This window comes from Trichosurus vulpecula, chromosome 8, assembly GCF_011100635.1.
Source record: "Trichosurus vulpecula isolate mTriVul1 chromosome 8, mTriVul1.pri, whole genome shotgun sequence".
NCBI classification, from domain to species: domain Eukaryota; kingdom Metazoa; phylum Chordata; class Mammalia; order Diprotodontia; family Phalangeridae; genus Trichosurus; species Trichosurus vulpecula.
The window spans coordinates 35,237,522-35,381,700 of NC_050580.1; the positions used below are offsets into that span (position 1 = coordinate 35,237,522).

A 144,179-nucleotide genomic window follows, 5' to 3' on the forward strand; every position below is an offset into this window, starting at 1 on the left:
ACAGCCACCAAAGGATGGATTTTTTTCAGCAACATCAACTTAGAAATTCATCTCCAGGAGGGGGCGGAGCCAAGATGGCGGCTGGAAAGCAGGGACTAGCGTGAGCTCCCTGCCGAGTCCCTCCAAAAATCTATAAAAAATGGCTCTGAACCAACTCTAGAACTGCAGAACCCACAAAAGAGCAGAGGGAAGCAGGGCTCCAGCCCCAGACAGCCTGGATGATCTCTAGGTGAGGTCTATCCCACACGGAGCTGGGAGCTGGGAGCGGAGCAGAGCAGAGCCCAGCCTGAGCAGCGTGGACCAACCAGACCAGGAGCCAGGTGGAGCGGGCTCTAGCGCCCTGAATCAGTGAGCTGCAGCAGTTACCAGACTTCTCAACCCACAAACACCAAAGACAGCGGAGAAGGTTAGTGGGAAAAGCTGCGGGAGTGGAAGGAGTTAGAGGTTCGGCACCACCCCCGGGGCAGCTACAGCTGCAGTTGCTTGCAGCCCCAGGCCCACCTGGTGGGAGGAATTAAGTGGCGGATCAGAGCAGGAGTGCACAGCCTGCTGAAGATCTAAGACCAGTCTAGGTTGGGGGTTCTTGGGGAAGGAGGAGTGCTGGTGTGGCAGAGCTGGCGCATCCCCCCCAAACGTGGAACATAGAACTCTTTAGTCTACAAGCAGTCATACCCCGCTGAAAAACTCAAGGGTCAAGTTAGTTGGTTGGGAATATGGCCGGGCAGCGAAAATTCACCCAGATTCAGTCTCAGACTTTGGATTCTTTCTTTGGTGACAAGACTAAAACATATAGCCTAAAGAAGTCAACAAAGTGCAAGAGCCTACACCAAAAGCCTCCAAGAAAAACATGAACTGGTCCCAGGCCATGGAAGAGCTCAAAAAGGATTTGGAAAAGCAAGTTAGAGAAGTAGAGGAAAAATTGGGTAGAGAAGTGAGAAGGATGCAAGAAAACCATGAAAAACATGTCAATGACTTGCTAAAGGAGACCCAAAAAAATACTGAAAAATACACTGAAGAAAACAACACCTTAAAAAAATAGACTAACTCAAATGGCAAAAGAGCCCCAAAAAGCCAATGAGGAGAAGAATGCCTTGAAAGGCAGAATTAGCCGAATGGAAAAGGAGGTCCAAAAAACCACTGAAGAAAATACTACCTTAAAAATTAGATTGGAGCAAGTGGAAGCTAGTGACTTGATGAGAAATCAAGATATTCTAAAACAGAACCAAAGGAATGAAAAAATGGAAGACAACGTGAAATATCTCATTGGAAAAACCACTGACCTGGAAAATAGATCCAGGAGAGATAATTTAAAAATTATTGGATTACCTGAAAGCCGTGATCAAAAAAAGAGCCTAGATATCATCTTTCAAGAAATTATCAAGGAGAAGTGCCCTGATATTCTAGAGCCACGGGGCAAAATAGAAATTGAAAGAATCCATTGATCGCCTCCTCAAATAGATCCCAAAAAGAAATCTCCTAGGAATATTGTCGCCAAATTCTAGAGCTCCCAGGTCAAGGAGAAAATACTGTAAGCAGCCAGAAAGAAACAATTTGAGTATTGTGGAAACATAATCAGAATAACCCCAGATCTGGCAGCTTCTACATTAAGAGATCGAAGGGCTTGGAATACGATATTCCAGAGGTCAATGGAGCTAGGATTAAAACCTAGAATCACCTACCCAGCAAAACGATCATGCTCCAAGGCAAACTATGGATTTTCAATACAATAGAGGAATTTCAAGCTTTCTCAGTGAAAAGACCAGAGCTGAATAGAAAATTTGTCTTTCAAACACAAGAATCAAGAGAAGCATGAAAAGGTAATCAAGAAAAAGAACAAGAAAAAAGAAATTGCAAGGGACTTACTAAAGTTGAACTGTTTTGTTTACGTTCCTACATGGAAAGAAAACATGTATGATTCATGAGACCTCAGTATTAGGGTAGCTGAAGGGAATATGCATATATATGTATGTTCATATATATATATATATATATATATATATATATAAAGTGAATGTGTATGCATGTATATATGTATGTGTATATATATATGTATAGGGAGAGAGAGAGCAGACACAGGGTGAGCTGAAGATGAAGGGAAGACATCTAAAAGAAAATCAAATTAAGGGATGAGAGAGGATTATATTGAGATAGGGAGAGATAGAATGGGGTGGATTATCTCGCATAAAGGTGGCAAGAGGAAGCAGTTCTGTGGGAGGAGGGGAGAGGGCAGGTGAGGGGGGAATGAGTGAATCTTGTTCTCATCAGATTTGGCCTGAGGAGGGAATGCCATATATACTCAATTGGGTATCTTACCCCACAGGAAAGAAGAAGGAAAAAGATTAAAAAAAGGGGGGGGGGGGATGATGGAGGGGAGGGCAGATAGAGGTGGAGGTAATCAAAAACACTTTCAAAAGGGGACAGGGTCAAGGGAGAAAATTCAATAAAGGGGGATGGGTTGGGAAGGAGCAAAATATAGTTAGTCTTTCACAACATGAGTATTGTGGAAGGGTTATACATAATGATATGCATGTGGCCCATGTTGAATTGCTTGACTTCTTATGGAGGTTGGGTGGGAAGGGAAGAGGGGAGAGAATTTGGAACTCAAAGTTTTAAAAACAGATGTTCAAAAACAAAAAAAAAAGTTTTTGCATGCAACTAGAAAATAAGATACACAGGCAATGGGGCGTAGAAATTTGTCTTGCCCTACAAGAAAGGAAAGGAAAAGGGGATGGGAGAGGAGTGGGGTGACAGAAGGGAGGGCTGAATGGGGAACAGGGCAACCAGAATATATGCCATCTTGGAGTGGGTGGGAGGGTAGAAATGGGGAGAAAATTTGTAATTCAAACTCTTGTGAAAATCAATGCTGAAAACTAAATATGTTAAATAAATAAATTTTTAAAAAAATTAAAAAAAAAAAGAAATTCATGTCCAGGTACTGGCTATTCAACACCCATTGTGACCTGTAAGCCTTATCGTGGCCCAGAAGTGAGGCCAGGGGTGCACAGTGTCGGGCTGAGAAGGCTCCTGGTATGGCCTGGCCATGCGCATCAACCACCAACACCAGCTCACAAAGGTCATTGAGGAAGGGGAGGGAACGGTTGCAGCACATGGCCGAGGAGCTAAGAAACCATGCCTTTTTAGAAGTTACGAGCTCTCACAGATACTGCATGCTTCCATAAGCTCGGTATTCCTCCCTCTCCAGGATTTCCTAGTTTAACTTTGAAAGGAATCCACCAGCAGGTACATACTGAATGCCACTCTAGCAGGCTAGACTCAAGTCCACTTCCTGAGGCCCCTTCTCCTCCCTGCCTCGGGCCTGACTTCTGGACATCAGCACTGGGTCCCCTCCATTGCTGACTCTGCCTGGAGCTTCCCTCAGTGTTCAGGCCCTCCTTACTACCCTCCAGGGCCACCATGGAATGTTCCTCTGTGGGGACTGCCCTCCCATGGTGACTTGATCCTGGAGCCTGGAGCCTCCCTTTTGTGGAAGGGCTGAGGCTGTCCTGCCTCCATTCATTTTCCTCCTGGCCCTGTTTCTCACAAAACTCTCCCTTGCTGTGTACCTTCCTCCTATTCCTACCCCCCCCCACCCTTTTCTGCTCCCCTGTTCTGTGTTGTCTTCCCCCATTAGAAGGTAAGCTCCTCAAGGGCAGGATTGTCTTTTTGTTTATATCCTCAGGGCTCAGCATATAGTGAGTCCTTAATGATGACTCATTTCCTTCTGTGAGCAGCTGGCTGGGTGTTTGGGGAGCCTGGAAGGGAGGTTGATTGTTCCCCTGTCTGGAACTCTTGGAGGTTTACAAAACTTTCTGCTTCCTGACATTTCAGCTAGAAAGAGGAACAGAACAAGGCAGGACTGGAAATCAGCCTCTGGCCATGCCTTTTGGAAATGATATCCAATGACTTCCTGATTACGTCCTAGGCAAGGTTTCAGTTCCCCATGACCCTGTTCTCTCCCTGTTGGGTGTGTGCAGCCTCAAGAAGAGATGAATGGGGGGTGGGGGGAGGGTAGGAGAAGGTAGGGACTGTGTTCACTGTCTTCAAGGGATGGTCAGGGGAGTCAGGCCTGTTGTGTGTGGTCCCAGGGAATAGTGCTGAGGGCAAGGGCTAAAGCTTACAAGGGAACTCCAATCTATTTAATATAAGGAGGTAGGGGCAGGGGGAGGTAGAACTTCCCAAAATGGGATGTGTTGCCTTGGAGGTGGTGAACTCCCCATTCTCAGAGCACTTCCACAGGAGGCTTCGTGACCACTTTCAGGGACATTTCAGATGATCTGTGTAGGAGGATGACCTCTGAAGACCTTCCAGATCTTCCCCGGAGCTGACTGGTTCCTGCAGCATCCTCATGACTGGGTTCTCACAGGCTGGCAGATACAATGGTGAGTGATGTCCTGTAGGGAGTCAAGGCTGGGAATCTGAGTTCACACCAGATGTGCACATGGGAGTCATTTGCATGAGGGTCAGTAGTTAAAAGGTCAAGCGTATTACTTTTGCATGGCAGAAGTGACTGAAAAGGATGATTTGACTGTATTCATGGTTCATTAAACCCTATACTGAGTCATGCTTCATCATGGCGTAGAGTTGGCCTATAGTTCCAAAAACATTTCTCAAGTGAACCACTGGTGTGCCTGGGGTCTGAGTTGGACTAGATGGTCTCTGAAGTCCTCTTGGCTCTAAGCATCCTGGAATGTAATGAGCCCTTGGCGAAATCCTAGTGGAAACCCTGCTGTAGATCCAGGCCACCATGTTATGGTTTGTGATAGTGTAATACAAGGAAAATTAGGAACCCCTGAGTAACCCCTAGCTACTGACAAGCCCCCCCCAGAAAGAATGGATTCAGATATCTTTGGTATTTAGCAAACCCCCTGGGACTCCATGGCTCCTTCCTGAAATGTCAATAGATAGGACCATCCCACTGAGAGATAACCTGGCAGATCCTGTCTAGCAGATATCCCTGAGACTCCTTGGTTCCTTCCTGGAATGTCAATAGATAGGACCATCCCACTGAGAGATAACTTGATAGACCCTTCCTGGGAGATATCCCTGGGACTCTGTGACTCCACCAAGGAATGTAAATGAGATTATCCCACTAGTACGATAACCTGACTGAATCTTTTGATCAGCTAGGACCTTTGTTCCTCTTCCCCCCTACTCTGTACCCCCATATCCTATATAAGCCAAGCCATCACCCCAACACATTTGCCATTGATTTGTGGTGCCGTACCCCGATGGCCGCCGGCTAATAAATTCTCCACTTAAAACTTATACTCTGTGGTGTGTCTCGCTCGCTTCTGGTACAACATTTTGGAGGCCCCAGCGAGATGAGGCAGTATTTCGTGTTACCGCCCTGGAGACACACACAGAATTCCGGACCTCAACAGGGAGTCTCTGCCCCCGATCCACCTTCTCTCACTTCAGAGGGCCGGCTCCTGGGGATTTCTTTTCCTAGGACTCTGATGTGGAGTGATGGTCTCGGAGAATGGGCTCTTTGCTGACCTGTCCCTTTTCGGCCTATGGAGAATTCTGGTTTGTAGACCTCTAGAGGTAAGGTTTTTTCTGGTTTGGGGCTAGCCATTTGGATCTCTGATACCATGCTAAACCCTGACGAGGCTGTGGTACAGAGCTAGGAAGCTGGGACGCCACCCTTCCTACTGGGGTGTGGGAAGATTGGGGGTCGTATCCTTGAGGAGGAAATCTTTCCCCTGAGAGGACTTGTTTAGCCTTCAATCAGCTCATGCCATTTGGTTTTCTGTTTTGTGTTTTGGGTGTGGGGAGATTGGGGGTCGTATCCTTGAGGAGGAAATCTTTCCTCTGAGAGGACTTGTTTAGCCTTCGATTTCACCCACACTGTGTGGTTCTCTGTTTTGTGTTGCAGTGTGAGAGAGATTGGGGGTCGTATCCTTGAGGAGGAAATCTTTCCTCTGAGAGGACTTGTTTAGCCTTCGATTTCACCCACACTGTGTGGTTCTCTGTTTTGTGTTGCAGTGTGAGAGAGATTGGGGGTCGTATCCTTGAGGAGGAAATCTTTCCTCTGAGAGGACTTGTTTAGCCTTCGATTTCACCCACACTGTGTGGTTCTCTGTTTTGTGTTGCAGTGTGAGAGAGATTGGGGGTCGTATCCTTGAGGAGGAGATCTTTCCTCTGAGAGGACTTGTTTAGCCTTCGATTTCACCCACACTGTGTGGTTCTCTGTTTTGTGTTGAGGTGTGAGAAAGATTGGGGGTTGTATCTTTGAGGAGGAAATCTTTCCTCTGAGGGGACCTGCTTAGCCTTCAATTCGATCCACACCGTGAACTTTGTTGTGTTTTGAGTTCGTCTCTGTTCGCGTGTCTGTGTTAATTGTGAAATGTCTATGTTTTGTTGAAAAAAAAAAAAAAAGAAAAAAAATCTGAAACATAGGCAGCCAGAGATATCAGGCTGTCAATAGGGAAACAGACTCCCTTCCTTGTGGCTCCCGTTTGGCCAGCGTGGAACTACGGGGAATAGGTTAAAATCTGGCAAATTCTGGTTTTTAAATTGTTAAAAAGTTTGGAAATTGGTTAGTTGAATTTGGGAAGAAAGAACTCCTGAAATTATAAAGTCATTCCAGGAGCTCACTCTTGCTAAAAAAACATCTCCTCCCAATGAATGCCTTCTGGCTAAAACCTCCATTAAAGTCTTCAGCGGGACTCTCGCATTTGTCTTAGTCCCTGATTCCCTTAGATTCGAGTACAAAAGAGGTTTTTGGGAGTGAGCAAGGGGGTGAAGTTTTACTTGAATTACAATCATTGAGATCTTTTCACCAGGGCTGCCATAAAAGTTAGAGCAGTTAAATCAAACTCCTCTCCTCCCAGATCAGATTAGAAGAGAATGCAGGAGAACTGTAGGGAAAAACTTAAATCGCCCCCCTCACCGGGCAATGAGGAGAGGGATAGAAATTCACAGACTGACAGTCAGTCCTGTGCCCCTGAGTACTTTTGTAGCCCGTCCTTGTGGTAAAGTTTAAAAGGTGAATTTGTGAAAGAGAGAGATAGAAAACCTGTATAAGGAATTTAGGGGGTTGTAGAATAGCAGCTTGAGATTACCTGTCTAGTCAGGAGTCCATGTTCTACTCTTGGCTGCCATGTGCTGCTCCTGGCCTCACCCTTCCCCCACCCTCCACATTGAAAGGTTATCAGAGCTGAAGCTAAAAGGAAACTTGTAAAGAAATAGGGTTGGTCAGTTAGTGCTTGGAAGGGTAGGCTCCTTGCCCTCAAGGGGCTGCCAGGCCCCACCTAGGGAGGAGCCCTTTAGAAAACTAAAAGGGATTTTTTCCTGCTCTTATCTCCCTTGGGAGTCCAAAAAAAATCCTTTTAGGCATTTTTGTATAAGATGAAGCTTGGAAAAAGTGGGTGCAAAATTAAGTTTCTCTTTCTTTCATAAGTTCATTCATGGCCAGGCAAAAGTTCCTATACCTGGGCCAGAGGTAGTGGTGCTGAAGAATATATAGCTAAATAAAGTGTATTTGGGATGTTAATGTATTAATATATGTGATACATGTGTTTATATATTAATGCATTAATATATAATATCAGAAGTAATAAGACCAACAGTTCCTATATTGTATCTGGAAATGCAATAGATGTCATCTGAAAATTATTGTTTCTGTATTTCTAAACTTGCATTGTGTTCCCAAAAAATTCTCTTAGATTGTGAAATTTGAGAAGACCATTGTGTGGTAAGAAATGATATTATAGCAATTTTAATCTGATTTTGATATATGTGAATTGGGTTTTTAAAGGGATGGGATAAAATTTGGAACTGTTATAGGTGGTTATAACAAGTAAATAATTAATAATACTAATATTTAACCGTGAGAACAGACTTTTTGTGTGAAAAAGTTTTCTATTATGAGAATATATCTGGTGATTTAAAGTTATAGTTTCAAATAATGATATGAAAGATTCTCCGTGCAAGGAGATTTAGAAATGTGATCACCTAAATTGATAAAAGGGTTGTTTCAAGTTTTAAAATGCATAATTATGTTTAGGGCACTGGTACATTTCTAAATTGTGTAATTTGACAAACAGATGTATCAGCAATATTGAAAAATGTGGTAATCTTTTACAATGCAGAGAGTATTGGGCCTTAGAAATTAAAATGTTACCACTACTGGTTAAGAATCAGATTTGATTTGCTTATCCAACTCAGTTATGATCACTAGATTGGTAATTAATTGGAATCTGTTTCAAGTTTTTGATAAGTGCTTGTAGTGTACTTATTTCTAAGTTAGTTATTATATACAAATTGGTTAACATCGCATTACCTGTGCTGCTAGAGAATAATTTCTCTTATAATCTGGATGTTGTTAGATTAAGAATCGTAGTTAATTAAGAAATTGAGGTTATTAACTGAAACAAGAACTTTTGAAACCATCTAGTCATGAATTCTTATCAATCTTGTGTGAGTTTTCTGTGTAGAGGAATTCTTATGGAAAAAGCTTTTTTAAGTCCTGGTAAACCTTATTATTGTGATAAGGCTAATTAATTGAGTATATAATTTATAGAAATTAAGTATCCTCCCATTATAACACTTTTTGATTAAGGAACTTTGTAATGTCTAGGAATTCTGTACAATATTTGAGAGTGAGGACATTTGGCACCAACTTAGTTAATGAATTCCAGCATTTAAGGGTTAATTTGCTTTAAGGAAAAAGGAGATGTCTATCATTTTAAAACCTTCTAAATAATTGTGTTCAGGAAAGTTTAGCGAGCATGCCTTTTAACATCTGGATAAAAAAAAAATCCTTATTAGAATTATTAGAATTGATGCTTGTCTATAGAAGGGCCCATTCAATGTCTTATTCAAGTTTTTTTTTTGAGTAAGGAGGTTCCAAACGACAGTCTGAATTCCTTACTCCTCCCCGCCCTTAGTTTAGATAAGAAGAAAAGAATTTCACCTTAGCCCACCTGTCTGAAGGGAAGGAAAGGAGAGGGGCAGCAATAAGAGGACAGTAGGGGTCAAGAAGCCTCCAACCTGGCTTCTTAAAAAAAAACTGATAAGATTAGACTAAGACTTGAGATGGGTTTGGCCTAGTAGTTAATTAGTGAAGTCTGCCATCTGATGGAGAAGAACCCACCCTCAGGGGGGAGGTGAGATGGCAGATCTTTTTAATAAGTGTTCCTTCTTTTAGAATGAGTTATCACGAAAAACAAATCCCCTTTTTTTTGTGTCTTTGTGGTTTAAGAAGCTGGAATGGGATTCCAGTACACACAGTTATGACAATGAAAGTACTAACTTATGAGTTGTTTTGTTTTATGGTTGAAATGTAAAGAAGACTTAGTACTAGGTTTGAAAGATTTGGAAAGGTGAATTAAGGTTGAGGGAAAATAGGAAAGGCAAATAAGAAAGTTTGGGGACAAATGGGAGTTAGCTAAGCCTCTCCTGTCCCGAGAATGATAGTTTCAGATGGTCAAAGTAAGTTGGAGATGAGTGTGAGGAAGTATTTAGAAGATGGAAAAGTTATGTAGCTTGATTTGATAATTGTTAGCTCAATAAAATTTGGGCAGTCTTATCTGAAGGATATTTATTTGCTATTTAAGATTTTATGGGACTACAATTTAATATTGTCTTAAGCTCTGATTACAGGACTAGGTCACATGAAGCCGGTAATGGCACACCAGGCGTTACAAGCTGAGAATTTTTTAGGTGGGTCTGCCTGGGAGCAGTCGTGAAGACGACCTTGGACACAGCCTAGGTAGGATCTTCCTGACTTTATTTCCCAACTCTGCTATTTCCTTTCTGAAAAGGAAAGTCCCCACCTGGTTACACCTAAGCCCTGCTTTCAGCACCTGGTGACTGTAAGATTGGCTATCAGATATGACTCGTGCCTGCAATCAAACAGAGCTAAGGAAGTTCTTTCCTTCTGTTACATAGTCCCTCGTTTCTTTCATAGCAAATTTAAATTATTAAGAAGTTTTGTAAGCACTATGCTAAATCTGTTAGGTAATAGATAGATGAATATTGAAATATCTCTGAGTTATTATAATAGGATACAGGTATGAATAGCTTACAATTTTAACTTAGGTTCATGACCAAATAAAACATTGAAATAATATAGGGATAACATCCTCCAAAAAGGGAAAATGATTAGGCAAAGCAAATAAGGCAAAGATGTAATGTGATAAATGTCTAATAAAAGGAAGGGATAGCGAATTTTGAAAAAAGGCAATTGATTGATTCCCCTAAGAATTATGTATAGATGTGTATGATTGGCTCTAAAAATTTATCAATTCTGGAAATTCGAGCTGTTAAGTGTGTTTTGGTAATAAGATCTTAAATTTGGATGCTAATACAAGAAAATTGTATAAGATAATGGTACAAGTGAAAATATATCCCCTTTGTAAAGTATCTGTAAGTTATAGTAAGTTAAAATTGTCTGAGAATTTCTAGATCTGAACCAGAGAAGCAGAACTCTCTTTTACTATCAAGGGACCAGATAACTACAATCAGGCATCTGGGATTTTAAAATACTGCTTTAAATGAACATTGTGAGGAGTGGACATCTGGGCCTATAGAAGACCTTGCCCTGCGGTTCCAAGAGCCTGAGAGGGACAGCACCGGACGCGGACGGCTTTCTCACGGGATCCGGAACCAGAACCTGAGCAAAGACCTGCTTTTTTCCCTTCTGCGTCCTTGTGTTCCCAAGACTGTTTTTCCTGAATTTTTATTATGTTCCCTCTGCTTACTAGCAATTAGTTTACAATTTCTGCCTATCCCTGGGGATGTCCAAATACAGAAAAGGGAAAACCTGACTCCACCTAGATAGGGATTTTAAAACTTCACCCTGTGGAAAATAGAGTTGTTTTTTTTTTCCATACCTTTAATTGGTCTTTAGGCGAAACTTTCAGTTTGCCTTTGACCAAAAAGGGGGAAATGTGGGATGTTTTGGGAAATGTGGGATGTTTTATACCATTTTTTAAAAAATTTCTGGAGTGCAGTACCTGGGGAGGCTCCTTGGACTCTCCTTGAGTCTTCCAACTAGGTCTGGCCTTCCCCTGGGGCCAACGACCTAGCGTTCCTTTTATTGTCACCCCTGCTTAGCGTTTTGGTTGGCCTCCTAATTTTATTGCTATGCCCCATCAGGTCGTTCCTTTTTCAAGGATTTGAAATTCCCATGAAGAAAAAAGTGGGGAATGTAATACAAGGAAAATTAGGAACCCCTGAGTAACCCCTAGCTACTGACAAGCCCCCCCAGAAAGAATGGATTCAGATATCTTTGGTATTTAGCAAACCCCCTGGGACTCCATGGCTCCTTCCTGAAATGTCAATAGATAGGACCATCCCACTGAGAGATAACCTGGCAGATCCTGTCTAGCAGATATCCCTGAGACTCCTTGGTTCCTTCCTGGAATGTCAATAGATAGGACCATCCCACTGAGAGATAACTTGATAGACCCTTCCTGGGAGATATCCCTGGGACTCTGTGACTCCACCAAGGAATGTAAATGAGATTATCCCACTAGTACGATAACCTGACTGAATCTTTTGATCAGCTAGGACCTTTGTTCCTCTTCCCCCCTACTCTGTACCCCCATATCCTATATAAGCCAAGCTATCACCCCAACACATTTGCCATTGATTTGTGGTGCCGTACCCCGATGGCCGCCGGCTAATAAATTCTCCACTTAAAACTTATACTCTGTGGTGTGTCTCGCTCGCTTCTGGTACAACAATAGTGGCATTCATTTCTGTGTTACTTTCGGATTAGGAAGCGCTACCTCGTGCCTGTGAGGTAGGTAATCAAGGTACCATGACGTCCTTCTTACAGATAATGAAATGAAGGCTCCATGACAGTCATTGCTGGTTGCTCCCGGCTGCCTGGCTCATGTCAGAGTCAGATCACACATCTGTACAGTGTTGGAGTGTTCAGTGGAACCGTGGTTTTCATTGGGTTTTCTCCACCAGTTAATCGGTGGGTAATCACTAAGCATGTACTCCATGACAGGCACTGGGGTTGAAAGACAAAAGTCAGGTGATCTCTCCCTCTGAGACGCTCACATTCTAGCCAGAGGAGACAACAGTGTTAGAACAGCCGCTCAACGGCGGTTTATGTGTGTTTCATGAGGAAAAATTGGGTCTTGGATCTTGAGGCAGAAGTATGTATCAGGAGACCTGAATTCAAGTCTTCGGCAAATCACTTCTCCTCGATGAGCCTCAGTTTTCCCATCTGTAAACTGGGGATGATAATACTTACATTACCCACCTCTAATGGTTGTAAGGAAGGTCCTCTGCAAAGTTGTAACAGGCTGTGCAGAAGTGGGTGCCAGATCCTGGTGATAACGCCCCAGCTCTCCCAAGAGAGGATGACCACGTGGCATTTGTGGCTGCTGGCAGTTCTTGCTGGAGGGGATCCCTGCCAGGCACCAGCAGTAGGGGAGCAGGCCATGGTTCTCTATGCTCCCAATGACTTAACATGCACTTTGCTTTTTTCTGAACTTCCCGATCACCGTCTCCAAACTAGAAAGACCATCAGGCATTTGCAAAAAGGATTTCCTGCAGTACATGGATCCCTTGCCTCGCACACAACTGAGAGTCCTAAAGGAGGCAGGAACAGCCATTGAATTGTTATTCTCAGTGCAAAGCATCACCAGGTGGGAGAGAGCCTGTTTGGGGCCAGACAGCTGGGGGGTTGGAATTTCAGCTCTTCCAATCCATATTTGTATGATCTTTCATGAAAAGGTAGAGAGGGGAATGCATAAGAAAGAGAAGGATGGATCCCATCAGCGGAGCTGACACGGGAAATTACTATGGCCTGGCAAGAAGGGGGTGACAGGGAAGGAAGGGGTTCACCCTGCACGACACCTGTCCAGGGTGTGGTGTCCCAGGACCACAGTGCCCTTGCTGGGTAGGGCTGGACAGTGTGGAGCTCGCCCAGGGTGCAACCATAAAGGATGATATGTCCCAAACCAGTGTTGTGGGCACCTTCTAAATTTTGACGGTGTTGGGCAATCCCCTAGTAATGATTGATGATGGAGTCATAGAGCTGTTAACTCCTAACCGCTAGTTAACTCCCAAGGCAGCTCTGGGCAAGGCCTTTCATTGCTCTGGCTTCAGTTTCCCTCCTGTAAGATAAGAGGGCTGGATTCAATAATCTTTAACATCTGTTCCATGGATGAAACTTAGGGCTTAGTGTGCTGTTGTCTACTCAGCTGAATGATCTCATCCTAGATTCTCTTATCACATACCTTTGCCCATTACCAGGTGGGGCTTATTTGAACAGCAGAATCTCCCAGAGAGTAGAATAAGTATATTGACCAAGGGAAGGGAAGGGGAGGAGAGGAAGAAGAAGGAAGGAAAGGAAAGGAGAGAGAGAGAAAGAAGGAGGGACAGAGAAAGAGGGAGAGGGGGGGGGAGAGAGAGAGAGAGAGAGAGAGGAGGGAGAGAGAAGGAGGAAGAGAAGGCAGAGAGAGAAGGAAGAAGAGAAAGAGAGAAGGAGGGAGAGAGAGAGAGAAGGAGGGACAGAGAAAGAGAGAAGGGAGAGAGAGAAAGAAGGAGGGACAGAGAAAGAGAGAGAAGGGAGAGGGAGAGAGAGAGAGGAGGGAGAGAGAAGAAGGAAGAGAGAGAGAGAAGGCAGAGAGAGAGAAGGAGGGAGAGCGAGAGAGAGAAAGGAGGGACAGAGAAAGAGAGAGAGAAGGGAGAGGGAGAGAGAGAGAGAGGAGGGAGAGAGAAGGAGGAAGAGAGAGGAGAGAGAGAAGGAGGGAGAGCGAGAGAGAGAAAGAAGGAGGGACAGAGAAAGAGAGAAAGGGTGGGGGGAGAGAGAGAAAAAAAAGGAGGGAGAGAGAGAAATATCCCAGAAGTTGCCTGGGATACTCGAGCACAATGACAATAACAAGGTATTTACCAGAAATGAAAAAGAACACCAATTTCTCACTAGCCTTTTCCTTCCCTACAGCTTGGAGGATCGCCAGCCCGGGCTGTCTGGTCCCTGTAGTTCTAACTGTGCAGGACATTTGAACTAGGAGAGACCTTGGGGGCCCCTTCCTGATTCTGGGGTTCTGACCATCAGCACTTTGTTAAGGGAGAGGTCTCTATCCACGCCTGGCTGAACAGCTTCTGAGAACTAGAACGTAAGCAAATGACAGCATTGGCAGAACAGTGGGAAGAACACTGGAGACGGGTTCAAATCCTCCTTCTGGCACTCAGTACTTGTGTGACCTTAGGTGAGTCATTTCACTTCGGGCCTCAGTTCCCTCATCCATAAAATGAAGGGGTTGGACCTACAAGGCCCCTTCTAGCTCTGGATCCACGGCTCCTCCGATTCTCCTAAGAGGATTCCAAAGACAGCTTCGCAACATGTTTCTAGAACCTGGAACGTAAGAGCTGAAAGGGACCTCGGAACGTAGCCGATGCTCGCCAGCGTTTTTACAGCGCCTCACGGTTTTCAGAACAACTTCTGTCTGGCGTCCCGTTTGGTCTTCACAGGACCCTGACGGGACGAGTACCTTTATTAGCCTCATTTTCCAGATGAAAAAACTGATCTTTTTTTTTCCTTGCAAGGCAGTTGGGGTTAGCTGACATGCCCAGGGTCACACAACTATATGTAGCAAGTGTCTGAGGTGGGATTTGAACTCAGGTCCTCCTGACTCTGGGCTGGTGCTCTGTGCAGGCACCACCTAGCTGCCCTGGAAAAATTGACCTTGATTGAGGCTCCTTGCTCAGGGTCCCACAGCTCAAGGAAGGTCCTCCTGGGAGGGCCCAGCTGATTCACCACTCCGCTACTATATATTGTCAAAAGTAGTTATAAATTCCTCATGTGTACAGGTGAAGAGAGTGAGGCAGAGAGGAAAGGCTCCGCTTAGGACCACACAGCAGATAACAATTCAGCCAGGCCTGGCTCCCCAGTCCGGGGCTCTCTCCCTTAACAAAGTGCTGATGGTCAGAACCCCAGAATCAGGAAGGGGCCCCCAGGGCCGTCCAGCCTCACTCAAGATCCCTTCTGTCATTCGACATCCCCAACAAGGGGTCCTCCAGCCTCTGGGTCTCATCACTGTGAACATGAAATGTGACACCGGACCAGGAGGGAAACAGCTGTTTGGGTTCTTTGTGTCCCTTTCCGCCCCTCCCAGACTAGCTAGAAGTTTGCTATAGTGGAACAACAGCTGGCAGCTGGGAAGGGTGCCCAGGGCACTGGTATTGTGTCGGGGCTGACCATCTTCTATCCCACTCTAGGATGCTTCAGGCAATGGCCTCTGCCATCCCCATCTCAGTTAATCTCCCCATTATTCCCTGTAACCAGCTGTTGCCTTGGAAGCTGCAGGGGTGGGGGAGGGGCAATAAGAATGATAACAAAGCCCCTTCCTGCGGATAGCTCTGTGCAGCAGTAAATAGTGAAAACCTCGCCGCCGCGCCGCCCTCCCTCCCCCCCATTTTACAGAGGAGGACACAGAGGCAAAGGTGACTTGCCCAGGGTCAGCCAGCGAGGGAGCGCTTTGTAAACTGTCGAGTGCTAAGTACACGCATCTCCCATGTTTGTATCATTGCTAAGTGCCCAGGGCAGTACAGGAACCTGGATTTTCTGGCCCTGCAGAGTCTGGTGCCGCATCTCAGTCTGGCGCATTGAAGAATATTTCCATAAGACACCTCCCTCTCGAAACCTTTTTAGATCTCAGGTAGGAGTGGGGGTGGGGGCTTATGGTGGGCTTGGGATGATTCCAGGTAGAAAATGAGGCTGTGGTAATGACAGGCTGAGGGGTGCCGGGCAAGGAGCCCTGATCTAGGGGAAGGACACTTGGATTTGTGTGAACCCCACGTGCCTTGTGGGTAAAAGAGGACCACAATCACTGTAGTTCTTCCTTCCAGGCGGCTGTGAGGGTCAAGTGGAATAGTGTGTGTGAAATGCTTAGCAAGCTGTGAAGCACCTTAACAATTAATAAATATTATTATTAATATGCATACTAATTAATAATGATGATGATTGTAAATAGAACTAGGAGCCAGATTTCATCAGTATGAGGGATTCTCTGCACACAGAAACTCTCTCTCCAAATGGAAGTCAGCACCTTCTCCAAAGCGTACAGTCCCAGAGAGGTTGTGACATGCCCAGGGTCACGTGTGTCAGAGGCAGGATTGGAACCAGGCCCTTCCTGGCTCTGAGGCCCATTCCAGAGGTGTCCAACAATGCTGCATGCCCCAGAACCTCCCAGTGCAGCCCGAACCAGGTGAAAATGGAATATCAAAATAAAAATACAACACAACATAGATAATGTGAATCTGTGGTTTTCTAAGTTGCTGCATGGCAGACAGGGTTTCTCTTTAAGTGTGACATCACTGTACTGTTGTGTCTCTGATAATAATAGCAGTGTTTATAACCATGCATTCAAAGTTACAAAATAAATTATTGTTATTTTTATTCTAAGGTCCCTTCTGCTTCCAACCACCTATAAATCTAGGGGAGGAAGCACCTCCCCCCACACACACTCCCTAGCCTAGCCAAGATCCTTTTGTTTCATGGGATCACATGTAGATTTAGAGACAGAAGATCTCTGGAGGTCGTTGAGTCTGACTCCCCTCATTTTACAGGTAGGAAGCAGAGGCCCCAGTCTGCATTACTTACCAAAGACCACACAGCTGGTAGACAGAGCCAAGACTTGAACCTTTGGACTCCAGATCCTGCGCTCTTTCTGCTGCTCTGTGGATGGTGACCCTTTCAGCTGTGGCAGGCAGGGCTAAGCAGATGGGGACAGCAGGCCCGGAAGGATTAAGGCTTCCAGGAGAAGGAGGTGATGTAGGAGGGAGTCAGAGAGAGAGGAGGGCAGGGCTGGACCAAGACCACCAGCAGCCACCTCAGGGACCACCTGGTGACCTCTGACTTCTTGAATATTCTCCAGAATGGGCAGGGAATCAGAACGATTCTGTGTCTGTGAGCACCTGGTGACGGACTGACCCACTGACTTGGATGGTCTCCAAGCTCCTCCTCACAATCCCCCTGGCAGAGAAGGGATGGGAGTGTCCTTATGCTGACCCACAGACCATCCCATCTCCCTGTCCCTTCAAGAAGATGGCATTTGGGGTGGACTCTGATGCGGTCCACCTTGGTCTCCTAGAAACGGCGTTGCGTGTGATGCCATCAGACAGATACAAACTGAATACCTTCTGTGCATAAGCCCTCCTGCCCATGCAAGGATGTGGTTCACATATGTTCCCAATATGAGTGCTTGTATATGTGTGTTCTATGTACACACGTATGTGCGTATACATGTATTGTGCATATACATGTGTGTATACATTATATATATTGTTTATGTGTCTATATAGACATATTGTTATATGTATCTGTATGTGTGTATACACACACACACAGAGCTTGTGGTTGGCACAGATAGATGAGGTCTGGCCCACATTTGCAGAAAGGGGCAAGAAGTAGGAACTACACTCGCTGTTGTGCCAGGCAGGCAGAGGGGCAGGACACCCAGAGGCTGGGCAGCTTTTTCCATCTCCAAGAAGACCATCTGGCTCTAATTGTGCCTGTTTGCTGTTCACTGGCTATCTTTGCTCTAGGGTCTGATGTTGAGGGGTTCGGAAGGGAGATGCTTCCCTCCTCCCTCTTACGGGGAAGCTCACACTCAGCACTTTGGCTCCTTCCCATCACATGCTTGTACCCCTGACCTGGGGTAACGCTGACTTGGGCCTGTGAGGTCTATTTTTACTCGCAGGCCTTCATTCCTTGTGTTTCTGCTCCTAGAAAGTTCGTTAGGATATGACTCAGGCTTCTGCGTCCTCCTTGCCCTGGGCTAGGAAAGGTCTCCCTCACCTGTGAGGCTCTCACTGGGCCCTCATGTCACAAACAAAGAACACCCGGCGGCATGAGGTCAGCGTGGATGCCAGGTGTTGATGAGAAATCATATTTAATCTGGCAAAGATAGTCTTTAACAGAATAAATTTAAGAAAGCAAAAATAGAAATAAAGCTGTGGCAGGGTCGGGCTTGTCCACTGTTCCTCTCAGCAGGCTTGTTTCTTTCCAAGACCCGCGTAAAGCCCGCCCAGTCACACTGACCTCCCAGACTGTCCAGGTGGAGGTCACCTTTCTGGGTCGCACACATGGGAGCCCCAGAAGGAGCAGGGCACCAGCTGCTGCTCCGCTCTCCTGCGGCTGCCATGGGATGACCTCATCTATCTTCTCCTCTGGTTCTCTGCAGAGAGTCACCCAAATTCCCACCGTCACCCCGCATGCAAATAAAATAAACACCAAAATCCTCTGGTGCTCCCCCCTCCTCCCCCACAGTTGTTCAAGAGTTGAGCTCGCCTTAGTTTTTTTTCTTCTTCCCAAACTAGGAAGAACTACAAATCCCAGGAGGCTTTGTAGCCCGTCAGTACATTTACACAGAATACCATCATAAATGGTGAATAGGAAGTAAGTCCATTTATCCCAACAAAACAACCAACAGAAATCACAATTCTACAGATTCGAGTACACCAGATAATACATAAGAGGAAATGAGCCTTAAGATAAGATCTCAGCTCCAAGTGGGAGCTGGAGAGACAAAGATCTCGCCCAGAGAGGCCAAGGAACGTGATCAGGTGAGCTCTGAAGGATCCGGTGCACCATTCGCAAGCCTTTCTGTCTCAGCCATCTCCCTGGGGCTCCCTCCTCTCTGTATCCCAGGAGTTTTTTACAAAAAGCTAAAGCAGGATGTTGCTGTGTTCAGCATTCTCCCAGCCAGTCACAAGTCGTCTCTCCCTCCATACGTGTAGCACACAATACACAATAGCTCCAGGCTTGGGCAGAAGAAGGCGGCTCCCCAAAGAGGAAAAACCACCCAAGTCCTCCTCTGGATGAGTTCAGTCTAGGTGTGCCCCTTAGTCTGGAGGGAGGGCACAGCATAGGTGTGGGTACGTGGAATAAAGGTGAGTAGGAGGGGACGAGGGGAGGCGGGGAGGAAGAGGCAGACCAAGTGCTTTAGGAAAATTCGAGGAAGGGGAGCTCCCACTTGGAGCTGGGGGCAGGGGGGTCCGGGCAGGGCTTAGAGGGGGCTTCACTGGGGAAAGTGGTGCCTGAGCTGAGCCTTGAAGGAAGACACCACATGGTATAGTGGACAGGGTGCCAGATTTGGAGTCAGGGAAGGCCTGAGTTCGAATTTGAGGGAGAAGTCGTCTTAGGACTCGGAAGAGGCTCCAAAAGAGGGGCCCCTGTGTGACAACAGCAAAGCAGACCAAGACCAGAGCTACTAAGAGCCTTGGACATAGACCCCCAAGGCTGATCCCCTGCTTTTACAGAGGAGAAAACTGGACAGGCAGCCAGGCGGTTCAGTGAATAGAACAATTGGACTTGAAGTCGGAAAGTCCTGAGTTCGAATATAGCCTCAAAATGTGGCCCAAGGCGAGTCACTTAAGCTGCCGTGCCTCGGTTTCCTCATCTGTAAAATGGAGATGATAACAGCACCCACCCCACCCCCCCCAGAGATGTCATAGGGGGCAAATGAGATATCTGTAAAGTGCTTCAGAAACCTTGCCACGTTCTGTAAATGCCGGTGCCCGGTTATCTCTCACTCTGTGTACCTGAAGCGGGGCACACCCTTTCAGACGTCACCTTTGTGCCCTGACATTTCTGTGGCTCTCCAGCCTCCCCGACTCGGGGCCCTTAACACACCAGATAGCAGCCCCCGCACCCCCACCCCTGCTTCTCGCAGCTCTCATCCATTTCCTCCAGGCCTCGGTCCATACCTGCAGGGGCCAGGGTGGCGCTCGCGCCCCTCGGGGATCCCCTGTTCCCCCCCCCCTACGTCATCCGCCCACCCCTTTGTTCCCGTCGCTCCCGACCAGCCACTGCGGGGGCCACTGTCAGGCCCCACAAGTCTCCCCTTTCTTCGGGTGGTCTCCAGTTTGGATTCTTTAGCAGCCCATTGTCCGCGTGCGGCTTCCCCGGAGGGACTGAAGGCAGCCCCCGCCCCCCGCCCCCCACTCCGGGCCCCAGCCCCACGTTTGAGAAGGGTCCAAAGGCCGGGGAAGAGTCGGCGCTGGCAGGGAGAAGGGTGGGGAAGCGCGGCTGCTCCTGGACCCGATCCGGGCTCACCCTTTGGGCCTCGGTTTTCTTCTCTGTGAAATGGACATGATCATCCCAGCCCTGCCTACTTCACAGACGGTGGAAAAAGCCATAGGAATGCGTGCCATGAGCAGAGGCTTAGAATGCCAGCTGTGCATGCTAGTGGAGGGAGCCCGGGATGAGGATGGGGGAGCTGAAGTCGTCTTCTCAGACACCAGTTCCTTCCTCTGTCTCTGCTGCCAGAAGGAAGAAACCGAGGCCTGTCGCCACGAAGCGACTGTGCCCGGGGTCGTACAGCAGGCATAGCAGCAAAGCCAGGATGCGAACCCAGACTATGAATCCGTGAACCACTTTGTCTTTTAACTCCACTAAATGAAAGAAATTATGTAAAGGATTAAATTATCCAGCCCTGGGTTGTGGTTTGTCTGTCCGTTGTTGTAGGGGGTGATGGTGGAATAAGGAGAGGGAAGAAGGGAGCGGATGTTGAGAAATGCAAGTCACATGTTTATACGCCTACATTCAGCATATGACATATGCAGACACACTGGCAAGATGAACAGGAATTGGACTGAGTTAATAGAGAGAGATAAAGACTTATCAGTAAGTGTGGCCCATCCTCAGAACTCTGGGGCTTTCTGCTGTGCTGGGGTCTCCTGGGCAAAGACCATGAGTCCATAGGGAGGAGAAGGGAGCTGGGGGCGGTGCTCAGAGATGGGTCTGTAGGGACCCCCCCCCCAACACACACACACACACACACACACACACACACACACACACTCACTCTCCCCACAAACCTTTGCATTACTGTCTGGCCGGTGCTCCGTTTCTAACTTCAGCTGGGTCTGGGGGGTAGGATGGGGGTCCTCAAAAACCCTCTCCCAAATCTCTCTGCGCAGCTGCTCCCGAGGAGAGGGGCAGGAGCCAGCCTGGGCTGCTCAGAGGAGGCCGAACTAGTTCGACAACTTTTCAGCCTCGTCCCCCTCGTTTGGATGTGCTTTTTGGTATCATTCAGATACTGATGTCCAGAAGGGAGCACACTCTAGCCAATGAAGTCTGACCAGGGCAGAGGACCATAGGACTCGTTTACAGAATCATGGATTTCAAGCTGGAAGAGACCTTAGAGATCATCTAGCCTGACCCCTCATTTTGGAGATAAGAGCATGGAGGGGGGAAGTGGCTCACCCAGGATTACAGAAGTAGGAGCAGAGCCAGGATTTGAACCCAGTTGCTCGGACTCCAAGTCCAGTGGGAAGCCCACGCTGATGAATTCACGTCATCTTAAGGTGTTTAATTTTGGGGAAAAGTTAGAGGAAAGAGGAAACCCAATGTCTCTCATAGCAGCTGAGTCAGTCAAGTCAATTTTCTACACTAGTGGACCCTGGGTGTTGTGTGATTTCTCCAGTTATGCAGAGAACCCACTGAGGACCATACTCTTTATTAAGACTGCAAGCAGTGAGATGGGAACTGGGCCATGGTTCACCTTTCCACTGGCGGGGTTGTTAAGAAATGTGGACCTGTGTAGGGCTTGTACAGAATGAGCGGGACCGGGGGCATCTCAGAGGCTTCTGCACCGGCTCCTGGGTGCGGCTGGAGTGGGGCGATGACGGATTGAATGCTGAGCCCCTCACCAGCCAGCCTGGGGCTGTCCCTTTGTCCCCTGGGAGACTAGCAAGAACAGCTGACATCTGTGTGAGCCTTTAAAGTATGCAAAGCACGTTACAAAGATTAACTCGTCCTGAGCCTCACAACAAACCCCAGATGTAGGTCCTGTAAAGCTCCCCGTTTTACAGATGAAGGAACTGAAGACAGACAAGTCAAGTGACTTGTTTGGGGTCACACAACTAGTAAGTGTCAGAGGAGGAATTGTAAGCCAGGCCTTCCTGAGTCCATATCCTGTGTTCTAACCACCCTGGCAGGCTGGGGCTGGGGCTGATGATGGCACAGCCCTACTCCAAAAGGCATCTACTCCAAGAAGCACCCAAGCAGGAGTCCCTTCTATAGCATCATGGACAAGCAGTTGTCCAGTCTCTGCTCGACCTCTGGAGCAGTCTGTTGCACTCCTTTCCCACCCCCACTCCCGAATGCCCCCTGAGATTACTTTCCATTTACCCTGTGTGTGTGTATATGTGTGTGTATGTATGTCTATCTGTCTGCCCATCATCCATCTATCTATCCACCCATCCATCCATCCATCCATCCATCATCTATCTGTCTGTCTATCTGTGCATCCATCCATCCATCCATCATGTCTGTCCATCCATCCATCCATCCATCCATCCATCATCTGTCTATCTATCCATCCATCCACACATCCATCCATCCATCCATCTGTCCATCATCTATCTGTCTGTCTGTCTATCTATCTATCTATCCATTTATCTATATCTTGGATGTCCCTAGATATTTACATGTTCTCTGTGTCCCACCCCCTTCCATTAGAATGTGAGCTCCTTGAGGGCAGGAACTATATTTTTTTTTTTGCCTGCCTCTGTGTCCTCTGTGCTTCGCATAGTAGGTACTTCAATAAATGCTTGTTGACTTGACTCCAATTGTTGGAAAGTTTTTCTCTGGTGTTGAGCTAAAATCTGTCTTTACACTCTAGGCGCCTCTGGACTTTCTCCACTTTGCCCCCACCCAGAGGGCTTCATTCTCCCTGCCCCCCATCCCCACCCCTTTTCATCTACTTTTTACAAACATCAAGCTCCTGGAAAGCAGGGACTGTCTTTGTTTGTTTGTATTTATATTCTTGTAACAGGAGACAGGAAGGTCAGATTGGGAGGACATTTGCAGATGGTGAGGCTCTGAGACCCTAGGTTGGGGGTAGGGGAGAGGAAGGCCTGGGTTTAAGCCACATCTCTGACCCGAGCTGGGTCTGTGAAGTGAGGAGGCTCCCATGAGGGTGATAATTATTAGTAACATCCATGATAGCAATTTTGAGAGTGTTGTAAAGAGTGCAGAGGGTGTTAGCAGGTGCCGTCCTATGAGGTAGGTAACAGGCATTAGTACAGGAGGAGAAACTGAGCCCCTTAGAGGAGATATGACAGAAGTGACACAGGTGGGACTTAGCCCTGCTGAGACGCTAACACTTTTGAGACTAATGAGCCTCTTCAAAGGGCCAGGGGAGGGGGTTGCCCAGCCAGGGCCATGCTGTAGGACTGACCATGTCTGTCTGCCTTTCTCTCTCTTTCTGTCTCTGTCTCTGTGTCTCTGTGTCTCTGTCTCTCTCTTTCTGTTTCTCCCTCCCTCCCTCCCTCTGTCTTTCCAACCCAGCCTCCTCATACATCTACCTGCTCCCCATAGTCTACAGTTAGGTCGGGCTGCTTCTCTGCCTGTCGCCTGCTCCCACCCCAGACCCCCTATTCCCACCTTTCGTACCAGGGCTGTCCAAAATGCGGCCCACAACACAATGTATACCTCACCTGCAAGCATAGAAATTTACATCAATGCTTTAGTGAAGGAAGCTGAGCTCCCACAGAGCTCTCACTAAAATGGCAAATCCGAATATATTGTCTATTGTTTCAATAAAAACCTAAGGCTGGACAGCCCTGGTTTATATCATTCCTGGTTCATTTCCTTCCTTTATGCTTTTGCTCTCTCTGTCCTGCTAGCCCATCAGATCCTTCCCATTCTTGCAGGACCAGCCAATATCCCACCTCCTTCAGGAGGTCTCTGTCCCCTCTGAGCTCCTGCAGTAAGGACCACATTGTGTGTGTGTGTGTGTGTGTGTGTAGTAAATGTCAGAGTTCAGAGAGACCTTAGAACAGAGAATGTTAGATCTGGGAGAGACCTTGGTACAGAGAATGGCAGAGTTGGAAAGGACTTTGAAACACAGAATGTCAGAGCTGGGAGGGAACTCAGAAATCATCTAATCTAACTCTTTAATTTCATGATGGGGAAACTGAGTCTGAGAAGCTTGCACACATTGAATTAAGGCAGAATTGGGACTAGCACCCAAGTGTCTCCTGATTCTGGATCGCTGCTCTCCCCATCACACAGGGCTGACTTCCCACCTCCCCAGGCAGGGCCTCTTGCAAGCAGCCAAGGCCACATGAACTGCCCCAGAAGCGGAGTCAGGCAGGGTAGGGGGACATATCTCCCAGGGCAGTGGGGAGGGGGGCCAAGGCAGGCTGCTCCTTCAGAGCTTCTCCAGGTAGGAGCCTGGCACAAAGCCCCTCTGCCCATTCCTCTCCACCGTCCACCAGCCATCCTCTCCCTCCAGGATGACCGCCAGGATGTCTCCAGCAGTGATGTCCAGCTCATCAGCATTCTGAAATAGAATCAGGGGAGTCTTAAGTCAGTAGAGATCTCCTGGTCCACGGAGGAACACATAGCCTCTTCTTAAGTATTTCATGCGACGAGGAGCTCACTACCCAACTCATTCCACTTGTGGACAGCTCCGGGTGTTAGCGCTTACATGGAGCTGAAATTAGATCCCCTGTGACTCCTGCTCCCTCCCCGGCCTCTTCCACCCTCCATATGCTACGTCCAGTTCTGCCCCAGGGGAGGAGTGTCCAAGGACTTGAAGACAATCTCACACCCTTTCCGCTCCCCCAGTCTTCTCCTCTCCATCCTACACAGCCTCCTCCTCAAGAAGCTCTGGGGATCAAATTCATATTAGGGCATTAAGAGGGAAGGAAGGAAAGGAGCATTTATTAAGCACCTACAGTGTACTAAGTGCTTTTCAAGTATTGTCTCATTTGACCCTCACCACAAACCCGGGAGGTTCATTTTACAGATGAGGAAACTGAGGCCCTCACCTCGTACTCACCTGAGCTGTATAGTCATAGAGCACCCTGTAGTCCTGGGCCAAGGTTTCTGGGGCTAATCTAGTTTGCACAATGTCCGCGTAGACAATGTCATTCTTCTGCAGAGGGGCAGAGATGAGGCCTGCCCAAGAAAAGTGGGGTGAATTTCCCTGGCACTCCTGGCTGACCCTGAGAGTGCACAGCCAGTGGACCCCAGGAGCCTCCTGAGGGCCCCAGAAATCCTCCTCCCCCAAATCTGGATTGTAAACTCTTTGAGGGCAGGGATTTGTTAAAATGAGAACCAGTAGGGACCTCAGGCCTTGTTTATACCCCACCCTCCCAGAAGCATCAGGCCCTCCCTTTTCTCTGGCACTTTGGAAATCACATCCACCCTGGGATGCCACCAATGCAGGTCGCTCATCCCAGGGAGGAAATGTCCTTTATTGCAATTTATTCCTTTTTTTGAGTTGCTGGGTGCCCAGACTAGTTAAGTATCTTGTCCAGGATCACACAGCCCCAAGTGTTAGAAGCCCAACTTCTTTGCCTGAGGCTGCTCTCTAGCCCTATGCTTGCCTAGTGTGGTCAGACATAATGGATTAGGCCCCCACCACCCCGCCCCCAGCCCCCAGCCATTTGGCTATTCCTTCTGTCCTCTCTCTCCATCTCTCTCCTCTCTGTCTCTCTCTGTCTCTCTGTCTCTCTCTGTCTCTCTGTCTCTCTCTCTTTCCTTTCCCTCTTCCTCTAGCCCCACTCTTCCTCTCCTTCACTTCCCTTCACACCTCATGCCATCATTCTGTACTGACCATCGAGCCCCCTTGGTATCCCTTGGCCCTGCCTGTCTCTTGGCCTGCTCCTGATGATGCTCATGCCCTTCTCACTAGGGCCACACCTCAGGTCAACAATGACTGCCTGGTCTGGGCCGTCAGACTCTTAGGTGAAGAGCCTCAGCTGCTCTGGGTGCCTGCTCTGGTTTCCTCCCACTCACTTTCCTAAATTAAACACAGAAAAATATCCCCAGCTGTTCTCTGGGGCACCACTCTAGCCCAGAATCTCAGGGTCTTCAGATGCCAATGGGGCCGGTCAGCCAGCCTCAAATAGCATTTGGGAAAGGCCCAGAGTGAGAAGAACCTGGCTCCAGGCCTGGCCCTACAAGTAAGAGGCTGTGTGACCTTGGGAGGGTCATTTCCCTTCTCTCTGTGCTCAGTTGTCTTCATTGTAAAGGAAGGGTGGTGCTCTGGGTGACATCTCGGTTCCCTCCAGCTCCACCGTTCTGTGACTGGCTCGGTGTTAGCTCCTTGTCCCTCCTTCCATAGCTTCACTCTGTGGCTACTTGTACCAAAGCCCCCTTAGGAACTCCACCACAAGGAGCAAGGGCCCACACATTCCCTTCCTGCCCCCCCCCTCAAGCTCTGAGCTTTTATCCAAAAAGGAAGGTAAAGTTACCTGCAGGAGGTGCGGAGGGAACGACGTTCTCGGTGGTGTTTTTGGGACTCCCCTGTAACAACCCTGAGAACCTGTGAAGTCAGAGGGAAAGAAAGCTAGGAAAATTCTCTCTCAAGACCCCAGGGACAAGCAGCCCACATTCATGTAGGGCTTAGAGCTTAACGCTGGCTTTCTTTCCAACAACATGCCCCTTTTACAGATGGAGAACGCTGAGGATCAGAGAGGAGAGCACAGCTAATAAGCGTCAGAGCTGGGATTCCAATCATAATCTTCTGTCTCTGAGTCTTTGAATATGCCATGGCTGGGCAAGGGTAAAAAATGGGGCTACAGATGGTAACTGGGGTGTTGTGTGGCCAGAAGAGCTGGGTTCGAGTCTCAGCTCTACCACTCTGTGATATTGGACAAATGACTATGTCTGTTTGGGCTTCAGTTTTCCTTCTCAGTAAAATGTAAGGATTGGACCAGGGCATTGGCAGTGGGCACTGTCAGTCCATCAATTGATAAGCATTTATTAAGCACCTACTATGTGCCAAGCAATACAAAGAGGAAAAGACAGTCTCTGCCCTCCAGGATCTTACAATCTGATGGAAGAGACAACATGCAAACAAATATATACAAAGCAAGATATATACAGGATAAATAGGAGATAATTAACAGCCGGAAGCAGTCCAATTATGAGGGGTTGGGGAAGGCTTCCTGGAGACGGTGGGATTTACAGGAAGCCAGGGAGGTCATTAGGCAGATACCAGCAGGCCCCACCTGGTTTTGTCTGGCTAGAGAGCTAGGAACAGGTTGTGCATTTTTTTTTAATTTAAAAATAAAGCTTTGTTTAGTTACAATAAAGCTTTACTGAACATGGAAAAACCTTGTTAGCCAGGTTTGGCCCGAGGGCTATCATTTGCTGACCCCTAGACTAGAATGATCTTGATGGTTCTTTGAGCTTGGACCGCTACTTCTACGAGAGCCTTCAGTCTGAAGGATGGGGGCACATTTTCAGCTTCTCATCTCTTGCCTCCCCACCCTCCCCAGCCCCTGTAGGCAGATCACTCCTGCGCCCCTCCTCCCACCACGCATCCAGATGTGACCTGTGACAATTCGGCCAGATGGCAGAGCCAGGAGTCCCTACAGTCTGTCCCTGGACCCTCTACGTCCCCCTCAGTGCTTTCCCTCGGCCTCCTGGAGCCTTGGTCTTCCCTTGAGCATCCACCCATTGTTCCATTTCCCAAGTTCAGAACGTCAGCAAGCCCTCACTGTATCATGGGCTCCTCGACCTGGGAGTGACCACATAGGTCATCTGGTCCAGCCTGAGCAATGGGTCCTTTCTACTACATCCCAGACAGGAGCTCGTCCGGCCTACATTTGAATACTTCCGTTGATGAGGAGCTCACTATCTACCAGGGCAGTCCATGCGTCGTAGACAACCGATGCTCAGAAAGCATTTCCTTTTCCAAAGGAAAACTCGCTCCCCTCTAACTCCCTGTCCTTGTCCCTGGGTCTTTCCTCTGGTGTCAAGAAGAAGAGGCTTCATTTCTTTTCCAGGCTGGCCCTTCAAGCTCTTGAAGGCGGTCATCACCATAGTGAATATCCCCAGCTCTTTCAAATAGACAATTGGAGGGTCTGGACTCTCGCTCTCTCCCCACGTGGTTTTTCTTCTCTGGATGTGTTTGAGCATCTCGATGCCCTTCCTGAAACATCATGCCCAGAGCTGAAGGCAGCACTCCAGGTGTGGCCTGACCAGGGGGACCATCGCCTCTACCAGCTCTCTTAAGGCAGAGTCCTGGGGTCAGATTAGGAGCTTTGGGCTGCCTTCTTTTGTCTATTCTCATTGAGCTTGTAGTCCACTACGACCCCTGGATCTTTACCATGCAAAATGTCACCTGGCCACCCTCCTCCTCTCCTCGATACAGTTGTTTTTGACTCCTGCCACAATCTTAACTGATGAATTGGAGGTGAACCCCATCACCCAGGGGGTATTTGTATTTCATTTGGAGGAAAAGACTGAAATTGTAGTAGTGAGATTTCTGGCCCCATGAGAGGCTGGCCTGGTAAGTCTTCTGTCCCATCCTAAGGCAGCCATCCTTCATCACTAGGTTGGGTCCTCATGCTCTCCCCTTCCCCATCCCTCATCACGCCTGTCCTCAGGAGGGGACACTAGATTCTGGCAGTTTCCTTCAGGTGACTCAGGCTCTGAGTTCCCTCTGCCAGGACGTCTACATTCATGTTAAAAAGTGGAATCGATTGCCAGAGAGAGCATTGGACAAAGCACGGAACCTGGAGTGGGAAAGACCCAAGTTCAAATCCAGCCTCAGATGCTTAGGAGCTGTGTGATCCTGAGTAAGTCGCTTCACCTCTGTCTGCCTCAGTTTCCTGACCTGTAAAATGGGGATAGCAACAGCGCCTACCTCACAGGGTGGTTGGGAGGCTCAAATGAGATGATTTTTGTGGAGTGCTTCGTACAGTGCCTGGCACATAGTAGGCGCTAGCCATCACCATTATTATTAGGAGGTACTGAGCTTCCCATCACAGGGAGTCTTCAAGCAAAGGCTGGATGTCCGTTTGTAGGCTCGTGGCTGGGAAAGATTGGAGCGATGGTTTCTAAGCCTCATTCCTCCTGTAGAAGCCTATGAATCCAGGAGGGGCCCGACAGTGGGAAGCCATGCAGGTACACGGGGAGCCTCTAGGGAGGCCTGAGCATGTGTGGGGCTGAGGGGGGCGTGAGAGGAGACAGGTGGCCCAGGCTGAGCCCCCACTAACCCTTGGGGGGATGGGCAGAGGGGGCAGGGCAGGATAAAGAGAGGTGATGTACTACCCAATCCCCCAGACCAGCAGCACTTTTCCTGGGGCATGAACAGCCCCATCCCCTAGGAAGCAGTCAGAGCAGCTTCCACTGGTTTAACAGCACAGTCCTAGGGGAAGTGGGGGGAGGGATTTGTAAATAGGAATATCACGGCAGAGGTGGTGCTGTGGAAGGGTACTGCTCCTAGAGTCTCAGGAGCTGAGTTCAAATCCAGACTCTGCTGGATGGCTGGCTGAGGGACCTTGGGCAAATCACTCCTCACCCCCGCCTAGACTAGATGACCTTGAAGCTCCCTTCCCTTTCTAGCTCTAGGCCTGTGATCCCATTTCACAGATGAGGAGCTGGAGGCCCAAAGCCACAGCCTTGCCTGGCCAGGGTTTCCAACTCCAAATCCATTGTGGCCTTCTTCTTGGCCTTCAATGCCTCTTTGCTTGGGTTGTGGGCAAGACAGACTAGCAAGAAAGGTTTGTCTCTTCTGGGAGGGTCCTGGGACACATCCTTATCTTGAGCTGACTCCAGAGAGGGGGGCCCATGGGGAAGGTGGGGAAGCAGAGCCCCTCCCTGACCCAAGAGCCCTGGGTTCAGGTGACCCAGACCCACCACACGGAAAGGCCCCTTCCTTTCGCTTGGGCTGCTTTTGTCTACCTGAAATCTCCCCCAACTTAGCCTCAAAAGGTCAGTAGGTCAGTGTGGAGAAATGGAAAATGTGTCAGAGGCCCTGGGTTCAAGTCTCAGCTTTGTCCCCTCCTGTGATATTAGACAAACCGCTTTTACTGCTCCACCCTCAGTCGTCCCATGGGGCATGCTGGGACCCTTGGGCTGTGATTTCCTCAGGGGGGTCATTGCTTGTAGTGACTCAGCTTCCAGCCCCTTCGTGCCTCAGTTGGCCTTTTAGTGAGTTGGGGGACCCCAAGCCCCTCACCTAGAGGCCCACCCTCTAGTGGGGAGCTTTGGCCAGCTGGGTACCCCCCCACACACTCCCAGGCCAGTCCTCAGACACAGCTCAGACTGGCCCCGCCCGGACGGGGAGATGTTCCACACCTAAGGCCCAGAGGTCCCTGTAACTTTGGATCTGGACACGTTTAACCATGAGAGTACAAGCTCCTGGAGGGCAGGGACAGGTTCATTTCTGAATGCTCAGGGTCTGGCCCATCATAGCAGGCACTTAACCAATGCTGGTTCCAGCCGGCTGCCTCTGCTATGAGTGGGGAAGGAGTGACGTCATCCCTCTCCCAGAGCCTGGCCTGGCCCAAGACTGTGGTCTAGTTTGTAGAGAAGCCTCAGCTTGTCCAGCATTGGCTTTACTGGCCGTCCTTTCCATCCCCCGCTGGGTCAGTGCCAATGCTGTTAACAATCTCCCCTGAGAGGAGGAGGCTCAGAGAGGGGGAGGAATCTGTCTGAGGCTGCCCAGCTCGGCCGTGCTGCCACGGGGACCCCAGGCCTTTGGACTAGAATCGAGGCTCTTTCCACCAGAAAACCCTGTGGGAAACCCCTAGGAACTAGGCAAGGGGCCTTGAAGGCCCTCCTGACATCAGCCCAGGGACGCTGAGTCATTTCAGTCGTGTCAACTCTCTGTGACCCCACTGGGGGTTTTCTTGGCCCGGACACTGGAGGGGTTTGCCATTTCCTTCTCCAGCTCATTTTACAGAGGAGGAAAGTGAGGCAAACAGGGTGAAGTGACTTGTCCAGAGTCACACTACACACACACCCCCCCCCCCCCACACACACACACGCACACACACACTCACACACGTCCCCACCAGGCAGGTAGGGAAACTCCTGTTTTCCTATCACAGTGACGCAGAAGTTGTGCTGGGAATCCCTCAGAAAACCCACTTTGCTCCAGTGGGGGTATGGGGGTGGGCTGCTGGTTTTCCTTCCTAATCTTTCTTCTGGTCACCAGAGTCTATATTACTTTCCTCCTTCCTTTCAGCTTTTCACCCAGGATCAATGAAGCTTTTTCTAGGGATTTTAGTGGGGGAAACCTGAGCCCTGAGCCACAGATTGGAAGAAACTGTGTGCTCATAACTCTGTGTGTGTGTGTGTGTGTGTGTGTGTGTGTGTGTGTGTGTGTGTATGTGTGTACAGATATTTAGAATCTTCACTCCACAGTTTGGTGGGTGGGTTGGTGATGGGAGGGGAGATGACAAATTCTCACTCTGGCACTCAAGGCTCTCTGCAACCAACTTGCTTTTTGTCCCATGATCCCCCAGCGTGTTACTCTATGGGGACCTGTGATTTCTCCTGTATAGGGAATTCCCAAGTGAGGAAAGTCCCTCTCCCGGTGCAGATTGGCACCTCCAGCGAGGTCTTTGGTCTTAGAGAATTCTCTAGGCAGAGCTGTCAGACTCACAGGCGTGTCATTGGAAAATGGAACAAAATAAATAAAAATACAACACTACAGAGATAATGATGCTTTGTGGTTTTCTAAGTCAATAGGCAGAGGCACAGGATCCATGTCTATTTGGATTTGACTGGCTCAGGGTCACACAGGCAGAATGTGTCAAAAGTAGAAAATGAACCCAGGTCTTGGCTTTGAGGCCAGCCCGCTACCCACTAAACCACACTGCCTCTCATGGAACTCTCCTTGCTCTTCCTCCAAACACAGTCCTTTCCTATAATCTCTACTTTCAGAAATCTGCCCCCCCATACTCCAAGGCTCCTTTTGGGTACCGCCTCCTCTAGGAAGCCTTCCTGGCCTCCCTCCCCCGCCCCCATCCCGTAGCCAGGTCTGAAGATCCCAGGGCACTTGGATTTTGCCTCCCAAGGGACCCTCTCTAGACATTTGTGGCCCTGCTTTTTGAGGTCCTTGAGGACAGGAACGTGTCTAGTGCTCAGATCATGGGATTTTGAGCCAGAACAGAGATGCATGATCTTCCCACCCAACCCCATTGTGTTACAGAGAAGGTGACCAAGGGGGGAAGCCCCTCTGACTCTGATTGCAGGCACCCTCCACCATGGCCTGAAGCCTTCTCCTCATCTAGGTCTCCCCGACAGCCCCAAGTCCTGCACATGACAGGCATTTGCTGCATGTTTGTTGAATGAATAATAAATGAACGAGTTGGCACTGTCTCTGATCCCTAAAGGAATGAAGGGATGTGGAAGCCTTCAGCTCCTCCCCTGCAGTAGGGCAGTGGGGCTGAGCTGGGGGGCTCCCAGAGGCAGAGGCAGCCACCCCCTGTGAGAAGCCCTAATGAAAGGATGGGCTGGCTGGCTGAGCTCCCCCGCTTCTGGGGGTGGGGAGCCCTACCTGGTAGCTATGGAGGGAGCAGGTCGACCCCCGAGAGGGCAGAGTAGCAGGATCTTGGTGGAGGAGGTGAGGAGACCTAGGAAGCCTCATCCCCTCCCACCTGGAGCATCATATGCCAGAAATTGTCTATTAGAGCTTCATTCCTTTAGGAGTCAGCATTTCCTTCTCTAGGGTCTTACAAAATGCTTCTCCCCAGGGATGGGACCATATTGAACTCCTCATAACTCGATGTGAATTGATCTGTTTACCAGCTTTAATCTTGGACGCCGGGATCGCTAGAAGTTAGAAGCCCTGGCTTTGAGCCCCAGCTCTGCCACCTCCCTTCTCTGGGCCTCAGTTTCCCTGTCTGTAAAACGAGCAGGTCAGAGGCTTAGCTGATCTCAAAAGCCCTTCTGAATCCTAGGATACTAGGCTTCTGGGCTGTCAAGCAAATTGACCTTTCTGTTGAGGCTAGAATTCATCTCCCCACCCAGCACGACAGGACTTCAGCAGCCCGAGTGTCTGCTTCATAAAGTGGAAAGGACAACGGTCACTCTTAAAGGTGTGTGTGGGGTGGGTGGAGGGCTGACCCACCTCACACACAATAACTCCCTGACCAAGGACACATGCGTGGCCTCAGTGCCTGAGGTAAGGCGAGGTGCTATTCTGGATCAGAGGAGAGAGTTTCCACAATGAGAGTTCCCCACATCAGTGAACTCACAAGTCTAGCTGCTCAGTCTGCTTGCTCATCTATAAAATGGGGTGATGGTATCTGCCCTGAGAGGCAGGCAGTGCCCGTGTGGCAGATAGGGAGCTGAGCTCAGAATCAAGGCTCTCTGGTCTCAGGTCAGCCACCTCACAGATCAAAGGAAATACATTTACGGAAGGTAGGTCGGAATTGAGTTTGGCCTCTGACACATTGTGGCCCTGTGAACCTCTGGCCCCAGGAAACTCTCTAGGGCTTTAAATTGCAGAGAAGGTGCCCATCTACATGGAGAGGGAATTTCCTCACTGGGTGGTCCCTATAAAGTGTTTTATAAACCTTCCTTAAGGGACTGTAGAAATGGGATTATGCTTATGAGAGTGCAAGGCTGGGGGCAGCAGGAAGGTCATGGGTGGGAAGAAGATGAGGAAAGGGCCTGAATTCGGGTCACTGAGCAAGCAGCTGCTAACAAGCCGCGTGACTTTGCACAAGTCCCTGGACCTCAGTTACCTTCTCTGTAAAATGGGCATGATAATGTTTGATCCACATGTGTCCTGAGATGGCTGGGAGGAAAACATTTTGTAAATCTGAAAGCGCTAAAGTAGTGGGAATTGTTATTTGATTTTGATTCTGGGGCCTGTGCTTCTGTATATGGGCAGTAGGAAATAACTCATATCTGTCCTGACAAGAGAGGCAATGAAAAGATGAAAGTAAAAGTAGAGGAAAAAACACTAGAAGACATTAGAACACAAATTAACACAATGATCCATCCTGTCTCCAGAGGACTGAGAAGAAAACACGCCTCCGTTATGAGGCATACACTATGTGGACATGGTCAATGTGTCAGTTTCACTTGGCTAATCATACTTCTTGGGTATAAGGGAGAATACTGGGGAAAGGGTAACAGGGAGTGACACATTTGTTTGTAAAGCAACAATAAAACATATTTTTAAGAGCAAAGGGGTGTCAGGAACAGGACAACCTGAGCACAGGGCTCAGGGGGACAGGCAGCCAGGAAACCTTGGATGAAAAACTCTCCGACTGAAGGTAGCTTGGGCTCCTTATCAATGCCTTGCTGCAGGTCCCAGGTTATGAAGGCTTAGGTGTTTGTTGGAGCATTTTTTTTCCTCAAGGCCTGTAAGAGGGTATCGAGCAAGTTTGCAGATGTGTACATAACATGAAACATAGCAGTTGGAAAGCAGGTTAGGAATACAGACAGAGGAATAAAAAACACATTTAAGAGACGCAACAGTAAGGAGAAACACGGTACTGGTGTGGCTTCATGGAGAAATAGTGTAGCCATGACTCAGCTCCAGGTGTTCTTCAAAGGTCTTGGTGGGATACAGGGGCAAGAACCTTAGAGTCAAAGGCCTGGGTTTTTTTGGGGGGGGGCTACTAGCTTTGGGGCCAAAAGCAAGGCTTTTCACCTTTCTGGTCTGTTTCTTCCTCTGTCAAATAAATGATAGCTCTCACCCTCCCGAGATCACAGGGTGAGGGTGAGAAATCAAAACTCACTCTACTGCATTCTGCTAGATACATCAGCCACCATGAACCTAAGGCTTTAGTGGGGACATGTCTTGGCCTAGGCCATGCAGAAACGGCAGCAGAACAAGGGATAGACAGGCTTACTGGAGGTATCAGAAGGACCTTTCCAGGGGTGGAAAACCTTAGGTCATTAAAATACATTACCTAGAAGGAAGCCTAAATTTTGTGCCCGGGGCAGATACTACGTATTGGGCCTACGGCAAGGGGCATGACACTGACCTCCTCTGGGGAGATGATGCAGGATGCTGCCCCATGAGGATGGGCCTGGCACACTGGTGTGAGGTCACTGATAGAGGCTCCCAGGTATGGGTCACCAAGCTCACCCCAGCCTGCCACCTGGTCGCTTCCTAGGTCACCTAATTATTCTTGCTCGTTTTGCTTTTCTGACCTCAGTTTTCTGCTTTCTCAAATGGGGGAAGGAGGGGCTATATGCCACAATGGATAGAGAGTTGGCTTTGGACTCAGACAGACTGGGGCTCGAGTCGGACCTGAGCCTCTCAGTGCCCAGGTAACTCTCTCAGGCTATTAGGTGGCAGAATTTGGGGGCATCCTCTTCCACTGGGAGTTGCCTAACTCCAATGAAATCACAGGTGAAATAAAAAACATTCTTGGTAATTAGCTGCTAAGCTCTGTGGTTTCTATGCTGCTAAAGGGCCTCGAGTGCCCTAAATTGGGGACCACCTAAATTCAGTCACCCAGGGACAAAGACACTGTTGCCCCATCTTTGTGACAGGAGTTCTAATAAGGACACTGCAGAGAAGGCTCTTTCTAAGGGATATCAGCTATAGAAAGGTCCTGTGATTTGAAGGGGGAAGAACCCAGATAAATTAATGGCAAGTTAAAAGGATGTGTTCACAGGCAGCTTGGGTGAATCTGCCCCAAACTTGCCTCCTTTACTACAGCTTCTGCTCTGCGTGGGGCCGGATGGACTTGGGCAAGTCCAAGGGTCAGATGTCCAGCTCCCCCTGCTGGGCTCACGCCACCCCTCAGCCTCCCGGATCCCCCAGGTCCTCACCTCTTAATCATACCGCAAGCAGGGTAAAGGCTGGGACTGTGGGAGCCTCCGTTGGGGTTTCGCTCATAGTAGTTCTCATAAACAATGGCCTCTGTATTTGGCAGAGAAGAAAGCGAGACCAATGAGAAAAGGTCTTCACAGCCAGCGAAGGCACCTCCCATTGCCACCCCTCATCCCACCGCTATTGGGCCAACCAACCTTCCCACTGTCCCGGGAAAGGGGAGGGGGCCCTTCCCAGGCAGGCTGGCCCTTCTGCCAGAGGGAAGGTCATGACTTAGAGTGAGGTGGGGGGGGGGAGCAGGGATCTCCAGGTTCTCACCACACCAAGGAAAGCAGCTCTGGGAAGGCCCTCCCCGGGCACAAAACCCATTTCCTGCTGGGAGTTGTAGGGCCATCCTCCCACTGGACTTGGGAGTCAGGGAGACCTGCGTTTAGACCCTGCCTCAAACACTAGCTCCTGACCTTGACCAAATCACTTTACCCCTGAGTCTGAATTTCCTCATCCTTAATGTGAGGGGGTTGGAGTCAATGCCTCTGAAAATACTTTCCAGCCCTAAATCTATGATCTTTTGAACCCACCAGAGTAACTGTGGGCATATCTTCTGGGGCCTCAGTAACCTAATCTATAAAATGTAGGGTCAGACTTAACAGCCTCTAAATTCCCTTCTGACTTGGAATCTATGGTTCTGTGGTCCTCTGAAACCAAGGGGAATGATTCTCCTATCTATAGCATTTTTCTTACAGTAGGAACATGGGCCTTACAGATAAGGAGACTGAGGCACAGAGAGGTTATATGTGACTTTCCCAGGGTCACACAGCAAGCAGATGTCAGGGCTGAGACTCAAAGCCTGGCCTCTGGACTCGAGGGCCCCATTTTCCGACGACATGGCCCTGATTCTGCACCACTGGGAATTGGGCATGGAAAGAAAGGGTCACAGAATTTCAGAGTTCAGCAGCCATCCAGTCCAAACTAGGCCTACAAAAGAATTCCCTGTAGGATGGACACACTGACAGGTGATCGCCAGCTCCCGCTGGAAGACGTCCAGCAAAGGGAAACCCCTCCACAACCTCCTGAGGCGGCCCATCCCACTTATAGCTAGTTTTAATCATTAGAAAGTTTTTTCTGCCTGAGACCCCAACCTGCCTCTCTGTACCTTCCGCTCATAGCTCTGCGCCCTGGGGCCAAGCAGAAGAAATTTAGGCTGTCCTCTGTGAATACTAGAAGACAGTTTTGTCCCCAGGACCTTCTCTTACATAGGCCAAACATCCCTAGCTTTAAAGGCATGGACACCATCACAGCTGCCCTCTGCTCTGCTGACCAGCTTATCAACGTCTTGCCTAAAATGTGATGTTTAGAACTGAACCCCGTACTCCATATGTGGTATGGCCAGGGCAGAATACAAGAAGACAGTCACTCCTGGGGGTGACCCGGGGAACACCCCCACGTTCTTGGGGCTTTGCCTCTTTTCATTCATTCATTCGTTTTCTCCGCTCCTGTATCACCAACTTGATTCTTATGGAGCTTAAAAAGCCCGTGAACATGCTTCGATCTTTGCCAGATAAACTCGAGTCTAATCAGGACTCTCGCCATCTCCTATTCACAAAGTTAATTCCTCGAATCCAAATGTGACTTTATAATTAGCCCCACTGACTTTCATCTTATTCAATACAGTGCAGTATTCTAGCCTTTCGGGAGTCCTAAATCTGCCAGCCACTGTACTAACGAGGCCTCAGATTCTTACTCCGGACAAGGCACTCTTTGCCTCAGTTTCCTCGTCTGTAAAACGAGGATGATGATAATAGCACCTACTTCCCAGGGTTGTTGTGATGCTCGAGTGAGATAACTATAAAGTGCTTACTTAGCGCATAGTAGATGTTATCTAAATATTAGCTATTATTAATTGTTACTTTTAGGAAGTTGCTGCTATTCAGTCACATCCCGCTCTTCCCGACCCCCTGGACCACAGCGCGCCAAGATTGCCCGCGAGGTTTTCTTGGCAAAGATACTGCAGCGGTTTGCCGTTTCCTCCTTTCCTGCCTCTCCTTAAGGCAAACGGAGGTGAAGTGCTTGGCACATAGTAGGTGTTTCATAAATGTCTTTTTGCTTCCTTCCTTCCTCGTCCCTTCCTTGATCTTCACTCAAATATTCTTCCCCATTTCCTCCTTTCACTGCTGTTCTTGGATTTCTCTGCCTGAGTATGTGTTCCTAATATACAGCGCTGCCGCATCCTCTTTTTTCCCTTTAAAATCACCTCCGGGCGACATTGTGCGCCTCTCCCGGGCCGCGGCTGTGGTGTAGACGTCTCTCTCCGGGCTCATCTCCAGCCCCATGCGCCCCGTCCCTTTCCGCCTCCCCTCACCCAGCCTGGACTCACCCGGCCGTTCCGTGCCCGTCATTCTGCTCTGGATAAAGACGTCTATGTCGGCCTCCACACTGCAGGCCTCCAGACTGATCCGGACCTCTTCGTAGAACTGCAAGGGAGGCCGCGTCGGCCGAGGAGGCGAAGGGAAAGAGAAGGAGGCACAGTCAGCTCTCGGCGCCCTAGCTCTCCCAAGAGTGTGACGAGGTTCCGATGAGACCTCGGTTGAGCAAGCCCTGGGGAGGCTACGGCAGCTCGGTGCTATGAGGCCTAGAGCGCTTTAGAGCCAGGAAGACCAGAGTGCGAGCCTTGCTGCGGGTCTGGACTAGCTGTGTGATAGTGGGCGAGTCACTGAAACCTCATGTCCTCGTATGTAAACGGAGATGATGAGAGCGCCTGCCTTGTACGGTCACTAGGGAGAGGGACTGGATTGTGAGAACTCCCAGAGGAGGAATCTCCCTCCACCGGTGCAGCTTAGCACCTGCTCTATAACTTAGAGCGTTAGAAAGGTGCCTAGAACATTAAGAAGTGGCTTGACTTGCCCAGGTCTGCTCAGCCAGTGTCAGAGGCGGGACTCAAACCCGGGGCTTCGCGTCTTCAAGCAGGCTCTCTGGCTGCTAAACCAGACGCTGCTTCTCTGCCTGTGTGCCTGTCCTTAAAGCAGGTGCCTATATCATATCACACAATAAAATATAATATAATAATTCGGGGAAGTGCTTTACACATCTTAAAGGGCCGTGTGAAGAGAGAAGTGGCCTTATCTGAGGGTCGTTGGGAAATCATCCAGAACCAGTCCGTTGAGACCTTCCTGGAAAAAGCTCCAGCGTAGCTCTCCTCAGAGCCCCGGACCCCGGGCATCAGACCACCAGTGGGCAGAGGGGTGCTGCCTAGTGCCTTGGCTACCAAGGGAACGCCAGCGGGAGAGCTGGTGGGGCGAGGAGCGGAGAGCTGTACCTACCTCGTCATCTTTGACGCACTGCATGGAGAGCTGGTTACAGTGGACCCAGAGGGAGTTCCGGAGAATGGTGAGGCGGTCAAACTCCTGGAGTTGAAAGGCCTAAACCCAGAAAGAGCCTTCCTGAAGTGGGGCTGGGAAATGATGGCGCCAGATGCCCATCTGTAATGCCACAGGGCTCTGTTTCATCAAGGCCAGGCCCCCGCACCGCTGAGACATACGGTTTTCACATTCACATTAAAAAGGCCTTATCAGCCTCTCCTTTAGCTACGATTTAATTCAGCGTTAGGAAAAATGATCAGAGCTGTGCAGGGAGGGAATGGGCTGCCCGAGGAGGTAGTGAGCGCCCTGTGGCTGGAAGTATTCCACTAGGAAAACAGACTGGTTTTGCAATCAGAGGACTTGTGCCATTGACGAGCCGAGTGACCCTATTCAAGTCACTTCTCTCTAAGCCTCCGTCTTCTCCTTTGGAAAATGGGAATGATAATGTTTGTACCACTTACTCCACAGGGCTGTGGTGAGGATATCACTTTGTAAACTTCATAGAGTTTTAGAAATATGAGCCAGCTTAAGTATTATTATTATTTATTTTTATCATAGAAAAAGTGTTCCTGTCTTTGATGAAATTTAGATGGAAACAGTCCTGGAGCAAGCGACCATCATTCGATGGTTATTTTACATTTAATGGTGATAAATCCTGCCTTGGACGCTCACTAGCTGTCTTCATCTGCCTCAGTTTCCTTATCTGTAAAATGCGGATCAAAATAGCGCCTACCTCCTAGGGTCACTGAGAGGATCAAGTGGGATGGCATTTACAAAGTGCTTTGCATAAGTTAGAGTATCATATAAATGGCTTTATTGTTAGCATTATTATCGCCGTCACTGTCATCTCTTTCTGGGACGTGCCGCTGGCCTGTGTCGCTTCTTCTGTCTTTAGTGATGCCCACACTGATCACTGCTATCTCTCCATTCTGACTCCAATCTTGTTCACTTCGGTCAATCCAATTCTTTTCTAGGGGCCCATTCCCCATCTCTTGGCTAAGACTTTCTAGAGTTTTCTCACCTCCTCCAGGAAACTTTTATAGAGTCAAAGAATTTTAGGAGAGGGTTTTAAGTCACCTTCTCACCAGCATGGTAATCCCCTCCATGCCACCCTAATAGGAGATTCAGATTCTGCTTGAATACTTCGAGCCATTGGGCACTCACTACCTTCTCAGGCAGCCCATTCCATCTCTGGACAGCTCTGATCATTTTTCCCAAAACTGAACTAAAATCTCCCCTCTTGGTTGTTAAAAAAAGAGATAAAATCTTTTGTTTTTATATAACCTTCATTTCCCAATCTCTCTCTCTCTCTCTCTCTCTCTCTGTCTCTCTCTCTCTCTGTCTCTCTCTCTCTTCTCTCTCTCTCTCTCTCTCTCTCTCTCTCCCTCTCTCTCTCTCTCTCTCTCTCTCTCTTCCTCTCTCCCTCTCTCTCTTCTCTCTCCCTCTCTCTCTCTCCCCCCCCCAGAAACATCTTCTATAATAATGAATAAAAAATAAAGAGGAAAAACTAGTTCAGCAAACTTATGCATCAACTGTGTAGTAATTCGTGCCCATGGGCCCCCACCTCTACCAAGAAGCCAGTTGGTCTTACCACCCCCAAATGAGAGCGATCAGAGAATCAAGGATGCTGGAGAGCTTCAAAGGCTCTGGTCTAACATCTAACCCAATGAATCACTTCTCTGACATCTCTGACACTGGATGACTGATAAGGCACCCCCAGTGATGGCGGCCTCGCTCATTCCTTCAATTGCAGGCCAGGTCCAGCTGTAGGGGGCCACTCACCTCACAGGTCTGCTGGTGTTCCTGCTCCCAGTCACACCTGGCCTTCTCCAGCTGGTTAACGTTTTGTTTGTACATCCGCTCTGAAAGGCAAGTCCATATACACAGTTGCTGGGTTTAGTTTGGAAGTGAATATAGCTTTGCAGGTAAGAACAAATATACCAGCCCATCAAAGGCCCCCTTGGCGGGAGCCTTGGCCCAAATGCCATCGTCCCCTTGACCAGGGGCCAGTCCTAGAAAGTCAGTGGCCAGTGGAACCCTGTTGTGGTCTGCTCCTTGCTTATAATCCCAGGCAGGCCCTAAGGCATGCTCTCTGTTACTGGGAAACCAGCCTTAACATCACATACATAGAGTTGGTAAAGGCCTTAAAGACTATCTAGTTCAACCCTCTCTTTTTACAGATGAGGAAACTGAGGCCCAAGAAGGCTAAGTGACTTGCCTAAGGTCACACAGGTAGCAAGTGGCAGAGCCAGGCCTTGAACCCAGGATCTATGACTCACAATCCTGAACTATTTCCACTGCCTAACACTGTGCCAGGCACTGTACTGGACGAACAGACAAAGATGAAAAACAGTCAACCAGAGAATGTCTGTGCCTAGAACCGCCCCCATCTGTCCAAATTAAACCTACTCTTCAAGGCCCAGCTCAAGTGCCCACCTTCTCCAGGAAGCCTGCCCTGATTAGCCCAGTCCCCAAAGACCTCTTCCTCCCAAATTCCTGCAGCACAACTGCAGTTACAGGGGCATTTCATCATTCATCATCTTTGATTTTAATAACATTCAATTCAATGAGTATTTTTATTAAGTGACTGCTGTATACAAAGCATTACGTGGGGCACTGAGGATATGAAGATAGAAAATGGCAGCCCTCATCCTCAGGACACTTCCAGTCTAAAAGGAGGGCTAAGGCATTCAATAGAAATGATCCCCGCAGGCTGCACGTGGAGTTAGAAAACCACAAATCGACATTATCTACATTACTACATTTACGTCGTATCTGTGTATTACAGAACATAATATAGAATACGTACTCTATAATGACGTGTTATCTACGTTCAGCACTAGAGTTTTGTTTATTTCGTTCACACATTTCCCAAGGACATTTTAATCTGGTTGGAGCTTGGCCCAAGGTTGACATCTCTCCTATAAGCAGAGATGTGGGTGGAGATCTAAGGAGTCAGAGCTGGAATAGCAGAGTCAGAAGCGGGCAAAGGATCAAGGGCAGAGGCTAGAGCCCGGGCGCAGTGACTGCCGACAAGGCCAAGCAGCTGGTGCAGTGCATAGAGCGCTGGGCCCAGAGTCAGGAAGACCTGAGTCCAAATCCAGCCTCAGACACTTGCTAGCTGTGTGACCCTGGGCAAGTCACTTAATCACTGCCTGCCTCAGTTTCCCCATCTGTAAATAGGCATAGCAACAGTAATCCTACGGCTGTTGTGAGGATTGAATGAGGTGACATTTGTGAAAAGTGCCTGGCACACAGTAGGTGCTTAATAAATGCTTATTCCCGTCCCTAGTGATGAATCCAGAAGAGACAAACCCAGCTTCCTGACTCCCAGTCCAGCCTGACCTCCATTACCCCATTTCAAGGCAGACCCCGGGGGGCCTGAGGAGTTTCCCAAGCTGGGCGGGGTCAGGATGCTCTGGGGGTGGGGACCTCAGTGGACAAGGGCGGGGTTCTGAGGATTGGGAAGGCAGGGGGAGGGGGAGGCTGTACCTGCTTCATTGGCGGCATCCTTGCATTGCTTCACTTTGTTCTGACTCTAGAACACAAAGAAGAAAAACATGACACTCTTCCCGCTTTCCCATCCTGTTCCCTCTTTCCATGACCTCAGAATCAGAATAACTCAACCTGACCCACAGGTCCCTCACCACCAAACCTCACAATCCAACCCTGCCATTCTTGATACTCTCTGCAGGAAGGCCTCGCAGCCCCCCAGGGCTAGCCCTGCTCCCGGTCCCTGCCTGCATCCCCAGGGCACCCAGATGCCCTGGCTTTCCTGGCCTGGGCAGGAAATATAACCATTTCTTCCTTTCCTGAAGCCTGACAGAGATCGTGTGTGATGGAAGTCATGGGGGCCAGGGCCAAAGGAGAGAAGCCCCCCCAGCAGCTGGGGCTCACCAGCCACACCCTTCCCTGCATGGAGCAGGCCTCTGTTCCTCTCCAGGAGGCAGTAGCCTCTCCCCACCCCACCCCACACCTGTTGGAGTGACAGGTGCCACGTACCTTTTCCATCTGTTTCTGGTTGCCCTGAGAGCTGATGCGCTCGAAGGCCTGCTCAGCCTCGTCCGAGTCCTTGCATTTCTGGTCATAGGTCTTCTTGGACTGTGGAGGGGACATGTGAGAGGTTCTGAGAGGGGGCTCGTCCCATTCCTCTCCATGGGCCCCTCCTTATAGGGGATGAGCCAATGAGGGAAGGGAGCCAGGCCTAGCTTAAGATCTTAAGTTTAAGAGTCAAAGGATTGAGATGGGGCCCAATGTGAGTGTTTCTGTGGGGTGGAGAAGGAGGAGCAGTCCATGATCAAAGTCCACTTTAGACTTCTTCCAAAAGAGGCCTGGAAAAGAGGCCCCTCTCCAGGTCCAGAATGTCTCCTTTACCCAAGGTACCACGGTGCCTGAAATTCCCCCATTTGTTCCCTTGGGTTCAGAGTTCTCTCCAGGCTCCTCTGGTACAACGGCGAACCCGGCCCCCCCACATCCAACAGAAAGGGCTCTATAAGAGTGTCCTCCCCAGCAAGAGGGATGCCCACCTACCCACAGGACTGCCAGGGCCCCCGTGTTGGCTTTGCTGCCCACTCCTGATGCCTTCTGCCAACCTGGGGAGGGGCCAGCCGCTCCCTCTCTTCTATGTGGTCCCTGCTAACTCCTAGGGGTGACCCCAGGGCTCCCCAGGTCACTTGGTCAGCTGGTGACCCCAGAGACTCACCTCCATTGTCTTCTTGTAGAGGGACAGCTTGATTTTTTGGACTCGGTCCATGGCTATCTCGTACTGAAAAGAACCCACAGGTAACGTGTGAGTGATGGTGCCTGGTCCTGGAAGGCCTGAGCAGTGGCTGGCCCAAGATAGCAGAGGCGCTTTTTGGAAGGGGGTAGGATGCCCAGGGTCGAGATCCTCAAGGCTTTTCTCAGCCTCTTCCTCGGGGGCACAGAAATCCCCTCCAGCAAAGGGTCCAGCCCGGCTCTGCCCCTGCTAGGCTTAGGAAGCTGCCTGGGCACCTATCCAGGGGCATGACTCAAACTTGGGGCTTCCTGACTCAGAGGTTGGGCTTTCTCTGTCCACCACAACAGGCTGCTTCTGGGCTCTGTATGTAGGAAGCGCTTAACAAATGCCCCTGGAGCCCAAAGGGATCTGGAGCTGCCCCTCTTCCACTCTCCTTGGCTAGCACTGAGGTGAAACATCTTTTGGGGGCTGTTTCATTTTTGTCTTCGGGGTGCCTAGCACAACATCAGATACACAGTAGGTGCTTAATACAGGCTTATTGGTTGACATCCTTTGTGCCATGTTCTAAGGCTCTTCCTAGCTCTAACAGTCTGGGTTCTAGGTTCTAAGACCCTTCCCAGCTCTGGTAGTCTAGGTTCTAGGTTCTAAGGTCTTTGCTAGCTCTGACAGTCTGGGTTTTATGTTCTAAGGTCCCTCCTAGCTCTGACAGTCTGGGTTCTAGGTTCTAAGGTCTGTTTGATCCTTGTTCCTTCTTGGTCTCATGTTGTCTTTCAGAAACTGTTATTCCTAAAGAGGCCCCATCAATATTTCTGCAGCAGGGCTTACCTACGGTTCTTAAAACCAAAACCAAAGGCCGGCCTCAGCTTCAGTGAGCTGAATGGCCCAGTCACTGCTGGGAAATCCTGGGTGGGACCCTGGCTGCTGGTCAGTCATCCACAGCTCTCCTCATCTGGGAGGGAGGGGGTTTGTGTGGTATCTATGGTGGTCAGCCTCTGGACTTCACTCAGACCCCTTCTTTTTCCCTAGGATCTTAGAGATCTAAAATAAATAAATTCTTGCAAAACCTGACAGACCCTAAAGTCATGGCCTCCCACCATTGGTGGCCAGCTGGTTGAGTGTCTCCTGGGGCCCGACCAAGGAGCCCAGGCTAGTTTCCAGGTGTGTGTGGGGAGGGTGTCCAGCCTGTTCAGGCTGGTCCGTGGGGACCAGGTCTGCCTTCCCTACTGCCTTGGAGCCAGGAAGGATAATCACAGAACACCAGGTGATGCAGATCCACGGTATCCCAACAACCCTGTGAGGCAGGGCCAGACTGGAGGTGTTCATGTACCCAGCTTACAGACAAGAAAACCAAGGCTCAGGAGGTTAAGAACCTTGCCTAATGTAGCACAGTAAGTGCCTGCCTCAACTCACAGATGAGGCCATTTAGGACTTGGGTCACCCAAGTGATAAATTAGAAGCAGGGGCAAGATTTGAACCCAGATCTTCTGATTCCATATCAAGTGTTCTATCCATCCCACCACACTCCCTCTCATGCCCAAGTAAATAATTGGAAGTCAGCGAGTCCTGATGTTTTTTTCTCTTCATTTCAGTTGTGCTGAGTGTGAGTGTGCGTGCGTGAGTGTGTGTGTGTGTGTGTGAATGTGTGTGTGCGTGTGTGTGAGTGTGTGTGAATGTGTGTGTGAGAGTGTGTGTGAGTATGTGTGTATGTGTGAGAGTGTGTGTATGAATGTGTGTGTGAGTGTGTGTGTGTGTGTGTGTGTGTGTGTGTGTGTGCCTGCCTGCTTTAATGTTCCAGGCATCTTATAAACCAATTTTTCTCCTGCATGATTTTTATCCTTTCCTATCTGGGTCAGAAGTATTAGGTTGCCTTTCGACACCCCTTCGCAGCCCTGGCTTCACTTTCCGTAGTCGGCGCCATCCTGGGGCACATCCAAAGCCATGGATTTTTCGACTGCTAGAAGGCTGGGATCTTACCTCCAGATGTGTGCACTCTGACCCCACCTGCCTGGTCAGGAAGCCAGTCCCAACAGCTGGTAACAAGAACCTTTTTTGAGGACTGGGTGGGGCCGGTGCTAATCTATCCAATGGGTGATTCTTCCCTAAAAAGCCCCTTGAAGACAGACCCCAGCCCTCTCTGAGCCTCAGTCTCATCATCGGCAAAATGCGTGTGCGAAGAATATTTGTACCACCTGCCTTCTTAGGACTGCAAGGCTGAGCCATTCACTCTTAGCCTCAGAGCAGGACAGGCCCTCGGGGTCCACACAATCCAGCCCCCCTCACTTTATGTGAAGAGGGAACCGACCTGCAGCCCAAGGTCACACGGGTAGAAAGTAGCCATTATCAGTATTCTGCTCCACAGGCTTCCTCCTGAGGCCTCGTGGTGATGACCAGGTCACCAGGGGCTCCTGAAGGATGGAGATTTGGAGCAGGGAAGGGTCTGAGTCGAGGTCAGTTGGTCACACGTTGGTCACCTGGGGACCGGCCTGGATCTGTCCAGAGCCGCTCATCACCAGCTTGGCTCTAGACTCCAGAAAGTTGTCGGGGTACATGGGGGGTGTGAGCTGTACACTCAGCCTGCTCTGCTAAAATCAGAGCGTCAATAAGCAATCCTCCAAGCACGTGGGATTCTGTAACGGGACTCACCCGTCGGCCCTGCATCTCACAGCCGCCTGAAGCTTGTGAGCTCATCTGCCCAGTGCCTTCCGTCCCTGGGACTTCTGAGGCACGCCATAGTGACTGACTCTGTGTACACCGGCATTTACTTATAGAAATTCCTTGAAGCTACACACCGTGTTTCTGTCTTTCTTTGTGTTCTCAGAGTTTAGCGTTTCCTTGCCTGGGACATAGTAAGGTGCTTGAATTGCTTGTGCCCTTGCAGGCTGGCTGACAGCTCTGTACACAGAAGGCGCTAGATAAATGCTTTGAACCCAGGCAGAGAATGGATTCAAGTCTCTGCTTTGGGGTTTCTGTCAAATGGCTTTTGTCTGTCTGATGAGCCGGGAAGTTAACCAGATAGAATGATGTGTAGGAGGGGGCCGTCTTGTAACAATTATGATCCCCATAATTACGCTATGATAATTATTATTATGAATGATAAGTGCATGTATTCTTGGACCACTGTCGCTGCAGGTGAGACGTGACCGTCTTCCTCTCCTCTCCCTTCCACTCCCAGCCTTCCACGTCACTCTGCACAGCAGGCCCAGAGCTGGGGCAGGGGAGAGCAGAGGGGCCCGGTGTCCAGCTGGCTGATGCAGCGGCCTCACCTTTTTCCTCTGCTCCTTCTGCCTTTCTCGAAACTCTTCGATGCTCTTGAGTTCATCCTTCAGCATGACAGCGAGCTGGATGTGAGAGTTTCCCACGTTCTCGATTTCTAGGACAAGGCAGAAGCTTAACAAGGTCACAGAGGACCCCTGGCACCCATAGCTGGGTTCAGCACCCCCTCCCCCTTTCCCTGAGGCCCCTCAGTCTGGGCCCAGAAGACAGTCCTGTTGCTATTCCTTTAAAGAATCACAGAATGCCAAGTTTGGAGAGACCCTCAGACATCTTCTGAGCCAACCTCCTCTCCTTTACAGATGGAGAAACTGAGGCTCTGAACGAGGAAGTGAGACAGCCTCGCATCTTAGAGCAGTGGATTTTGAGTCCAGACCCCCTGGGTTTGACTTCCACTTCTGCCAGTCACGACCTCTCTGGGCCTCAGTTTCCACATCTGTAAATAAGAGGCCTGGTCCGTCTGAGCTCTAAATTCCACGACTGAGCCTGACATCTTCATTTTCTCTGCTCAGGGTCACGCGGACGCTAAGTGGCCAAGTCTACATTTGAACTCAGGCCCCTTAACCTCGGAGCCCAGTGCCTTCCCTGTTGGACAGCAAGGCTCCCCCAGCTCCCCAGGCTCCCTCCATAACCCCAGGCCATAGAGGGAAAGAAACAGCCAGCTCTCTGATGGCCAGGGTGGGAGCTGCCCAGAGGGCGGGGACTGCCCCCAGCCCCAGAAGGTGGCATGCCTGAGAAGGGCACCAGCCCGAGGATGCCAGTGACTTCTCTGTTGGGCCATGATGCTCCCCAGCTCCCCACCCTCCCTCCATAACCCCAGTAGAGGGAAAGAAACAGCCAGCTCTCTGATGGCCCCGGGCAGGAACTGCCCAGAGGGTGGGGACTGCCCCCAGCCCCAGAAGGTGGCATGCATGAGGAGGGCACCAGCCCAAGGAGCCCTTGGTACCATCTTTGCCAAAAGCCAGACTTTGGACGGGTGGCCCGAGAATAGATTTGGGTCCCACTTCCTGATTTCCATCAAAGTGCTTTTGTCTGTCTGGGGAACCGTGAAATTAAGTAGATGAAGGCAGCGGTGGCAGAGAGACTTACGTTGTTTCAGGATTTCAAAGGAGGCCTTCAGTGTGCTGCAAAAGAAAACACCATCAGGTCACTGGGGAGAAGGCCCTGGACACACCACCTCCATGCTAATTTCCAAACCATCCAATCTCTCAGGCCTGCTTGCTGGGGGTCCAGTGGACCCCAAGCTCAGGGTGACACGGCAGCCCAAGGCTGGTGGGGAGAAGCAGAGTGTCCAAGATGAGGGAGGCGGTTCCGCTTCCTCTGCTCCAGTCATACCACATCTGAGCACCCAGTTCCATCCTTGGCATCCATCCCACCCAGGGTGCCAGGAGGGAGGAGGTACCAAAGACCATGGCATAGGAGGGTTGGCTGGAAGGTTTGGGGAGGTTTAGCACAGAGAGACTTGATGAAGAGGAGGAGTGAGGAAGGAGAGAAGGATAAGATGCCCCACTTCCACTATTTGAAGGGCTGCTGTGTGTAAGAGGGCAGCTAGGTGGCGCTGTAGTGCATAGTGCACTGGGCCTGGAGTCAGGAAGACCTGAGTTCAAATCCAGCCTCAGACACTTACTAGCTGAGTGACCCTGGGTAAGTCACTTACCCCTGTTTCCTCCTCTGTAAAATGGGCTGGAGAAGGAAATGGCAGTATCTCTGCCAAGACAACCCCACATGGGTCTCAAAGAGTCGGGCATGATTGAAAATGACTGAACAATGACATGGGTAATAGGACCTAAACTTGTCCAGCTTGACCCCCAAGAGCGGAAATGGGAGCAAAAGATGAAGGTTACAGAGGCAGTGGAAAAAACACTGCCTGCCGATCAAAGCTTTTCAGAGTGGAATGGGATGACTTGGGTGGGTAGTGAGCCTCCTGTCACCAGGGGTATTCAATGCTCTCATCCCCCGGGGTCTGGAACTGGAGGAATACAGCATGGCTGCCGGCTCTTCCAGGCCAAAGCAAAGTTTTCCTCCCATTTTTCCTGACTTTGCCCCAGGCGGCTGCTTTGTCCCCATCACACTCCCCAGCCTGATGGCAAGGTCCTGGAGAGGAGGGTTGTAGCTCTCCTTGTACCCCCACTGCTTAGTATAGGCCCTTGTATGCAGTAGGCACTAAATAAATGCAGATTACATTTGCTTGGTCACACAGATAAAGGCGGTGTTTGCACTCTCTCTCTTGCCTTCCCCTGGCAGAAATCCCTGCCTGGATTGAGATGCAGAGAATCACATCTCTTTTCCCTGGCATTCAAGGCCCTTTGCAGCATCCCCAAATGGGAATTCTCCTTGAGTGCTTCTCCATCCGCTGAACAATACTCATTTCCCATTTCCAGTGCTTTGCTTAGTCTGTACCTCCCCCCTGGAGTGCCCTCCCCCTGTCTTCTTTGACTATCCAAATCCATTAAGTATGTACTTTGTGCAAGGCCCTGGGCTGGATGCTGAAGGAAATACAGGGGACAGAGGGGTAGGGGCATGGGGGGCCTCCCTGCCTTCAAAGAGCTCGCAGTAATCCTGACCAAACTTCTTCCCCATTTTGGTGCCATGGCCCCCTCTGACGAATGAATGTATGAATGTTCTCATGTGTGTGTGTGTGTGTGTGTGTGTGTGTGTGTGTGTGGTTTCCATGCTCACATAGCTCTCCCTCCCCTCCAGGGTGGGCTCACAGCACCAGACAGTGTGGCTCTGAATAGAAAGGACACAGATGTTAGGATCAGACAACCTGGTCACAACCTGTGACCTCGCCCAAGTCCCTTCCCCTCCACTGGCCTTAGAATCCTCATCTAAAACATAAACCAGCTGGTCCCTCCCAGCGTGGATTCTTGCCATTCCACTCCTACTTCCATAGCACCACAAGGCTTACCAAAGGCCTTCCTTCCCCCCAATCAGCAAGGCAGCTGGTAGTGCCAGGGTCATTCTATACGAAGACAGGAAAGGTCAAATGAGTTTGGAACAGGACAGCTTGGAGAGAAGTGTGACGGCCGTCAAGGAAGAATGAGGAGATGGCCGTGCAGGAGCGAGGGCCCCACTGGGATGGGACAACATGAAGAGGAGAGTCTTTAAAAGTCCTCGCAGGTGCAGGCTACTGCATTAGACCCCAGTGATACAAAAACACACATGTCCCTGCCTTCCACGGCTCATCAGGTACTGGGGGCCAGGGCAGAGGACAGATAGCATGCAGACAGCTCTGGATGACAGAAGGGAGAGGCCCGAAGGCACTAGAAAGAATGGAACATAGAACAGAGCTGCACAATCTAACCCCCTGATGTTAGAGGAGGGAGCCAGGGCCCAGAAAGGGGGATGATGATAGGACCCGGGGTGACGTCCCAGGTGAGGTTCACAAAACACAACAATCACTCGCTTCTCTGATCCTCAGCCCTAGTGACTGTGTGGCCTTGGACAAGTGACTTAAACCCTCCTGGCCAATGAGGGGCTTGTGATTCTGGGATGCCTCGAGGGCCATCCAGCTCCCAATGGAAGCTCTTTGGATCCCAGGAGCCCCATAGGCCAGGCGGTACAAGCATCATTGTCTCCCTGTCACAGAGGAGGAAGCAGGCTTAGTGACTCGTCCAAGGTCACATGGCCGAAGTAGAAATAACAACTCGCATTTCTATAGCTCGAGGAGGCTCACAAAGCTCATGCTGACTGTGTGAGGAAGGAAGGCAGCGCCGTAATTCTCTTATGCACAAGGACATCGAGGTCAGGCCTGGGCCCCTCCCTCCAGCCGCAGCCCCCTCCCATTTAGGATGGCCTTCGGAAATGAAACCACCATCTGTGTCTCATTACCATTTTTCCAGGAATAAAACCAGTGTCCTAAAATGTATTCCAAAAATCAGCGGCGGCTTCTGTTCTCCAGCCCTGCGCTGGGAGTCCTGCCAAGGGGAGGTAGCTAGCAGGCACCGAGGACGCACGGTGAACCAAAGGGAGGAAAGCAAGGAGTGGGGGGAGGGAGTGATGGGGCCCCTTCCCTGGTGATCAGGAGCTCAGCTCATTATGCTGGGAGCCAGCTCACAAGCTTGCCCCAGCTCCCATTCCCCCTTCCAGAAGAGTCGGCTCTGATTTAACCAATGCGCCAAATGGAGGGGGGAAAGGAGGAGCAGAGGACAGATGTGCCTGGGGCAGACCCCAGGTGGGCAGCAGGCACTGCCCAGCACCCAGTGAGCCCCTTTGAGCTGGCACCAGGAGGCTCTCACTAATGGTGCCAGGAAACAATGTGGGTTTGTGTGTGCTGTACGTGGGCAGGTGAGTGTGTCTGTCGATGAGTGTAGGTCCCCAAGCACATGCATATGTGTTACAGCATGACCTTTTAACATGCATGCCTATAAGCATGCACCCATATGCATGTGCACGTATGTTGGAGTATCCAGATAAGTGTACACACATATAGCTCATGTGTGCCCTCTTGTGGCCACATGCCCATGCACACTACATGTCTGTAAGGGTGCACCTCTGTTCATATGTGTCTCTCTGTGTTCTTCATATGCGTCTAGCACACACACACACACGGGTGCCCTTCTCTGAGTATATGCCTGTGTATAAGTGTGAGTCTGTGTGTATGCACCTTAGGGTGTCTGGGTGTGTATGTGTTTGGGCCTGTGAAAAGAGCACCTATTAATTTGTCTGTTTTATTCATCTGGGTATATCTGGGTGTGTGCACACGTGTGTGGCTCTCTGGAAACACGTGTCTCTCTGTAGGCAGTGTTTCCAGGAGGGACATCATTGATGCAGCTTTTTCTTCCCTGTGCCTCCTCATTCACCTCCTCCCTACCTGCACGCACCCCTCAGCCCAGTTACCTTCTGGGGTGTCCCACCCATTGCTCTCAGCCCAGGCCACTGAGAGATGCCTCTGAGGCAGCCGACCAAGAGCTTTCAGCTCACACAACTGTGCAACTGTGGGTCTCCAGGGAAGGGTGGGAGGAAAACTCCTGGGAGTCAATACTTGGGGCCCTGAGGGAGATCAAGCATTATGTAGAAGCAAGAAGACTCCATTTGGAAGGAGAGGGCCTGGGTTCAAATCCTGACCCTGCCACTCACTGGCCATTAGAAAGGACCACAGGGGCCATTTGTCTAGTGCATTTTTTTTTTTTACAAAAATACCTCTCCAGCACTTATCTCCCCTCATCCCCAATACCGTATACACACATTCACAGTCAGAGACACATCCATTCGCACAGAGCCACAGACATACCCCATGTCCAGCAGCTGGGATGAATTGGAGATGGAGGACCAACTAATGGGGAGCGTGAGGACAGAATGAGCAGAGGGGGAATTCTGGGAATTCAGCCACAGACTGACCTCAGGGCCGCAGCTAGGAGCCCTGGCAAGGCAGGGAGGCACAGGCCAGCCTCCTGAATTCAGTTCAGGATGCTTCCTGGCGTGGAAGAGGCAGAGCAGTGATAAGAAGTTTTAGACCAGTGAGCGGCAGGGAGCATTCTCTTGAGTGAAAGGCAGGGGGATGCCCTCCATGGCGGTAGGAGGGACAGAGAGGCTGTCATGGGGGAGGAGGGGAAGGGGACTTCTCCCCACTCAGATGGAAACTGAGGCAAGGCGAGATGAGGGACTTGGCGCTGTCAGAATTAGGACTCCTCCAAGCCCTCTCAGAAACTCTTAGCAGGGGGTTGCGATCTTGTCTTTTGGATATTTTGATAACTATGTTTCAATATAACTGCTTTCCTGTGTAATCCTGTTTATGGATTTTAAAACATTCTGAGAGGATGTCCAGACTGCCATGGGGGTCCATAACACAAAAAGGTTAAGAATCCCTGCTGTACTCCACCACGAGCAGGTCATCCTCACCCCAGCCTAATGAGAGGTGGAATCAACTGACGGGAAGAGCCCTGTCCTCTGCACCCTGCTGGACTTCACCCTCGATCACACCTCCCTTGCCCCTACCCTGGACACCAGCGATTGGCTCCCAACCGTTCTCCCTGCATCGTCACAGAATGACTGAATCTCAGAGGCAGAAATGACCTCAGCAGCCATGCAGTCCAACCCATTTCGAACAGAAATTTCACCGTCCCTGACAATGGGCCATGCTTCCTTTGCTCAAAGACCTCGGGGGTGAGGAACTTACTATACCAGGCCATATCTACCTCTGACGGGCACTAGCTGCGTGGCCCTGAACAAGTCATTCGCCTTCTGAGTCTGAATTCTGCCATCTCCCCTGGAGTTGCTGAGAAGCTCAGATGAGATCAGGTTATTAAAGCCCTTTGCCAGCCTCCAAATGCTAGACAGAGGTAGGTCATTATAACCCACTGCCCTTTTGGACAGCTCCAGCATTCAGGAAGCCCAGATCAGCCTCTCCTTGGTTCCCACCCAGCACTCTTGTTCCACCTTCTAGGTTCAAGGGCTCAGGGAGCAGTCAGCCCCTGACTTTGGATTCCTGCGGGGTTGGGGGTAGGGAAGTGGTAGCAGTTTCCTGCTGAGTCAGGCTTTCCAGGCTGGGTCCAGTGAGGGGAAGGGGAAGTGGTGATATCAGCCTAGTTGGAAATATCAAGTGTTTCCTTGAGATTCGGTGGCCAAGGGGAGGTGATAATGGCATCCCTGCTGCTACCAGGGTCCTCCAGCTTCATTTGGCATGACTAGTCCTGGCCAGTTTTGGTGAATTCAAAGGGAGCCTTTAGTTAAATTGAAAAACAGTGGGGACTGAGTTCCTCATCTCCTTCCATCCACCCAGTGTATTACCCAAAGTTCCTCTCCCTGTTGAGGCAGGGCAGTGTAATGGGAAGAGCATTGACTTTGGAGTCAGATAACCTGGATCCCAACCCCTCCCGAGCATCTTAGGGCCCTTGTGCCCATCTCCTCATGACTCAACACCCTCCCGTTTCCCAACTTGTTCTCAGGTGGCTATCAGCTTAGAAGACGTCTTGTTCTCTTATTCACAGGTATCTGTCCTCCTTCCCCAGGAAATGTGGATGGTCCCAAGGGGATGAGACTGCCCCCTTTTCACGGCAAAGACTAAGCCCTGACCAGATTTGCTGCATGGGTAACCCCTCAGTAATATCAAAGGGGGACCCTGCCCTCTAGTGGCCAATGTACCAAACAGTCCCATTTCCTGATAGTTCTCAGGTGACTGAGGAAGGTGTGCATATAGGGTGGGGTGTGGTGAAGATGAGAGGATGTAGGAAGAAGTATAGATTTCTTTATGTTTAGACACAAGAGAGGGGGATATGAGGGGCCACATCTAAAATCTAATAATTCCACCTTCAAACCTATAATTTCATCTCAGCAACATGAGGTGGGGGTGGGGGAAGAGGAGGGGTAACTAAGACCCCAAGAATGGAAGGGATTTAATCACTCTGGGCCTCTGTTTTCTCTCAGAAATAAAGGGGTTGAACTAGGTGATTCTGTGGTTCTCTCATGGATTCCACTTCCTCAAGGTCATTCAACATGGCTGCAGCAGACAGGTCTGGGTCCTGGGGCTGGATTTGGCACTGACTTGTGTGACCTGGACAAATCACTCCTTCTCCAGGCCTCAGTTTCCTCCTCTGAAAAACAAGGAAGTTGGTCTACATTAGGACTTCTTAACCTGGAGTCCAAGGACCTCAAAGGGATCCATTGATAGAATTTAGGTGATCCATGAACTTGGATGGGAAAAAAAAATTGGATCTTTGTTTTCACTAATCTTTATCTAGAATTTAGCACTTCCTTTAATTATCAATTAAAAAATTTAAAAAAAAACTATTCTGAGGAGTCCATAAGCTTCACCAGACTGACTTGGGAGTCAAAGGACCTGCATTCAAATACTGACTCTGTTCCTTGTTACCTACTTGTTATTGGGTGACCCACTTAAGATCTCTGGGCCTCATGTTCCTCAAACGTAAAACAAAGGAGTTGGACCAACTGGCCTTTGAGGTCTTGTCTACCTTGGACCTCAATGGATAGTCTCATTGCACCAAGTCAAGAGCGGCTCTTCACGAGTCATGTAGCTAAAATGTTTTTCATAAACTCATTCAAAGTAAGGGCCAGAAGGTATCATAGACACCATCCAACCCAATTCCATCCATTTATAGATAAGGAAACAGAGACCTCAAGAGTTTAAGTGACATCCAAAGTCACAGAGTAGTAACAAAGCCAGGTCCTCTGACCCAAAGACAGTGCCATGTTACCCCTCCAGCCCAGCCCTTAGGGGCCAGCCCTCTGGTGATGAGCCCCTCTGTACATACTCTGCAGTTGTATGGACACAGGCAATCACAGAGGCCATGTTGGGGCCTTGCCATCTTGGTTGACTAGCTAGATCACAGAATGTCAGAGTGGAGAGAGACCTTAGGAAGTAGCATAGAATGTCAGGGACAGAAAAGATCTTAGAAGGTGGAGCAAAGAATAGGTCTGGAAAACCTCAGCACACAGAATGTTGGAGCTGGAAGGAAACTTCAAACACAAAATAGGGGGTAGCAGGGCTAAAAGGGACTTGAGAAAGCATCAAGTCCATCTTCCTTGTTTTACAGATGGGAAAACTGAGACCCACAGATGGAAAAATTAGCTTGTCCACAGTCAGGAAATAAGTTAATGACAGAGCTGGCTCTCAAGCCCCGGCCTCCTGGCTCCCATTCCAGGGTTTTTGCAGCCATCCAGGCCCCCACGCCAACCTCCACATGCTAATCTTATTTCTTGGAAAAGATTCTAAGCTCCCTCAGGACACAGACCTTGTCTGGCTCTCTGGTCTCCTTCCCAGTGCCCATCAAGGGTGTGGCCCAAGGTCAATCTTCAGTAAACAATTATGAAATTGAACAGAATCCAGTGAATCTCTCTGTCTGTTTCTCTCACTCTCTCTGTGTCTGTCTGTCTGTCTCTGTCTCTCTGTGTCTCTCTGTGTGTCTCTCTCTCTGTCTCTCTCTCTCTCTCTCTCTCTCTCTCTCTCTCTCTCTCTCTCTCTCTCTGTCTGATTCTCTCTCCCCACACCCCATCGGTGCAGCCCACTGTGTGCCATCACTTTGCTCATAGGAAGTTATGGGCCAATCAAATCTTCTTTCCATTCAGCCTCCACAATCACATCCAAGATGCTTGGATCTCTGTCCAATTTCCCTTCCTCTTTACTCGCTCTCCTTAACACCTCTGTCAGCCCACATTCTTACGTTTTAGAACCTTTTCCTCTAAATAAACCTGGGAGTGTCTCTCATAAAGGCCTTATTTCCAAAATATGTAGAGAGCTGAGTCAAATTTATAAGAATATAAGTCATTCACTAATTGATAAATGGTCAAAGGATATGAACAGGCAGTTTTCAGATGAAGAAATTAAATCTATAGTCACATAAAAATGCTCTAAATCGCTATTGATTACAGAAACGCAAATTAAAATGACTCTGAGGTACCACCTCATACCTGTCAGATTGACTAATATGACAAAAAAGGAAAATGATAAATGTTGGAGAAGATGAGGAAAAATTGGAACACTAATGCATTGTTTGTAGAGTTGTGAACTGATCCAACCATTCTGGAGAGCAATTTAGAACTAAGCCCAAAAGGCTATAAAACTGTGTACACCTTTTAATCTAGCAATACAACTGCTGGGTCTGTATCCCAAAGAGATCACAAAAAAGGGAAAAGGACCCACATGCACAAAAATATTTATAGCAGCTTTTTTTGTGGTGACCAAGAAATGGAAATTGAGGGGATGCCCATCAATTGGGGAATGGCTGAACAAGTTGTGATATGTGAATGTAATGGAGTACTATTGTGCTATAAGAAATGAGGAGCAGGTGGACTTCAGAAAAACCTGGAGGAACTTACATGAACTGATGCTGAGTGAAGTGAACAGAACCAAGAGAACACCGTCCACAGTAACAGCAACACTGTGAGCTGATTAACTGTGGCATACTTAGCTCCTCTCAGCAGTGCAAGGATCTGAGACAACTTCAAAAGACTCATGATGGAAAATGCTGTCCACTTTCGGAGAAAGAACTATGGAGTCTGAGCGCAGATCGAAGCAGATGATTTTCTTGTTTTATCTTTCTTGTGGTTTTTTTTTCCTTTTGCTCAGGTTCTTCCTTCACAACATGACTAATGTGGAAACATGTTTAATAGGATTGTACGTATGTAGCCTAGATCAGATTGCTTGCCGTCTCGGGGAGGGGGGATAGGAAGGAGGTGGAGAAAATTTGGGACTCAAGATCTTATAAAAGTGAATGTTGAAAACTACCTTTACATGTAATTGGAAAAAATAAAATGCTGTCAAGTAGGGGGGAAAAGAGAAGTGATTCTGAAAATTAAAAGATCATTTCAGTTGGGAGCAGAAAAAAAAATTTGTCATGTTGGGATAACTCCATTGTCCTGTTTTATGGTCTTCCTTGGCTGGCAGGTCATGGGAATGCCAGGCCTTAAGAAAGCACTTGAAAGGAAACAAATAAATAAGCCCGGGAGAGAGACTGCACCAGCAGGTTTAGCCTCCTTTTACAAATTTGGAAACTGAGGCCCAAGGAGAGAAAGCGACTAGCCTAATTTCTCCCAGGGATGGCAGGGTGGAGGTTAGAAGCAGCTGGGATGACTCATAGACCCTCAGAGGTTACCTAGCCCAATCTCACCTGGACAGGCCTCCCCTTCTCAGTGTCCCAAGGCAGCCGAGTTCACTGGGGGACAGCTCATACCATTCCCTGACTCAAGCCCAAATGGCCTCCTTCTAACTTCTACCCATTACCCTGGTTCTGCCCTTCAGGCCCAAGCAGAAGAAGCTGAAGTCTTCTGCCCAAGGATGGCCTTTTGCCACATGAGCAATCTAGCCTTGGAGCTGGCAGAGCTCCCAAAGACCATCCGTTCCCCGCCCCACCTCAAGATCTCTTCTCCAGCTGGAATCTCCCCACTTGTTTCCACTGGCCCTCCAGGGATGTGGACTTAAGGCCTTCTCCCCATTCTCGATGTCCTTCTTGTCCAGGAAGTTGCCCAGCCCCTCCTCGCCCTCCAGACCCAGCCTTCATTTCACAGCTAAGATTGCAGTCAGCAGGTGTCAAACCTGGAGTTAGACCAGGGCAGACTTGGGCTCGGGATGATCTGGGTTCAGATCCTGCCCCGGACACTTCCTCTGTGACCCTGAGCATGTTAACAGCTCCATGCCTCAGTTTGGGCAGGGTGATGTCCAAGGTCCTTTCCAACTCCAAATTTATGTTCTGTCCCCTGGTGCATTTCCTAAGGCTCTTTGGAATTTCAATCTGCCTTCCAGGAGGAATTAGAATTTGTCAAAGCACAGAAAAGGAGCATCTCCTCCCTGTCTGCTCTCCAGTTCAGAGGCTCAGGCCCTGGCTAGCAAGGTCCCTCACCCCTAACTGAGGCAACTGGTGGCACAGTGGGAGGGCAGAGCTGGGCCTGGAGTCACAAAGGTCTGAGTTCAAATCTAGCCTCAGACACTCACCAGCTGGGTGACCCTGGGCAAGTCACTCATCCTGTCTGCCTCAGCTTCCTCGTCTATGAAATGGGGATAATAACCACACTTACCCCCAGGGTTGTTGTGAGGATCAGATGAGATGTTTGTAAAGTGCTTAGCACAGTGCCGGGCACCCAGCAGGGATGGTATAAATGCTAATTGTTAGTATCATTACTGTGACCTAGAGACAGAGCTTTCATCGTTTTTGTGTTCAGAGGATCCTTGGAGGAGAGAACACAGAAGAAAAAACGTACATCTTCTGACCGGAAAACCACGGACTCCTTCCCTTCAGCTGTGTAAGGGTGACTCAGGGGGGAAACTCGGGCCTCTGACTATTTATTTCTCTTTCTGGTTGGTAAGGGCCTCAATTCCCCGACAGGAAGCTGGGTCCCCAAAGAATGTGATGAGGTCAGCGCAGAGGGGCCCCCAGCTCAGCAGCCTTCCCTCAGAAGGAGCTCCATCAATCCCAGGGACCTTGAGCAGGCCTTGGACATAGACAAAGGAGGGAGCCTCCTTCACAGTCATTGAAGATGGCTCGGTGAGAGGGATGGGGAAGCAGAGGGCCAATGCTTCATCACGGGATGACTTCACTTTTCCCTCCTGAGACTCGGTTTCCACTTCTGAAAGTGAGTGGGACCAGATGAGTGCTAAGGTGCCCAGCAGCTCCAATGATCTATGGTTCTCAGAAAACCACTTTTCCCAATCCAATTCAACACACATTCAGGGCCAGAACATAGCACTGGGCGAGGATCTAGGGATTTGGAGGACAGGTTTTTTTTAACCTCTGGGCCTTCCATCAGTGTTGGGAATTCATTTGAACTGGATTCTATTCACCAAGCATTTGTGAGATGCTATGTGCCAGGCTCTACGCAGACAGGCCTTGCCCTCAAGAAGCTTGCATTCTTCTTGGGTGGTAGAGAGTGGGAGGAGTAGGTGCGTGGGAAGCATAAATTGGCTGGAGGATCTCTATCGTAGCCCTTACAGGGCTGTCATTTTATGAATGAAATCTTGCTGATACCTGTCTCTTCCTTCAAGGTTCTTCTTTTTTTTTTAAGATCTTCCTATGCACAAGACATACCAAGAAGAGAATCAAATTGCTGGGTGATGGAGTGGATGTTTTTTGGTGGTAACATGCTTTCTCCCATTTTATAGAAGAGGAAAGTCATCACACGACTTTCCTAAAATTTCATGACGTCAGGAACATAGCAAAAACAAGCCCCAGACTCATTCTGGTAAGATGTCAGCTTCCTGAGGGCAGGGACTGCTCGCTTTTGTAACCACATCCTCGGCACCCAGCACAGTGCCTGGCACACGGTAGGTATTTGTTAAATTGAATAAAACATCTGACAAGCCACACTCCATTTCTCTTTCTTATCCTGTTTTCTCCATTCACTAAAATGGGCATCGCCATTCTGTCCTCAGCAGAAGACAGGAAAAAGGTAGTGGGTGTGTTCCCCACTCTCTCTTTCACAGCCAAGTGGAGGGTTCCCCTTTTTAGAGAAAGGGAAGCCCCCTAACCTCAAGTGTGCTCAGTCCCAGCCAGGCTGATGGCGCTGGGAGGGGCCGCCATCTCTCCAGCTGCATGGGCCACTCCACACACACACACACACACACACTCATGTGTCTTTTCAACCAACCCTCGCCCACCTACTTCCTTTTCCTCTTGGCATCTGAACCTTTGTCTTCCTCCAGGACTCTAGTGCCGCCTCCCCCATGAAGCCTTCCTTGATTTGTCCAGTTGCTGGTCCTCTCGCCCTTCTCCCATTTTCCTTGGTCATGATTTCCCAGAGTCCTCATCACTCCCTTCTTTGCATTCTCTTGGATTCCAATCCTTGCCCCCTTGTTCTCTGAGGGTCAAGACAGCCCCGTTTCTTACCTTGGTATTTCTAGCACCTAGAATACTGCCTAGTATACAGAAAGGGCCTAATAAGGCTCTGGTTGTTGAACAAGTGCAGAATGAGAACGTGGGAGCATTTGTGTGAGCAGGAGCTCTCCTCCCAAAGAGAGAACAGGCCATTCCTTCCGGTCTTTAGCTGCTGTGGTGCTACACTGTTTTCATCTATACCTCCCTTATCTAGAAGAGGGAAACTGAGGCAGTGAATCGGCAGGGACTTCTCGGGGCCAAACAACCAGGTGGAATTGACCTAGGGAAGCAGGACAAGCATCATTATCTTCCCTGAGGAGCTGGGCACAGAGAGGTGGGTCACTGGAGAGCAGGGGCAGAGTGTGGAGGAGGAGTCAGGTTTGTCAGCTCTGGATTTAGAGCTGAAAAGGACCTTTGAGATCCTTTGGTCCCATTCCTTCATCTTACAGATGATACAAGTGAGGCCCACAGAGGGAGAGTCCTTTGTCCAAGGTCAGACAGAGCTGAGTTGGATTCAAACCAAGACCGTTGCCTGTGGGCCCTGCCCCATCTCCTAAGCTGTGATGTCCTGGCTCCAGGAGGCACAGACCCCAGCCCCACTGCGCATCCCCTGCCTAGCGGCCCATCCCTCAGCCATAGGAGGCTCACTCCCACTTCCAGAAAGGCCATGGATGGTCTCCTTCCTTGCCTTTCTTCCAATCCCAGCAAACTTATTGTCCGGCTAAACTCAAGACAGTAGGGCCAGGTATCCCAGAGGGTAAGCCAAGGTTAGTTCACTTTCCAGGCCTTCTCTGTTCCCCTCCTCATTCCACAGGCCACTCCCTGCCCAACAGCAGGAAAGACCCTTCTAACTCACCCGGGGAACTCACTTGTTTGGAGGGCCTCTGGCTGTACTCCTCAGATCAATCTCTCTTCCCTACAGTAGGCAAAGTGTTGTCAGGTAGATGTTGCTGGGGGTATTGTGTCCATTTTATGGATAAGGAAACTGAGGCTCAGAGAGTTTGGGGACATAAGGGGGGCACTATGGGGGAGGGGTGGCATTGGGAAATTACAGTCGTGCATACAAAACTGAAGAGCACCAGTAAGACATGGTTGAAAAGAAATTACTGAATGCTGTGCTTCTCGGGCAGCTCCCCTTAGACACCAGTGTGCCCAGGACACAGGAGGGTCCCCAAGGGTAAGGGTGATTTAATCATTGCTAGTGGCTTGTTCTGCTCCCAAACATTAGGACTTCTTTCCTTCCTCCCTGATTCTCTCCCTTCTTCCCTCCCTTCTTCCTTGCCTTTCTCTCTCCCTTCTTCCTTCCCTCTCTCTCTCCTTCTTTCCTTCCTTCCTGCCTTCCTCTATCCTTTCCTTTCTCTTTCCCTCCCTCCTTCCCTTCATTTCTCCCTCTATTCCTTCCTCCTTCCCTCCCTTCTTCCTTACCTTTTTTTCTCCCTTCCTCCTTCTCTTTCCCTTCTTTCCTTCCCTTTCTCTCTCCCTTTCTCCTTCTCTCTCTCCCTTCTTCCTTCCCTTTCTCTCTCCCCTCCTTTTTCCCTATCTTTCTTCTTTATTCACTTTCTCTCTCCATTTTTCTTCCCTTCCTTCCTCCCTCCTTTCTTTCCTTTCTCCTTCTCTCTCTCCCTCCCTTCTTCCCTCCCTCTCTCTCTCCCTTTCTCCTTCCCTTTCTCTCTCCCTTCCTCCTTCCCTTTCTCTCTCTCTTCTTTATTCCCTTTCTCTCTCCATTTCTCTTCCCTTCCTTCCTCCCTCCCTCCTTTCTTTCCTTTCTCCTTCCCTCTCTCCTTCCCTTCTTCCCTCCCTCCCTCCATTTCTCCCTCTGTCCCTTCCTCCTTCCATCCCTCCTTTCCTGCTTTCTTTGTTATTTAACCTCTACCTTCCTCAGTTTCCTCCTCCATAAAATGGGAGCCTTATCCCCATTTCCCCTCCTAGGATTGCTGTGAGGGTAAAATGAGATAATATTTGTAAAAGTGCTTGGCAAACCCTCAGGCTAACTATGTAAATGATAGCTATTACCATTATCGGGTTTTTTTAAAATTAATTAGCATTACCAAATACTCACTGGCCATGTCCTGTGTACCTGACCCCACACTGAACTTCATCTGGGGATTGTGCCCAGCCTCGCTGAACCTCCCGTCTGCCTCTCTTCCCCCTCCCAAATACTTGCATTCTTCACAGAATCACAGAGCTCTCAACCTGGCAGGGCCCTCAAAGGCTTATTCCAGCTTCCACATTCCACAGTGACGGCCTTAAACCCAAGACTCCAGGATTGCATTTCCAGCACTCTTTGCACACCAGTCTTTAAACCTTGACTCTCAAAATCAAAGAATGACACAACCTCAGCATGATATGATGGGGAGAGAATCCTGCCTCCGATGCTGACTGGCTGTGTGACCCTAGCCAAGTCACATAACCTTTGAGCCACCGTTTCTTCATCTTCTGTACGATAGAGATAACATACTAACATACGTAGCTTATAGGGCGGTTGTGAAGACAAAACAATCACAGGAGGGTAGATTGAGAACTGGACAGGACTTTATCGGTGACCTAGTCCACCTCCCTCATTATACAGATAAGGAAACTGAGGCCCAGAGTGCTTAAGAGACTTGCTCAAGGTCATACAGAGAGACTTAAAGGGAAGATTTGAACTGAGGACCTCTGATTTCAAAACCCTAAGTAAGGAGCTTTGCAAATGCAGAGGTATCAGATGTGCACCCCGTTGGCCCCACGTAACACTCTAACTGTGGCCGGGACCAGATGAAGATGTAGCAGGAAAACATTTAACAAAATAAATAAAAATACAATAAAACATAGATAATGTTAATTTGTAGTTTTCTAAGTCATTGTATGGCCTGCAGGGATTCTTATGTGCTTATGTCCTGTTTGATTTGAGTCTGACCCACTGACAGTGTCCAGCCTTAGAAAAGCAGTCCTCTCTACTATTAGAAACAAAGGGGTCGCCAGCTTCCGCCTGGATAGCTCTAGTGACGGGGAACTCCACATCAGGAGGGAGGCCCCTCCACTTTGGACAGCTCCAATAGGAAGCTCCTGCTTTCTGTCAGATCACCAGCATCGGTCTCTCCTGCCTTTTCTCCCTCATCTCTCCTGTCCTTGGTGGTCAGCGGCCCAATCCCTCTTCCACAAGGACAGCCTTTCCAACGCTTGTGGACAGCTCCGGACAGCCCGCCCCCCCCACTCCCACCCCAAGAGCCCTTTGCTGGTTGGAATCGAGTTATTCAGGGTTGGGTTTTCCCTAGCATGTGGAGGGCATTTCTCTTGAAAGCTGAGCTAGGCCTGTGGGGAATGCAAAGGAGAGAGACCTTTCCCTGAGGCTAAGAGGGTCTGGGGAGGCAGAGGAATAACTGATGGGAGAGAAGATAATGGACAGGAAAAAGGTAGCAGGAGATTCTGTCATCTGCTGCCTTGGGGATCAGAGCCTCCCTCCCCTCGGCCCCATCTACGCTGACTGCCCTGCCTCCTGGGAAGCCTTTCCTGACCTCCCCAGCTGCTGCCCCCTCCAAAGTGATGCTACCCGTCTCACACATTTCTGTTACCTGCACATTGTCTCACACAAGGGAGGGAAGGGAACAAGCATTTGCCAAATGCCTACTACGTGGCAGATGCTGTGCTAAGCAATTTACAGATTTGATCCTCCCAACAACCCTTGGGAGGTAGGTGCCATCATTATCCCTGTTTTACAGGGGAGAAACTGAGGCAGAGAGCAGCTAAGTGACTTGCCCAAGGTCGTCCGGCAGTTGGGTGTCTGAGGCCAGATTTGAACTCAGGTTTTCCTGATTCCAGGCCCAGACCTCAAACCACCAAGTCTCACAGCTACTTCTTGGAGAGCAGGGACAATTTTATTTCATAGGTAACATTTATATAGCACCTACTATGCGCTAGGCACTGTGCCAAGTGCTTTACAAGTATTATCTCATTCGATCCTCATTTCATTATCCCCATTGACAGTGGGGGAAACTGAGGCAAACAGAGGTGTCACACAGCTGGTAAGTGTCTGAGGCTGGATTTGAACTCGGGTCTTCTAGGTTACCGCACTCTCGTCAGCTACCCCTTTGAGAGCAGAGACTCCTCTGTTTTTGTCATTGTGTCCAGAGAGCCCAGAGCATAGTAGGTGTTCAATCATAGTGCTCGCTGCCTGTTTGCTTGATTGCTGTGAGGAAGTCACCATGCACCTTCTAGTTCCCATCATTAGACTGGGAGCTCCCAGAGACCAGGGATCGTCAGGCTCTACCTTTCTCTGAATTGCTTCCATTGTCTTAGACATCTTACACATGATTTAAGAGAGTGGGAGGAGTCTAGCTGCCCCTAACTCAAATTAAAATCAATGCCTTTTGTTTTTCTATCACAGTCACTTCTAGAAATCTAATGTCCTTTCTCCTTCATCAAGATGCCTCTCAAATGAATTGAATTGAATCATGGCGGGCAGCAGACAGAGTCCTTCCCTGGGAACCTGCTGTGTGTCCAAGACCAAAGGCTGTACCTTTTCCGAGTTTCTAGTACAAGACATACAAAATTGATCTTATTTCTGCTTCCGGGAAGGAATCCTGCTACAGAAACAGAGATCCCCCTTTTCCAGCCAAGGATTTGGTCTCTATCTACAAGCAGCCATAGCTTCAGCACCTCGAGCTGTGACCTTAACCTCTGTCTCCATCCCATGAGGGCAATGAGTCATACAATAGAACGTCAGAGCTGGAAGGGTCCTTAGAGCATTGAATGTCAGAGCTAGAAGAGGTCTAGAATGTCACAGCTGGGAGGGGCCCCAGAATGTAAAACCTCAGAGGGGGAGGGCCCTGGAACACTGACCATCAAATATTAGAGCTGGGAGGAGTCTTGGTGACCATCCCATCCAACTCCTTCATTGTAAAAAAAAAAAAAGAGGAAATTAAACCCTGGAGAGGGCAAGGGGCTTGACCAATGGCCTGGGTCAGTCAATGGCACCTCATGTCATCCTGGTTCTAAGCTGTCCCTTCCTCACAGCTACAAGCATAATCTTCTAAAAGCCCATCTTTGGCTACAGCACTCTCTAACTCAGAAGTTTGTAACGGCTCCCTATCAACTCTGGGACAAAATTCAGACTCCTCAATCTAGCTTTCCAAAATCTGGCTCCTCTCAAGTTTTCTAGCTTTATTTCACAAGACCTCCCTTGGAAACCACCTTCTGTTCCCCAGATCTAGCATTTCCTCTCTCCCCCACCACCATGTACATGCATATATGCATGTCTAGAATTCCTTCAAGGCTCCCCTTTTCCATGAAGTTTTCCTTGACCTCCCTAGTTGGTACTAATCTTTTCCTCCTCAAATGGCCTTGCCTTTATTTCTTCTGTGTACACATTATGTTTCCCCAAGGGAATGATGCTCCTCCAAGTTGATGGGGTTTTTGTGTCTTTTTGTATCCTGCGTTCCTAGGACACAATAGATACTCAAGGAAGGTTTGTTGTATTACATTAGAACCACGTTACCTGGAGGGGTCAGGGAGAGCACATTAGTTGGATCTCTCTGAAACCATGGCCATCTTTTTAACATTCTCCTGCCATGGTTGGATGACTGTGAACCATGGGACACTGCAGTCTATGAAGAATTAAAAATGAGTATCCCATGGAAGTCACTGGAGAGGTGGAGGGTAGGTGGATGTGAGCTGGCTGCCACCCATAACAAAAGGTACCAAAATTAAGAAATGGACTACAGGATGTCATCACCAATGTGCATGGTTGGAGAAGAACATGGGCTGGATCCATGGTTGGGGAGAGCAGGGGATGGCAAAGGTACAGCCCATTGCCTTCACTAGCATCCTTGTGGTATTGAGAAATCAAGGAAAACCCCCATCATGATGAATGGATGGCAAATAGCCAGCTTAAGGAAGAACACAGAGGACAGTTGCCCAGGATGGGCAGGGATGGAGGGTTTGCAATCTGCATTACTGGAGAGAACTTCCCATGGAAGAGATCATAGATGCATTGCTTTATCAGACTATTAGCTTGCATTTACATAGTCTTTTGACACACATCATTTCGATGAGTCCCAGTAGCCTTTTGAGATAGTTAATATAAGAATTATTATCCCCATGTGAGAGAAGAAGAAACGGGACCCAGAGAATCTTGCCTAAAATCTTACAGCTAGTTAGCAGCAAAGCCAAGACTGGAACTCTGGCTGATAATGTCCACTTAGGTTCTTTTCCCCAATACACCAAGCTGCCTCTCCTGAGGCACATTAGGAGAGTGGACACTCAAGCTGACATTGGATAGGACCTAGAGTAGGGGGTCTCATCCCTTCATTTTATAGATGGAGAAACTGAGGCACCTGGAAGTTAGGTGATTGCCTGAGTTTTGGAGACAGAATTAGAACCCAATGCCCTGCCCAGGAGTCTAGGTGGTAGCAGAGGGTGATAAGATTTAATAAAGGCCAAAGAACAGGAAAGTCCCCTAAGGTTAAGATGCCACCCAAGCTTACAGACTCCACTCCAGCTGATTCCAAGTTTGTCCTCCACCCCCTTTGCCCTCAGTAACCCTCCCTGAAGAAGGCTGTTAATGTCCAACTTCCAGCAAATTCATGGGTTTCCTAAAGGCCCTTTAATCTGGGACATGTCACGGAGAGGGGAGGCCCCGGCGCCCAGTAGATTTATGGGCCCTTGCTCAAGGCATGAGTGCCCGGGAAATCGTCCATGAGGGAGGTCAGGCTCTCTATTAAAAACCAGCTGAAAATCCGAGCAAGGGAGTGATAAATCGGCCTGAGCAGCAGGATGCAATTATGGAGCCGGGCAGAACAGGAAGAGAGGGTGGGTGACCCTTGGGGGTCTTTGGGATGTTCTGTTGTGACTGCGGCAGCGAGGGCTCCTGTGAGCTGAGACTTTCCCTTCTTCCTTAGTCCATCAAAATTTCTGATTACTCAGGGCTCATCACAGCTCTGACAGCGGGGGCAGCAACCTGGCCCTGTTGCTTGTGGATGGAAGATTATTGGCCCCTCCCCTGTGCCAGGCAAAGCCCCTCCTTAGCAAGAAAAGGAGCTGAGCGAGATTCCCTGTCACTAAATAAAAAACTTGGGGCTGCTGATGCCTTAACGGAGTGTGGGGGCAATCCAAAGACTGTGAAAGAATAGAGAAAGCAGCTGGCCCTGCCCCTTCCCCCAACTTATTTTATAGATGGGGAGACTGGAGCCAAGTTAAGTGACTTACCTAAGGTCACACAGAGAGTAAAGCTAGACCTTGAACCCTGGGTCTTCTGGCTCCAAATCCAGTATTTTTCCCAATATAGAGGTATTGAGGTGGCACACCGGGTCTGGAGTAAGGGAGACCTGCGTTCAAATCCAGCCTCAGACATTGACTAGCTGTGTGACCCTAAGCAAGTCACTTAATTCCTCTTTGCCTCAGTTTCTCTATCTGTGAAATGAGGTTAATAATAGCACCTACCTCCCAGGGTTGTTGTGAGAAGCAAATGAGATATTTATAAAGTTATTTGAAAACCTTAAAGCGCTGGAAAGGCCCTTAGATTTCATCTAGTCCAAATGTAAGTCAAGCACAAATTGTTTCTTCTACGAGCCCTGAACTGCACATGGGAGTACAACACAATCCTTAAGCAGTTTATTTTTCATCTCATTTAGGAACTCCCTTGGCTGGAGGCAGCTGTGGCAGAAGCCAAGACCTCGGGTTCAAATCCCCCACAGGCAAGTCAACGTGCCTCTGTTCCCTAAGAGAGCGGCCCACGTGGCTTGCTTTGGAGTGGCTGGCATTGGTAAATAGGATTTTATTTTTTTCCCCAACTACATGCAAAGACAGTTTTCAACATTCATCTTCCATTAGACTCTGAGTCTCACGTTTTTTCTCCTTCCCTCCCTCCTCTCCCCTCCCCAAGACAGCAAGCAATCTGATATAGGTTATACATGTGCAATCACATAAAGATATTTCTATGTCATATATATATATGTATATATATATATATAATATATATTTTGTAAATAGTATTTTATTTTTTCCAACCACATGCAAAGACAGTTTTCAACATTCATTTTCTACCAGATTCTGAGTTTCTATTTTTTTTGTAGTGACTGTCATTGGCCTCCAAAGGGTCCTGATAAGACGGAGGGGAGGGCCCCACGCATCCCCTCCCCGTGCCTCCAAAAATACCTCAAAGCTTCTGTCATTGCTGGCTCAGGCTGTTACCTTTGGGGTACACCAGCAAGTTCGCCACGCCAGGAACTGCATATTCCTTTCCCATTTCCCTAAATGTGTTCAGTACAGTTTGGTCAGGGGGTTGGAACTTCAAGGTCTAAGAGCCCCAAAATCAGGTCTAGAGAAAGTGATTCTTATTTGATTATCTTCTCCCTTCAGCTCTCAGTCTATAAAGCTCCAAGCCCCCAGTGGATCAAGTCTCCATCGTCACAAAAGACTCTAGACTTTCCCAGTGTCCCACTCCCTGCCCCGCAATATTCAGTTATGGAAGAAGCTGCGCCTCTGTGCCTTCAATAACCCTCATATTCATCCCTAATGTTCAGCACTTCATGGGTTTACCAAGTATTAAGAAGTTCAAGAATTACTATTCCCATTTTACAGAAGACAATACTGAGGCTCAAACTGGTGAATTAACTTGTCCAAGGTCATACTGTTACTCAGTGGCAGAGCCAGGTTCAGACCTGTGTCTTACAATCCCATGGACCACATTCTTTCCACTTCCCTGAACTTGTTTCAAAGGAAGCTTTTGTTAAAAACATATTTTAAAGGCACAACACCAAACACGAGCTTGCTGTGCGTGCGCGCACGCGCACGCACACACACACACTCGAACACAGCCAGAAATGGGAAGAACGCATCTTACTTGATCTCGCTTTGTCCTCCTGCTTTCCGGGCGATCTGGACCAGCTCTTTCCCGTATCTCTCTTCTGCTTGGGCCCTGGAAACAATACAATGAGTTCCCTGAGTGGGCCCCTAGAAAGTCGCCAGCCCCATCCCTCTCCAGAGCCCTCCTGTGAGCTCAGTCCCGTCAGTACTTCACCTCTAGGGCATGTGAAGAAGGCAGACTGAGGATCCAGAGGATTCCTGTCCCCCATCTTTCTTCCAGGGCCTCTGGCTTTGGGGCTGGTCTTACCCATAGAAATGTACACAGGTGGGCCCTCAGACACTGAGGAGGCCCTCTCCCTAACTTGATGCCTAAAATTCCACCATCAACACTTCCATCCTTGGGACAGAAGAATTGCCTCCTAATGGGATCCCTGAGAGGGGAGATTCACAGTAAGCCTGGGACACCTCAGAATGAATGAAGTTATTTGCTATACAGGCTACTAGAAAGATGAGGAAGATAAGCAGTCAGTCAGTCCATCAACAAGCATTTAATTGGTGCTTCCTATGGGCCAGGCAGGTACTATACTGAGCATTAGAAGACAAAGAAAGTTGGAAACAGGGTCACTGCCTGCAAGGACACCCCATTTTAATGGGAGAGAAGACATGCAAAAAAACCATATATATAAAAGATATGTGGGAGGCATATGTAAACACAATGTCTATACAAGCAGGAATCGGAGGTAAGTTCAGAGGGAGGGACAGGAAAAGGCAGAAGGTGGGGTCCAGATGAGTCTTGAATAAATAGGCCAGGGAGGCCAGGAGACAGAAGCAAGTAGGGAGAACTTTCTAGGCATGGAGGACAGCTACGGAAAAGATACTGAGAACAGGACGATAATTAGAATAATAGACTACAAATCATAATTAGCATTTATACAGTGAAGCCCTTAAAGGTGCCATCTCCAGTCATCCTGATCTCTCTATGGCCATTGGACCCAGATGGCTCCAGAGGAGAAAGTGAGGCTGGCAACTGCACACTCACTTATATCCAATTCACTTGCAAGTCATTGCATCATCTTCCTGATGTCATAGTTCTCTTTGAGAATGAAGGGCAAACAACCACAACATAAGGTTTGCAAAGCACTTTACACAGGTTAACCTGTTGGAGGCAGAAAACACCAGATTTCACAGCTTTGTGGGCTCATCCTCTCTGGAGTCTGCTTTGTCATCTGAATTCACTAGAGTTAGGAGACCTATGTCCTGTTTCTGCCACTAATAGGCTGTGTGACCTTGGCTGAGTCACTTCTCTCTGAGCTTTGAGTGCTCCCCTGTAGATTAAATGGTCTTCACAATTCCTTCCAGCACCAGGATGTTATGGTTCTATGGAATCAGGCTGGATAACGAGATGTCCTTTGCAAAGTACACATCCATATCTTAGAACCCAAGAAGATGGGAGAGGGAAGGTGCCCTCGAGGTCATTTGGGCCAGGGGTTCTTAGCCTTTTGGGTGACATAAACCCTTAGGTGGTCTGGTGAAGCCTATGGATGCTTCCTCAGAATAATGTGTTGTGTTTTTTTTTAATTCCCACTTGAAGGAAATGCTAAGTTTCTGTTAAAGGTTAATGAAAATAAACACGTCTTTTTTTCCTAGCCAATTTCACTGACCCCCTGAAATCTACTCGAAGACCCCATGGGGGCCCGTGGACCCCGGGTTAACAACCCCTGATCTAGGCCCAGTTTCTTAGAAGTGGTCTAGAACTGGGTCATTGGCTTCTAATCCAGAGTTCCTTTCATTCCTCCAGATAGCGGAAGGGCTGGAGGGCTCCATAGGCCCTGACCTCCCGGGCTTTTCCTCCATGCTCCATCCTCTCCTGAACTTTGTAAGACTCCTTGGGGCCTCTCCCCTTCAACACCCAGCCCCAGGCCCAGGGATATGGTACAGCATCTATCAGTCAGCCAACAAACACTAAGGATCCACTGGGTTCCGGGCACTGTGCTGAGCACTGATGACACAAAACGAGGCAAAGGACAGTCCCTGCCCTCAGGAGAAGCCATCACTTCCTCAGTGGCACCTTCCAAAGGTGCTGTCTTCCACTTCCCCAAATCAGGTTGTGTTATGGAACTGAAAGAAGCGGCCCAGAGCTATGGAGCAGCCTGAGCCAGGGCCCAAGTCAGGTGCAGAGCTTGGGACCCCAGAGTCTCAGGTGGGTGGGGAGGTCATTTAGGCAAAGAGCAAAGCCACCATCATTATCTTTGCTAATGAGAACTGCAGTCAGCTGGCCAAGGAGAGATAAACCTGCAGGGGAAGGGTTTGGAAGGGGCATGAAAAGGGGCTCCTGTGCGTAAGTCTTCAGCCTGGGGGGTGAAGGGACCCTTTGTCTCCCCTACAGAGACAGCCCTGGGACTGGGGGCAGAAATGGGGGCCAGAAACCTCTGTGCAGCGAGGCAGATTCATGGAGTCACACAGAACACCCCGTGCCATCTTGGATCCAGATGAGAAAGACAGAGACAGTGACTGACAGAGAGACAGAGATAGAGAAACACAGAGAGAGACACAGCGACCAACAGAGACAGAGATACAGAGACAGAGAGAGACTCAGAGACAGAGACTGATAGAGACAGAGATACCGAGAGACAGACAGAGACAGAGACGGGGGGGGGGCAGAGACGGAGACACAAAGAGAGACAGAGATGAAGACAGAGACACAGAGACTGATAGAGACAGAGATACAGAGAGACAGATAGAGAGAGACACAGAGAGAGGCAGAGATGGAGACATAGAGACAGAGAGACAGACAGAGACACAGAGACTGATAGAGACAGAGATACAGAGACAGACAGATGGGAGGTGGCACAGTGGAGAGGGAGAGAAAACAGCCAGCCAGGACTGAGCTACCTCTGCAGCTCAGAAAATAAGAAGGGGAAGCGACTGACATGGCCCTGAGCATCTCTTCCCCTTACAGATGCCTTCGGCTGGGGAGCTCCACACAGAGGTTAAAAATAGCTGAAGAAAAACACACGTGGACTCAGCACACGCAAAGCCAGAGACCCGAAGGCGCATGCACTCTCTCTCTCTCTGTCTCTCTCTCTGTCTCTCTCTCTCTCTCTCTGTCTCTCTCTCTCTCTGTGTCTGTCTGTCTGTCTCTCTGTCTCTGTCTCTGTCTCTGTCTCTCTCTCTCTCACACACACACACACGTACACACGCGCACACACAGACACACATGCACACGTGTATACACACGTGCACACACACACAGACACAAAGGCACACATACACACACATACTCTCACACACATGCACACACAGAGACACACATACACATGTGTATACACACATACACACGCACACACACAGAGATTCACAGAGACACGTGGCCTCATCCCCAGGGATTCCTTCACCCTCAGACTGTGCAAGGCTTGCACACACAAACTCACACAGATTCAACTAGCACACACACACACATACACATGCGCACACACAGACACATAGACACATGTGTATACACACATACAGACGCACACAGACACACATACGCACATGCACATACACACACATGCACACAGACACAAAGGCACACATACACACATATGCACACACACATGCACACACAGACACACACAGACACACAAACACACACACATACACACACACACACACATACTGCCTTCTCCTGTACTCACAAGCACATGCCCAGACTGTCATCCTCACCCCTACAAACTCCCTAGGTCCTTAGGACCCATCCCTCGCTCGTCCTCTTAATTTACATTTTCAAAGATAAAGGGGAGGAGATGTGAATGCTCTCAGGCAGCTCCCACCTCCAGCAGGCGTGATGCCTAGACACCCTGCTAGGCACAGGCAGGCAGGAGGGCTGCCTTTGAGCCCAGGGCACCTCCCTCAAATCTACTGACAGTTCCAATTACCTGGCTAAGGATGAGGAGGCTCCCTCCCCGTCGCTAGAAGGGATCATTCTCCCGCTGTTCCTGACCACAATGAAAAGCTGAAGAGGTCAGGCCAGGCCAGAAGTCACTTCCACTGCTTCACAGTGAGCCTGGGCCTTGACCTTGACCCACGCCCTCCTGCCCCCACAGCCCCCTCACCTTTGCTTCAGCAGGTCCTCCACATCCTTACACATCTTTCTCCCATCCAGCAGCCGCTGCAGAAGGGTCTCATAGCCTGTGTGGGCTGTGAACTCCTTACACTGAAAAAGACAAAAAAAAAAGCTCCTGACTCAGAAATGCCCCACTGTGGGTCTAGGGGAGGAGGGCTGGGAGGGTGCGGCCATTGGCCCCATGGTGGAGAGGTACGAGTGGGGATATCCCTGTAGGACAGGCATTGCTAGAGGTCTCTGCCATCTGGCCTCCCCTCTCGGGGGACAGGACTGGAGGGGAGCAGGAGAATGGCCCCTTGTTCTAGACTCTGAGATGGATGCTATTTGCCCCCCCAAATGTCACGGGTCTAGGGGGTGCAATTGACCAGTTCAGAACAAAAGCCACTTCCCTGGGTACTAAGGTGGCACCAAGCTTCCATGAAGGACTTGAACCCCTCTGGGCATGCAGGTTACATCAGGAACAGGGGAGGGTCAGCCTGGGCAGGGTCAAGAGAGCAAACCTTCTGGACCGTGCCAGAGGGCGAGTAGCCTGGCAAAGACTATTGGGTACAGTTTGAAGCTACAGGCTGGTTTTTCCCTGGGCCCAGAGCAGGAAAGTAACATCCCCTCAGTCATGCTTATCTCCCTCAGGCAGAGCTCCCCAGACCTGGGAGGTGGGGTGGGACACGGAGGAGGCCGCGAGGGGACAAAGTGAAGTCCCCACTGCCTTGTCAGAGCAGTCCCCTGACAGGCCACCAAATAACGCACTTGGATCACAGATTTAGAACTGAAAAAGCCCAGACCTTGAGTCAGTCAGTCAACAAGCATTTATTAAATGTTTACTACTGAGAAAGAGAACATAGTGCCTGGCACCTGGTAGACACACAGTAGGGAGATGGATCATCTTGTTTGGGGAACGGTGGGGAGGAAGGAAGGCAGTAAAGTGCAAGCAGTCTGGAAAGGTAGGAATGGATAGACTGCTGGGCCTGGACTCAGGAAGACCTGAGTTCAAATCCAGTCTGCGAGACTCACTAGACGTGTGACCCTGGGCAAGTCACTTAACCCCTGTTTGCTTTCAGCTTCCTCATCTACAAAGTGGAGGTAATGATGGGGTCAGGGTTGTTGTGAGGACAAAATGAGATGTTGATAAAGTTCTTTGCAAACCTTAGAGCACCATGTAAACGGTAGTTATCATCAGCAGCATCATGGTGGTTCTATTACCACTGTTATCTAGCACATGGGGAAATCAAAGCCTAATAAGGTTTCGTGGCTTTCTTAAAATCAGACAGGTATCGGAAGCAGAGCCAGTGCTCAAGCCCAAGTTCTCTGGCTCTGAATCTAGCATCCATTCCAAGAAATAATGTCATTCATATCTACAAGAAGGAGCCAGGAAGGAGAAATCACAGAATGCCTGCTGAGTAGTCAACTGGACCCTGCTTTGCTTCCCCAGCTGAGCCCCCAACTGGATCCTCCTGCATCCCCACAACTGAGCCCCCAACTGGACCCCCTACACCCCCTAGCTGAGCCCCCAACTAGATCCTCCTGCATTCCCACAACTGAGCCCCCAACTGGACCCCCTGTGCTTCCCCAGCTGAGCCCCTAACTGGACCCACTGTGCCCCACCAGTTGCACCCACAACTAGACCCCTCTGTGCACCCAGAGCTGCTAACCAGACCCCCTGCACCCCCAAAAGGTGCAAAAGATGCCCCACTACACTCCCTGGCAAGTGACCCTTCAGGTCCTCCATCGAGGAGCAGACACTTCCTCTCCAGGGGGCTGCTATCCCACTTGTGAAGAGTTTTAATTGTTGGGGAAGAAAGAAAAGTGGTCCTTCTATCAAGCCCACATCTGTTCCTTTATAACTTCCACGCATCCCTTCTGTTCTCCATTCTGGGGCCAGAACAAGTCCAATTGACGGACATGATGCCCCCACTGAGCTCACCAGTCCTAGCTCCTTACACCGATGTCCCTCTAAAGTGGACTCAAGGCCATTGGCCACCCTGGTTGTACTCTTCTGGATGGAAGAAACACACACACACACACACACACACACACACACACACACACTCATACACACTCAGAGTGAGCCTAGTTCCCTATCCTATGCTATCCTATCAATGCCCTTATGGCTTCCAGGGCATCAGGCGCCCCTTCCTCCCTGGAAGATTCATGTGGAACACAAACGAGAACCACAGAAGGGTTTCACAGGTTAACAGGGTCATAGTTAGAAAGGACCTTAGAGGTCATTGAATCTAATCCCCAGTTTTTACAGGGAAAGAAACTGAAACCCCGAGAAATTGAGTGAGTTGGTGAATGTCCCACAGCTAGCAAGTGGCTCTGATCAATACATGTATCAAAGTACAGACAGAGACACTGAAGCCAAATAGCCTCAACCTCTCTTACTTAGACTCTGAGCCAAGGATCAAAAAGGAGAAAGTCCAAACCAGCCCCTCCCCTCTTTGGCCAGCCCCCATCTACTGGTCTGGCCCAGAGTGGCCGGATGCTCTGAGCTGCCCTCTCACTTTGGTTTGAGTCTTTGCCAGATCCTCATTTCTTTGGCATTTCTTGTGTTACAGCTAGCCCCCTTAATCAGTCTGAAAGACCGCAGCAGCTTCCTGTAGGGTGGAAAGTGACACCTCGGCATCTAGCTGGCCTCACAGCCCAAGGGGAAGGAAAAGAAAACACCCACATTGGAACCCCTTAAATGCCCGCCTCTCCTACCAGGAGAGAAAGCAGGCAGGGGCCAGTCTAGGGTGGAAAGAGATTTCAGAAGCCTCCAGTGTCCTAGCCAAGTCAGCTGGAACAGCCTGACCCCTCCTCTTCCTTTACAAAAGAGGAAACTGAGTCTCAGAGGAGACTGGGACCCATCCAAGATGACAGAGAATATGGGCCCAAGTCTCCTGACTCCCAAGTCCAGTGCTCTTGCTACTAAGCCACATGACTTCATGGCAATAAAAGTACCCTGGCCGGCAAGTCAGAAGGCCCACGCTTGAACCGGAGCCTGCTTCTGACTTTGTAAAATGAGAAGTTTGACCTAGATGACCTTCAAACTCACTTCCAGCTCTAAGGTCTAAGATCCTGGGCCTGAGAGCAAGTCCAGTAGGGTGGATTTTCCCCAACTTTTCTCCATCCCAAATGTCCCAACCTACAGCCCCCAGGTGGGCCCAGAGAGGGTGCCTGCCCTCTGCCCCAACTGACCCTTAGAGAAAGAGAAGAAAACCACACCTACATTCGCCATTTCCAGACTGACTGAGGAGAAGTGAGCAGTCCCCCGAGAGAATCTCCTGGCCACCTGCCTCCCAGCTGGCAAGGCCCGGGGGAGTTCCTAACTCAGGGGAGCAGCATCAGAAGATGTCCCACAGCCAAGACTTCAGGAAGAGACAATGAAGGCAAGGGAACCGAAGTCACAGATGACTAGGCCATTCCAAGGAAGTATGGCCCTCTCCAGAACAAGAATAGCTCACAGTGCTCCTCCCTCCCCTCCCCCACAGTGTTTCCCTTCCCTTTTCCCTCTCACCTCCCCCTTCCTACCCAGCCAACTGCCACCTCCAATGGCTCAGGGCCCATTTAAGATCCACCTCTTGTAGGCAGCCTGGTCTGATTTCTCCAGTCCACATTGACTTCCGACTCACTGGAACTGTGAGCAGAAATGGTCCCGAGAAAGCATCTAGTCTGACATGGCTCCCCCTTAACACCCATCACCATTTACAGATGGGGAAACTGAGGCCTGGAGAAGGGAAAAGACTTAGAATCCTACCATCAAGGGATCATAGATTTAGAGCTAAAGGGATCTTAGAGCACTGAACCTGGAGGCAGAAAGACCCGGATTCAAATTCAGCCTCAGGCACTCACTAGCTATGTGGTCCTGGGAAGGCACTTAACCCCTATTTGCCTCAGTTTCCTCATCTGTAAAATGGAGGTAATATAGCACCTACCTCCTAGAGTTAAATCCAATGAGATGAAAAATCAAAAAACATTTATTAAGTGTTTACTGTATGCCAGGCACTGCGCTAAGCCCTGACCACACACACGGAAAGAATGAGGGAGGACAAGACCCAGAAAAGGAGACTGGAAAGGACAGTGGGGAGGGGGCAGGGGTATGGTTGAGAAAGTCCTTTGGAGAGTCAGGAGAGCAGTCAGTAACAGAGCCAGGATTTGAATCTAGAGCCTTTGACTCCAGATCTATTGCCCTTTCCATGAGGCTGTGTGACCTCAGCACTGAATCATACTCCCTTTTATTTTTATTGCACTGCTTCACATGTGGAAGCTTTTCTCCCACATAAGCTGCTTGAGGGCAGAGACTTCGTGTTTCTTCTCTTGACTCCCCCAAAGCATCTGAGACAAGTTGGGGGATACTGTTGGCACTGAGAGAGAGAGAGAGAGAGAGAGAGAGAGAGAGAGAGGGAGAGAGAGAGGGGGCGGGGAGAAGAGAGGAGAGGAGAGGAGGGGAGGGGAGGGGAGGGGAGGGAAGGGAAGGGGAGGGGAGGGAGTGACAGAGACAGAGAGAGAGAGAGAGAGAGAGAGAGAGAGAGGGAGGATGAAATTGCTACACCATTACAAGAACAGCCCTCTTTTCCCAGGGACACTTGGGCATCTGAGCTAATTCCTCTGGGAGTGAGTCACTTTTGCCAACCAGTGGGCAATAAGTATAGACAGTAGTTCTGCTCTGACTGCAAAGAAGGCATGAAGGGGCAGTGGAAAAAATCATTTGAGTCAGAGGAGCCGGTCTCCCGGCCAAGCTCGAGTCAAATAACCTCCCCCTTCCTGGGCCTCGGTTTCCTCATTGGCAAAATGAAGGGGTTTGACTGGCTGAGTGGTTACCAACCTGAAAGCATAGAATCCCTGGGGGGAGGGGATGTAGGGTTACTGAAAGGGGTCCACAGACCCATATGCCCCCCCCCCCAAGCATGGTCCCTTTGATCTTCATTTAGCTCAGAAAAATATCTAGCCAGAATAAATGAAAGAATGAAAAATAATTTATTAAGCCCTTACTGTAGACCTAACACTTTACTAAGCACTAAAGGTACAGATATGAAACGAAGCTGTCCCAGGCCTCAAGAAGTTGATAATCTATCGGGGGAATGATAGAGAGAAGGGAGTGGCGCTCAGGAAGAGATACTTGGGCCTGACAAGTCACACAGGTGACGAGTGGAAAAAGAAAGCAAGACCACAGCCCCTTCGTGTGAGCGTGCGCACAGTTTACTGACGTGCAAAGGAGGCCTTCGGACTAAAACAGCCTCTGGACTAAAGGAGAGGATCTAAGGTTCAGGGCTATACAGGGCCTTGGAGAGCATCTGGATTATTTGCTTGAATGAGTGGAATAGTCATTAATAAGATAATATTAACTTAAAGAACTTCTCCAGTGGAGTGCCCCAGAAATCTGTCCCTGGGGCACTCCACTAGAGACTCAGAGGAATCCATAAAAGGCAGGCTTATCAAATTTGTGAATGACACCGAGATGGAGGAGATAGCTGACATCCTGGACAACAGAAACAGGACCTAAATACAGCTCATCCAACTAAACTGATGGGCAAAATCTAATTATATAAAGTTGAAAAGAGATTGATATACTTGGGTTCAAAAAATCATGGCTGGAAACCAGTATGTGTGAAAAAGATCCAGGAGTCCTAGTGGACTGCAAGTTCCATACGAGGTCACAGCAGCCACACAAGCTCATTCAATCTTAAGACACATCCAGGGGTATTATACCCCGATCAATCACTAAACATTGTTAAGTGCCTACTATGTGCCAGGCATGGTGCTAAGCTGATCTAGAGAGATTAGAACCCCATTATATTCTGCTATTGTCAGATCACATCAGGAGGTTTGTGGCCCCTTTTTAGGTAGAGAGTGAAATGAAGAGAGTAATTAAAATGGTGAAGGGGGTTGAAATCATCCCGTACATGAATAAGGGCAGAGGTTTCTTTGTGTGTCATGGACTCCTTGGTATTCTGGTGAAATCTATGGGCCCCTTCTCCAAAATATTGCTTTTCAATGCATAAAATGAAACACACGCAATTACAAAGGAAACCAATTATTCTGCATACATACAGTTACTAAAATTTTTTTTAGAAAAAAGTTCACAGACCCCAGGTGAGGAAACCCTGGGTTACAAGGCCTGGGGATGTTTACTTTGGAGAACAGAAGGTTTTAGGGGGAGGGGTGACATGATAAGGGTCTTCAAATATTTGAAGGGCTGCCATGTGGAAGAAGGATCAAATTTATTCTATTTGACCTCGGAGGGCAGAACCAAGAGGAGACTATCTGGAAGTTTCAGAGGCAGAGATTTAAATTCAGTGTATGGGAAAACTTTCTAGGAGAGCCCACAAACAGTGCAGGCTGCCTAGCAAGGTAATGAGTTCTCTGTCATCTGGAGTCTTCCAGCAAAGGCTGGAGCACCACTTACTAGGGCTTCAGTATCAGGGATTCCTGTTCACATCAGAGCTGGGCTCTGAGATGCCTTCCAGCTTTGATATTGGGTGATTCTCTTCTTTCCAAGGTCGCTTTGACCTTGAAAACCCATGATCCTGGGAGCAAGGGCTTCCATCCACGAATGTGGGGGTACTTATCATCTCCCTATCCGCAACCTCAACCGGGGAAATTCAAATTTTGTTTTCAATACCCATATGCTAGGGGCACAGGTTATATAGATCTAATTAAGTGATTAATTCCTTTCAGTTTCAGTTCCAATGAGTAATTGATCCAATCCTGGCTGCAGGCACAGTGTGTGAGCCAAGTGGTCAGGCCTACTTGTAATTAAGTTGAAAAAATATTTTTTACTGCTAATTAGCCCTGTTTTTCAGATGAGACAATGGAGGCTCAGAGAGTTGAAATGATTTGATTTTAGAGCTGAAAGGGACCTTCGAGGTGATCTAGTCCAACCGCCTCATCTAACAGAGGAGGTCACCGAAGCGCAGAGTGATCTCCCCAAAGTCACACGTCTTCCTAGCTACAAGTCCAGCTCAGGAGACCCTTCTTCAACATCTAGCACCTCATTTGGTCTGCTATGACCCATCTCGGGGCTCAAGCTGCTATCGATGTGTTAATGTCCCCTTGCGGAAATGAGGCCAAATGATGGACCAAGACGGTGTGATCACAATTATTATTGTTGTTGTTATGATGACATACTATTCCGGAGTCAAATCAGGCCTCAGACACTTAGGAGTTATGAGCATCCCCCACCCCACCCCCAGGGCAAGTCGCTTCACCCTGTCTGCCTCAGCTTCCTCATCTGTAAAATGGGCCGGAGAAGGAAATGCCAAACTGCTCCATTATCTCTGCCAAGAAAACCCAAATGGAGTCACAAAGAATCAGACACAACTGAAAACGACCGAATGAAACAACAACTATATGTGCTAAACCTGAACAGCCAACTCTCATTTTAGGAGACGTTTTATCTTAAGCAGGGAAAACTTTTGTGTTATATAAAGTTTACTATAATCCTTTTTGTGATGCCGTTAGTACAGGGACATCCTAGATGGGGAAACACTCTCCACCAACATAGGCGGGCATGTTCTCTGACATTTAGAATCTTAGAGAGGTGCTTAGGGCATCGAGAGAGGTTCAATGATCTGCCCAAGGTCACACAGTCAGGAGGTGTCAAAAGCAGGACTCGACTCCAAGTCTTCCTGATTTTAAGGTCAACTCTCTGTCTACTACACCACATTGTTTCTTTGCTTACACGGTTTTTTTAAACTTAATTTTATTATTTTCAATGAACAGAAATCTATTTTCTCTCCCTCCCAATGTCCCTTTCCCACTGAAAAAAAAGAGAAACAAATATGTAACAAATATGCATAATTGAGCAAAATAAATTCCCACATTGGCCATGTCCCAAAAAATCTATGTCTCATTCTGTGTCCTGAGTCCATCCCCTTTCCGTCAAGAGCAGGGTAGCCTACATCACCATCGGTCCTCTGGAATCCTGGGTGATCATTGCATCGATCAGAATTACTAAGTCTTTCCCAGTTATTTATCTTCGCAATGTTGTAATTGCATACATATTTTCCTTCTGCTCACTTCAGTGTGCCTCAGTTCTTTGAAACTCTCCCTTTCATCCCTTCTTATAGCGTAATAATATTTAATTACATTCATATGCCATGACATTTCCATCAATTCTCCAATTGATGGGCATTCCCTTAGCTTCTAGTTCTTTGCCACTGCAGAGAACTGCTATAAATATCTTTGTACATCTGGGTCCTTTCCCTTTTTCTTTGATCTCTTTGGCATATGGACCTAGTAATGGTATTCCTAGGTCAAAGGACAAGCAGTTTAGTGACTTTGGGGCCATAGTTCCAAATTTCAAAGTTCCTGAATGGCTGGACCTGGAATAAGAAACGCTTGACTTGAAATCCCATCTCAGACACTAACCATGTGAATCTAGGCAAGTTACTTAACCTCTGTTTGCCTCAGTTTCCCCAGTTGTAATATGAAGATAATAATAGCAACATACCAACAAGGATTATTGTGGGGATAAAATGAGATAATATTTATAAAATGCTTTGCAAACCTTAAAGTGTTCTCTCTCTCTCTCTCTCTCTCTCTCTCTCTCTCTCTCTCTCTCTCTCTCCTCTCTCCTTTCTCTCTCTCTCCTCTCTCTCTGTCTCTGTCTCTATCTCTCCATCTCTCTCTGTCTCTGTCTCTCCATCTCTCTCTCTGTCTGTCTGTCTCTCTCTCTCCTCTCTCCTCTCTCTCTCTCTGTCTCTGTCTCTATCTCTCCAGCTCTCTCTGTCTCTGTCTCTCCATCTCTCTGTCTGTCTGTCTGTCTCTCTCTCTCCTCTCTCTCTCTTTATATACATGTATTTATGTGTGTGTGTGTGTGTCTGTGTGTGTGTGTGTGTCTATACCTATGTTCTGGACAATACCACATCTATGTAGACTTACACCAGTTAAGAGAACAGACCCAAAGAGTAATAATGAATAACAACCACAATTCACATTGATACGGTGCTTTAAGATTTGAAAAATGCTTTTCTCACAGCAACTTGGTGAGCTAGGTGTTGTTAACAGCCCCATATTTGAGACGAGGAAATTGACACCTAGAGAAGTGAAATCTTCTAATGCCAGAATTTGAGAATCAGAAGGGCTTCAGCAGTATCTAGTCCAACCTGAACATGGAAGGAATGACTGACCCAAGGTTATACAGCCGTTACATCTGAGCTAGGATTCAAATCAGGGTCTTTCTTGATGCCAAGGAGATAGAGAGGTATCATGGACAGGAGGTTAACCTTGAAGTCACAGGACCTGAATTCAAATCCTAGCTTGGCCATGGACTCCTCAGGCAAATTGCTTAATTACTTTGCACCTCAGTTTCCTTATGTGTAAAATGAGGGAGTTGGATTAAGTGATCTCTAAGGTCCTTCTCGGTTCTCATTCTATGTCCCTCCACCTAGCACTCCACCTCCTACATCATACTGCCTCTTCAAATAAGGAATAGTTGTCAATCTAGAGGGTCTAGCATTATACCACTGGACTCTGTACTTGACCATACATAACACGGTTGAAGGTTGAGCATTTTTCTTGCAGTCAAAGGAGATGGGTGCTTCTGTTGTTGTTTGTCCTTCATTCTCAAAGAGGACCATGACATTGGGAAGATGATGTCATGACTTGCAAGGGAATTGTATCTAAGTGAGGCAGGTCTGTGCAAAATCCCCAGCCTCATTTTATCCTCTGGAGCCATCTAGGTCCAGTGGCCAGATACAGATCAGGACAACTGGAGATGGCCCCCTTGCTCACTACTTCTATGGCTTGAAATTACTTGGCCTCAGGCTTTTCATAGTAAAGTGTGGGAGTTGGACTAGGTTGACCACCGATATCCCTTCCAGCTCTTAAGCCATAATTCTATAATCTGTGCTTTGGAGGCAGATGGAGAGGGTGCACTTATCAGGAAAGATCACAGATCTGGGAGGATTCACTAATACGTTGGATGACAGAACCCAGGCTAGGAAAGACATCTTCAGGTGGGGCCAATAAGGTGAAATTTAATAGGAGCAAATGTAAACTTAATGGGAGCAAAAATAAATTTAATAGGAACAAATATAAATTTAATAGGAGCAAAAATAAATTTCACCGGTCATGGTACTTAAGTTAAAGAAAAAGTCACCTTCACGAGTAGTGCCAGGAGGAGAACTGGGATAAACACACTTCATGGGGAAAAGACACAGTAGAATGCCAGGGCTGGAAGCGATCGCAGAGTTCATCTGCTCTGACCTCTCACTTTACCAAGGAGGGAACTAAATCTTAGAGAGGGGAAACAGTTTTCTCAAGGTCACACAGGAATAAGTGGTAGCCCCAGAGCTTGGACCCCAAGTTCAGTGCTCTGGGTCCCCCACAGCATAGCTGCCTCCAAGATAGAGGCTTTGCTGATGGCCAACCTAGAATGAGCCAATAACGTGACATGTCTGGGAAAGTTACGAAATACTACCCTCTTTAGGGTAACCATTCACCTCCCACCTCTGTGCTTTTGTACAGGTGTTCTTCCATGTCTGGAATTCACCTGGAATTCAGGTGACCTGTGTCTGGTCACCAGACACAGTGATCCTCCATGTCTAGAATGCACCCCCCCCCCAATCTTCTTGGAATCCTCTAATTCCCCTTGGAATGCCTAGAGTAGCCCTGGTTTAGCAACCATGACCCTGGGGGAGAGAATTGACTCAGTGAATGGATAGTGCTCCGACTCCGAAGATGGCTACCGAGGCTGGGCCACATGAGCTTCCTTCAAGACACCCCCTACTTCCGTGATAGGAGCCTTTCCTGCTTCTAAACACTCTCTCCCTCTTGAAATTATTTTGTACATGAGAAGCAGCATCACCTATTGGCTGAAGACCTGGCCTCAGAGGCAGGAGGACCTGGGTTCAAGTCCCATCTCTGAAATGTAGTGGGTTTGCGACCCTTAATCTCTCAGTGCCTCAGGCACAGGTCTTCATTGACTGAGGAAGTTGCGTACATCAGTGAAGTCACAAGTGCCGACAAAGAGAAATTGGTATTGGTATAGACTTTGTATTTACTTATCTGTGTACACATTGGGTCTCCCTAGAAGAATAGAAACTCCTTGAGGGCAAGCACTAGTTTGTGTCTGCTTTGCACAGAGCTAGCACTTTAATAGAGGTTCACTGAATTGAACTGAATCTTACTCAGTTTCATCTGTCACCTTTTAAGGTTTCTGTCTTTAAGGGGTCCCTGACCAACTGCACCAAAACAAGGAGTAGTAATAAGAGGAGGAAATTGCCTGGAGGCAGACTTTGGCTCCGTGTGAGAAAGAACTTGCTAATCGTTAGAGCTGTCCAGCAAGAGCTAGGCTGCCTTGGGTGGGTGGGTGGGATTCTCCCATTACCAGGAGCAATTAAGCAGAGTCCAGCTCACCAAGAGCAAAGAATGTTGTAGAGGAAATTCATCATAGTTCAGGAGAAAAGAGGCTGGACCTGCAAGCAGAGGACCTGAATTCAAATCCCACCCCCACCACTTACTACTTGGGAGACTTCAGTCAAGTCACTCAACTCAACTCTGTGGACCATCAGGAGGGGGGTTGTACTACAACAAGTAACATGAATCTTGACTCCCTCCTTATTTCAGCATCTGCCAAAGCCCCAACACATGGCCTCATTGCGGGGAGGGGATTTCCACGGGCTCCCAAAGGAGCCAAGCACAATCAAGCACAAAGCTAGTAGGTCCTACCAGGCTGAGGGGCTTCAAGTATAGGGCATTTGGGTTCTAGCCTAGCTGGTTGCTGGGTGGTGCAGTGGATAGAACATTAAACCTAGAGTCAGGAAGACTTGAGTTCAAATCCAGCCTCAGACACATTAGTGGTGTGACCTTGGACAAGTCACCCATCCTCTTTATGCTTCAGTTTCCTCACCTGTAAAGTGGGATCATAATAGTGCCTCCTCCCTCCCTCCCAGGGTAAACAAAATGAAATTATACTTGTAAAGTTCTTTGAAAACCTTAAAGTGTTATATGAATGCTAAAGATTAAGTACAGAGAAGTTCATCACAAGGTTAGCTACAGGGGAATGAACTTTTTTAGCTCCTTCCATATCTTAGTAGGTGACCTTCATGAATTCATGTAGCTAAGAAACTCTCATTACCCGGTAATTAGCTCTCTAGTGATGAGGCTTTCTAAACTTGGCAAGACTGGTCCTCAGAGTACGGATGCAGGAATGAAGGATTAACTCCAATCCTCTTCTCTCCTCCCCTCCTTTTCCCTCCCCTTCTTCTTCTAAGCCTCAGAATCTAAGGGAAGGGTTTGGTCTTCCAACCCTTAAAATCACACCCTAATTCTAGTGAAATGAGCACTGCTTTTAGAGTAAGTCCACTAGTCAGTCAACGTTTATTAAGTTTACTATATGCCAGGCACGGTTATGTGCTGGGGCTATAAAGAAAGGCAAAAAATAGTCCTTGCTTTCTCTGCGGGAGAGAATATGTAAACAACTAAGTACTTACAAGATGTACATATACAGAGAGAGATATCTAGAGAGAGAGAAACATATGTGTGTATACATATATTATAGATACATTAATCTATTACATATATATGCACATATATCTTGTATGTACCTAATTAAATATGCATGTATATATGTGTATGCATATATGACATATAATAGGCGTATTAATATATCCTATAACATGTATGCATGCATCTTGTATGTACCTAATAAATATGCATGTGTGTGCAGACACACACAGGCACACTCACACATTCACATACTCACACAAACACTCACACACTCACGCAAACACTCACACAGACACACACACACACCACACACAATAGCTGGGCTGCAGGGTCAGCCTCTGGGCATGGGGCAGCCCTCTTGCAGCTGAGATTGGAGCTGAGACCTCCAAGATCAAAGTCAGAAGTGGCCACTCTGGGTCTTGCTATGTAACCCTGGACACTTTCCTCCTCTATAAAATAGGGATGATAATGCTTGTCCTTGAGGCAGGTGCTTCACGGGATCACTGGGAGGAAAGGGCTTTGCAAACCATAAACTTCTACAGAAGTGAGAGCCTCTAGGGTTATCACTGGGCTCCTGGAGGCACTGAACCACTCATTAAAGCCTCGGAGGGTCTGGCATCTACCTGGAAGAAGGGAAGTGCTCAGGGCAGTGCTGGCAAATGTTTAACGACAGGCTCTCTGAGGAAAAATGTACCCACGGCAGTTTTGAGTTTAATCTTCATTATTAACATTTTCCCGTCACTTTCTTAATTCTAGACAAGCAATAGAACAATAAATCAAGTCCTGACTTGTAGCTTTTGCCATTTCTGAGGCAGGCGCACTCTAAAAACTTAACCATCTACTTTCCCGACCCCTAAGAGTACCCAGCTGGAAGAAATAGCCAAAATTTGGAGCGACTTAGTGGGATTATCATTACTGGCATTACTCTGCTTGAGGTCAGCCTGGGTGCTAGCTAGGTTGGGGGAGGGAGAACTAAGATTTTCTTTAAATAGAGGAGTCAGTAGTTATTTGAAGATTCAGAGGGGGCAAAGAAGACAAAAACCCCAAGCTGCAGTTGTTAAGGGGAGAGAGAACTCAAGTGGGAAACCTGAAGAGTTGAGGGAGTCAGAGAGTTAATAGAAGATGCCAACTGATGTTCAGCTGGAGCCAGGTCTATAGTGTCATACCGTAGGACTCTGTCTGACCCTGTCCTAGCCTATATTTTTATCAAGGACAGATTGCTGCAACAGAAAGGAACGTGGATATGGAGTCAAAATCTGGCTTGGAGTCCCTGCTGAGCCACTTTAGTGTGACCTTGGGCAAATCATTCTGCTCTGTAAGGGAAAGAGAGGGCTGACTTAGGAAAGCCACCCATCTCTAGGTCTCAGTTTCCTCACCTGTAAAATTGGAGGGTTGGTCTAGATAATCCTTCGGGCTCCTTCCAGCTTTAGCACTCTGCCTGAGAAGCACTGACCAAGCTTTTCTCCTAACTGCTGAAGAGACGCATATTTCATTCTATGTACCACTTAGCAAGCAAAGCTTCTAGAAAGATATAAATCAACAATTCGGCATCCCTGAAGCACTTATAACGGATGGCTCACTGTTAATTATTTATGGAAATGAGTCACAGAACTTCTGTAATTGCAGTAACGTCTTACGGGCTGTCTAGCATCAATATACCAACTAACTATTAAACCTTTCCTGGAATAAGGGCAAGGAGGCACCTGTGTGGTCAAACCATGGGGTTGTAAGCAGCGTAAGGGAGAATGAAGGGAGTGGGACTATGATGGAGGTACCTTATAGAGCTTATATCTGCCCCACTGTGGAGGTGCCTGGGCTCTGATTCTGGTACTGATTCATACATATAGCCAGGCATACTTCTTTGGGAGACAGCATGAGATAGTAGAGAGAGTGCCAGAATTGGAGTCAGATCTTTGAGTCTTGGCTCTGTCACTTCCTAGATGTGTGACCCTGACAAAATCACTTTACCCCATCTTAACCTCAGTTTCTTCATCTATAAAATGGGATAGTCATCCTTGTACTACATACCTCACAACAGTATTGAGACTTAATTGTCTATTCTGTCTTTGTTTTCTCTGCTCCTAGCACATAATGGCCCTTAAAAACGCTTATTCAACTGAATTGCAAGGTAATGTACTGGGAGCTGGCATTATAAAGACAAAAAAAAAAATCTATGTTCAAGGAATTTCCAGTGGTAGGAGGAGAGGATATATATGCATACTAATAAGCAAAGACAAAGTAATTTCTTTTTTTTTTAAGGTAATCAGGATGAAGTGACTTGCCCAAGGGTCACACAGCTGGTAAGTATCTGAGGCCAAATTTGAACTCAGATCCTCCTGACTCCAGGACCACTGCTCTGTCCACTGTACCACCTAACTGTCCTTAAGAAGTAATTTGAGGAGGGAGAGAGAGTACCAACTGTAGGGATCATGAAAGGCCTCGAGGGCATGGCAGCTAGGCTGGGCTTCAGAGGGTGGGAGGGGTTCAAGCCTTAGAATCTTTTGTTCTTATGCTTTAAAGAATGAGCCATTGAAGGGGCTGCTATTGGGTGATCACTGAGGGATAGGATGCCAGCTGGCCGATGTTCTCAAGTTTGGCCGGTGTTGGCAACTTCTGACAGGTGAGTTATGCCATACCTGGTTTGTTTCAGTTTTAATTTTGGTCACAATGGATGTGCCACAGCTCCTGCCTCCTGCTGTTGGGTATTTTCCTCCTAGGTGTATGTGGGGGGAAATCTTTTCTCCTGACTAGATTATAAGTTTCATGAGGACAAGGGCATGATTTTTATGTCTTTGGTGTCCCCCAACAGGCTCAGTGTAGGACACAGAGAAAGTGCTCAGAAAATATTAGTTGACAGGCTGATTGATTATATACACACATACACAATGTAATCATACTTAAAAATATATCACATTCTCATAGCATTATAGGTTTAGAATTGTGAGAGATCTCAAGAGTCATCCTGGACCAGCTCTGTTGTTGTACAGATGAAGACATGGATGCTCAGACACTGGGTAGCTGGTGGTGCAGTGGACAGAGCAGTGGCCCTGGAGTCAGGAGTTCAAATCTAGCCCAGACACTTACTAGCTGGGTGACCCTGGACAAGTCACTTAATCTCGCTGAACCCTGATTTTCCCACGTGCAAATTGAAGAAAATGTTATGTGCCCTACTGACATCCCAGGGCTTTTGTTGGGCAGGAGTTGTATCCTGGAGTTCTTGATTCTGATTATTTTTTAAAAATTCTAATAACATATCACAATATAATTTTTATTTGCTTTGCAATCCTATGTTTTATTTTATAAATTTAAAAGCATTAGTCTGAGAAGGATAGGATTCACCAAACTGACAAAACAGTCTACAATACAAAAACATTAAGGACCCCTGTCATATCAATATAACTAATTATAGTAAAAACCAAAACATTCGGGGGCAGCTAGGTGGCGCAGTGAGTAGAGCACTGGCCCTGGAGTCAGGAGGACCTGAGTTCAAATCCGGCCTCAGACATTTGGCACATGTACTAGCTGTGTGACCTTGGGCAAGTCACTTAACCCCAATTGCCCTGCCAAAAAGCAAAAAAAAAAAAAAAAAAAAAACCCAAAACATCCAAAATCACATGATTATCTTGATAGATGCAGAAAGTCTTTGACAAAGTATAGCACCTTTTTATGCTAAAAACCCCTACAAAGTATAGGCACAGAAGACCCTTTTTTACTATAATAAAAAGCATCTATCTAAAACCCAAAGCAATCATCATACACAATAGGGATACACTAGAACCTTTTCCAATAAAAATGGAAGTGAAGCAAGGATACCCACTTTTCTCACTAATATTTGATATAGTTCTGGAAATGCTAGCAAGAGCAATAAGATAGGAGAAAGGAATTAAAGGCATAAACATATGTGAAGAAGAGATAAAAATGATCCCAATTTGCTAATGATATGATGATTTACTTGGAAAATCCTAGGGAATCATCAAAGGCACTAATTGAGATAATTAATAGCTTCAGCAAAGTTGTAGGCTACAAACTGAACCCTCAAAATTGACAGCATTTCTAGATAATAATTACAGAACACAAAAGGCAAAAATAGAAAGGGAATTCTCATTCTAAATAACTACAAAAAAACATAAATTATGTGGGAATTGACTTACCAAAAAACATCAAAGATCTGTATAGATTTAATCACAATGTTTCAATTACAAAGATACAATTACAAAATGCTCCTTAAAGAAGTGAAGAACAACTTAAATACCCGGAGAAATGTTCAGGGCTCATGCTTAGGCTGTGTCAGTATAACAAAAATGAGAATGCTGTAAAAGTTAATTGACACTTTTGATGCTATGCCAATCAAATTACCAAGGGAATATTTTATGGAACTTGATAAAACAATAAAGTTCATTTAAAAATATCTATAATATCAATGAAAATGATGAAAAGAAGTAATGGCAAAGGGGGGAAAGCACTTCCATACCTCAAACTGTATGATAAAGCAATAGTTATCAAAGCCACCTGGTACTGGTCAAAGAACAGAAAGCTAGATCAGTGGAAGAGACCCAGACAAGGGAGAATAAGAAACAGTAGAACTCAATATCCCAGTGGGATAACATAAACTACCAAGGGAAAAACTCCTTACCTCATAAAAATTGTTGGGAAAACTGGAAAGCAGTGCGGCAGAAATTAGGCTTAGACCGTCACCTCATATCACATTCCACAATACATCCTAAACGCATACTTGACTTTAATAGTAATGATCACACTATAAAAAAATTAGCAGATAAACAGATCGTATACCTCTCTCAGCTATGGGTAGGAGATACAATCTTAATCAAAAAAGCAAGAAAGGTAATTACAACGGATAACTACTAGAAACCGAAAAGCTTTTACACAGACAAGATTAATGCACTAAGGGAAGTGGTCAAATGGGGTGAAGTTTTGTATTCCCTCTCTCTCATAAAGGTTTTGTGTCCAAGATATATAAAGAATCAATAAATAGATGTGAGACTAATAGCCATTCGCCAATAGATAAATGGTCAAAGGACATGAACAAAGTTCTCAAAAGAAGAATTGCAAAGTATTCACAACTATATGAAAGAGCGCTCTAAATCGTTAATAATAAGAGAAACGTAAATCAAAGCAAGCACAAGGTTTTACCTCATACCCTGCAAATGGGCAAAGACGACAAAAAATGGCAATATATGAAAGAGTTGGAAAAGAAATGCACGATAATACATTTTTGGTAAAGCTACAAAATGGTAAAACCACTTTGGAAAGCAATTTGGAATTATGCAAATAAAGGGACTAATATGTCCATACTCTCTGAACCAGAGATTCCATTACTGGGTTTTTGCCTCAAGGAAGCCATCAATAAAAAGAAAGCCTCCATATACAGCAAAATATTAGTAGCTGCACGTTTTATGAGAGCAAAGAATTGGAAACAAAGTAGATGCCCATCGATTGGGAAATGGCTAAACAGATTGTGGTGATGAATGTACTGTGCTGTAAGAATGATGTATGTGATGAATACAGAAAAGCATGGAGACCTCTATCGGAAAGGATGGACCAAGATGTATTTCATGTTAATTCATTTGGATGAAAGTCTTGAAAAGGAATCATGAAACATCAGTGCTCTGTAGAACCTTCCTAATAATGATTCATATTCCTAGAGTGTACTAACGTTTCTTTACAAAAGGGGTTCTTTTTAAAAAATAAGTTTTTATTGATGTCTTCAGCTTCTTACATCATTATAGCTCTCCCCAATATCCCTCCTTCTTCCCCCACAGAAAGCCACATCATCACTGCATATAAGACTAGCATTTTAAAGCCCTACTGATCAGGACATTGAAAAAGTCTGAAAGCAAGCATGTGCAATGTCCAACACCTGTGGCTCTCCAACCTTCACGAGGGGGTGGGTTGGGGTGTCGTCTCGTATTCCTTCATTTGAGTCACCCATAGATCTAGGATAGATACTGTATATAGACAATGAGATGGGTAAAGAATTGTATAGAAGGAAGGAAGGGAGTTAGATTATGTGCAAAATTATTAAGTTCATACAATTCCCCCAAGATCCTCCCTGAAAAAAGACCCATCTTTTTAATATCAATATTCTCCAGATAATACTGTATGGTTGCACATGATGGAATACTATAGACTCTGAAAAATTGAAGCTAGGATTGAGAAAAAAATTGAGAGCCCCTATAAAAGAGGTATGTGGTGAGCAGGCTGCAACAAATTAGAATCATCAATCAACCAGCCAACAAGCAGTTATTAAGCACCCATTATTAATTAGTAATAGGTTCTTAAATACTTAGTGATAGTAGATGCTTAGGTATTTAGGCATTAAGAGCAGATACTTGAGCAGCTCTGGAGGCAACAGAGAGACAGGTAAAGTCAAATCAACACGGATTTATTAAGAGCCTACTATGGGCCAACCGATGTGCTAAGCACTGGGGATACAAAGAAAGGTAAAAGACAGTCCCTGCCCTCAAGGGGCTCACAGTCTAATAAGGGAGACAACATGCAAATAACTATGTACAAACAAACTATATACAGGATAAATGGAAAATAGTCAACAGAGGGAAGGCGCTTCCTTCTGTTAAGAGGGACTGGGAAAGGCTTCTTGTAGAAGGTAGAATTTGAGCTGAGACTTAAAGGAAGCCAGCAAAGCCAGAAGATGAAGATGAGGATGGAGAGAATTTCAGGCATGGGAAACAGCCTGTGAAAATGGCTAGAGTCAGGATCCACTGTAATTTGTTCAAATTGCCGCATCGAAGTCAGTGTCAGTGGATGGCAGAGTAAGTGGCAGGGGTGGTGAGGGATGCAGTAAGGTATAAGAAGACTGGAAGGGTAGAGGGGGGCCAGGTCATAAAGGTCTTTAAAAGTCAAATCGGGGATTTTATATTGACCCTGGCTGGGATAGGGAGCCACTGACATTAAGTGGTGTGTATGTGTGTGTGTGTGAGAGAGAGAGAGAGAGAGAGAGAAACAGAGAGAGACAGAAACAGAGAGAGACAGAAAGAGACAGAGAGAGAGAAAGAGACAGACAGACAGACACAGAGAGAGAGAGAGAGAGAGAGAGAGAGAGAGAGAGAGAGAGAGAGAAAGAGAAGTTATTTCTTAAATGAACAATGTGAAGAAATAGAAGAGAATAATAGAATGAGAAAGAGAAGGGATCTCTTCAAGAAAATTAGAGATATCAAGGGAAAGTTTTATGCAAAAGTAGTCAAGATAAAAGACAAAAATGGTAGGGATTAAACAGAAGTAGAAGAGATTAAGAAGAGGTGGCAGGAACACACAAAAGAACCATACAAGAAAGATCTTAACATTACTGATAGTGATGATGGTGTGGTTACTGATCTAGAGCCAGACATCCTGGAGAATAAAGTCAAGCGGGCCTTAGGAAGCATTGCTAACTTTAAGGCTAGTGGAGGTAATGGAATTCCAGATGAGCTATTTAAAATCCTAAAAGATGATGCTGTTGAAGTGCCGCACACTCAATATACTAGCAAATTTGGAAAACTTGACAGTGGCCGCTGGACTGGAAAAGATCAATTTCCACTCCAATGCTAAGGAAGGAAAATGCCAGCAAATGTAGGGTATGAACAGGCAGTTTTCATACCAAGAAATCAAAACTATCTATAGCCATGTGGGAAAATGCTCTAAATCATTACTTATTAGAGAAATGCAAATTAAAACAACTTTGAGATGCCACCTCACACCTATCAAATTGGCTAATATGACAAAAAAGGAAAACCTTGGATGTTGGAAGGAATGTGAAAAAGTAGAAACACTAATGCACTGTTGGTGAAGTTGTGAAGTGATCCAACCATTCTGGAGAGCAATTTGGAATTATGCCCAAAGGGCTATAAAACCATGCACACTCTTTGATCCAGCAATACCACTGCTAATTCTATATCCCAGAGATATCCAAAAAAGAAAAAGGGAAAAGGACCTATTTGTACAAAAATATTCATAACAGCTCTTTTTGTGGTGGCTAAAAATTGGAAACCAAAGGGATACCCATCAATTGAGGAATGGCTAAACAAGCTGTCATATATGATTGTAATCAAATATTGTTGAGCTATAAAAAATGACAAGCAGGATGATTTCAGAAAAGCCTGGAAAGATTCACATGAACTGATGCAAAGGGAAGTGAACAGAACCAGGACAATGTTGTGTGCAGTGACAGCAATATTGTACGATGAACTGTGAGTGACTTAGCTATTCTCAGCAGTACAATGATCCAAGACAATCCCAAAGGACTAGCGATGACGCATACTACCCCGTCCAGAGAAAGAACTGATATTGTTCAAACATAGACTGAAACGTGCTATTTTTCCACTTTCTTTTTTCATTCTCTTTCTCTTATTCGAGTTTTCTTATACACAATAACTAATATAGGAATGTTTTACATGATTGCACATGTATAACGTATATCTGATTGCTTACCCTCTCAGGCAGTGGGGAGAGGAAGGTCGAAGAGAAGAATAGAATCTGGAGTTGGAAACTAAAAAAAAAATGTTTGTTTTAACATGTGATTAGGGGAAAATAAAACATATTTTAAAAATAAATGCTTGTTGACTGACTGATTGACCAATGGACAATCCTTGGTCTCCCTTTGGTGTTTGAAAGAAATCAAGGAAGGCTCTTGTATTGGCAACCAAAAATGGGCTCCTTAGCACTTAGTCAACAAGTGCCCTTGACTAGTTTGGCTTTTTCCCCTGAACTGAATGCTGTTTGTATGTTGGACTGGAGTAAGCTTGTCGACCCCTTCACCTTGCTTCCCTTGCTTAAGCTGATGGAAAGAACCTGTGCTTTCCCGGTCAACCCCTTCACCTTGCTTAAGCAGATTGAAAGAACCTGTGCTTTCCCCGGCGTACCTTACACCCCCGCAGAAGCTGGATGGTTAAAAGCAGCTCCCATTGGAGCCAGAGGCGGCTATAGCTACAGCTACAGCCACAGGCACAGGCACAGCTGAAGCAGGAGCTGCCAGTAGCAGAGCTGACCTACAGGAGGAAGCTGAACAAAGACTTCAGGCCAGTGGGCAATCTTATTACCATAGAGGGGGAAGCATGATTTTGCTTTACGCAATCATGCTTCTCTGTAGCCTCCTGGTTACTCTTTCAAGGCGTACTTATTGGGCCTGGAAGCTTTTGATCAATATATCAAAATGGGGTTGCTGGTTCATGGGTTGGTTACTGTGGAGCCTAAATATATGTTTTGATTCTTCTACCTTCTACTTTGAGAGTTTCTTATATCCGGCGGTTCCGAACCTTTCAGACATGTTTATGATCCTCTTTGAGATTATAAACTCTGCCCTCCTAATACAGCTCTTAACAGATCAAGCTGCCTCCTGTGCCAAATTTAAGGGAGGACAAGGCTATAAGGACACTGGATGGAAAGGAAGGGATTTGTGTGAATTCACACAGCTGCTTAATGGCAGAGGTGAGCCTATAGTCTCCCTTTTGGGTTACTGTCTTACTAAACTATACTAGCCTTACAAGTCCAGGGTACTTATGATGGAATGTTGGAATGTCAGAGCTAGATGGAACCTTAGAACAAAGGATGCCAAAACTGGAAGGGGTCCTCGAACAAAGACTGTCAAAGATAGAAAGAACATTAGAACATAGAATCTCAGCTAGAACCTAGAACCCTGAGTGTTGGCTGGAAGGGGCCCTAAAGGTGATGTAGTCCAACCCTTTCACAGTTGGGGAAACTGAGTGGCATGGAACAGCTCCACAGCCTCACTGGTGAACTTGCTAATGGGTGTGTTCCCCTTCCTACTTGGGAATTCAAATATAAAATTCTATTTATCACTCCTACCTTTTGATCCTTGCTTAAATGGAATCTAGCACTCACCTGGTCCCACACTAGTCTCTAGCTTTCTCTCTGTGTTCCAGTTCATGAGCTCATGGAAGTTCAGAGCTGGAAGGGACCTCACTGGGGCATCTAATTTGCCTCACTCAGCCTCTGCTTGGAGATCTCCATTGAGAGGGAACCTGCTACTTCTTGCTGAAGCTCTTTGTGGGGGTCTTGTCTCCCAATGGCAGGCACAAGACCTCCTCCTTTTCCTGACTCCCCCTCAGTACAGCCAAACACAGGCTTGTGTACATAGTAGGCGCCCCATAAAGACTCAGAATGAATTAGACTGAACTGAATCCTGATTTTGATGATGCTGTATTTGGTGATGGGAGTCCCTTCCCATCCGCCTTTCTTCCTCTTCACCTTCCTCTTTCTTCCTCTCTCCCCTTCTGGTTTTAGCTAAGCAAAGGCAGGACAGGAAATAAACAGCTCACTTTGCAACCAAAAAGAGGAATTTTCTCCGTACCTTTCTGTTCCTTCAGCACCTCAGCTCCCACATAGGAAGCAGTTTTTTACTTTCCTCAACACCAATTTACTCTAAGTCAACACACACTTCTAAAAAGCAAGGTTATCTGGTCTCCTAGGCCACTTGTAGAACCAGAAGCAGCAACTAAGAAGAGGGAAGGAACTTGAATTAGAGGCAGACACATTGAAAACAGAAGTAGGTGGCACCATGGGTGGCACCCTGGGCCTGGAGCCAAGTAGACCTGAGTTCAAGAATGGCCTTGCACAGTAACTAGCTATGTGACTCTGGGCAAGTCACTTAACTTTTCTTTGCCTCAATTTTCTGATCTGTAAAATGGGGATAATAGCAGCACCTACCTGCCAGGGTTGTTATGAGGATCAAACAAGGTAAGAGTTATAAAGCGCTTAGCACAGTACCTTCACAAGGTAAGCTCCACATAAACATCAGCTATTATTATTATTAAATAACAGCCAGACGCAAGAATCTCATACACACAGATATCAGCCGCCAATTAAGAGGCTGACCGGAATAGCCCAAAGCCAGGTGCCAACTCCATCTCTTATGATTAAGGAGGAGAAAGTGGAAGGGGTATGTGGAGGGGGGGGGAAGGGACTCATTTCCTGGACTCGTTGGACCAGACTGGGACTAGAGATGGCCAGGGGATCGGAGTCCTGAAAGCGAGATTTGAGCACGGTGCCGGAAGTAGACTGCCCCGAACTCCCCAACTTCCTCTCGACCCCCAGGACTCTTTTGTAAAGGCCCAAGACGGACCTTGTGGCCACCACAGAAGCTATTCTCTGTCAGCCTCCAAGCCCATGTTAAGTGGTTAAGTGACCAGAAAGAAAGGAAATAGTGTGAGCGCTTCTATATTTTACATTGTGGGAACCCGCCCTCTGCAAAGCACAGTAGCTCAAGATAGCCATCACGACCCTCCTGGACAACTGCAGCAGCCTCCTGTTGGGTCTCCCCACCTCCACTCTCCAAACCAGCCTCCTCCACACAGCCGCCAAAGGGATGCTCCTCCAGAGTAGGTCAAAACGCTCCCATAGGGAGATCCCTATCACCGCCAGGATAAAATGCAAGCCCTTTGGTTTGACGTGAAGCCCATCCGCAGCCTGGTTCCAGCTGGTCCTCCCAGGCTGCTCGGGGTGGATGCTTCAGGCAGATGGGCTTGCTTGCAGTTCTCCTATAGGACCTTCCATCGGCCTAGGCTGTCCTTCATTACTGGACTGCTCTTCTTCCTCACCTTCAGCTCTTGGAACCCCAGGTTCCCTTCAGGGTTCAACTCAAGTACCACCTCCTTCACGGAGTCTTCCCTGATTGCCCCAACTGTTAGTACATACCCAGCCCACCACCTCCTATACATTTCGTGTATATGCTTTTTGACCTACGAACACATTGCATCCTGCTCCTCCTCTTCCCCCCCTCCCAGGAGAAGGCAAGCTCTTTGAGGGAAAAGGCTCTTGTCTTTTTAACCCTAGTGCACAGAGCCGGCACACTTAATAAATGCTTGCTGGTCCACAGATTGATTGAAGGTGACATAGTGAAAAGGGAGCTAGATTTGTAGCCAGGAGACCTGAGCTCAAGTCCCAACCCTGACTCGGGGCTGCATGATCCTTGACAAATCTCTGCGAACCTCAATTTCCTCATCGGTAAACTGGGGCAAACGTTACTGTTGTTACATCTACCTCACAGGATTGCTATGAGTTAAGTGCTCTCTAGGCCTTAAGGGGCTATCCAGATGTGACTTGATAATGATATTACCAACAATAATAACACAGTGAGGACTCATGGGTCCTTGGATGTAGTCAGGACCCTTGGTTTCCAGGTCTGGCCTCAGGCAAGGCTGTGAAGGTGTCATGATCCAAGACAAGCTGGCTTTCTCTACTGACCTTAGCTTCCCCCTCCATAAAGTGGGAGGGTTGATCTAGATGACCTCAGTGGCCTCTTACAACTCTCAGTCTGTGATCCTCCAAGTCATTTGTCTTCAATGCCTCATTTTTTTGCTTTTCCTTTCCTTTGGGGACTCAGTTTACCTGCCCTTAGAACCATAACTAGGGTGGAGCCAGTGCTTTATTTTTAGGAGCTAATATTGGAGGGTAATACTGCACAGTCACCGTCTTCTGTCAGCTCCCCCCACCCCTGCCTCTTAGGGATTGGAGGAGGAGGGTTGGGTTTTGGGAGAAGACAAGATAAAAAAAGTAATGGGGTAGAAAAGAAAGGCGAAGAGATAGATCATTCCCTCTCCCAGGCTGCTAGGTAGTGGACCCAAGTTCATATGTGACCTCAGACACTGACTAGCTATGTGACCCTGGGCAAGTCACTTAGCCCTGTTTGCTTCAGTTGTAAAATGGGGATAGTGAGAACACTTTTCAGTTTCTTCTTTGCCTCAGTTTCTTCATATGTAAAATGAGGATAATAATAGCTTCTACCTCCAAGGATTGCTGTAATAATCAAATGACACAATATTTGTGAAGCTTTTAACATAGTGCTGGCCACACGGTAGGAGGTTAATAAGTGCTTATTTCCTTCCTTCCTTCCTTCCTTCCTTCCTTCCTTCCTTCCTTCCTCCAGGAGGCCAGACTGACTTTTTATGCGCCACCGAGTTCCCTTGAATTGTTTTTGCTCAGATGAACACTTTCCTACTCATGGCTCTCCTTTCCACGAACACCCAGACAGAGCCTTTCTACCCACCGGGCTCCAGCACCATCTCTAGCTCCCTGTTCTTCTCTCTGTGGCCCATTTATTCATTTTCATGGCTTGATCTAGCATCCATGCACTGACAGATCTTAAGTCTTCAGTCCTATCTCTTCACCCAGACTCCAGTCCTGGATTTCCAGAGGCTTAGAGAGAACATCCCTAAAGGGAAACAGAACTCAGCACGTGCAAAACCAAACTCATCATCTTTTCCCAACCAGCTTCTCCCCAACTTCCTCATCTCAGCTGGTAATATGAAGCCTTTTCCCAGTCACTGAGCTAATAATAGCACACAGACACTTAGTATCCGAATTAAAAGTTGTCTTTACAGCTTACAAAGCACTGGCCTTACAACAACTCCATGAATATCTCTGATTGTAATCTGTAGATGGGGAAACTGAGTCATGGAGAGGTGGAGTGTTGTGATACCCTTGAATCATCTAGGACCCTTTCCCATTCTTCATCCTCAATATTCAATTTATAGTTAAGTTTCACCTAGTATTTCTTCAAAATGTCTTTTGTCTTTTCCCTATATTCCTTCTCACTCAGCATCAGACTCTCATCCCCTCAGGTGACCCAAGAACCTGAGCATTTGCAGGACCCTAGCTCTTTAAATGTTCTATTTTTGTCCCTTCTTGAGAGGTGCACTCAAGAGGCCTCCAGCCAGGGCTAGACTCATAACAGACAAATGGAGTTCTCCGGATTGTGCTCAGACATTGTGATCACCCTTCTGGATGCTGAAACAAAATGGGGAGATTCCACCCTGACTGAGCCTTCAGCTGCACCAAAACTGGGGGGGGGCATCTGGGTGTTGCACCAGGGTGCTGACATTTAAAGGGCAATTCACCATACTTGTAGTTCTTTAGTGTCATAGAAAGCACATCTCGTCAAGCCTTGCTTCCTCTCATCCCTACCTCATGGCAGCCTCCCCAACCAGGGCCCTTATGGTATCCAAGGATATCCACCTCCACCACACACACAACCAAGATGAGGGTATGTTTTGTGCTGTGTGCCTGAGGCACAAAGATCACCAGTTAGTATTCTGAGTCTCAGCCTGTCTAGAACACCGCAGAAAAGATGGAAAATAAGTAAATGCACACATGAGCTTCAAGAAGGCAAGAGTTAATTACACACATGATAAAGCCTGTTTTTATGTGACTTCTCAGGAGGACCAATAGAAAATATCAGAGAAGGGCTAGTGACCACTGAAGGGGCTTAAATTAGAAGCCTTGGCTAGATGCTCTCACCTCTTATGGACAAAGAGAACCAGGGAGCAAGCCATTTACAGAAGTTTCATTTGACATCTTAAAAGCAAAAGAAATCATGAAACATAGTCTAAAACATTAAGAAATTCTCTTGCCCTTCTCTCTGCTGGAGGATGTCTAAAGGAAAGCAAACAGGATGATCAAAGGCCTTGCAATCTGGCCCTACATGGCTTCTTTAAAGGAACTGGAAATGTTTAGTGTGAAGGAGAGAAGACTTAGGGAAGTCAAGATGGCAGTCATGTGGAAGGAGGAGAGAAGACTTAGGGAAGCCAAGATGGCAGTCATGTGGAAGGAGGAGAGAAGACTTAGGGAAACCAAGATGGCGGGCAGATGGAAGGAGGAGAGAAGACTTAGGGAAACCAGGATGGCGGGCACATGGAAGGTAGGTTGTACTTTTTCTGCTTGGCCCTAGAGGGCAGGGTAAGAAACAATGAATGGAATCATATTAACAATGGCTAGTATTTAGGTTGAATTTCAATTAAACTCAAGACACCTGCTATAGACCAGGTCCTGCACTCATCCCCACAGAGACAAAACTGAATATAATAGACTTTCCCCTCCTGGAGTGTAGGGTCTCATAGGGGAACTAAGAAAAATCTGTAATATTAAATCAAGTATAAGGACTTAGGAGAGGTTCAAATTACTAGGGGAGACTGCAAAGTACTTCACAGAGGTACAAAGTACTAGGGAGGGCCAAACTGGAGTGAAGGCATCAGAGAAGGCTTCACAGAGTTAGCATCTGATTTGGGCCTGGAAAGAAAGAAGGAAGGAAGGAAGGAATGCCAACAGCCAAATTGAGGTTTTGGAGAGAGTCCATTCCAGGCACAGGGGATGGTGCTGAAGAAAGACACAGAGACAGGAGATCTGGATCCTAGTCAGAGCTCCCCTCCTAATCCTCATATAACAGGGTTTCTGCCTCCAGTCTCTCCAGTTTGTCCTTCATTTAGATGCCAAATCATCTTTTCAGGGCTCAGGACTAATCTCACAACTCCCCTACTCAAGCATCTCCAGTGGCTCCCAGGGGATAAATACAAACTCCTTAGCCCAACATCAAAGGCCTCTCACAACCCATTTCCAACCTATGTTTCCAGCCTTAACTCACAATTATCCCTTAAACAAGCTCCAGTACATTCTAGCTATTTCTGGTTCCCAGATCTTGTCCTCTCCTATGTCCATTCATCGACACAGGCCATCCCTCATATCTGGAACATGCTCCTCTCTACCTGTTAAAATCAAGCAAGAATTTTTATTTTATTTTATTTTTTTATTTTATTTTATATTTTTATTTTATTTTATATTTTATTTATTTTATTTAATTTATTAAGCACTTACTATATGTACGACACTGTTGTGCTAAGTAAGCACTGGAGACACAAATATTAAGGGTGAGGGAGAGTCCAAGCCACCGGCCACACTAGGAAAAGCAAAAATAATCAAGCCGCTCACATTCTAATGGGGGAGAAAACATGAAAGTGATGGGGTACTTGCAGGCAGACCCAGAGAATAAGAAGGTACGGGGGTGGAAGGTGACTTGAGGAGAGAAGGCACTGGCTGGCACTAGGGGAATGGGAGAGTCGTCCTGCAGAAGAAGAGATTCGTGCTGAGGCCACGAGGCAGGCATTGTTACTTTTCATCTACGTTTCCCCAGCACTAAGCTCAGAATGAGCTGTTCGTGATAGGTGCCTAATAATTGTTTGGGCAGAACTCTGCAGCATACCATAAACAAGCCATTTAAAGTCTCTAGGATGAAGTTTCTTCATTTGTCAAGTTGGAATAATAATAGCTATGCCCTTCCTACCCCTGGAGGAGTCAGGGAAAGGGCTTTAAAAAGACAGGCATTCAGGACAAGCCTGGCATCTTCTCTTTTTCCCTTCTCCCATTCACAGATGTATCTAAGGACTTGCCTGCAACCTGACCACATGGGGGAACCCCACAAATTGGACTCCACTTCCTTCCCTTGGCCTCAGAAGCCCCAGGGTGCTCTCTGATTGGCACAGGGTCTGGCCCCTATTTCCTGGGGTGATCTTCCTGAACATGAAAAAAAAAACCAGCAAACCAACTCGGGCTCTAACCACCAAGTTCCTCTTCAGGCAGGTCCCTGGGGCTGACATCCTGTTGCCCAACAATATGTTGATCCGAGGCCATATGTGACACTCAACTGGGAAACTTGGGCCATAAAAAGTCCCGCAAAGCAGCAGGTCCAGAGAGTTACATGACTGATCCATCAACCATGAGCACACATGTGGCTCTACCAATCCCTGGGTGCAGCCTCATGCTGGGGATAGTCTAGAGGTGCCAAGGTTTTACCAGGATACTAAAAGGATGTCCTCTCCCTTTAACCTCCCAGAGTATAAAATGGCACCATTTCTAAAGGCTCCTTCTCCCTTGTCATTCTGGACAGGGTTGTACCTGCAGGGTTTTTGGTAACTTCCCAAGTAGGATACTTTGCCTTTCAGAGACCAGGAAAGACAGATGAGGACTGGGCAACCAGCAGAGCTGAACAGTATCTTTCTAGTCTTCTTACCCTTTACAACCCACCCTGTATTCTGTGATCCAGTGACCTTGGCCTCTTGGCTATTCCACTGGTAAAACACTCCATCTCTCAGCACCCAGCATTCTCTATGGCTGTCCCCCTGCCTGGAATGCTCCCCCTCATCTCTGCCTCCTGGCTTCACCTGGCTTCCTTCAAGCCTCCGCTGAAATCCCACCTTCCACAAAAAGCCTTTCTTAAACCCCTTACTTCTGGGGCCTTCCCTAAGTTAGTTGCCTGCATATTGTTTCCTCCATTAGACTGGGAGCTCCTTGAGGGCAGGGGCTGATTTTTTGGTCTTTATATCCCCAGGGCTTAGCACAGTGCCTGGCATATAGTAGGTGCCTAATAAATGCTTGTTGACTTGGCTTGACTTAACTAGTGTATCACTGGTTTATATTTCTAAAGTATTGATAATCCCTGTGAGGTTGGATTTTAGGAATGTATTTCTATTCCTTGTGTACTAGGAAACGAAGTGGGCATTATTATCCCTGTCTGCACATACTTCATATTATCAAGACTGGGCAAATTTACTTTTAACATGAGAGGAAAGTGAGTTATTCAGAACACTTTGGACTTATTTTGTGAATGTTCTGTACTTACTTATCTATCGTAGTCAGTCGGTCAATAGGCATTTTTAAAGTGCCTACTCTGTGTTAAGCTATCATAGCCTCTACTGTGAAAGGTTCAGATTCCTAGAATGCAAAGTACTCTGTGTGTGTGTGTGTGTGTGTCTGTGTGTGTACGTGTGTAAGTCTGTGACTAGTGAGCAGAGATTTCTAAGAAGTAAGAAGACAGAGTGGGAGGGATGGATTTTGAATGGTGAATGGACCTTCACCTAAGGAGACCTTCTAAGCTCTTCTATTTCTGGTATGATGGAAAGAACAATGGTTGTGGGAGCCAAAAGACTTAGATTCAAGTCTTGGCTATGCCACTTAATCAAAAAGGCGTGGTATAGAAGGAGTCAGCATGGTATAGACCTGGGTTCATATCCTGCCTCTAACAATATGCCCACTATGTGGCATTGGGGCATCCATTTCTCCTCTCAGCCCCACAAGTAACATTCTTAGTTGTAGAGCAAATACCGCCTTGGTAGACTGAGTTTCCTCCTTGGGAACTGAATTCAGCCTATGCCAATGAAATCACTGGTCCAGTCCAAAAAAATGTCACCTTTCATATCTAAGACTTTGTTTAATGTACCATGATTCTCTCAAGGCTGATATGTCCAGCTCCCTCACGGACCCCACCAGAGGATGGTGTCTTCTGCCCCACATGCCTCTAGCATTCATTTGGGATTCACTTGCCTCCCCAGAGAAGGGGATAGAGGTTCTCTCCAGTGACTAAACACCTCTACCATGCCCTGAAGTTGATGGGGAAGACTCTCAGACAATTGTTATGTCAGAGATACAGCCCAGACTCTCTCAGAAAGCCCTTATCATTACAGACTCACCAGTACTAGAAAGTTGATACCATCCTCAGTCTCCTCCCCTTAGCCAAGGGGCAGGTGCCAAGCTCAGCCTCCCTAACACAGACACCTGGAGGAGGGAGGGTTCAGACCTATGCCGCCAGGTCCTCTGATCACAGAGCTGTGGGTCACTACACCAGGGAAAAGATTCAGAAACTTAGTGCCATCAGACAAGTCCCCTGGGGATCACCAACAATACAGCTGTACTGTAGACTCAATGAGTGAGTCAGTGGTGCGGTGTGGCTACCAACGAGGCTAATGAGATCTTGGGCTTCATTAAGAGGCTATGGCTTCCAGGAAAAGGGAAGAAATGGTCTCCCTGTGCTGGGCCCTCACTGAGCCCTCATCTTGAGGGCTGCATTCAGTTCAGTTCTCCATGATTTAAGAAGGTCACTGATATACTGGCAAGTACCCCAAGGAGGGCAAGCAAGATTATGAAGCACCTTGGGATCATATCATAGGAAGATTATTTAAAGGAACTAGGGAAGTTTCATCTGCAGAACAGAAACCTCAGTGGGGACAGCAGAGCTGTGTTTAAATATTTGAAGGACTGGTATGTGAAAGATTAATGAGATTTGTTCTGTTGCCCCCAAAGGGCAACCACAGGAATATTGGAAAGAAGGTCAAAAGGCAAATTTAAGCCTGATGTCAGGAAAAAGCTTCTTAAGCGTTCAAACTGTTCCCAAATGGAGTCGGCTGCCTTGTGGGGGGTTGGGTTCCACCTCCCTGGAGTTCTTCTAGCACAGGCCGGGTGACCACTGTGTGTTGTGGTGGGGATTCCTTTCAGCTGTAGGCTGGCCTACGTGACTGCTGAGCTCACTTCCAGCTCTCAAATTCTGTGCTTCCAGTTTACCTGGATTTAAAGCTCTCTCTCTCTCTAGAAACAATTGAATCTGACCAAAGGCTCTTCAACTCTAGGCCAATCTAATGAACTAGTTGGAGTAGGAACTGCTCTTTCTCCCCCTTAAAAGTTCCAATTCCATGCCACCCCGGCATGTCCAAAGTGGCAGGAAGATGCAATTGTATTGTGTCAGCCTCATCACTTTCCATAGCCGTGGGACAGAGCAAGCCAGCTATTACTGGCTCTGTCCCTATCTCTGGCCATGGTGCTGATACCTGCTAGGGTAGTCTTTGGCTGGGTCTGTACTTCTCTGGGGGCATCTTGCTCTACTTCCAGCTTAGAATGGAATAGCTTGGGGAGAAGAGGGGGAAGTAAAGCCTCTTCCTCTAGTGGAAAGAATAGGCTTCAATTGAGAAGGTCCAGGTTCTATAACCTATGTGATAGTAAGTCTCTTTACCTGTCACAGCCTCAATTTCATCATATGTAAAATGGTTACCTCATCTGTCTGTTGCAAGGGAAGGCCTTTATGAGCCCTGAAATGCTGTAGAAAGAGAGATGTTTAGGAAGGGGTCCCTTCAGGGCCCTACCCCGGACTCTTCTACAGCTGGACCCTAATCCAAACAGTGCCACAGGGAGGTTGCCACAAGCTGAGGAAATAGAAGGAAAATTGGACTGGGGTCCAGGGAAGTGGGGGGTGAGGGTGGGGTGGAAGGGTGCTTGCATCATATGAAGGTGAGTCTGTAGCTTTATAAGTACTATATTAGAGATGACGCAATTCAATTTTACTAACATATATTGTGTCCTTTACCTAACCCAGGGTAGAGATACAAAATTTAAATAAGACATGCCCTCATGGAGCTTACAGTCTAATTGGGAGTATGACACAAGCACAGATGGTTGTGATACTCAGTATTATATGATAGATACAGTAAAGCAGTGCCAAACAGAGAGTGAAGTGAAGGCTCAGCAAGAATGTTGGTACTAACAAGGTGGATCAAAGATGACTTCCTGGAGGTGGTGGCATTTGAGTTAGGCTTTCAAGTATGGGGAGGAATCAAACAGGTAGAGAGGGAAGGAGGTTGTTGAAGGTCTAGCAGCCACAAAAACATCTTGAAAACCTAGAGTTTGGCCAGCAAGTGAGCTTGTGCCTCTGGGCCTGTGGATCCCCATCTGCAAAAGATCACATATGAGCCACTGGTTTGGGAGAGAGGCAAGAAGTAAGTTGTTGTTGGTCCTTCGTTTTCAAAGAAGCCCAATGATATCACACAGTGATGTCTCTACTTGCCTTTGAACTTGATTTAAGTGACACAGGGTCCTCAGCTTCACTCTCTCTTCCAGAGTCATCTAAGTCCAGTGACAAGACAAAAGTCAGGACAACTGGTGATGGCCCAGGATGCAGTGGGTGACCTTGGCATCTTTGACGTCTGACCAATTTCTAAGCACCCCATGGCACCTGTTTCAGCCACCTTCGTGGCCATTGGAAGAAATTGTTCTCATCTGCCCAAGTCTTCACGTATTTGGAGTAGATGTCCCCCCTGTCTCACCAATGGGTTTGAGGCCTGTTGGTTACTTTCAACTTGGGTTAGCCTGTCTGCCAAGATGACTTACCAGGGTGTGATCACAGCACATTTAATATAATAAGTATTTAATAAATGGAGGAGCAAATGAATGAATGAATTATCTAGTCTGGTGATTCTAACCATGTTTCTGGGCTAATGGGAAAAGGTTGGTTGGCAATCCTAAGCTCCAAGTTAACTTATGATTGCAGTCGGGGGTGGGAGGAGGGAACCTTGTTCTAGGAGGAGACCTGGGGCTTCTTCCTGTCCCTGACCTTGACCCAGGGCTTATCCTCGGGTGAATTACTTCCCCTCTCTGGAGTACCTCAGTTTGTACATCTATACAATGGAGAAGGTGAATTAAATGATCTCTAAGCTTTCTTCCAATATAAGAACGCTTAATTCAGAACACTTAATTCGAACCTTTCATCACTTGGTGAAGAACTTGAGATCAGACAGGTTGAGTTATTTATGGCAGAGCCAGGGTTAGGACTGAAGGCTTTTGACTCATGGCCTAGTCTTCATTAGATCACAGAAGCATTTCTCAGTCTAGGCTCTGTGTAACCCCAGGGTTCTATGAAGCCGATGAAAGGGTGCCAGAAAGGTCTGGTGTGCTGTCTGGGGGAGCCAAAGTGTCTCTGATTGCTTTTGGGATCTTGGGACCCTACTCAGTTCTGACATTCCCTGCTCTAAGGCCCCTCCCAGCTCTGACATTCCTTATTCTAAGGCCCCTCCCAGCTCTGACATTCCTTATTCTAAGGCCCCTCCCAGCTCTGACATTCCCTGCTCTAAGGCCCCTCTCAGCTTTGACATTCCTGTTCTAAGGCCCCTCCCAGCTCTGACATTCCTGTTCTAAGGCCCCTCCTAGTTCTGACATTCCCTGCTCTAAGGCCCCTCCCAGCCCTGCCATTCCCTGTTCTAAGGTCCCTCCCAGCTCTGACATTCCCTATTCTAAGGCCCCTCCCAGCTCTGACATCCCCTGCTCTAAGGTCCCTCTCAGCTCTGACATTCTCTTTCTAAGGTCCCTTCCACCTTGGATATTCTGGGTTCTGGGTTCTAAGGTCCTGTCCAGTTCCAACATTCCATATTCTGTCATCCTCTGGTATTCACCACCTAAGCCCTGATAAAAAAAAATATCCAGGAATAAAGGGGGGGGCAGGGGGAGAGAATCCCAAACACAGAATTGCTCAAGTTTCAACTTGCCTTTAATTTATAACTTTAGAATGTTTTCTGAGGCACAGAGAGGTTCATAGAGTCATAGAGTTAGAGCTGGAAGAAATTAGGGTCATGTGATCCAATCCCCTAACTTTACAAGTGAGGAAACTGAGACCCAGAGATCACATAGGTAGTAAACGTCAGAGGTAAGATTTGAACCCAAATCCTTCTCACCCCAAGCCTGGCCCTGTGCTCACCATACACAGTTCCTCTCCCCCTAAAACTCCCCTCTGCCCTACCCAGCACAAATTCTAGGCATTGCTAACACACTGGAAAAGATCACACAAACTGATTCCTGGGGAGGACCACCAAGGCCATCTAGTCTAGCCACTGTATTTTTATTTTTTCAATGAACAAAAATGTGTTTTCTCTTCTTTCCATGTCCCCCTCCCCCATGTTGGAAAAAGAAAAGAAAAACAAAACAGTTATAACATAAATGTATAATCTCCACAATAGCCATGTCTGAAAACACATGTCTCATTCTGCATCCTGAGCCCCTCACCTCCCCATCAGGAGCAGGCTTTCTCATCAGACCTCCGGAATCAGAACCAGCCCATTTTACACATGAGAATCTCAAGCCCAGAGAGATGACCTACTTGCCTAAGATCAGAGAGGTAAGAAGTACTAATGGCAGGATTTGAGCCCAAGCTCCCCATCTCCACTTTTCAGGGTCCTACACAGCTTCCGTTGAGCAGGAGCCATCAGCGGGCCATGTGGTACTATCTAAGAACCCAACTTAGCTATGGAAGCCTTCCACTGTTGGATGCAGAGACTGGGAATTGCATCAGTGAAAGGAAGGAAATGAAGAAGAAGAAGAAGAAGAAGAAGAAGAAGAAGAAGAAGAAGAAGAAGAAGAAGAAGAAGAAGAAGAAGAAGAAGAAGAAGAAGAAGAAGAAGAAGAAGAAGAAGAAGAAGAAGAAGAAGAAGAAGAAGAAGAAGAAGAAGAAGAAGAAGAAGAAGAAGAAGAAGAAGAAGAAGAAGAAGAAGAAGAAGAAGATGAAGACTTGTAAAACTCCTGTGCTTTTAGGAATTTCTTTACAGATTTATAAACTGAGTTTTACAAAGTACTTTCCCCACAACTTGTCCCACGAGGTAGATGGTATAAGTAATATCAGACCCATTTTACAGAAGATAACAATGAAGTTCAGACCGGAAGACTCCAGAGGTAGGATTCAAACCCATATCTATTGACCCTGAATCTAGGCTTTTCCCCACTCTTCCTCTGACAATATCATGGATCTTTGTGGAATGTAACTGAAAAGTTCTTTGGTGCCATTAGTGGTAGGCATTTTTAGGAATTTAAAGGACAAATGTCTTCAGACTTTACTGCAAAGCTTCATTGACATTGGCCAGACATTGGCTTGCCCCAGAGCTGGCTTCCTAATTCTCTTCCATCTCAGACATTCTATGACTGTGATTCCCAACTTCCCTTCCAACAGGCAACCAGTGACCTGATTCTGTCAGTTTACCTCCCATCTTCTCCCACAGAAAGCAGATAACAGGCCACCTTCGGAGGCAAGAAAACCCGGGTTCTAATCCCACATCCGCCACACATTTGCTTGGTCACTGACCTGGGAACGTCACCTCTCAGCAACAATTCAGACTTAAAAGCTGCAGAACAGGGACCAACCTTCATCAGTAGAGGAAGTGTCTACGCTGGAGCTCCCTATAACTGATTAAATTACAAGACTGGACCAAAACCAACCCACCTCTCCCATCCATCTCTTTCTATCCACTGCCCCGGTCCTTGTCCCTCTTGCTTGTCATAAAGCCTGATCTCTCTGTTTCCATTTTCTCCACAAATAACCCAGTCCCTGACAAAATAATCTTCCTAAGCCACAGGTCATTTTCCTGTTCAAAACTTTTCTTATCTCCCTATAGCCTCTAAGATAAAATGCAAGCTTGTTAGCCCAGTGTTGAAGGCTCTCTCCAATCTGTCTCCAGCTGATTTCATGCTCCCTCTTTCAGGCACTGTATATCCCAGCTCAGCTGTTTGCTGGATTCTCTCTAGTCTTCGAATACTTGAAGTCTGTGCTCAGCCTTTCGGAATCTTCTCATGAGTCCTCCCTTGATTCTCCCTCAGCTGAATGTGCTCTCTTTCTGTCCAAGCCCTCTGCCTCAATCTCCCCTTGGCTGCTTCCATGCCTTTTGGTAGATTATGAGCTCCCTGGTCATTTCATCTTTGTGTCTCCAGCACCGAGACCAAGCCTTATGCCAAATAGGTAGATGGTGCCATAGAAAGAACACCGATTAACAACAACAACCACCACCACAAAAAGAAAGAACCCTGGACTTGAAGGCTGAGACCCCAAGTTCGAATCCCACTTATTACCTTTCTCTCCCTTTGGGCCTCTAAATTATCTGTAAAATGAAGGAATTGGACTAGATGGCCTCGAATGCCCCTATCATCTCCACTGTAGATCTATGATCCTATAGTAAATGAATATATCCATTCATTCTATGACCCTAAGAAAGTGAAAAGAGGCGTGTCTTGGGTTTATCAGCTTGGCTTCAGTTCCGGTAGATGACTCCCGCTTCCCCCACATGCCCTGATCTTCTACAGGGAAGAAGTCTTTGTGGTATGATGAACTTAATTCTTATCATGTTCACTTTACAGATAAGGGAACCGAGGCTGTTAGTTAGACATTAAGTGACTTGCCCAGGGTCATGCAACTAAGAGGCATCAGTGGTAGGATTCAAACCTGGGTCTCCTTGATTACAAGGCCTGTTCCACCAGGCCGCCTCCCAAGATAAGAGATGTTATGAGGCAGGGAAAATGGGAAGGGGTGATGAGGGTCTCCAAAGCCAGAGTTTCTTCTTCTTTCCTTGAAAATTCTGGTAGGACTGACCAATTGGGAAACAAAGTCCCTTTTGTCGGAGGGACAAAGGGATGAAAGGGAGTATGCAGGATGGCAGTCAGTGCCTGCCAACGAATGAACCCCAGACCTGAGAGTCAGAAAACCTAGGCTCAAGACCCAGCTTCCACGGCTGTATGTTCACAGGCAATCCACCCTACTTTGGGCTTCTCATCTGTAAAATGGAACTAACACCTTGTACCGGCTTTCTTTAGTTTTTCTATCTTCTCCTTTGCCATCAGCTGGAAATCAGATGCCATTATCCAGTGATATCAATGTGTGAACACACTTGTCTGTAGCCCTTTCATGTGGAGGGGGAGTCCTGTTTCAGAGATGTACTAAACTAGATGACCTCTGAGATTCCTTCCTAATTCTGAGATTCTAAGGGTCTATTCTAGCGTATAACATGTTTCTTTTATGAGTTCAGCAGCCAGATGATCCAGTCATTAGAACTGTGTGTAACAGCCACGTTGTGCGATGACCGACTTTGACGGCTTTAGCTCTGTTCTGCAATAAAGATCTAAGACAATTCCAAAAGACTCATGATGGAAAATGCCATCCACATCCGGAGAAAGAACTATGGAGTCTGAATGCAGATCGAAGCAGACTATTTTCTCTCTCTTCTTTTTCCTTTCTTGCGGTTTTTCCCTTTTGTCCTGATTCTTCTTTTACAACATGAGTAATGTGGAAACATGCTTACTATGATTGTACACGTGTAGCCTATATCAGATTGCATGCCATCTTGGGGACAGGGAGAAGAGGGAGGGAGGGAGAAAAAAAATTGGAATACAGAATCTTATAAAAGTGAATGTGGAAAATTCTCTTTACAGGTAATTACAAAAAATAAAATACTATTAAGTAGGAGCAAAATAAAAGAAAGGAAAAACAAAAAAAATAGAACTGTGTGTAAAGGAAGAGTCAATAAATGCTGAATGAGAGTTCAGGGGTTCTCTTATAAGCGCCAAAAGTTTTCATTCAAGTGCAATCTGGGCTGCTATCATCCGTATCTCTCCCTAACAGGTGTGGCAGCAACATAAATGACGTGGGGTCATGATCTGGGACCGGAAGGGACCTCAGGGGCCATCTAGCTCAACCCCCTGGTACTACAGATGGTGAAACTGAGGAAGCTTCAGAGACTGAACCAAAGTCGTCCAGTGTGGGGCAGATCTAGTGCTGGCTCTGCCTCGGCATCCTCCCTTCCAGATAATCGAGGTTGTAAGGCTTGAGGCACCATCACTATTGCTAGTATTGTTGCACGAGATCATCTCAAACAGCCCCAGGAAATGAAAGAACAGCTTCAAAGAATGTCAAGAGAGCCTCGTGTTTGAGCTGTACTTCATGCGGTCTTTCTGGAGAGTCCTTTCATGATCAGTGCCTCTTCTGATACTCGTAAGCACCTTGTGAGATGGGCTGCAATGCTATTGTTCTCCCCGATTTCCAGATGGAGAAACTGAGGCAAAGATTAACGCATGGAATCTCAGAGTTGGGAGGGATCTTACTGACTTGTCCAAGGTTGTAGGGCCGAAGTCTCAACCTTGCGGGTCTTAGTCTCCTCCTCTATAAAAAATCAAGCGTTTATTTACTAGGTGCTTGGTGCTGAACTCTGAAAATCAAGACACGTGGGAGTTTGCCCTCAATAAACACAAAGGTGGGGTTGGGGTACTAACAGCGAGGGGAATGTCTAAGGCCCTTCCAAGGCCAATTCCCAGTCTCCCAGTGGACTAGCACCCAGGCTCAGAGCCCCTCTGCCCTGCACAGAAGCTGCAGGCAGAAGGGTCATCCAGGGGATGACTCCAGAGGCTCCTGCTGGAGCTGAGTCTAAGTTGTACCTGTCAGCCAGAGGTGGGCACACGGGGGAGGGGGAAACTGTGAGCTCTGCCCAGGTACAGCCCCTGGAGCAGGGGAGGCGAACATGGAGGAGAGCAGGGGCTACAGGTCAGGGAGAATCACAAGGCAGCGGGAGCTCTGAGGAGGGTGGGGTTGCCAATACTGTAGGGCTGTCAGGAAGCTATTTCTGCCTGCTTACTCAGCTCTTACCACTACCTGCCCCACCCTCCATCTTTGCCATTAAGAGCAGCCCCTGGCTCTTCCCAGAACCCTCTTCCCTGAATCTTCTTCCTCATTTCATCATCACCCGTCGTATCTCTAGCAGGCGGCTGTCTTTCAGGTGCCCAGCCTGGACTCAACTCAGCTAGCATTTGGAGCATCTTCAGCTGGTCCCATCTCAAGAAACACAAAGTCTGTCATGGGCATCAGTGTTTATAGTAAGTACCTCAGGCTTGACGTCAGCATCAAGAACTAGGCTTACAAGGTTCCTTAGAAGCTATTGAAGCCACCACCTCCACCCCCATTTTTCAGATGAGGAAACTGAGGCACAGTGCAGCCTTTCAGCAAGGTCACAGAACTAGTGTCCGGTGCTCTCTCATCATCTTCCATGATGCTGCTCAAAGAAAGCTTCCTAGCAATGATAATCATTCAAAGTAAGAGGGGTTCCCTCCAGAGGGAGTGGGCTTCCTCTTCCCCCCAGCAAAGGATGGATGAACACTGGCTGATTCGACATCAAGGGGAATTCTTATTTGGGTCAGGTTAGGCTAATGGACTTCTGAGGCCCCACCCAACTCTGAGATTCTGGGGTCCTATTTCTAGTGGACCACAGGTGCAAGGTGAGCCAACGGCATGAGCCGGCAGTCCCCAAAGCCCGTGTCATCTTGGGCTGCTGGATAATAATCTCATTGTCCTCTGCCCTGGTCAAACCACACCTGCATAGCGGACTCCACTCTGGGTGCCAAGCCAGAAAGGGTCAGAAGAGGTTCGGATGGGACAGTGAGAGAGACCCAGAAACCATGCCATACCAAGACTGGCCAGAAGAAGCGGCACGTTCTGAACTGGAGAAGAGAAGGTTTGGGAGGGCGTGGTCATTGAGGGCTACCATGTCAGAGACCAGCTCTGCATGGTCCTGGGGTGGGGGAGGGGGCAGAAATGTGAATGCTATATGGAAGCAGAGTTAGGCTGCCTGTGGTGTGACCCCCTCGGATCACCTCTGGCTTATCCTGTCTATGGCTAGTTTGTATGTTGCTGTTGGCTTGTTGTCTCCTCCATTAGACTGTGAGCTCCTTGAGGGCAGGGACTGTCCCCAGCATTCAGCTCAGTACCTGGTACATAGTAGGTGCTTAGTAAATGCCTATTGACTGGCTTAGACATAGTAGGCATTTAAATGATTGATGAGTGACTGACTGCTGCATAGTGGGCACTTAAATGTTTATTGACTAGATGGCACATAGTAGGCATTTAAAAAATATTTATTGACTGGCTGGAACATAAGCACTCAAATGCTTGATAAGTGACTGGATGGTACATAGTAGGCACTCAATAAATGTCTATGGACTGGCTGGCACATAATAAGAACTTAAGTTTTGATGAGTGACTAACTAGTGTATAGTAGGCACTTAAATGCTTATTGACTAACTGGCACACAGTAGGTACTTAATAAATGCTCATTGACTGGGTTGCACACAGTAGGTACTTAATAAATGCTTATTGACTAGCTGGCACATAGTAGGCACTTAAATGCTTGATGACTGACTGACTGGCATACAGCAGGCATTCAAATGCTCATTGACTGGATGGCACATAGTAGGCACTTAATAAATACTTGTGGACTTGAAGTACAAGGGAAAACTTCCTAATAATGACAGATCTTCCTAAAATAGAACACACCACCTCATAAGGTGGTGAGTCCCCCAACAGTGGAGATCTTCTGGTAGGGGCTAGACAATCCTTTGCCTAGGATACTGTAGAGGTGATTCCCATTCAGGTTCCAGATGGACCAGAGGACCTGAAAATGCCAGGCTTGGGGGAGAAGGTGTCTCCTCCTCAGCTCCTACAATATGGTGCAAAGTTGACTGGATTTAGAATCAGAGGCCAGGGTTATATCTTAAAATCTCAGCAGTTAGTCATTACACGACCTCACTTTTCTGTGCCTCAGTTGTCTCATTTGTAAAATGAGTGGGTTGGATGGATTGCCTCTGGGTTGTCTTCCAGCTCCCAGTCTACAAGCTGATGCCAAACACATCGACAAGAGCTGAAACCCACACGGAATCTTGTGGTTTGCAAAGCCCTCTACTGACTTGATCTCATTTGAGCCTTGAAAGAACCGTCTGATTTCATTCAGTCAGCCAACCAGCATTTATTAAGTGCGTGCTGTGTGCCAGGCTCCGTGCTAAGTGTTATGAGGTAAATGCTGTTATTATCCCATTGATAGGGATGAAGAAACAGAGATTGTCATGACTCAGGTCACAAAACCAACAATCATCAAACTCAGGGCTTCCTGACTCCAAGACCGACACACTACAGACGCTGCCTCTCCTGTAAAATAAGGCTGATTACCAAGGTCCCTTCCCGGTCTGGATTCTATGATCCTCCCCCCAGCTGCCACCTGTGGAACAGGCCACACACTAACCCTCAGTCAGACCAAGGGCAGCCCCAGGGCTGAGTCTGCAGCCAGGAAGACCTGAGTTCAAATCCAGCCTCAGACACTTACTAGCTGTGTGACCCTGGGCAAGTCACTTAACCTCGGTTTGCCTCTATTCCCTCAACTATAAAATGGGGATAATCATAGCACTTCCTTCCCAGGGTTCTTGTGAGGATCAAATAAGTTAATATTTATAAAATGCCTGGCACATAGTAGGTGCTTAATTATGCTTGTCTCCTTCCTTCCTATCAGGCAAAAGCCCTGATCATTTCTCTGAGCACAAGTGGCTCTCTGACCTACAACATGTGTCACATTCACACCAGAAGCTGCCTAGCAGACAGACATCTCAGCTCTGAGCCGGCTTCCTCCATACTCTGGTAACAGCCTGAGAGAAGCCAAGGTCTGCGAGTCACCAGGGGGTTTTCTCCTGTCAGCACCTGGCCTGGAGAGCCCAGAGGGCCCCTGGTGCCCTGGATAATCTGTCCCACCAAGGGGAGGTGGGAGCACTGGTAGGGCGGGTCCAAGAAAAAGAGAGAGAGAGAGAGCCTCATGCCACCTGGATGCCCTGAATGCAGACAAGAGGCAAGCTGAAGACTAAGGAACGCAACAGAAAATAGAACCAAGTGTTTGAGATTTAAGGAAAAAAAAATGGCCAGGGCAGACTTTCATGAACTCGCAGCCCTCTCTTCACCAAGAGGGATGAACAGGACTCTCATTGTGGGAGAAGCAAGAGGAAACTGGGGGTGGGGAGGGGAAGGACATTTCCAAGGGGGCCCTTTTCCTTAATTTTGTCACTTAAAAAAACCCCTATCAAACACACCGACATCTATTTAGCTGGAAAACTTTGGGAGGTAGAGGAAAGGTAAAAGCCAGCCCATCTGGGGGAAGAGCAAGCCAGTCACTCACCCAAAAAGCATCTTTGAACTGCAGCTGGGTCATGGTGGGGCCAGGTTCTTGCCCAGGTCTCTCTGGAGTGGGCAGAGCAGTCTGAAGAGGTCCCAGTTGGGCTGCTGACTCGCCTCACCAGCCAAGGGGGAAAGAGATTCACCCCTCCAGTCACTTGTGGTGTGTTTCTGCCCGAGTCTCTTTCTCGCCGAGCTGTTGATGGAAACCCAGTGGGGACTGAAGTTTAAAAAAAATGGGCTGAACCTGTTTTGATTTTTTTTTTTTTTTTGGTGAGGAGTCCAGAAGCTGCTGAAATGAGGAAGTAGAAGCTGCTCCGTGATGTAAACCCTGGGCCTGCCCTTGGCTGGACCTGCAGAAGAGCTCCAGCACCTACAGGATCTCTTTTCAAAGTGATGGCTCTCAAGTCCAGCCCAGAAACAAAGGCAGCCTTCCTCCCGTCAAAGTGAGGGCAAGCAGTCAGAAACAGAAAGCAGGAAAGAAGGCAGGAACCCGCAGGGAGGGTGTCTCCTCTCCCTCCCCCTGCCCCCAGCCCCAGCCCCCAGGCCTGGGCCTCCAACATTATGGCTTCTTATGCAATGGCGAGCATCCCCACACAGGAAATGTGGCTTCTCAGATACCCTGTGCAAGTGAGCTTCCTTCGAGGGCCCCAACTGAATCAAGGAAATCATTGTGTGTCAACCGATGTCCTGCCTTTCTCCTCTTAGCTCAGGGCTGACAGCTCTGTGCAGGGAGGCCCTGGGGCCGATGGGGCGGTCGGGGCCTCTCATGGGGGCTGCCAGCATCTTCAGGGCATCCCTCACCCACAGACAGCACCTGGGGCAGACACGCGCCATCGTGGGGGTTCCCCATGGGAGCAGGAAGGAGGAATGGTGCCTACGGAGGAAAGGGAGGCATCTGAGAGAGGGGGGCATCGATCGTAGCCTCACAGGTCTGGGAGGTGCCATTTCGAGCCAGGAGACATCTAGCACACCCCTCCCATTTTACAGACAGGACACCGAGGCCTGCAGAGAAGGGAAGTCACTTGCCTAAGGCAACTCGACTGGCAAACCCAAACCCAGGGATCCGACCCAAACAACAGCAACAGCCAGCGTTTGCACAGAGCTTTAAGGTTTGCAAAGCATTTTATCCTTACAACAACAACCCCGGGAAGTAGGCGCTATTATTATCATTCCCATTTTAAGGATGGGGAAACTGAGGCACAGAGAGGTTTAAGTGACTTGCTCAGAATCACACAGCTACTAAGCATCTGGATTTGAACTCAGGTCTTCCCAACTTCGTACTTCCATTCTCCTCTCTACCTCTCGAATACTGCAAAGCCGGAGCCCTCTGGACCAGACTGCACTGCCTTTCTGACCCGTCAGATAAAAAGCCCTTGGACATCCTGACTTGTCCTTCCCCAGCAAAGCATGGCCCCCGAGTCTCACAATATAAGCCAGGTTTGGGCTTCCACTCTCCCCCAAACAGAAGGTGGAGTGGGGCCACACTTAACTAGCTATGTGACCTTGGGCAAGTCACTGAACCCCAACTGCCCTACCTTCCCCCCTCCAAAAAAAACCAAAAAAAATTTTAAAAAAAGAAGGTGGAGTGGGGATCCTCAAGGCTGATTTTATGCCACTCAGCACCCCAAGAGGAGCTCTCAAGGGAGAAGGACCAGACACAACCACAGGATATGACCTGGCCCAAAATAATCTCCCTCACTCCCTGTCATGGTGCCTGAAACTCCGCCAACGAAGGTTCATCTAGTCCAATATCCTGGTTTTACGTCGGGGGAGACTGAGGCCCACAGAGGGGGAGCGACTTGCTCAATGTCACACGGGCGATAAGAACTGACACTTGAACCATCTTCAGCCAGATCTGTTATTCCGTTAGTATAGGGCAGTGGTCTTCAAATATTTTTGATTGTGTACCCCATCAATTAAAAAAATGGAGCATATAACCTCCAATATAAGCATAACTTTTTGTAACTTATATAAGACATCACATATAATTTATATTTAAGTTTTATACATGTCCTACTGCGCCAATAATTATATACGTATAAAGCTTACACAAAAAAGACATGCTAAAAAGATTTAAAGATAAAACAGTATTTAGTGTTGGAGGTAATAGGGAGTCAGGCCAAGCCCTACTTGGTCACTGTTTGGGCCTTCATTGGCTCAGAGTAAACAGTAATCATGTTTCTGTTTTGGCCAGAAACCCCGAGGGTCTTCCTCTCCCAGATCTATTTTTTTAAAGAGGCCATTCTTTGCCTCACTTTTTGTTAAGCCTTAATCACTGAACCGGCCCTGCCTCAGCCAAATTGAGACCTGTTAAAGACCTTAGCTTGAAAAGGCCAAGGATCCCCACTGCATCCTGGGTCATCTCCAGTCCTCCTGATCCACATCTGGCCACTGGACCCAGATGGCTCTGGAGGAGAAAATGAGGCTGATGACTTTGCACGGCCCTCCCTCACTTAAATCCAATCCACTTACAAGTCATGGCATCACCTCCCTGAGGTCATAGTCCTCTTGGAGAACAAAGGACAAACAGCAGCAAATAGGGAGCTGCTGCAATCTTGTTTTTTTCTTTTCTTTTCTTTTAAATTAGATTTTTTATTTTTAGTTTAAAACACTTAGTTTTACATGTTCTTGAGTTTCAAATTTTCTTCCCTTCTCTTCCCTCCCCTCCCCCCCAAGATGCATGCTGTCCAATATAGATTCTACATACACCTTCGCATTAAACTTATTTACACGATAGTCAAGTTGCAAAGAATTATGACCAATGGAATGAGTCAGGAGAGAGAAGAAACAAAACCAAAAAAGAAGAGAAAAAAGAGACCAAATAGTTTGTCTCAATCTGCATTCAGACTCCACAGTTCCTTCTCTGGATGTAGCTAGCTTTTTCCATCATTAGTCCTTTGGAGCTGTCTTTGAACCTTGTATTGCTGAGAAGAGCCAAGTCTATCAAAGTTAGTCATCACAGTATCTATATGTCTGTGGTTGTGTACAATGTTCTCCTGGTTCTGCTCCTCTCATGCAGCATCATATCATATAGGTCTTTCCAGGTTATTATGAAGTCCGTATCATCCCCATTTCTTATAGCACAATAGTATTCCATTACCTTCATATACCACAATTTGTTCAGCCACTCCCCAATGGATGGGCATTCCCTTGATTTCCAATTCTTTGCCACCACAAAAAGAGCAGCTGTACGCAATCTTTTGAATAGAAGAATAACACGACCAGACCCACACTTTAGGAAGATCCCTTTGGCAGCTGATCAGAGGATGAAGTGGAGTAACCTGGAGGCTTGAGACAGGAGATCAACCAGAAGGTTATCCCAGTAGTCCAGAGAAGCGGTGACAAGGGCCTTTGCCGGAGTGGTGACTGTGGAGAGAAGGGGAGATACTCTGCAGGTGAATATCAGGGGTGAGTGAGAGGCGAAGATGGGCAGCCAGAAGGATGTGGGTGTCATTAGCAACCCTAGGGAAGTCTAGAAGAAGAGTGGGCTGGGAGGAAAGATAACAGACTGAGATCTGTCTGCAGATTGAAGCCTCCCTGGGCTTGATCGTCTGCGACTCACTCTATCCTAGTCTTTCTAGAAAACAGAAGGGCCCTGGCCTGGTCAAGGGCCCCCTGCTCCCCGGCCACTGTAAAGGGCATAGAGCCAACAGAAGTGACCCCATTGGAGCCACGAGGTCATGTGGGAGTGCTGAGGGCTGGAGATGAAGCCACTCAGAAGCGATATCCTCTGGGGGCCCCCAAGAGCACAGTCAGAGAAGGCGACATAGCCAGGGAGAGACAAGGCCCAGAATCGGGAGGGTAGAAAGGAAGCTCTCTTCCCACCCTCTGACTGGGGTCAAGCTACAGCTTTCTAAGGGCCCCCACTTTGGAGACCACTTGTGGAGAGAGCTTCCAGTGAAGGCATTCCCTCTGTTCATGTGGATATAAGTGCCCGAGAACTGAGAGCCAACATGGGTCAGATGTAGGATTTGAACCCAGGCCTTCCACACTCCAAAGCCAGCCTTACCTTTCCCTTGAGAGAGGTTATAATCCTTCGTGTCCAGTACTCTTTCTGCCGTTCCACAGACAAGATCATAGACTTCAAGCCTCCTCAGACCGGGGCCGTGGATGCCAAATTCACATCTACCACTAAGCCCACGGTACTTCTCCGGATGTCCGGCCTACCTGTGGGGCATGGGCACAGGGCATAGGTCTGGCAGCAGAGCTGCAGGGAAGCCCCCTGCTGTCCTTCTCCTCGCCCTCCTCCCTCTATCCTGTGACCACACCATGACCACCCATTCTTCATGCTTCTCCCTCTTTACCTCAGCCCCTCAAATCCCTGGTTTCCTTCAAAACACAACCCAAGTGCCACTCTCTCCCTCACCTTGTTCCTGACCCCCAGCCCACATCCCCAGCTGCTGGTGCCTTCCCCTTCAAAAGTGGACATGGTGTCCTTATTCTGTATGTATAAATGATATCTCCCCTATTAGAGCTCCAGGCCTGAGTTCAAATCTAGCCTTAGACACTTACTGGCTGTATGACCCTGGGCAAGTCACTTAACCCTGTTTCCTTGTCTGTAAAATGGGGATCATAAAAGCAGCTACCTCCCAGGGCTGTTGTGAGAGTCAAATAAGACAATGATGGTAAAGCACTTGGCACAGTGTAAGTGCTATATAAATATGAATTATGATTATTATCACGGGATGGAGAGTCGGGAGAGCAGACAGCACCTTGGACTGCTCATGGGAGGAGCTCTAAAGCATCTGGAGAAAGTGGCAGCGGGGGCCCCTGCACCCCTCCCTGGATATGTAAGGGAGTCAGAAAGAGGGCACGGGGCTGTCACATCTTGTCCGGTTTACAAGTGCTGATAAGAAAAGAGTTTGGTGAGATGAGAGTCAGGGGGAACGTGGTTTGTTGGAAAGAGAGCTGGACTTAGCATTAAACAGACCTGGATTTGAGATAAGGCTCTGGCTCCTATTAGAGGTGTGCATTCGGCCAAATCACTTCTGCTTCTCTAGCCAGAGTCTTAACTAGGGTGGGGTGGTCAGGGCTTTGTCCCAGGGCACTCAATTCAGACGGTGTTGACAGCACTTGATGTCCTTGGGCAGCATAGAAACAATAAAGCGCTGTGCCCAGCTAGCAAGAAAATTTTGTTAAAATAGGAAACTACCAGATGATTCAGACTAGATAACTCAAAGGCCCCTTTCAGCTCTAATATTCTGTGATTTTGGAAATGTGGGGGAGAGGCCAGTTGAATATAGTCCTTAAGAATAAGGACATTTTTGTTAGTTTTTTTAATCCACTTGCACACAGTAGGTGTTTAATGAATATTTGCTATATTGGAACTCGGAGCTGTGAGGCAGCTCGAGTAGCCACAGTGCTTGGTTGTGGGACTTCTTCCCTTGCATCATCACTGGGGTGGATGTGGGCTTTTGTAGGTGTCTGGTCAAGAGCTGGTCTCATGCTCTCCCAGAGCTTATACGTAGAGAGCAATAGAACTGAAGCAAGAGGTAATGGAAGACAGAGATGATCAAAATAATAGAGACAGAGATAGAAATTTTAGAGAGATGGAGACTGAAACAGAGACAGAGAGGTGATGTGGAGGTAGAGACAGAGAGATGAGACAGAGATATATGTGTGCGTGTTGATAGATAGGTGGATGGCTAAATACATAGATGAGATGAATAGATAGATAAATGATAGCAAGATTAATGGGTAGAAAGCTAGATGATATATACATGGAGAGTTAGGCAAATAGATGAGTGGGTAGGTGGGTAGATAGGTAGGCAGACAGAGAGATGGACAGACAGAGAAATAGATAAACAGATAAATAGACAAATAGAGAAGACAGAGACAAATAGTGAGACAGACAGATGGATAGATAAATATATAGATAAGTAGATAGATTGAGTGATAGATGGATGGATGGATAGACAAATAGACAGATAGATAGATAATTAGACAGATGGGTGGATAGATAGATAAATAGATGGATGGATAGAGGGATAGAAAGATGATAGATAGATAACACTTGAAGTCCTACAAAGTACTTTCTTCAGAAATACCCTGGGATGTATAAAGTGAGAAACTGAGCTAATCAGAGAGGTTACATAACTTGCCTGTTGTTATACAGCCAGTAGGTACCAAAGCCAGCACACAGCTAGATCTCCTGACTCAGTCCAGCAATCTTTCCACATTAGTAGGCTACCTCTCTGGGCACATCCCAAAGATTTAACTATGGGCTATTGGACAGCTCTAAAAATCACCCATATCTAATAACATTCATGAGATCTTGTGGGCACTATGGGCTGCCTCCCCCAATACCCCCACTACCACCTGATGTTTGTCAGGGTCTTACAAAATTTGCTTTGGAATCTGACTCTCCTTCAGCATGGGTCTCTTCCAAAAGGAATTTTGAAGCTGGAATTCTTACAAGTCAAAGGAAAAGGCGGCTGAGGAATACCAAAAAGCCTCTGGAAAGCTGCTGCCTGCTTGCAAACTCAGCCTGCCTCCCATGCCAATCCACTGTACAGCCAGCTCATCATAGCTGAAATGCTGCCTTCAGTTTCTGTATTTTTTGGCCATCTTTTTCAAATAATGGAGTCTGCAACTGTCTATTCCTGAGGCTGGCATTCAATAAATCTCCTTTAAAAAAATCCTCTGAAGCATAATAAATTCTGCTCCATCCTTTCATTTTAACTCTGTGTGGATCTTTGTTTTGTCTATACTTTCTAATCCATTCTTTTGCCTTCTTCCACTTTACAGGTAAGTTCATCCCATTCACTATTATGACTATTAACTATTAACTATGTGTTTTCCTCCATCACGGCCTTTTGTACCTTCTTCCTTCTTCCCTCTCCTGTTTGCAAGAAAAGGAGGTAGAGAAAAGAGAACTCTGACCAACACTGGTATTTTAAAATTAAAGCATCTTGTTCCTACTTTTCTGCCCTTCCTCTGTTTGCCAAGTCCAGATCCTGATCTGTGGTTCTTACACTTGCTTTCTCTGTTTTGACTCCACCTTTATCATACATCCCATGTAAACGATGTTTATTTTGCTTGTGACTCTTCACCCCTAATATTTGCCATCCCTTTTAAATCCTCTTCTGCCTTTTCCCTATCCCCAATAATTTCCTTTTTGAGTTTAATAGATTTCTTTTTGTTTTTTTACAGATTTTTTCTGGCAAGGCAATTGGGGTTAAGCAACTTGCCCAGGGTCACACAGCTAGTAAGTGCCAAGTGTTTGAGGCCAGATTTGAACTCAGGTCCTCATGACTCCAGGGCAAGTGCTCTCTCCATTGAGCCATCTAGGTGCCCTGTTTAATAGATTTCTACACGAGATTCTGTATGTGTTTGTGCAATCTTCTTTCGTATAATTGAGCTAAAAATGAGGATCATGAGATTCCTGTTTCCCTCCTTCCTCCATGTTTATATTCTCTTCCCATGCACTTAAATTAAGCTAAATCATAAATTCTTACCTTGTGTACATTCTTTATTCCCTTGTCTAGTGCATTCTTTTTTCCCCTGCCTTTTCCTCTCTTAAAACCAATGAAATGGGGGAAAAAACCACACTCACTCCTTGTTTGTATGTTTGTTCATTCTTTCTGTGACTATTAAAAACTGTAGGATTCTAAAGAAACACTAGTCTTCTCCTTGGCTTTATTTGGTTTCTCATGGCTCAAGTTAAAATAAATACCTGGGTTTGGGATTTCTAGAAAATTGATACTCAAGGAAATTACACAATCAAAAGCATTATTGTTATGTGATGTAGCAAGCAGACAAATAAAGCATATATACACACTATGGCAATATAAACAGAGATTTGTCCCAATATGCAACAGGAGGGTGAGGGAGATGTGTTGAGGAGGGAAGATGCTCAAAGCTGGGGTTCAAGTGGCACCATTTTATGTTCTAAAAATGGCTTGATTGAGAAGTAATTGGTGTCAGATGTAGGAGGGGATATTCCTAGTCAGACTCAGATGTGATAGAAAAGTTCTCAGGGTCCCTTATAGTTACTAGGCTTGGGTGAAGCTTGGGTAAAGGGAGTTTTTTTTAATGGGATCACATACTGATGGGAGCATCTAACATGAACTGGCAGCAAAAGCACAATGACTCAAGGCCCCCTGCAGCAAGTCAAGTGCTTATCCAATCAAAGAGCCATGAACATTATCTGCCTGATCCATAGTTAGCCATGGAAAAGTACTATTTGCCTATATTCTTCCATGGGCATAAAGACCACTTAGCCTAAGGGGCTCCATATTGGAGTCATATCCATATAAATAGAATATTAAACAAGATCCATAACATCAAACAATTATCATGACATCAAAAATATGAAGTTTATAATTATCATGCCCTTCTAAATTATATTCATAATCATTTAGCCCTTTCCATCTTCTTAAATGTAATGACCTTTCTAGATTTCTCTTGAATACTAGATTGTATTTCATAGTTTCAATTCAGCTCTGGTCTATTCAACAGGAATGTTTGAAAGCTCTCTGTTCCATTAAAGATCCTTTTACTTTCCTCAATAGGATTATATTCTATTATGCAGAATACGTTATTTTTGATTGTAAGCCTTTATCTTTTACCTTTCGGAATATTATGTTCCAAGATTTTCTTTCCTCTAGAGTAGTAGCAGCGTAGTATTGTGTGATGCTGGTTTTTGGTACCTTGTTACTTGAATTCTTTCTTCTGGGCTACTTGGAAGATTTTTTCTTTGACATGGAAACTATGGGATTTTCAGTTAGAAATTTCTTCCAGGGGATGATTGATGGGTTGTTTTCTTTCCAGTTGATTGCACGTTAATAGCGCAAAGTAGTGTGAGACAAGGGCCAAACTTGTGACATAGAAAATAAGAGCTCCAGTGATGACAATAATATAGAGAAACACAACTTTGAAAGATTTCAGAATTTAGATCATTGCAGCAACTTCATGACTTCAGAAGAATTGCAATGAAGTGTACCCCCTAACTCATTAATCGATCGACAAACATTTATTTAGCACAGAAGCTAGCTGTGCTAAATTTATTTAGCTAGCAGCTCACACAATGAAGAGAGCACAGGACCTGGGGTCAGGAAGAGCCAAGTTCAAATCCAGCCTTGGACACTCACTAGTTGTGTGACCCTGGTCTCTTAAACCTCTTTTGCCTCAGTTTCCTCATTTGTAAAGTAGAGCTAATAACAGCACCTATCTCCCAAGTTGTTGTGATGATCAAATGAGATAGTATTTGTAAAGTGCTTTGCACATAGTAGGTGGCATATAAATGTTAGCTGTCACCGTCGTGACTATTACTGTTATTACTGCCTACAAAGTACTAGACCCTAGTGATACAAAGACTAAATGAAATATTCCCTTCCTTCCAGGAGCTTCCATTCTATCAGGTAGGCAATAAGTACATAAGTAAATTAATTCCAAATACATACAAGATAAATGTTGGGGTAGGGAACACACTAGTAGCCGGGGGACCAGGAAAAGCTTCATATAGAAGCCAACACTTGAGCAGAAACCTGAAGGAAACAAGAAATTCCAAGAGGCAGAGGTGAAGAGGGAGTCCATTCTAGGCTTCAGGAAGAGGGATCCATTAAGCTCGGATGGCTGAAGAGTTGAGGAAAGGGAATGAAGTATAAGGGGATTGGGAAGGTAGGCTGGGGTTGGGTTGTGAAGGCCTTTAGAAGTCAGCCAGAGGAATTTATATTGGATTCTAGGGGCAGGAGGGAATCATTAGAGAGTAACAGAGAGACAATAGCCTAAAAGTGACATTTTAAGACCTGATCAATATACTGATTTATTTTGTTTAATTGTTTATTGCAAGTGGGTTTGGGGGGAGAGTCGGTGAGTGATACAGATAAAAAAAGAAAAGAGAATCAATAAAAAATTCTTAAAATGCACAAAAGAAAATAAAATTCAGAATGAAACAGAAACCAATAGGAAGATGTTATTACTATCTCGATTAATAAATACTTTTAAAAAACAAACTCTATGTAGAAGAAATCCTGATTTCATACTCAATCCTCTTTTCAATCCTCCTTTGTACACTGAAATGTTTCTGTTTATTAGTTAAATTGATAACAAAAAAATTTTAATGAAAATAGATGAAAAACAAGTGTGCTCAAATACGTTTAAAAAAAAAGGAAAATTATTCTTAGAAGTCAGAGAAAGGAGAAATCCCTGAGGGTAGGCACAATTTTATTCTTCTTTGAAAGTCCAGCCAACTGTTGGTCCTTGTTCATGCTATTGTATAGGTTATCTCCACCTCATACCCACAGACACTCTCATTCTCTCTCTCTCTCTCTCTGTCTCTCTGTCTCTGTCTCTCTCTCTCTCTCTCTCTCTCTCTCTCTCTCTCTCATCTCTCTCCCCCCATGCCTGGAATATTCTCCTTCCCCACCCTCAGCACTAAATGTACCCATGGAGTTCTGAGACAGAGTTCTGGACACTTCCTTAGAAACAATCAGTGGATTAGCAAACATTTATTAAGAACTTATTTTGTTTCAAGCATGGTGTTAAGCACAAAGAAAGACAACTAACATGATCCCTGCTCTCAGTAAGCTCACATTCTAATGGGATAGACAACATGCAAACAACTGTGTGCATACACTGTTGTATACAGTGTAAATGGAGGGTGATCTCTGTGCAGAAAGACTTGAATACTTTGGGATCACCAAGCAATCCCTTTTGTGGCTTCTCACCAGGAAGCACCGTTGACTCATAGGATCTTTAAAGGGAGTGTCCTGCCCTCTGCCTTAGCACAGAGTCTGAGCCTCTCTCTGACGACTGGGGTGAGGACCTGGTGCCCTTCTCTCAGCAGCCACATAGCTGCAGTGAGCCCGTGGCAGCTAATGCCCATGTCCTACCTGAGCTTAACCCCAGGTTAGGTCTTCCCCGGGTCTCCCAGGTCGGGGTGTAAAGAGTCCAAAAATATGAAACAAAAGAGCCAGAGTCCTCTTTTTGTAGGTCAGGGTGTCTCAGGTTTGACCCCAGTTAATGTACATGGGTCCAGAACTGAGAGACATCCCTTACCAGAAAGGGACGGTTAATGTCAGTCTCAGGGTACGTTGTTTTTTGCCACTACATATCCATAAATGCGATAAGTATGTCCTCTGTGCCTTCATCCAAGTTACTGATTAATGTAGGGTTTGGGGTTTTTTAAATCACTAAATGAATTGCCATGGGCCAGAGCAGTCAGGAAGGGCTTCCTGGAAAAGTGAGAAACTGAACTAGGTCTTAAACCATGAGGAGAATGGGAAGAAGAGTGTGAAGAGCTGGAAGAGACCTTAGAGATCACCAAGCACCTGACTATCATTTTCATTTTTACAGAAAATGAAACAGAGATTTTAATGTAGTTGTACTCTCTGATTCACATGCTTTGTTTTCCCTGGTTACTCTGGAAAAAAACCTGGATTTGCATATTGCCATCCTTGAAAAATTTCTAACTCTAAATATGCAAAATAAAATAAATCAGTGCGATGACGTAGGAATCACAGGGTTTTATGGAAGGAAAAGGGAAGCTACATGGGAGCTAATTAGACACCAAAGGAGTGGCTATCTGATCCGCTGGGAGTACAGAATTGTCTGGCACAGCCACAGAGGCAAATGCCCATTTGGGAGCTGCTTAGTGGAAGAAATGCTTAGATACATCATTAAGTGACCTAGAATATAAAAGCTTTGCTTGTCTGTCACATTCCTGAGCCTCATTGGATAGGGCTTCACCCTGTAGATCTCTATGTATGTAGAGGGTAAGGGGACTTTAGACTTCCAGATATATATTTGTAGTGTAAAGTGTCCTGAGGAACCAGCCACAGGCACGGTGCCAGATGGGTTCACATTTATGTAATGCAATCTCAAATGGGCTCTCCCTGCTGCATGGCAACCCTTTTATGCTTCTCTGATTGATTCTCTTTTCTATTCCCCACAGTGGTTCTTCTAAACATTCTCCTCCAAATTTAAGACTCTCCCTGCCCACTCCCTCTCAACAGAGAACCTTGCCTTCTACTTTACTAAGAAAACAGAAGTTATCATCTCTCCTCCTTTACAGAGCTGGAGGTCCATGGGTGTGGAACATTGCATATGATGTCAGATTTTCCCTTTTGGTGTGTTGACTGGTTTTACCAACTTTTTTCCCGTTCTCTTTCTTAAAAAAACGTTATAAGAGAAAGCTCTTTGGTGGGGGAAGGAGAGAGGCACAGGGGGATATATTGATGTTATTAAAACAAGAAATCGATAAAATTTTATTTAAAAAATAAAATAGAGGTGAAGGAATCTTGAATAATATAGTCCAATTTTAGGGCAGCCAATGGGAGGAACTTGTCTGCCCCATCCCTTCCTCCATGAAAGATGAGCTGCTCCACCTTGTGCAACCACAAAAAGGAAGCCTGATGCCTAGTGAACCTCATCAGCTTCTGTGGGCACCTAATAAATACCATAAGCTCTCTTTTCCCCCTACTCAATAGCTCAAAATCCCTCTACATACTCCCCTATTTTCTTCCCCTTTCCTCCAGGCTTCAAGGAAGATGTGTCCCTTCTCCTTGTTAATACTAACCCCTCGATTCGTGTCCTTGTTCCCATCCTCTTCCATCACCTCTAAGCTCTCCATACTTACTCCTTCCCTGCTTCCTCCAAATATGCCCTGGTCTCCTCTACAAAACAATAAAACCCCTGGACTTGACCCTGCCATATCTACAAGCTCTCATCCAATATCTGTTCCATCTCACAACAACATTCCTAGAAAGTCATCTGTACTGGGCCCCTATCTCCACTCAGTCTCCTCCCTCTCACTTCCCCATCAGGGGCACTCTGCCTCCTCACCTCTCCTCACTTCTCCTTTCAAACTGCCCTCTCCAAGTTCAAGACTGCTTAATGGTTCATCCAACAAAGGACTTGTCTCAGCCATCGTCTCTTTTACCTCTCGCCAGCTGGTCAACCATCCTTTCCTCCTAGGTATTAATCAGCCTCTTCCCCCGGCTTCCACATCAATGCCTTCTTTGGGTTCAGTCAATGCTGTTTTCCTAATGGTCAAATCTGAGCATTTCTCATACACACACACACACACACACCCCACTCAACAAAACTCCAACGCTCCCTATTTATTATCATATCTATGTAGCACTTACTACGTGCTAGGCACTTCAAAATTATTCTCTCATTTGATTGATCACCTCCAGGATCAAATATCAAGTCCTCGGTGTGCTATTCAAGGATCTTTACAACCTACCCTCTTCCTTCCAGTCTTCACATCCTTTACTCCCCAACCGCACACTCTCATCCAGGGATACCAGCCCCCTTGCTGTTCCTCATGCACGACAAAGCGTGGTCCGGACGTGTGCCTTTGGACAGGTTCTCCTCTAAGCCAGTCGTGTTTTCCCTTTTACCTCTTCTTCTTGACACCCCTGGCTTCTTTCCAGGCTCAGCTCAAATCCTGCCTTCTTCAGGAGGCCTTCCCAGTGCCACCAGCCCCTCGAACCTCCCCTTCTAAAGCCACCTTCTTTCTACTATATCTGTATCATATGTGTACCTGTTTATAGATTGGCTTCTCCATTAGTATGTAAGCTCCTTGAGGACAGGGACTTTTTGTGGTTTTGCTTTTTATTTGTATTCCCAGCACTTCGATAATGCACATAGTAAGCAGCTAATAAATGCTTGTCAGCATTCATTAGACACTTACTATGTTATTGTTAACCAAAAGAAGGATCTCATTAGTCTAATTTTAGGGCAACCAATAGGAGAAAACCATTCTTTATCCCATGAAAGATGAGATCCTCCACTAACCCAGTCACAGGAAGGAAGCCTGATATCTAGTGCACTTCACCAGCTTCTGGAAGCAGAGCACTGTCTACTTAGACGTCCTCTTATGGCCACCAGCCAGATGATGAGGCCGGCTCTTTATAGATTATGTTATATTGCCTCTCATAGGATTGAAGTGAGATTGGAAAACTAGACTCTCCCCACACGGATAGACTCTATATGAAGGGCTAATACTCATAGTTCCCATTTCTATAACACTCTACAATTTACAAAGTGAGTTCCTCTCAATAACCCTTGGAGATGAGTAGTGTATTATTACACCCATTTTACACATTAAGAAAGGGGGTCTTAGAGGAAAAGTGATTTGTTTAGAGTCACTCAGATTCAGGACTCATGTTTGGGTCTTCCAAGTCCAAGTTCAACATTTCATTGTGTTGCAGAAGTTACCTGTCCCTTCAGCCGGAGACCACAACACCTGGTCACGGGACAGCGTCAGGGATTGTCCCCTGAGACCAGACACAGCTGATATCAAGAAACAGCAAATCATGCTAAATGAAAATGACTCCCTGCAAATGTATGAAATTACATCCTCCAAAGCCACAATTTTCTCCCTGTTAGTCACAAATTGAAACTGTTACGCATCTCCCGGAGAAATGACAACTTTATTTCCCCCCATTTTAAACTCTGTTGTATTTTTTTAACCACAGGACAAAGTGACGAGAGAAAAGAGAACTGAAACCAGAGAAGAATTTTGCTGCCTGTGGGACCTTGAATAAGCCACCTTCCTTTTCCTAGCCTCAGTGTCCCCATCTCTCACATGAAAGTGGAATGAATAAACCCACCCCAGCTTGAAGTCCTATGATTCCCAAGATGCACAGTATAGTTGGAAGACCAACGGGCCTGGAGGCCAGAGACCTGGATTCAAATTCTAGCTCTTGCATTTATTAAGGAATTCTCTGGTCCTCAGTTATAAAATGGGCTAATAACACTTGCATTTCCAACCTGACCAAGTTATAATTAGAGTTAGAAGGGACCTGAGAAGCTGGTTAATCAACTCACCCATTTTACAGATGAGAAAGCTGAGACCTAGAGAAAAGTGACTTGCCCAAGACCACCCCGGTAGCGAGCAACGCAGTTGGGTTTCTAACCTAGATCCTCTGACCACAGATTCAGCTACTTTCTACTGGACCTTGCTGCCTTCTTGTTGAATCAATCACTCCATAAAGCAGCAAGAATTTATTAAGTGCCTGCTTATGTGGCAGGCACTGGAGAATCAAAGACAAAGGGGACACTGTGCTTTCCCTCAAGGTGCTTATGTTCTAGTGGGGAGGATGACGTATGTGTCTATAATGCCAGATGACCTCAGGGGGAGATCACTGCCAGCTGGAGGGTGGGGGGGGCCCAGGAAAGACCTTCTTTTGAAGCTGGTGCTTGAGCAGAGTCTTGACAGAAACCAGAGGCAAAGAGGTACATTTCAGGCATGAGGGACCAGCCAGACAAAAACACAGTGATGGGAAATTGGAAGGTTTTGTAAACCTTAAAGAGCTATAGAAATGGACATTGCTATTTTTCCTACAGCCCAGATGGCCCCCAACTTACTTTGGTCCAAAAGTCCTTCAGGAAGGCAGCTCCTGGGAACTCAGAATACACTATTCCACCAACGATCTCATCAGAAAAGAAGCAGAACTAGGGAAGGACAATGTGGAGGGGGGTGGTTGCCTGCACTTTCTCCCTATTGGTCCTACACTACAGAATCCAACTCTCCCTCTCAAGACCTCTCCTTATCCCTTGAGTGGCCATCTCTCCCCAGGCTTAGCTGTCATTGGCACGCCACTTCCCTTGGGCTGATGTGACTGCATCCACATGGGACAAAGAACTCACACCATGCCGCCACACCAGAGGACCCACATCATATGAGACACCCATAGTCAGCATATGCCAGCCTCCTAGGAGGGGCCCTGGAGCCCTGGGGGTTCTCTGTAACTCCCTCCCACAATCCTGGCAACATATGCCAGCACCCTGCAAGTACATTTCCTCCAGTGCTAGAATACATATGGAAATGATGAGTGATATGGTCTCCACCCTCCCCCCTACCCTGCCACACGTGCGCGCGCGCGCGCACACACACACACACACACACAGTCACAGAAAGTCCAGAAAATAATCACAAGGTAATAAAGAAAGAGTATAAAGGAGTTGTTAAGAAATTTTCCTATAACCACACAACTATGTGTGAAGAACTTCCTTAATCAATCTGACTGTATCATAAGCCTTTGACTCGGGGATGAAGGAAACTGTCGCTACATGACACATCTAGTGATCGGCCAGATCAGTCATGTCCTTGGGCCTACATAGTTAAAGAACCAGGTCATGTAGCTGTTTCAATTTGAGAGATGGAAACATTGGAAGCCAAGAGCTGCATGTGGAGGAGGGGAGGGAATTTCTCTCTCATTAACACCCCATGTACAATGGCTGTGTAGCTTAGGAGATCCCGCATCTATCTGGAAGCAGAGACACACAGACAGACAGATATGGCTACAGACAGACAGCTACCCCATAGAGGAAACAACTTCCAGGAATATGACCCCTGGCAATTCAGAGTTGAGCTATGGAAAGGAACAGACCCTGGGAATCCAGGATGAAGGCTTTAAAAAGGAAAAATTACTTCTAGGGCCTGCAACACAGGAGCTGTGAGTTGCCTTTGCCCCAAGTATGTCCTGTACTCTTAAGTTAGAATCCCTTCTTTCCATGAGTGGGTGCTATGTGTATTTGTGGGAGAATGTACTCCAGGTTTAAGAGGAGGGGATATTTTGTATCTACATGCCTTTGCTAGGAGTTAATTGAGTTGACTGGCTGATTGTTAATGGAAGCCCACTAATAGGGGCTTGTGAACTGAAGTTTTAGAAGAGTGGTACCACTCTCAACTTAAGGACTTAAAATGATGTGGCAAATATGTAATACTTTATAGAAATGCAGCATTGCCTTTACAAGCAGAAATATCTTAAACTGTTAGAAAGCCATTTACATGTACACAGCCTTTGACCTAGATATTCTATCACTGAGCATGTGCCCCCAAGGAAGTCAATGAAAAAAAAAGACCCTATATAAAACAAAATATTCATAGTAACACTCTTTGTGGTAACAAAGTACTGGAAATAAAGTAGATGACCACCAACTGAGGAATGGCTAAACATGAGTGGGATGGAATATTACCATATTGTACTACAAGAAATAATCATCGGTGAATATAGAGAATCATGAACAAAACTAGGAGAACAATGAACATCGTACAAAGAGCTTTGGAAGCTATAAGAACTATGATCAATTCAATGACCGTCCATGTTCACGAGGATTGATGATGACAGAGGCGATGGATTCAGGGTTGAGAAGATGTATATAGCTGGTGAGGGACTTCATTTTGCTTGACTATGGTATATTTGTTACAAGGAATTTGTTTTTTCTTTTTTCCAATAGGGTTGGGGGGTGGGAGGAAGAGAAAAAAGATTTATGTTAATTTAAAAATCTTTTAAAAATAGAGAGGGAACATGCTACAGATGGGAGAAGTTGCATGAGGATGAAGTTGCTGAATTTCTACCAATTCAGCTTAATTTTGCTTAATTGTTCTCTTTCTTACCAGAGACCTCTTAAGGAGTAGAAGTTACCTGGGAATGTTTGTAATGTAAAAACAAAACATAGCAATAACACTTTTTTTAAAGAGAGGTTTATATGAACTGATGCAAAATGAATGCAGCAGAACCAGGAAACCTACAAACAATGAATACAAGGTGAATAGAAAAATCAACGACTACAAAAAAATTGAAACTGACCAAGCTCGGCCCCAAAGAAGAGATAGGAGAAGACTCATTTCACACACACACAAATACATACACATACACACACACAAGCACACACATATGCTCCCTCCTTTGCAAAGGTGAGGGACTGTGGATTTAAATTGCCTATAACATCAGACTTTTTCAATAAATTAGTTACTTTTGCTGAACTTTTTGTCTTCTTAAATTTTTTTTAAAATTGTAAACAATTTCTCTCTAGGAAGGGATTGTGTCAGAAATGTATATGATATAAAAACAAAAGGTATAAGTAAAAAATGGATTTAAATAAAAAGAAAGTCATTTAACTATCCCATCCCAGAATCCCAGGGTTGGAAGGAACATCAGACTACATTTGGTAGGAATTCTTTATCAAGATCTGGAAGGAATTTGTCAAGTAGGAGTCTAGTCCAAACTTCAGAACCTCTTCGGTTCCCCTGATCCCGTTTCAGGTTTTACTTTCAGAATCCCCCCTTAACAAAGACTTGGATACAACCTGGAAAATTGGTGCATTGTCAACAAGCATTTATTAAGTGCTTTCTGAGTGCCAAGTAGAGGATGAACAAGAGGTGGGGAACTACAGGTGCAGAATACTACCTACCCTGCTAGGTATGCTGTTCCTCTTTGTTCCAAGTATAACCTGACTTTGGATCTAAAGGCAATTTAGAAGAGAGGATTCTATGACTGTGGCAAATTCAGTAGAAAGAACACTGGCTCTGGAGCCAGAGGACCTGGGTTCAAATCCCACCTCTGACATTTATCTCCTTTGTAGACTTGGACAATTACTTTAACCACCCAGACCTCAGTTCCGTCATCTGTAAAATGAGGGGGTCTGATTAGATGGCCTTTACAGTCCCTTCCACCTCTAGAGCTAGGGTCCTAGGATATTGGAAAGTAGTTGTGGTACTCAAGTGTAAGACACTGCCAAAAGCAAGAAGTTGTGGACGGAGTCTATCCTTGGGAAGACAGGGTCACAGTGGCCACCACAGGGGGGCCCAAGGATCAGGGCAGGATTTTATTTGCAAGAAATAATCTGTTGTTGTTTGTCCTTTGTTCTCGAAGAGGACCATGATATCTGTGTCTGCAAAATAGAAGGAGGGACTTGCCTGTATTTGTGTTAGTTGGGGGCCTGTTTCCCCAACTCAGTTTAATTTCGAGGACCTGTTCTGTAATAACAGAAGCTCATAGCCCAGGGCAGCTTAATACTTAATAGTTGTGTGGTCCTGGGCAAGTCACTTAATCACTGTCTGCTTCAGTTTCTCCAACTGTAAAGTGGGTATTATAATAATAACCTCCCAGGATTGTCAAGAGGATCAAATGCTAGAATAACTGCAAAGTACTTAGCGCAGAACCACCCCCCCCAACTGCCCACAGTAAGTGCCTAATAAATGCTTGTTCCCTCTCCTCCCTCCCTTCCCCTCGTCTGCAAGGCCAGAGAAAAGGTGAGCATTACAATTACTTCATGTTTTGTGCTTTCCAAGGCTCTGTTTTGTCCTCTGAATACTGGAAGCTGAAGGAATGTGTTGTTGCCCCGCCTTGATTCTGCCCAGCAATTGTGTACGTTAGACGGCTTGACATCCTCCCCCAGAGCTCAGCCTTATCCCCAACATGCCCACTTGCTGGGTCCAGGGCGCAGGGTCACAGCCACTGATTACCTGGTCACAGCAGCTAGCGAGAGCTAAGAGAAAGTCTTTCCCTTTGCAGATAGAGTCTAATGACCTGGCTTCCAGCTCTGTCATCTACTAGATGTCAGACCACTGCCAAATCACCGAACCTCTCTGCGACTCAGTTTCCTCTTCTGTAAAATTAGAGAGTTGGCTCTGACGTCCCTTCCAAGTCCAAAAGCTTTGATCCTATGTACCCTAGTGACCCGCTAGCAATGAGCCAAGTTGTACCTGTAGCAGTGGAGATTGATTTACCGTGGGTCTTACTCTCTCTCTTATAACCAAGTACACCTGTAACCATGGGTCTCACCCACTCCCCCTCTTATAATCAAGTACAACTGCCACAGATCACAGGTAAAGTCTGGCCACAGAACAGAGCAAAGCTAATTGTATCTGGGCTGTATCTGGCTGGAATCCCATGGCCTTTTAGCACTGGGCTGTGACAATAGAGAGGGTTACCTCCTGTATTATCACTTCCCAAGGCCAAAGGGATTTATTTGCACATCTATTTTAATGAGTGAGATCTGTGGCAGAAAAAGCAGAGGAAGGAAAGGAAAGGAAAAAAACTGGAATAGGAAGACATCGGCTGCCCCTGTATTACAGGTGCGAGCAAGCCTGGACACAAATAAGACCTATGAGAACGCACTTCACCTGTTCTTCGCAGTGGTAGAGTATGTACTATAAACGCAGAACATTGCATACACCAGAGGATTTGATTGATGGGGTGGCCAATGTTGCTCATTCTTTCCTTTTTTTCTTCTTTGTTATAAGGATAGTTTTCTTGGTGGAATGAGGAAGGAATATATTGGGAAGTTACTGTGAGGTAAAAATAAGATAGTAAATTTTTAAGAGAGAGAAAAAGTGAGGAAGAAACAAAGAAAGAGAGGGGGAGGAAAGGAGGGAGGGAGAGAGAGGAAGAGAGAGAGAAACAGAGACAGAGTCATAGAGACAGAAAGACAGAGACAGAAAGACACACACACAGAAAGAGAGAGAGAGAGAGAGAGTGAGAACTTGAGAATCCTCTCCCCCCAAAAAATTATTATAGTACTAATTGCATGAACTGGATCAAGTCAATTGCCTTAAACAAACATTTCCCACCTGCCATTCTCTCCACAATGATCACTCCCTCCTTGGCCTTATAGTTTTGAGAAGGACCCTAGCAATGTTTCACATTACTCTTGACTAAAATGTCTCTTTCCAAGATGACCATCCACTAGCGTTTCACCTAGGGCATTGTCCCCTTTCCCCCCTCCCCTTTCTGGCAACGTGACTAGGGATGTATTGATTTCCTTTAGTAGAATGTAGACTCCTTGAGGGCAGGGACTGTCTGTTTGCTTTTGTTTGAATCTCTAACTCTTAGCACAATGGCAGGAATGTAGTAAGTGCATAAGTGCTCTATCTACCTATTCATCTATCTATCTCTCCATCTCTCTATCCATCCATTTATTAATCTATCTATCTACATCTATCTATCTATCTATCTATCTATCTAGCTATCTAGCTATCTATCTATGTATCATCCCTTTCAGGTCAAGGAATCTATGAGGATAAAAAGTATTGTTGAGAATTTCGTCTCTTCTCCTGGAACCTAGTAGCCCTAGAACCCTAAAGGGGGTGGTCCTTGACCTCATTCTGGAAGAGTGACTCACATACATTCGTGTCTCTCTGGGTTAGACTGTACACTTCTTGGGGGTAGACGCTGATTAATTTTTGTCTTTGTATCCCCAGAAAATAGCACAGTGTACGGCACATGACAGGTGCTCAATTAGTGCTTGTGGACTGATTGATTTCATGTCTCAGATAGCCAATAAAAACTCTCCTCCTAGGACGCCATCATTCAGCACCTGAGAAAGGCTTTGAAACGGCTGTTAAAGGGTCACTCTCCTTTTCAGAGTCACATGTTAAAAGCATCTGCAGCTCCTGGGCAGGAGCTGCCTCTCTTCCCACAAACCCCAAACTCTAGAAATGCTCATCCCATTAAATCATCCCCCAAGGCGGATCCACGACTGCGTCTGCTTTTCCCATTAGGAAAGCCTTCACAGCCTCTCCTCTGAGGTGATGGCGGAGGATCAGGCCGTTTCCAGGTTTTGCCATTTCAGATTCTCGGCAAACTTTCCCCCATCTTCATGAATGCTTTTCAGGCTGTTTCTTTGTCTTTGTTCTTCTTTAGCTCTCTGCTCATTTTTTCCCTAGGGAGCAGAGAACCAGTATTTCAAAGAGCTAAACCTCTGAGTCCCAACAGAGGCAGTCCCAATTCATCCCTGCCTTTAGAGTTGTCTTTGTAAATTTCCATACCTGTAAAAACTCCAGGACACTTGGGTTTGTCTCAGCTCAGGACCAGTACTTTATAGATACTGGGCAAATCACTTCACATCCCTGGGCCTCAGTTTCCTGACCTATAAAGTGGGGATAGTTATACCTGCACTCCCTGATTCACTGTACTTACTCTCTAGTAAATATCTACCTACTCTGATGTTTTAGTCACTCTGGGATCTCACCAAGAGAAAGACTTCCTCTCTAGAAGATTGCGACCCCTCTGTGCCTCCTTACCCTGTGTGATTCTTGTCCACAGCTTTCTGTAAGTCCTTCATGGAGGGCACACCCAACGCCCTGGAGATCTCCTTCTTGTTCCAATACTATATTAAAGGTTGCAGGTCAGTGCTTGGGCCATCCACATGTTGAGTCTCACTCTCAACCCCTGACTGGCTCACTTTATTCTCAAGTCATACACATCCTCAATGGTGAGAAGGTAGCGCGGAAGGAGAGATGGACTTGGGGTCAGATCTCTGGGATCGCTCATTTTAGAGCCAGAAGGAACCTTAGAAGCCATCAAGTCCAACCCTTTCATTTGACAGATAAGGAAACTGAGGCACAAAGGAATCAAGCGACTAAACGATTTGCCTGAAAAGGATCGAGGGCTGCCATTTCATGGGGGAAATTCTGCCATAAAGAGGACATTCTCAGTCATTTGTGGATTCGACCCTGTGGCCTCCTAGGTCTCTTCCAAATCTGACACTCTGGGATTCTCTAAATATTGTCTTTGTTGTATATATCCAAATATTCAGACAAATCCATGATTGTATCGATTTGATGGTTCCCCTCCAGAGACGCAGATCGCAGCCCATCCAAACCTCCCCATCCTATGTGACTCTCCTCCACTCCTCCCATGAACACAGGAGATTTGGTTTGCTTTCTGTAATAGTAATTAAGGGAGGACTTTTTGCTGTTGACCTTTAATGATTCTGGCCTTTGTTTGAATGGGGCAGATGAAGTGGGATGTTTTTGTATTTCTCAGCACTGAGACAATTGGGAGTCACTGATTTGTATCTGATGTGATATTGGGGGTGGGGAGCTTTTCCATGCCCAGCCTGGGTGAGGTCAGGGCCCTTGGGCCCCTGAACAGGATATATAAGCTCAGAGGAGCTCTTAGCCACAGCTAGAGTGGTGCGTGACTCTGGGCCAGCCATTGTAATGAGCTCCCCCGCTGAACGCTCAAATGTTGATAACTATGAATTGTATTTTGTCTGTAATTCAGAGTGCTGGCTTTTCCCCCTGAACTAGGTGGATGTTATTTGTATGCTGGATTAAAGTAAGATTGTTAACCCCTTAACGTTGCTTTCCTTAAGTAAAGCAGATCAAAAGGACCTGTGTTGGCAGCTTTCTGGGTGCTGGTTGTTGGTGGATCTTACACCCCAAAAGAAGCTGCTAGCTGGATTGTTGATACACTTTCTTTGGATGTGAGGATGCCAGAGGGCTCTCAGCCTGTTCACCCATTATCCCTGACCCTAGGACCAATAGGACCATGTATATCTTCTAATCTATACTTCCCTGGTGACACTAGCTCTTTTTCAACAATCCTAATTGGGTCTAAGCTGCAGCTCGATCACACCCACCACTAGCTTACTCACTACCTGTGATCATCAGTTTCAATTATTTGGATGTAGTTGTATTTCTGCCCATGAAATTTCCCATTTGTATCAAGTGGAGCCAATTGAAGTCACATTTATTAAGCACTTAGTGTATTCAGAACACTCATGAAGTTTTTGGAAGCAATGTGTGTATGCATGATTTCAGGTTAAGGGCCAAATAAGTGGTTCAGTTGGGTAGCATGAGACTTTAGAAGAATCCACTGTGGGCTGACAGGTCAGGGAGGCCTTCCAGGAAGAGGGGAGACCCAAACAGGTAAATAGAGCTTCAAAGGGCAGGTAGAACTTGAAGAGTCTAAAAAGAAGGAAGGGCACTCCAAGAGATCAATCGAGTGCCACTGAGAGAGAAAGGGTCAAATGCAAGTTAATGCCCACAGTCAGTTAAAGTGGCTGGTGTAGCTGAATAGTAGGAGATAAGGCTGGAAAGGCAGGTTGGGGCCAGAGAGAAGACAGCCTTGAGTGCCAGACTTAATAGCATGAACTTCTTGCCCATGTCAGAGGTAAGCTTGACAGTTTGGAACATAGGGATGACATAGAGATAGTAATTTCAGAAAGATTTATCTGGCCTCAGTGTCTAGGATGGATTAGAGCTGGGAGAGGCAGTTAGGAGGCCATTAAATTAGAGATAATGAGGGCCTGGACCAGTGCAGTGGGCGGAGTGGGAGTAGAAACAAGGTGAGAGATGAGAGAAAAACTGCAATTAACAGAGCTTGGTGACTGATGGGAAAGTGGAACACGAGGGAGAGAGCCGAGTCAAGGATAACTCCGAGATGCTGGACCTGGGCGACAGATAATAGGGTTCCCCTGGGAAGGGTGGGAATGCGATATAGTGGGATTTGGAGTCAGAGGCACAGCATTCCAGTGTCACTCCCATTACTTACCACTCATGTGACCTCGAGAGAGTCTCAACCTCCTCATCTGTAAAATGGACAAAGCTCTAAGGCCTTTTCTACTCTATAGAACAGAGGAGGAGGAAGAGGAGCTGATCTAGGGCTGTGGGGATGGAGAGACCAGAGCAAGGAGGACGAGTTTGGTCTGGATGTGTCATGGATGTGTCCAGCAGGATAATGGAGAGCCAGATGTTCTCATATGTTTGATTTAATTTAACAAGCACTCACCTGGCACCTACCATGTGCTAGGTACCAGGTGCTAGGTGCTGATATTCAGAGGCAAAAAAGAAATACTCCTTGCCTGTGAGGACTGTATATCCCACTCCCCACCCCCTCCAAATAAAATGCAGTAGGCACAGATAAGTCCACGCAAATTTATACAAGGTAATTAATTGCGATGGAGAGGGTATGAATGACTGGTAGGATATGGAAAGGTCACGTATTACAGATCACACCTGAGCTGAGCTTTAGAGGGGGGCAGGGATTGATTCCAAGAAGTGGAGGTAAGAGGGAGGGTGTTCCAGCAGGAGGAATTCAAAGGCAAGGAAGAAGGAGACGGCACATTATTGTGGATGGGGTCATTAAGTGATCAGACACTGAAGAGGAATGGCAAAATGGAAGATGTAGAGATGGAGCTCTCCAGGAGTGGACCAGGAACCAGAAACAAGCAAACATCACAATTGCCACGGTGATACTGAGGATTCGGGGAACACTCACTAACATTTCTCTAGTAATTTTGAGTTTGCAAAGCCCTTTCCTGATGTCATCCAGCTAAGTCAGAGGAAGACTCAGGAGGACCTCATTGGGTCATGGAGCTGGGAAGTGTGTGTACACCACATTTCCCAGGGTTGATGGGCTTCTGGTTCCCCTGGCCTTGAAAGGGCATCTGCCTGGGGCTTTTAGGCAAGCTGCTAGAGAGAGGAGGGAGAAAGGGAACACTCCCGGGATGCTCCTTGCTGGTCCTTCCATGAGGCAAGGAGCAAGGTAGGGATGTGCTGTCCCGCCAACTACAGGTAGGAAAAATCAGAGCAGAAATCAATATTGCTTTGTGAGGACTCGGTATAGACTGGAGGAATCATCATGTTGGCAAACTGGTAGAGAACTCTAGGAGTGGACCAAACGAGCAGGCTACGAGCTACGTGGGCCTGGGACTCAGTAGATAGCATTGACCTCATGACAAAATCCAGTGAGATTCCCATCACAGGGCCTTTCTCCCTCCCCTTTCCTCTCCCCTTCCCACCATTTCCTTTGACTAGGGATATTATTATTCTAGTATTATATATTATTAGCAATATTGATGCTATTAATAATATTAATCATTAATATTACTAATGCTATTGAAATACAGAACTATAATAATTAATCATTAACTATTGTTATGTAATATTATTGTTCCCATTTACAGGAGAGGAAATTGAGCTTCAACGAGGTATAAGCAATTTCCCAAGTGTTATCCAGGTTTATGTCCTTCTCCTTTTCATTTCTGGATCTGGTTCATTGCCCATCTGCAGTGCTGTCCAAAATACACGTACTGATGAGCCAGCTCAATGGATTTCCTACTCTAATGCACGCCATCATCTGGGTAACATATATTTTTCACCCATTTTTTGTTTCTCCAGCATAGATAGTGAGACCAATCTCTTTTGAATGACTGGATCTCCGGAGGCCCATTCCTGCTGAAGGGACAGAGTGGTATGATGAAAGATCACTGGACAATTTTCAAAAGAAGGAATCATCCAAACTATGAACAACCATAAGAAAGGGTGCTCCAAATCACTGATAAGGGAGTCTTCACCTCATTAGTAGCCATTCTAATTTGACATTGATCTTCACCTTTGACTTTGATTCTGAAATAACGCCCATATTGGGAAGCAGTCACCTCCTGTCCATTAAAAATCGCCTTTTTCTGATGCTTTTGAAGCTCCTCACATCCATTGTTTTTGTAACTGTTCTTGAAGACTCTCTTCATGACCCATAGATCCTACTACTTCTTTGTCCTCTTTCATTTCTTGATCCTGAACCATATATTCCCAGATGGAATGGAAGCCCCTCGAGGGCAGGATTTTTAAATTTTTGTCTTTATATCCCAACTGTCTAGAATTGTTCTTGGTGTGTTCAGGTGTTTAATAAGCTCTTGCTGAGTTGGCTGCCCTATGTCATAGGAGCATAGCTCTAGAGCTGAAAGGGCCATCAAAGGTCATCTCATACAACCCCTTCATTTTACAGATAAGGAAACGAAGAGAAGACACAGATAGTAAGTACAAGAGGCAAAATTTGAACCCAGGTCCTTCAAATTCCCACTCATGCTAATTGTTCACATTAGCCTTGGCAAGGCAGGAGTATCTCAAGGGAACTCACCAACAGGGCTATTTCCTAGCTACGTAACCCTGGGCTAGTCACTTAAACTCTCTGGGACTCAGTTTCCTCATTTGTAAAAAAACGATGGCTTCTAAGTTTTCTTCCAGTTCTTAGTTTATGATCCTATGATCTTAGGTTCTGTGGGTGCTCTCCACCACCACATATACATCATGCCTTCTCCTCCCTAAAATATTGACACAGGGGACTTGTCCCTACCACCCCATCCCTGAAAGAGGCAACTCTTCTTTCACAATAGGTGAGCCTGGGGAAGAAGCGGCTCCAGGAGCTGGTCCTTGGATATGAGCCCCCCCCACCCCCACCCCAGAGACTTTGGGTAGGAAGAAGGAAGGGAGTGGGAAGGAAGACTGGGGTGGAATGAAGAGAACACCATCTCTTCAGCTGCAAAAATCCGGTGAAGGGAGATCTCATGTTGCTAAAATCACGTTGTGAAAGCCCTTTTCTGGGCCCACATTGTCTCTCCTATTATTCCAAATATTGCCACAGCCCCAGGGAGATGCATCTGCCGCAATTGAAATGAGCTCAGGCTCATGGACCATGGACCATTCAATGCCATTAAGGTGATGCTAACCAGTCACATAGGCGCCACCTTGTGGCGAGGACAAAAATCTGCGCTTCAACAGCATTCCCAATGAAACTGCCACACACAATTGGACCCTGCTCTCCACTTTCCCTTGGATGGCTCCCAGCGGGGCCCTAAGGAACCTAGAATTAGACGAGGGTACCCTGCTCCTGCCTCCCCATCCCCCTCTCCGGCCTCCACATCCATCCAGGCTCCAGGAGACTAGCTCAATGCTACCATTTGGATTGGGAGATTTCTAGATCCGGATCTAGCCACATAATCTCTCTCTTGCAGCAGCTGGGACATCTTGCTCTCATTCCTTTTCCATTCCTGTTTGATCTGGCTTTGAGATTTCCAAACACACTTCCCAACACAGGTTTTGCTAGACGAAAGAGTCTAGAACCCTCTGGAACCCAGCCCACAAGGGTCACCGAGAGTCTGCCGATGACTTTCATCCAAGAGGACAACCTCTGGTCATGTCCCCCTGTAGGCAGCCTCTGGCCTCGTGGGTTTTGTTTTGGTTTTTAGGAGCTGGGGAGGAGGGCAATTTTTTATGGAATAAAGTTTTATCAGCCTCTTCTGTTTTATTGTTATTCAGTCATTTCAGTTGTGTCTGACTCTTCCTGACTCCATTTGAGGTTTTCTTGGCAAAGATACAGAAGCAGTTTGCCCTTTCCTTCTCCAATTCATTTTACAGATGAGGAAACTGAGGCAAACAGGGTGAAGTGACTTGCCCAAGGCCACACAGCTAATAAGTATGTGAGGCTGAATTTCAACTCAGATCTTCCAGATTCCAGGCACAGTGATCCATCCACTGAGCCACCTCGCTCCCCGCAACCCATTCTATAGATAGACTTTAAAACCCAAGAAAATTCTGACCAGGAAACAAAAGTTTCCATCTAAAAATAAAGTTCTTCCAGTGTACCATGTGTTGCTTGAGGGCAGAAACTGTTTTCATCTTGTTTAAACATCCTCTGGAGTCAGGAGGCTGTGGTAGCCAGAAAGCTGGCCTCAGAATGAAGATGATCTGGGTTCAAGTCCTGTTTCTGTCAAGTACAAAATAGAAGACCCCAGACAAGTGACTTAAGGCTCAATACCCTTGGGCAGTTCTCTAAGACAGGAGTTCTTAACCTTTTAAATGACATTGCTTCCTTTGGCAGTCTTGGGAAGCCACGGACCCCTCCTCAGAATAATGTTTTAAAAGAATTAAAGGAAATACTAAATTTTAGTTAGAGGTTAGAGAAAATAAAGATGTAATTTTTTCCCATCCAAGTTTGCAAACCCTTTGAAATCTATCTATGGAAAATTGGTGGTGGCGGGGGGAGGTTCTGTAGATCCCAGCTTAAGAACTCCTCCATGCTCCAAGACCATAAGAGACCGAAAAGATGCCAATTCTGCTTTGGTTGACCGAGTTCCTCACTGGGAGCTTCCTATGCCATACTATTGTGATAGCCCATCATGGTGCTTTGCACATAGTAGATGCTTAATTAACATTTGTCGAATTTCATTGAAAGTTGAACCAAGAAAGGTTACCAGAATTATGCACCTCAATGCTTAGAGGATCCGGGGTTTTATCAGGTAAAGGCAAGTGCTTCGTTTGCTGATCCTAACCTCCAAACCTTAGGACACTATCTCCATCAGAGCTATTGCTACCAATTGTGGTGTCTGAGGCAAATAGCACAAAA

The 144,179-nt window shown here is 47.0% G+C and overlaps 1 protein-coding gene across 1 annotated transcript; it reads right to left on the reverse strand.

Moving 5' to 3' along the window:
- Nucleotides 1-23,736: 23,736 nt before the first annotated feature.
- PSTPIP1 (proline-serine-threonine phosphatase interacting protein 1) lies at nucleotides 23,737-115,730 on the reverse strand. The gene is made up of 15 exons (XM_036735964.1): nucleotides 115,526-115,730; nucleotides 72,958-73,058; nucleotides 68,901-68,975; nucleotides 47,910-47,944; nucleotides 46,814-46,920; nucleotides 43,536-43,598; nucleotides 42,836-42,934; nucleotides 42,326-42,371; nucleotides 40,616-40,695; nucleotides 38,795-38,893; nucleotides 37,852-37,948; nucleotides 35,477-35,567; nucleotides 26,188-26,258; nucleotides 24,768-24,886; nucleotides 23,737-24,266 (listed from the first exon to the last, which is right to left on the reverse strand). The coding sequence occupies exons 1-15, from the start codon at nucleotides 115,556-115,558 to the stop codon at nucleotides 24,135-24,137; spliced, it is 1,248 nt and encodes a 415-aa protein (XP_036591859.1). The 5' UTR covers nucleotides 115,559-115,730; the 3' UTR covers nucleotides 23,737-24,134.
- Between the last annotated feature and the right edge of the window lie 28,449 nt (nucleotides 115,731-144,179).

Coding starts and splice junctions, on each gene's coding strand:
- PSTPIP1 (XM_036735964.1), bottom strand. CDS start 115,558: ATGACCCAGCTGCAGTTCAAAGATGCTTTTTGG. Junction 37,949..38,794: donor AGTGCGTCAAAGATGACGAG/GTAGGTACAGCT, acceptor CCTCCCTTGCAG/TTCTACGAAGAGGTCCGGAT. Junction 35,568..37,851: donor GACGGGCACGGAACGGCCGG/GTGAGTCCAGGC, acceptor TGCCAAATACAG/AGGCCATTGTTTATGAGAAC.